The sequence below is a fragment of the Lepisma saccharinum genome, chromosome 24 (assembly GCF_977018435.1).
Source record: "Lepisma saccharinum chromosome 24, izLepSacc3.1, whole genome shotgun sequence".
NCBI lineage: Eukaryota > Metazoa > Arthropoda > Insecta > Zygentoma > Lepismatidae > Lepisma > Lepisma saccharinum.
The window spans coordinates 52144379-52276987 of NC_139252.1; the positions used below are offsets into that span (position 1 = coordinate 52144379).

The following is a 132609-nucleotide window of genomic DNA, read 5'->3' on the forward strand; positions in this document are numbered from 1 at the left end:
GGTTTGATACCGGGTAGAGGCACATAGTGGATCCCGATTAGCCTTACTGTGCATAAAGAATGAGATGAGGATGAACTTGGAAACTTCTTTTGCACTGCAGTCACCTGGAAACGCACATTTATTAAGGAGCTCAATGAACCATTCAAGTTCCTCCAAGGACCATTTGGAACTTTATATTGGATTGATACAATATCGGTTATCGGTATTGGTAAATTTTATATCGGTACTTTATCGGTATTGACCAAATTTCATATCGGCCCATCCCTAACTAAAATATTCTTACTTGGGTTAAAAGCTGAGGCTGTAGAGAGGCACTAAGCACACACAAAGATAAAACACAGGATAGCACGCACACACACAGCCCTACAGATGAATGGCTTATTGCCTGACCTGAGTCACATTTTTTATTTTCCTAGTTACAGACACATCTTTTAATGCAGGAAGGACATCAGTCACACGAGACTATAGCCAAGAAAATGCACAGTGAAAAGTGTAGTTTAATGCAGAAAGGTGCCTGAGTCACTGACTCGGGTCCTTTTCTGCATAAACCTAGCTACTCTGTAGCGATGGACACAGAGAAAGAGAAATAACCGTGTGGAAAATAAACTTGGCAACTCTGAAACAAGTGACAAGCAATTTCCTAAAAAAAGTTCGTCTGTACCCGTGGTCTGTAGAGGGTGATATGTGTTAGTGCAGAGTGGTGGCAACAGTTGTGAAAGGTTTTGTTGCTTGTATTACAGATATGCAGGACGATAGTAGTCTTAGTGACGTGAGTTTTGACAGTCCAAGAAAATGTCGGAAAGGAATTCGACATCCGGAAACATATAACAGAAATGTGATTAGAAGTGCAAGGGTGAATGGACAGGAGTATGTGAACTACAGGGGTGTTACAACGCTTGCAAAAATAGAAGTGCCCCAAAAAATGTTATGAACAATTCAACGAAGTTGAACAATGTGCAGTGTTTGACATATTGTATAGAATGCAAAGTAAAAATGAACAGGATATACATTTGCAGAAATCCATGTTGAAAATGTTAAGATGCAAAGAAGATGCTGCGTTACACGAAATGTTGTTTAAGTACCACGTACTACTAGCAAGTAGCAAAATACAAGTTTGTCATGAGGCATTTTGCAGACTTTATGAAGTGTCAGAGAAAAGAATAAGGCGTTTGCGGAAGTTACTGTTAGAGGGCAAAATACCTCATGATATGCGCGGACAGAGCAAAAGTGGGAATATGATTAAGGCTGAGGATATACAGGCAGTGGATGGGCATATTGCGTCTTTTCCAACTAAACGTGGACATTATGCAGACATCAAATACCTACATGAAAACCTGTCAATTCAAAATATGTATGAAATGTTTAAAGAAAAATACCCTACGTCCAGAATAAAATACAGTTTCTACTACAAGTATTTTAAGGAAAATGTTGCGTTTTGTTTTGGGAGGCCACAGGTAGACACGTGTGGTGTCTGTGAAGAACAGACTAACAAAATGAAGAGTATACTCTTAAATGACAATGCAAAAGGAGTTGCTGCTGCCAAATTAATCGTTCATAAAAGACGATCAAACAAGTTCTACACAGCACTGAAGGAATCTGCAACTTTGTCTCGTTCTGGGGAAGATACAGTGGGGCTGTGTTTCGATTTCATGCAAAAACTTGACCTACAAAAGTTCCTGTACAAGACATGTTCTATTTGCATCAGCTGACTGTAAATACGTTTTGTGTGTTTAAGATGAAAACAGGACATTCTCAGTTTTACCTGTATCATGAAGGACAAGCAGGCAAAGGACCAAATGCCGTGGCGTCTTTCCTGTTAGATTATATTGCAGACTATGTGCCTCTTAGCTTTACAGAATTTCATCTTTTCTCGGACAATTGTCCTGCACAAAATAAAAATCACACATTGTGTTGGGTTGCGTCACGTTCTACTAGGATTAACGGACACTGGCAGATTTCACAAAATCGTGCATCATTTTCCTATCAGAGGTCACTCATATCTTCCATGTGACCGGAAGTTTATTGTGATTCGACATCCCATCAGACGTTGTAGCTGTATTTATACGTTGTATGAACTGTGTACGCTAATCTGTAATGCAGCTCAGGGCGGTAAAAATACTGTCAAACTTATTGACACCAGTAACATTATTGATTTCGCAACGTGGTGACCTCATGTCTACAAAAAAAAATGTGGCATCTGTGGAAACTACCAGGTGTTCCTACAAGAATAGGCACTATTTTCAGATTTCCATGTATCATAACTTTGAATACTGTGTTGAACATAAGGGTACTGTCAAGGTTTCCGAATTCATCAAAGCTTTGACGTCTCACACCTTCTATCTGTCCAAAGGTGCAAGAATTGTAATTCCTACGCCACATACGTTCCCAGTTGCACGTAAGCCGATCAAGCTTACTAAATTGAAGGACATACAAACTTCCTTGTCGTATGTACCAGATGACGTCAAAGGATTTTATGAAGATATTCTTCAGTGGTCCACTCCACGCGCCAATGAAACAGACTCAGATGTAGAGTAGCACATGCATGTATGAGCTCGTACATTATTGTACTTCAAACACCGACAATAAAGTCCAGAAAGTGCATTACACTGTCATTTATTGATGAATCTAGAATTTCCTGTGGCACATATATATAATATTCTAACCTAGCCTAGCGTATGTGTCAAGGACAAACAGGCATTTGTAGGACATTTCTCGTCTTATTTCACACAGTTTCCACTTTTATTGCAGAAAGGTACCAGAGTCACAACTTTTTCATCTCCACTGTCTCCAGCAGCATACTGCGGGGGGAGGGAATTAAGGGTTGCAAAATTAACTATTCATTATGCTGAAAATCTGAGCCAACAACGGCACATTTCTTTCTTACACTATCAATATTATACGATTTTTCTTGTTTTTCTCAGAATTGTGCAAAAGTGATTCAGGTCCCTTTCTGCAATAAGCCATTCAGATATTATACTGACCATAGGGCCAGATGCCAGCATATCGTAACTCGGAAAAATGCAGTCCAAGGTGTACTACATGGAAGTGAGGTTCACAATTGGGTGTACTATGTGGAAGGGTCATCCCTTTTACCCCTACAGTTGTGTGGTAGATAGCATGCTGTGTACATAAAATAGAATGTATGTATATAAAGACTAAAATTAATTAATTAATTTTGGTCACTTTTCTTTTGAGCCACCTGATATAATCAATCAATACAAGTGAAGAATTGACTATATTTGCCAATCACCCAATAGGTATGGTCAGCACTCCTACAGAGTATGGCCAACTTCTGAAGCAAGAAAAAAAAAAAAAAAAAAAGTCTTTACTTTATAATTAACTCCCTACTTATTTCCCTTATAGTGAGTCTAGTAGAATGAAGGTGGCTTCATTATGTTTTTCAGCTTACCACATATTCAGAGATCACTTCTATGCAGCACCACAACTTTTCTGTTGCCCAGCCACAGACTGTGAATTTCTGGTTCTTATCGGCTGGATGTCTTCTTGTGCTTCAGTTCAGTACTTAAGAGGTTGCGGCCCCTCCCCAGGGATGTTTATCGACTTCCCAGTTTAGATCCGTAGTATTCTGCACGATTAGGGTCACCTCTAGAAGGATGTGCTCATTGAACACACACTACGGTCTTGGCAAGGGAGAGGCTATTTGAGGCGCTTCACTTTTACCTCATCTCCATTTTTAATATTCAATTTAATTTGCCTCAGTTTTACAATTGGCCTTGTATTCTTCTACAAATCAAGGTGGCACATGTAAGAGCGCTATGCCCTCATAGGGAATGGGAATATTGTAGGCTACTCTTAAACTCATTATCATGCAAAAATATACAAGGGTCGTTCAAGGTTGACCGGGACTTTTATTTCTAGACAGGAAATATACATACATAGAAGCACCAAACTATGTCAGTTTTTCAAAGTATTCCCCCTGAACATCCAGACACCGTTGCCGTCGTTGTGGAAGTTCCCTGATGCCTTTGGCGTAGAAAAAGTAGGTTGGTGTCGTAACCACTGCAGGACAGCGTTCTTGAGTTCCTCATCTGTCTGGAAGTGCATCTCGCCCAAATGCTCTTTAAGTGCCCCAAACAAGTGGAAATCACTGAGGCATAAATCTGGACTGTAAGGACTGTGTGGTAAAACCTCCCAGTGCACGCTGGCCAGTGTTGTTTGAGTCAAATGGACCGTGTGGGGCCTGGCATTGTCATGGAGAAGAATAGCATGTTTTGACAACATTCCAGGTCTTTTCTTCCGAACAGCCCCACGTACAGCACCGTGAAGCAGTGTTGAGTAATACTTGTCATTAATTGTGGCACCCTTCTCCACAAAATCCACATGGATAACACCTTTCATGTTCCAGAAGACTGTTCCCAAAATCTTACCGGTAGACGGCAGCACTTTGCTTTTCTTGGGTGGAGGGGAACTTTTATGATGCCATTCGTACACTCTTGCCCGTGACAGTGTTTGTTCACCATACTGTGCTTGCAGTCTACGCCAAATTTGAGCAGGTTTCACCTTCTCCTTCACAAGAAATTTCATTATACACCGCTGTTCCACAGCAACAGATACACTACTTGCCGCCATCTTTGTTTACACTACTGCGCATGCGCCAAATGTGTCGCAAAGGATCATGGTTACTCGCAAGGAATCATGGTCTGTCCTGCCCTAGTAATGCAGCGCTACATTGATTCATTAATATTTTATGCACGAAAGTCCTGGTCAACCTTGAACGACCCTTGTATATACATAACAATTCATAAAGAACATAAATCTCTTACAATAAATTACTCTTGCATTCAACCTTTACAGATTCATATATACAATTACAGATAACTATTGGCCAATAAATAAAAATTTAACAAACTTAGCACATAACATTCACATGCTCCAATTAAAGTTCTTATATATTTATATATATACACTGCTCTCCATAAATTAAGCAACAAATGGTGATCATCCAATAGAATCAAACACAAGGCCAGAGGGTGTACATATTTTATTTGTAACGAAAGAAACAAGTGTCCCACACCTTACAGAACAGAAGAAACACAAAACAAGGTACACTCGTGGGCAAAAGAAATGAAATGTACGCATGGAGCATCACAGGTGGTAAACGTTGGAGACGGAAAGTGACCGTTGTCTGACACTAATAAGGGATATGATCACCGCGCGCAGCAATGCACGCCTCACAACGCCGCCGCATGCTGCCAATAAGGTTGTCCACCAACTCATTGGGTATGATGGTCCATTGTTGGGTGAGAGACAGTTGAAGGTCTTGGAGTGTTTGTGGAGGGGGCACAAGGCCAGCGAGACATCTCCCCCAGAGCATCCCACATGTGTTCAATGGGATTAAGGTCTGGGGAACGGGATGGCCACACCATGCGTTGAATATGGTGTTCGTCCAAGAACCGATCGACTAGTCCTGCCCTTGGGGACGGGCATTATCGTCCTGCAGAATGAAGCCCGGACCTCGTTCTCGTGCGAAGGGTTCCACATAACGTGCAAGGACCTCATCCCTATAGCGCTGACCTGTCATGGTGCCACGTGGGAGGATATAGAGGTCAGTACGTCCACCAATAGAAATGCCACCCCATACAAGCACACCTCCACCACCATATCTGTCCCTTTCAACAATATTGGAGGGATGGTAACGAGTTCCTGCCTCTCTCCAGACCAATCGGCACTTTATGACTCACCTGTTTTCCCTAACGCATTTGTTGCTTTCTTTCAGCGTGCCCACCACTCTTCTTCTCTTTTCTCCAACTGTTTTCTCTTTTACCTCACATTTTCTTGTTGTTGCTTAATTTCTGGAGGGCAGTGTATATATTGTGACTCTCCTGTTAAATAACTAAGTCATTTAATGCCTGCTTGTGGTATCCAAATACTTTAAAAGTCTTCACTATCAGTTATCATCAATTTTTACTCAGTAGAAAAGTACTTATCTGCTGAATGTGCAAAAACTTGCATCTGTTGAAAAGCCTCTTGTTCTAACACCATTGACCTTAAGTTCAAGCAATGTATTGGACTTACAGATAGCCAAATTTATTCACACACATTTTTGGGGTGTTATTATATCATTTTCCAATACTGAAATTCAATAATTAGTCCTTGAGCTCAAAATTAAGACTGTCTTCAGGCTGCCCCAAAATGTCACCTTTTTTAATCCACTTTCTTCCTTCCTCCTCCATTTTAGTGTTTCCAAACCCATCCTTAATTCCCTATTGTCACAGGCTACTAACTTTGAAAATATATACATATGTAAAATCTATTTGTGTACACTGTAAAATATATATTTTTACTATAAAACATTATTTGCACAGTATAAATATACTTTGATAAAAAATCAAAGGTTTTTAAATATTTTTCATGTTTAAAATGTTAGTTATAATATTTTCAGCTATAGACGGGAAAAAGATTATTTTAGATGCCTATTAGATTTTTCCCATTTACAGATAGAGAGAATTTGTTTTTTTTAATAACAGTGCTAATAGCTGAGTGGAAATTTATACATTGTACCTCCCAATAATAAAAGTTAAAACAAGAATAAAAAATCAAGAATGTACAAAAACGTTTGTATGGCAGAACCCAGACTTTATATTTTCCAGAATTATACATTTAATATATATGATTCCGACTATTTTCTAAAAGGTTCATAAAATTTAAAGTTCATTTCAGCATGGTCCTCTGGGCAGTGTAAAATCAACATTTCACTGTAGCTAAATGAAACTATAGAATGTACTTATATTTTAAACCAAAGTATCAAAACCAGTTTCCAATCACTTAAAAAAAATTTCTAAATCCTCTTCTTCTTCTTCTCCTTCTTCTCCAACTTTTTGTGGCAAGTATTAGATATGGCAAAATTTACTCAGCCCCATTAACAACACTGAAACAAGAAGACATTATGAATGAAAAGAGCACTCAATGGAGCTATCTAATCTAAGCTATATTATTACACAAAATAAACTCATGAATGGTGTCTACTGTAATGTTAAACAGAAAAGACCAAAAGTAGGTTTTTAATATCACCCACATATGTACAAAACAATAATTTGAATTGTATTCCTTAACCCTTAAACGCCAACATAACAGGTATAGCCAGGTATGACAAAGTTTGGTGTGTGAAGTTTGGAATGTTCTATGACTCAGGTACTGCTCAGATATACAAGTTTTGAGTGCTACTTGAGTCTTGAGGTACTTTATTAGTAAAGTTTAATTTCATTCTAGCTATTTTCTTATTTTTTTTTAGGGGGGACAGTCTTGAAGAGAGTGATCAACAATGCGTTCAAAAGTGTTCATTTTCGTTATCAAAGCTGAACACTGAACTAGGGGTGGCCAGATCCGGATCCTGGCGGATCCGAAATCCGGATCCTGGCGGATCCGAAATCCGGATCCGGTTGGTTCCGGATCCTTAGGATCCGGATCCTAAAATTTTTCGGATCCGGATCCGGAATTTTCAGATCCGGATCCGGATCCGGAATTTTCAGATCCGGATCCGGATCCGCGGATCCGGAATTTTCAGATCCGGATCCGGATCCAGAACTTTCGGATCCGGATTCAGAACTTTCGGATCCGGATCCAGAATTTTCGGATCCGGATCCAGAATTTTCGGATCCGGATCCAAAACTTTCGGATCCGGTACTTTCAGATCCGGATCAGGTACTTTCGGATCCGGATCCGGTACTTTTGGATCCGGATCCGGAATTTTCGGATCCGGATCCGTTTTGCCATCCCACATGCGCTTCTTTGGAAAGTAAGAATGTGCTTATAACATATTGTTACCTGCTAATATACATATATATATAATATACATACACACACATATATATATATATAGTGTGTGTGCTCGCGTGCGCGGTTTGTAATTAATTAATACACTTACTTACTAGGGAGGTCTAAGTCTCCCCCTCCGATTTCCATGAAACTTGGCAGGTGTATAGAGCCCCCCCCCTCAAATGTCAAGATGAGGAGAAATTGAAGTCCCCGAAACCACGTAAATATGGCATAGGAAGAAACAGGGGGCATACGGCCTCTCTATACACCTGTCAAATTTCATGGGAATCGGAGGGGGACACAGGGGTCAGATGATTCCCACGGCAATTTGTCCTAATCTTGACATTTGAGGCGGGTTTTGCCCCCTAAAACAGTATTTTAGCCGAAACAAAAAAACACGTATTTCTTCCTTTGGGCCCCTCTATACACCTGCGAAGTTTCATGAAAATCGGAGGGGAACACAGGGGTCAGATCCTTACTTCAATTTGTCCTCATCTTGACATTTGAGGGGATTTTGCCCCCTGAAACAGTTTTTAGCTCAAACAAAAAAACACGTAATTCTTCCTTCGGGCCCCTCTATACACCTGCCACGTTTCATGGAAATCGGAGGGGAACTCAGGGGTCAGATCCCCACTTCAATTTGTCCTCATCTTGACATTTGAGAGGAGGTTGCCCTCTAGAACAATTTTTTTTCCGAAACAAAAAAACACGTATTTCTTCTGCCAAGTTTCATGGAAATCTGAGGGGGACACAGGGGTCAGATCCCCACTTCAATTTGTCCTCATCTTGACAATTCAGTGGGTTTCGCCCTGTAAAACCGTTTTTTAGCTGAAACAAAAAAACACGTAATTCTTCCTTTGGGCCCCACTATTCTGCCAAGTTTCATGGAAATCGGAGGGGGACCTTTAGATAACCTCCCTTGTTAGTCTTACACTTTGTAATTATTTAACACTACATATATTATAATGTTTTATTTTAATTTGTAAAACTGTAACTGTAGAACAATTGTATAATTTTTCTATAACATTTCTATCTTGTTATATGTGTTAAAGGTTTCATCCTGGAATGGAATGTCTCACATTTATGTGTGTTTTCATTTCCAATACATTCGAATGAATACATATTCGTTTCAATGGCATTTACAAAATCACTTCGGACATTTGTGCACGAGTGTGTTAGCCGATGCGTAGCAAAGTATTTTAGGAACAACACTTGAAAAAAATTCTTGTAGGACTAAGGTGTGGTAATATTATAATGGGATTGAGATACGAAACTCTTGGATCCGGATCCGGATTTTCGGATCCGGATCCAGATCCGAAACTTTCAGACCCGGATCCGGATCCGCAGATCCGGAACTCTCGGATCCGGATCCAGATCCGAAACTTTCAGACCCGGATCCGGATCCGCGGATCCGGAGCTCTCGGATCCGGAAATTTCGGATCCGGATCCGCGGATCCGGAACTCTCGGATCCGGATCCAGATCCGGAACTTTCGGATCCAGATCCAGATCCGGAATTTTCGGATCTGGATCCGAATTTCTCGGATCCGGATCCGGGATTTTCGGATCCGGATCCGGATTTCTCGGATCCGGATCCAAGTAGATCCGGATTTCTCGGATCCGGATCCAAGCAGATCCGGATCCGGATCCAATCGGATCCGGATTTTTCGGATCCGGATCCGTTTGGCCATCCCTACACTGAACCACAGGTTACTTGACTTTTGAAGGAGATAGGCAGTGACATGTCTGTGCGGGACAGTCGTGTGTGGTTCAGTGGCACACATTTCCCCACCTAGCATACAATATGGCAAGAAGATCTGGTTGTCACAGACAGCCAGAGCTCTTAAGGGTTAAGGGTAGTGAAATGACACAGTGGTCAATGCAGTTGCCTCCATGCTGAAGGGATGCGGAAGTTATATTTTGCAAACTATGATACAATGGAGAAAGAAATTACAGAAAACTTTTTTTAATTCAAGCTCCAGGGAGAGAGAAAAAATAGTTCAAATTATCCAAAATTCAAATTAACAAAAACATCATGCTATTAAATATGGTTTCAAGGGGAATAAACTTTTATAGTGTTTTGAGTTATCCATGCTTGAATTAAAGAAAGCCCACTGTACATAAGATATTACACAAATGTTTCTACTTTGTATTTTAACAAATGGAAAATTTTTAAAACCCTGCTCTTCATAATAATTGTGGTGATGAGCCTTACACACTTCAAATTTTAAAAAAAATGTTCATTTAACCTGTCACGAGAGCAGAAATACAGGCATACACAAAAATAACTTCAAAGCTCCTGCTATCTGACAGGTAAGATGAAAAAAAATGTCAGTAATCCAATATATATATAGCCCCAATCCCACAACTCATTGGCATAAATGTTCTCCATGAAGGAAGCCCTGGAGGCGAAAAATGTCCGATTACGACCCCCCATGAAATTGGGCTCGGGTACCCTTTTCTACACCCTCGATTTTTCGCACATTTCAAATATTCTCGTTACAAAAATTAGTTCTTCATAATAAACGATGTTTCTAAATAGCGCGGAGTAATTTTTTAGATCTACGTGCTACGAAACTTACGTTTTTTATGAAATTAAAATTCGTTGCGTAGGTTTTTCACAACTTTATGATGGCGAATGATGCATTCATGTCACAGGCGCAAGTCTGAAGATTTCGGATCATCGATTTATGTAACAGGTGCACGTCTGATTTTTTTCTTTTTCTTCTTATGATTGACTTGTGCAATAGGAACATTTGAGATTGCTATATGTTCTCTGTGTGATATATTGGCAGATTGGACATTTCAGACATTTGATTTCATTTATGCGACTTCAGAAATTGGAAATAATAATATTTTTTTGGCAACTGCATGCCGTAAAGGGGAGGGTTGTTTTTCTAAATGACTTGTGGGATGGGATAATTTGCGACTTCTAATTTTTATGATGGGAAGGGAGTGGAGGTTGGTATTCTGTGGAAAAGGACAACAAGGACTTTCAACGTAGGAGTTACCTCATTTTTGCACTTACAAATTGAACTTCGACCCACAATTCAATACCTGGCCTTGGTAAGTTACCTTCTTTGGTTTAATTTTAGCCTTCATTTTTTGTATCTTCATGTGTCGATGCAGAAAACAGTGAGAAATAGTGTTGGGGGCAGGTGACTTCGGCCAATTTCTAACATGCCTTTAAAAGGGACTCTATAGATAAAGGCGGGGCCGCGGTAGCAGTAGGGGGCGGTAAGTCAATTACCCCAGGGGCGGAGCCGGGAACCGGTGGGAAATTTTGACTCAACAATTGCAAACGACAAAATACCCACTTTAAACGGCTGTACAGTCGTAAATACTTCTTTCCGCGCTCCAATGTTTTTTTATTCACAAATAGGATCACATAACCTTCATAATGAAAGAAAGAAAAAAATCAAAATTCGAGGGTGTAGAATAGGGTACCCGACCCTGAAATTGTCCCAAAAGGGCGAGAAAATTCAAAAATCACTCAATCGGCCCTTCCTTAAGGGTGAAAATGCCCTTTTCTCACGTCCTTAGCAAACGTTACCACGGAAATTTTTTGCAGCACACACTGTTTCCTTCAATTCTTAATTGTCTAGCTACATTATATTTCTCACAGATCAATAGCACACAAATGAATTAACTCATGACTTTGAAAAGGTGCCTGATACAAGGGTGACATCTACATAATAAGAAGTTTCAGCCCAGATACAATTCCGTATATATTGTTATACTCAATGCGTAAATATCTACATCGTGCTTGTTTTAACTAAATGTTTAGGAGGTATAATGACATGCAATTCCTTAGAGCTTGCCGTGCCTGTTGTTGTCCATGGAAACGGACGTTGCTAGGGAACTTAAAGAATGTTTATTTTCACCCCAAAAACTACTGTAAGGGAATTATGCTACACTCTTCGAATTTCAAAATGCGAGCATCAGAATTTATTACAGAGGCAAGGTAGGCAAAAGAGGGGAATGACGGAAAACAGTTATTATCCAATTACGTTCAAAAATGTGAAAATGACAAAAGAAGTAAATATAACATTTTCAATTTAGTGTCGCAATTGAATTCGTAAATGCAAAACATCCAACTACTTATCTTAAAACGGTTATTATTTACTCAGTTCATTATGAAGAAAATAGAGAAAAATATTTTGAATATTTGTACCTTATTAGAGCCCATACACACATAAAGTTACTTTCTAAACTTTTCAAACTTATACATATGTTCCCCATCATCCAATACAACATGCAGACATTTTCAAAGTCATTAAGATCTATGAAGAACCCTATCTATAAGATGATTGCGCCCACAACGTGGCCGAATGTCATGCATGTGAGCGTACAAGACGTGGCCAAAGGCCACGTCGAAAGTACGCGAGTCTTATGTATATAATCTAGAAGTATTTTACCTTGCCACTCGCTGCCAAATTTTCTTCGCAATGCAACCATAGATCGGATTGATTGTCCATAAATCCCCTCTTTGGTGTTCGAGCCCTCTGTGGGGCACGTGGATGAAATGCCCATTTACCGATAATGCGTGTCTTATGTTTGACTGTAAAACATGAAACAAAAGAAAAATGCTGAAGCAAGATATCATGTAAAAATCCACTGGGGTATACAGAGAAATGAGACAACACTAACAAAACACAACATATTTCATGGGGAAGCAAGAGCAAAACTTCACAGATGAAGATACATAGAAAGTTAATGTTGTGATCTTATGCTGGCAATGATTGCCACTTATAACCATATGAAGTGGCTTTATAAAAGAATTAATACATTGGTTTGCCACTAGATGGCTTTGGTTATGTACTGAGCATGGCTACAAAGTATGGAAAAGTTGGAGAAGAGTGAGCTTCCGGAATAAACTTCACTTCCTACTGATTAGCTGAGGGTATTGAACTTAAGTTGAGTTTCATCCTTCTAAGCATCACAAAGAACGAATTAACAATGGTACAAACTAAGGCAGGGAGTAGTGCTGTTATTGTAGTGGTTTAGTATTTTTAAGTTATTTTTTTTGTACAGTACTTATGTGATTAATTTTTGTTAATTTACAGCACTCTTAGTTGCTTTAAGCTAGGCTGTCTGTCAAGATTGACTATTAAAAAATGGGTCTTAAATAGAAATAAAAGGAAAATACTTTAGATTAAATAAAACCAACATAAGTCGTTGGTATAGTAAGTGCACAGAACAGGCTCATATGTAAAGATTTAATTGTGCCATTTGGTTTCTATAATTTTGAACATAGTATCTATATCACAGTCGATTCGAGAGAATTTTCATACCTCAAACTAACGTCGCGATATCAGAAAAATTAAGTACCTGTTAATATTTTTCATTCATTAATAGTTCTTTGATTTTCACAAGGAACCATAATTGAAAATATGTTTATTACATTTAACACACTCAAGAGGATAAACTATTATCTGAGATATATATCAAGCCAGGAAAGAATATCTCTTTGGGAGGTTTACAAATAAGGAAAGAAATTTCGACGCCGTTGAATATTGGTGATGCATATAATTTCAGCTATACATTCAGGAGAATCCTCGTGATGATTGAATTTGTGGTTGTGCTGAGACATAAATGTACTAAGTAGCCTTCTCTATCCATAAACGTAATAGCAATACCTACTTTTAAAAATCTGTTAGAAAAGTGAGGGCATGAGGTGGCTGTATAAACAATCTTCAGAAAATAATGATTTTGCACATATGTAAGAAAATTAAAGTTTAAAATGTAATTGCAATTAAAGTAGTTTTTATATTATTAATTTGCAAAAGAAAATTAGTCTTTTACATTTTAAATTACCTTCCCAACCCTGGCCCTGTGTATCTGTAGGAAAATTGTATACATGAGAAGAAAAAAAAAATCAGATTTGGGCCGCTGCACCTTCCTCCTGTACACTACACACAAATTTTAACAAGCCTGGGGAATCACATTTTCCCATGCCTTCTTTATTTAACACACACACACATAATACATATGGATGAACCAATTTGAAATTTTAGCCGATATCGATAACTGATATTATCCCTATCTGATATGATATTCCAAAATAGTCATTATAGAAACTCTATGGTTCATTGACCTCAAATACATGTTACCAGATGAATGCAATCAGGCCTATACCCAGGTGCAACATGCCCCCCCCCCCCCCCTCGAGCCATGAAATAGTTTGATGCAAACCTACAAAAATAACATGGATAATTTTTAAAATTTTGCAAGAATTTAGATTTTCTTCTTGTATAAATGAATGGGTTGTCTCTGGAGAGAGGCAGACTCCAGAATTCTGCAGTTTGCTATATTCAGTAATGTTGTTTTATAACCATTTATGCAAAGCTACTAAATGTTCCAATTTGGTCGGGACAGTTCACCATATTTACAACCTGTTTTCACTTTTTTCGAACTGTAGCCTTGATGAGAAAATGTCCTCTTTTTGTGGTTAATTCACATTCAGACATGTTTTTCATTATAAGGATAATTCCATAGCGTTGGTGGTCACATTCAGGGTAGGAATTCCCATGGCGGAAGAGAGATCTCCCACCTTCCCACTAACAATCTTGTTGAATTAAAATTTTCCGAGGGTAAGAGTTTGTGTTATAAGAACAAAGATAAGCAATTACTTTGGACTTCAAACATAGTTTACTAAGAATAACATACAAAGAAGGAATAACAAAGAATCATCATATATCTATCTGTCTGTCTCTCTCTCCCGGGCTGGTAACAGCATGGGGTAAAAACTAAAAACATACTTCTACAGTCATAGATAAGATTTTAAAATTGTATCAAATTGGACTAGTAAGAAATGGAGCCCTAGCTGCGAAGGTGGTTCTCATTGTCATCCTAGGCCCCTGGAACATAGAAATTAGACCGAGATGTCATTCCTCCTCCATTTTATAAATATAAATAAATAATGTTATTTTAATTATTTAATAATTGACATACATTTCAAGCTTGCCCCCCCCCTCCCCTCTCAAAAAAATTATGGGTACAGGCAGGCCTGACTGCAAGGCAAAGAAACTGCATATTTCATACATATATTGCATTGTTCATTTTACCAATGATTACCTTCCAGTCAACATCCTTCTTGGCTACACCAGGGAAATTTTCTAACAAACATTTGTATAGTGCAGATAACGTCAGTTCTTTTTTATAAAGGCAATAGATTATCTTCTCTTTATAGGTGAGCTTCAAAGTATCTGAAAAGAAGGAAAATAAAAGGCATTATCAATCATTCCTTTCACTGTGCATGATTAGTATGATTCATCCTAATACAACATAAGAAAATGTATTTGCAGGTACAAAAAAGGTGACAGCATTAATATCAATAAAGTACAAGGGTTGTTCAAGGTTGACCAAGATGTTATTTCTACAGAAGAAATGGAAAGTGTAACACTTACCATTCAGGCACCATTGTGAAAGTTCCCTCATTCCCTTGCCGTAAAAAGAACTGGCCTGCTGCCGTTGCTACTATGGGGCATCTTTTTTTCAGTGGTTCATCTGTCTTACATTTATCAGATGCTCTTTTAGAGACCCACACAAATGATAATAATGGGCCTAAGTCCAGACTGTAAAGGTATGGGGAAAATCCCCCAGCACATTTTGGCGAGAGTTGTTGTGGGGCCATGCATTGTCACGGTGAAAAAAAAAATCCAGGCAACAATCCTGGGTACTCATTCTCACACCTTTCTTAACCAGTGATTAATCACGCACGCTTGAATCAGGCCATTGGTCATGGGAGAGCACGGTGCTCACCCTTGTTTTAGGCATACTGTAGGCAATATGTTTGTAGTTTTTAGGCAATTGTGATGAAATTGATAAAGGGACACTCACAAACAACCATGCCGAGGCCGGGTTGAACTCGGGACCTCTAACGTTATAGCAAGCTATGCTAAACACTCTGCCACTAAGGCCGTCGTAGCAATATATGAAAGTGAATAGATGATTATGGGCTGAAACTACCAGGACGAATTTTTACACATATGTACGAGGGTCAGTCGGAAAGAATCTTCGGTTTGGGTATAAAAGAAACACCAGGACATTCAGAGAGTTTATTATATACAACTGAAAGAGACAACTCTAAGCTATTTTTCTACATAAGCACAGTTTCTGTTGAGACACTTATCATATCGGCGAACAAGGTTTACAATACCCATGTCAAAGAAATCTGCCACCTGTGTATTCAGCCATCCAGTAACACTGTCGTCGAGTTCCTGGAATGAGACACAACACCCTCCTTACATCCCAGATTTGGCCCCTAGCAATTATCACCTTTCCACAAATGAAGAAGTGGCAGGGGCGGAGGGGCAGAGCGCTTCAACAATGACCAGGAGCTCACGGACAGTGTTGTCTTCGAGTTGTATATAATAAAAACTCTCACAATGTCCTGGTGTTTCTTTTATACCCAAATGGAAGTTACTTTGACCCTCGTACCTACTAGAGTACTGCATCGGACAACTTTTGCTCACTCAAACTCATTTGAATCTCCCACGCTCGAGTGCACTATGCTCAAACATACCGCACTCGTAATGAAATGATTGACAACGTCCCGTATTTCAGAGCCTAAAAAGCAGCACTGCCAACCTAAAACCCATACATGGAAGGAAACCACTCTCTGCAATTACAATTCTAAATCATCATTTTGTATATTATGTAAGACTCAAATACAGCACATATGAAAATATGCAGGCTGAAACATAAAATGGACACACACACTGACAGACTTGCCTAAGCAATTACAAATATCGTATCACAATGCAAGAAGTACATGTACATCTTGACTCACTTACTGAAAAGGATACTAATATTCTCTGAAATAATAAACTGCAGTTATAACATTCAATCGAACATCATTTTAATGTGACAATAAACGTAGAAACACAAAATGTCAGCCTAGTTAGTTGCAGCCAATAATCATCTATTTCATTTTCACGTATCTCGGTAAGATGTACAAAACTGCATTTTAACAAGGAGATGATGACTATGTTCACTTATTTTTCAATTTCACTTCACGATCCATATTTGATGACTCACTACCATAGACAAATTATGGGCATATGTGTACTATAGGGTTCGAGAGTCCAAGTGTAGTCCACGTGTTATGATCGATCGACATTCTTTCCTCGGCAAACTGACCAAGTCGAGATCACTTTTTGAAAGGAATTAATGAAAATTGTTTTTTGTTTACATCATAGGTTATAAAAAAAAAATACAAGTCAAAATTTTATATGTAATTATATACTGAACCAAGAGTATTTTTAACTTTCGAGTAACAAATAAAATTACCAGGAATCAATGACTGAAGAACAATGTATTAAAAGAAAATTAACGATGTCGAAGCATGCATCCTTACATATTATTCAGTATACATGTACATATATCGTATATCGTAAATTGAGATATTGCTTTTCAATGTCATTCTTTACATATTTTTAAGGTTCTTTTCTATAAAACAAGATACCAGGTCACTTCGTATCCACATGTAAAATCTTCCAGATTTGCGAAGTTTTTAACGAGACAATTATTATTAAACATTCGATTCACTCGACGAACAAAATTGACACATATTGTATACAAGTTCAATAGATTCTTCAAATTCAAAATAAAATATATTTTGTCCACATTAATAACTTATATCTTGCATATTATGGCTATATGCGATCCGAAAATACTTATCTGGAATATCCTTATGAAGATAAGATGGCGGCTAATTTACATCTTTACGACAGGTCACTATTTTAATGTCCTTTGGACCTTAACAGCTCATCACGGCGTTTTTTAAAGTCGAAAGACAAAAACGATGATTATTTCCACCGAATTATCATGTATCACTGATAATTCTTGTTTTTATCAGAAAAATAGACCCAAAATTTAACGACTCCATCCTCTGAGTCAGCGATCTTCGAGATGATCCAGTGTATCAAAACTCACACTGTTACAACCATATGCACAGAATACAAACTTGTTATTATTTTTCAAGTGACAATTATACAATTGTACATTGTAAATGCATGAAAATGATTGTAAAACAAAGTTGGTACAATAAAAAGATATTACAATACTCTATTACATGTTTACGTATTTTCTTTTTACCATTAAAGGTTATTTTAAGTTTTATAATTTTGGTGGGAAAAAGGTTTTTTACGCACATCTTAGATTTTTCCCTCTATGAGAGTTGGCTAGGTTTCACAACTTTATAACTTTAGGGTTACTCTTCAAGGCGCTCATTGTAACAAATCTTAATTTTATCGATGAAATTCTACCAAAACTTATTTCAAATGGTTTGTGCGTGTTAGTAATACACATTAAATACATGTTCGTCCTCATATACTTATGAATAATCGAGTAAAACCTGTTGAAACCAAACTTATGTGTGATTTTGCATAAATTGGCAATCTACGGTAAGTACATTCCTGATCCATCACAAACCAAATTACATCGCTGAGTTATAAAAATATTTTAAATGTTTAAAGTTTAGATATGTACTTCAATTAGAACAAAGCCAAAGTGATGTAAATTTAATTTTGGGCAAATATAAACCACCAAATACGAACTTAAATCGTAGATTTCAACTGATAGAATTATTTTATTTTTCACGTTATAATGGTACTCATTATGGTACCGTTATAGTGTACTTTTTGTAATAGTCAGTCTTCATTTTGCAATTTTCTTGCCTTTCACGTTCTTTTTATTAGGAATACTGGGCCAAAGGGTGGGGGGGGGGGTTATGACCCCCAGCAATCTCCCCTTGGGCACACCACTGAATGAATGAAATGAAACAACTTGGGCACACTCTGAAAGTGACACGAGTTAAACAAGTTATGGACATTGGCCATTTCTTCTTACATGAAATTCACATACTGGGACGCTGATATGTAACGTGAAAACCATCTGCTACTTGCAATGCACCTGCATGATAGCTTCAAACTACACTAGTTTGATAAATATATTATTATTTTAACAGAGAAGGATATCAAGCCATGTGCACAAGATGAGTGTACCTTAACTGTTATTAAAACGTTAAAAAAATGAGTAATGATGCCTGCAGTAGAGTTTATTTCTGCCAGAAGCATGCTTTCTTCCACCATGATGAAACTTTCTACAAACAAAACATTTCAACGGACACTTCTGCCTATAGAATATCCCTCAAGTCAGTAAAATAGCTGGCCATTTCATTCATTTGTATTATTAAGATGTAAAGAATGGACCCCTTTAAAGAGACTAAAATCCACAGTGTGGGGAATGTGTAAAGGACAAACACCAAAACATGTTAAAAGGCATACTTACACATAAAATACAGTGGAACACTAACTTTACATTCCCAAAGGATACATTTTCCAGCATTATACATTCAATTTTTATGGTCCCAACATAGAAAAATGTTATAAAATTGTCCTGGATTTTACATTTTCCCACATTTTAAGGTTTTTTTTCAGCTTGCTCCCCTGAGAAACAAAGTCGAGGTTCCACTGTACATCTTAATTTATTCGCTAAAAAACAGTTTCATGTGAAAAGTTGAATAAACCGTTTACATCTGAGCCAAGGTAGAGAATATAACATGCTGGGAGGAACATCAGCTAAAGCAACACATAAGAAACTCAAATCACATCACAGAGGACTCAAACCATGTTACAAATGAGAATGGTCAAAATTTGCAGTTGGTAAGGGAAAATTCCTCTCATCTGTAGGGACTTCCAAACCATAAATGTTGATCTAACAAGTCAGCTATGAGTATAGAACCCACTTCAATAGGGAAGGGATTTTAAGGTGCAAAATTGTGATCGAGAAAGGGAAAAAAAGGTTCTGAAAATGTTTTCAGAAAAGTGGTGATAAAATGACTTTATTCACGTCTAAACCAGTTACATTAACATTCTTTATTCAACACTGCAGCAAATAACATAATTAATAATAATTACATAAAGTAACCAGTATTTAGGAAGTAAACATGGCATTTACTGGGTTTCAACCAACTTTGTTATACTGGATTATGCTCAACATTTCCACGTTTTCGAATGTAAAAGGCAGATGTTTTGAGCTCAGGAGATCCTTACATGGGGAGAAACTCTGCTCAACATCAATGGAAACCAATGGTCCATATCTTGTAAGCACATGGAAAGGGAGTTCAGTCGAAGTTGCAAAGGCCTCCACGTTATCTTTTGGTACATTATCTTGGCAACTATTGGCGCTGCAATGATTATATTATACCATTTTATAGTTCTCGTCCTGATCTATAAAATGAGACTATAGGATTTTATGTAGCTGCTCAAGAAGAATGAAAATCATTTATTTTTCTGTAAATTTTTCTTAACAAGACATGAAAAAGTCCCAGTTCTTCCCCACCAGGGATCAAACCTAGGTCTCTCACATGGTAGTCAGACGCCCTAACAACTGATCTACCGCGGTTTTGCAATATATCATGTTTCAACCAAAAACTAAACATGCATGCCTGTACTAACCAGCAGGGTTTGCTTCCACAGTAGCATTGTGAGATCCTAAGCTTAGATCTTGGTTCATCTGCTCACATGTAGGTGGCACTGAAGACTCTACATCATTATACCTGAAACTCTGCTCCTGGTTTTCTACGACTGGTAACCTAGAAGAGACAAAATTACTAACTTAAATCCATAACATATTGATTTTATAACACTGAATTTGTTATGAACACAGGATACAGTGGACCCTAGATCCTTGCATTTAACAGAAGAACAAGCTGAAAAAAAACTTGAAATAAGGGAGATTTTAAAACATTTTTTTTATGTTAGGACCATCAAGATTGAACGCATAATGTGGCAAAATGTCAAATCCAGGACTGTAAAATCCAGATTCTATTGTATTAAAGTATTGTGTATTGCAGTGGTATTCAAACTGTGAGACGTCCCCAAACTTTCGCAGGGCAAGAGAAAGAACTTTATAACAAATATTTCCCTATTTGTGAAAGTTTAAAATATGTTCTTCTTCTGTATAACTGCAACTCATGTTGGTTGTTCCCTGTTTATGAACTGAGACAGATTGTAGGAAAACCATGCCAATAATAAAAACTTCATACTGGTGCCTTTATCCAGAAGTTGGCACAACTTTCTGATGGTCAAGAATGTCGCAACAATCAGAAACTCCAAGCCTTCTAACACAAATCAGTACAATCCAAATGAATTCTCTTCACAGCAAGCTTTGCATTGCACAATAAAGGAAAAACCTCAGTCACAAGTTTTGCTAGCAACTGTGTTAGTTAAGCTGAAAGATCGAACAGGAAGATGGATAAAATGTAGAGGGTTATTAGACAGTGCCTCTCAATTGAATTTCGTAATTCCAGATGTGGTTCAACAACTAGGGCTCGCGAAACAATGAAGGGTCGTTCCAATAAGAGGAATAAATGGTGGCTCATCAGAAACCAGATCGAGCGTTGAAGTATGTTTGCAATCCACTACAAACTATTTTTCTACAACCATAGAATGTGCAGTGTTGCCAACCATCACTGGCAATTTACCGACAGAAAAGGTTCCGTATCAAGAATGGAAAAAACAAAAAAATATTGCATTGACAGATCCTATTTTTGCTATTCCAGGCAAAGTTATTATTAGGTGCAGATGTTTTCTTTCAAATGATGAAGCCAGAACATATGACTCACCCAAGGAACTTCCCAGTACTTCAAGACACGCAATTGGGCTTCATTCTATCAGGATGCATTCCACAACAATGTAGCTCCAACACATCGATTACTTCATGTTTCACAATGACAGATGACATTCTAAATAGGCAGATACCATTCAAGGAGGCTAAAGAAACATTAGGAAAATCATACAACCTAGCTTCAATCAGGTTTCATCAACTTGAAGCAAAATTGCAACGTGAACCAGAATTACGTCAAGATTACGTAAAATTTATGCATGAATATGAAGAACTTAGACACATGAAACAAGTTGATGAAGAGGAAAGTAACACCTCACAATAATAGTTTTTCTTGTATGTACGCATTGCTTGCATTATAGAATTATTTTCATGTAGTTTACGGTTATTACAAGCATAAGAAAACAGTTTAAAAATTTATTAAATTACATTAAAATTTAATGTAACAGAAAACATCAAGAGACTTTGTGAAAACAATGATGAATTTGAATTACCTGATGATATTTGGGATTCATAATTTTAAAAAAATCTGAAATAAAAATAAAACAGACTGCTTTTTTCACAGTTAAGTTGCTATATTAAAACAATGTAACATTGACAACATCCATTATATAAGGGATTCTTTTTGTTTAAAAAATTACTAACCATTGTTATAACTGTATCTTTAGTCAAAATGAAAATAAATGTCTGATGAAAGGAGCGTGTGTTCTCCTGAAACGTCACAAAGAAAAACTGTTTTCTTATGCTTGTAATAACCGTAAACTACAGGAAAATAACACCTCACAAGGAGTTATGTATTACATTCCTCATCACGCTGTAGTAAAACCTAGCAATTCTACTACAAAGGTACGTGTTGTATTTAACACGTCAGCCAAGACAGACAACGGAAAATCATTAAATGATATTCTCATGATTGGACCCATCATTCAACCTGATTGATGTCCATAGTCATAAGATTTAGAACTCATAAAATCGCTTTCACAGCAGACATTGAAAAATGTATCGAATGATTAAAATACAACAAGATGATACTCCGTTGCAGAGAATCTTATGGAGAGACACGCCAAACGAAGAAATCAAAATATATGAATTACAAACTCTCACGTATGGGACAGCGCCAGCATCATTTTTAGCAACACGCTGTACGCAGCAGCTAGCACAAGACGAAAGTTGTAATTATCCTCAAGCAACAAACATTTTAGCAGAGAGCTCTTATGTTGACAATTTAGCTAGTGGATCTCAAAATGTACAACAAGCAGCACAATTGCAAGCCAAACTCATCGAGTTACTAGCTTAAGGGGGCTTTGTATTATGCAAATGGTGTTGAAATAATTGAATTATTAAGATCAATTCCACCAGAATACAGAGAAGATAACTTTCCAGTACAATTACATTTGCAAAAAGGAGTAAACACACTAGGAATCTCTTGGAATCCTGTAGAAGACAAATTCAACGTTAGCAGTAAATTTACTTCTGGTTCTATAATATCAGCATTTACACTAAGAGTGAAATAACAGGAGTCATTTCATCTATTTTCCATTTCATCCATTTTCGATCCTTTGGGGCTTATTAGTTTAATAGTCATCAAGTACAAAATGTTCCTTCAGCATCTTTGGCAGAAAGAAGATGAGTGGAATCAGCAACTGTCACCAGAATTAATTATAGAATAGTAGAAACTGCAAGTGCAACTTCCACTTATCAATGAATTTTAAGAGTGGAAAGATTTGTACTACAAGAAGGTAGTGTGACACAAATACAATTGCATGGATTTTCAGATGCAAGTAAAAAAACATATGGCACATGCATGTATATTATTCGTTCCAGCAATCAGAAAGGTCAAGATTAAGTCAAACTTCTTTGTTCGAAGTCAGGTGTAGAGCCAATAAAGAAAGTAACGTTACCCAGACTAGAACTTTGTGCAGCGTTACTTTTAGCAGAACTTGTGATTAAGGCAATGCCCGCATTCCATTTGCAAATTGAAAGCATACATTTATGGACAGATTCTCAAATTGTTTTGTCCTGGATATCAGCCTCACCTGCAAAATGGAAAACATTCATAGGAAACAGAGTTTCAAGAATTCAAGATTTAACAGAAATCAGTAATTGGAGACATGTACACTTCGCAACATCTTATTTGACCGCCGGGAAAGAATTCTAAGTCCCGAAATCGTAAACTTAGCAACATAGCACTTAAGCTCCAGGTGAGAGTAGCCAACTTTGAGTAGGTCCTTCCACTAGACGATAAACGCTGCGGTGATAGGTTTTCAATTTAACACTTTCCATGAACTTAGAAACTATAAACCGCTATTATCATACGCAATCAAACAGAAATAATAAATTGGAAAAAGAACCTTGAAAGATATTTACGATTCTGCTTGCTCGACTTGAAATTTGGGGGATTTGAAACACCGAATAGAGTTTTTCTCCACCTGGAGGAAATTGCCATAAAGTTTGTGCAGAAAGAAGCAAATTTGTGAGGAGTTTATGCGACATTTTATTTACAATACCTTGCATAATATCGAACAGTTCTCAAAAACATATATTTTACACTTGTCGAGAAAATGTGCTTGAAACACAGGAAGGTGGGAGTCTTCATAAACGTCAACATGTTTTTAAGGATATAACTTCATTAAGTTAACGTAGAGTGGTTGGTTGGACGCTGCTATCCTTATTTTTCATCAAGCGTGAAAGGTCGCGGGTTCAAATCGCACCCTCTCCTCTTTCTTTTTTTTCTTTTTTTTGTTTGGTGAACAGATACCGTTGATATTAGAGTATTTAAAAAATGAATCCGATGCACACTTGAGGGACGTCCGTTCTGTGCATATTTCCCCTTAGAAGTTGGAGATTTCCAGGATTTAAAGTTAAAACTTTTATTTTTAGTTATTGTTCATATACATTTTGTAGGTTAGTCGTGTTACTCACAAACCCAGAATATAAAAAAGGAAAGTTAAAAATTGTACTTACGTATGTGAGTATAGTGCTCTTTTTGTAGAACGACGTTTCACAGATTGACTATCTCTTTCTCTCAGGTTCGTATAGAAAACTAAGTACTTGACATAGTACTGCGTCAAAAATGTAATATGAGGATTGTGGTTAAGGGTTGGTTAGGATACATTTAAAATATTAAGTTTTTGCTATTAGAAGTACGTAAAAACCAAGTCGTTCCAAAAAAAAAAAAATAATAAATAAATAAAACTTGTACAGCAGACCTATTTACAGGTAAAAAAGTTAAAAATCTAAAAAACCTGCATGAATCACAATGCAACCTGCAGGTTTGGCCTTTCCTACCCAACTGTGCTTCTCAATCCACATGAAGGTCAATTCTCCACGAATGTTTCCCCTCCTCTTAATTTTCTCGTTTCCCCTTATTACGTCACAAATCCAACGTAAATTCACATTCCTCTCTTGCAGCTTGCATAACTTCCGGAGTGACGTGGAAACCGATATTGGGTTCAATCTTCCAGGCTTTGTCCCATTTTTTGAGGAAATTGATCCACCCTTCTTCCAAATTTCCTTCGTCCCTATTAAGATTATTCTTCCCACCCTACAAATATTCGCTGTTTCATACACGTTTCTTCCTAATTTCCTCCCCTCTTTTCTGATTATCTCTTTTTTTGCGATTCTATGCCCACTTTCCAAAATGTGTTCTGAGAGACCCATTTTGGGAACTTTTTCCCTCATGTCCTTTTCATGCTCGCTCCATCTTTTACCCATATTTCGGCCCGTCTGTTCTATGTACTCTTTCCCGCATTGGCATTCTATTCGATAAACCCCCTTCTGTTTTTCCGGTATTTCCCTAGTTGTCTTTTCTTTCTTATAATTGGTGAAGTATTTTTCTACATTCTTTGGTGCTTTCATCCCGCAAACGATTCCAAAATATCTCGTTATTTTTCCATTTTTTCCGATACGGATTGATGGTAAGAGATGCCAACGTACTTTACCCTCCTATTTTCGATTTTTTCCCCTTCTTTTTGATCCCCTTCTTTCCTAATAATTTTCCGTGCTCTCTCCGCTATCTTATCCATTTCTCTATTTGTATATCCGTTTTTTAATCCTGTTTTTCTTATCCACCGAATTTCGTTGTCTTTTTTTTCATATGTTGTGTTAACACACACATCATGATTAATTCACAAATCACATATGTATTCAGGATGCAAAATGTAATGTTATTTAAGTTATGTATTGTTTGTTCTTCACTGACACCTAAAATATTAATCATTTGATTTCGATATACTAAAACAAACATATACAGTTATGTTAAGTAGTGATGTAGTGCATTACTGTAACGAAGGAGAGCGTTTAATGAGTTCAAATTGCTAAGATTGGTAATTTTATGTCCGTTCCTTCGTAATGACTGTTGTCAATCCCCTCACCACCATTTTTCCATGCGTCTAAAACTAATAGTAAATTGCTAATTAACATAAATAAATTGTTATTGCGACGAAGGCCAATTCGAGAAAATAATAATTGAATAGCGCAACAGCCCAATATGGGGCCAAGGCTTACCTACCGACTACTGGCCTCCCTCCCACACGAGCCACCAAGGGGGCGTGGAGATCTGCAGCCAGACTAGGGGGACAGGTGGTCAGCCCGACCGACCCCCAGCCATTGTAGGACTTCGCGACCGGATTACGCTCACTCACTCGGAGCTCCCCAATTTCCTCATGATGGTGGGTTGCCACCAGCCCTATACGTAGGCCGAATAAATTCCGACCAGAGCCGGATTCGAAACTACCACATCCCGCAGCGAACGATCTCAAGACGTGTGAACGCCTTAACCCGCTACTCAGCTACGGAGGAGGACGGCCGATTCGACAAGAAAATAATAATAAGTATTTATATAGTGACTGACAAACAAAAAATTCAAAACCTCATAATGATCGTTAATTTCTCACTGCTTTGTATCTAAAATGTTTGTCTTCTTTGAACAGAAAGTACGAGTATCAGATATAACAAACTTTCCGCACTAACTTTGCAATATTCGAAACCACCATTACAGACTTAGCTCTATGTAACTTGATTCTGCGCATTCCACATGGCTTGTGACTTCCTCCTATCATCGAAATAACTTTATCTTACTATTTCCTTTCCTCTCGTGAAATACAGAGACCAATGTTAACTTCTTAGCATGGTGGTTAAACTTTACACCCAACGATATACTCCTGAAAAAAAAAACCTGCCTAGGTGGAGAATCGAACCTACGACCTCCCTCGTAAGAATCAAGCACGCTACCTCATCTCCAGGTAGCTCATGTTAAAATTTGCTACCAGTTTGAAGAAACCAATTCACAGATAATGTCATATCTATAATTTCCTCATGGCAATTTTCATGAGGAAACAAATTCAGATAAAATCGAGAAACGCTGAAAGGGAAAAATGATGAACATGTCTATTGGCATTTTGTCATATTTTGTAAATTGTGTAAAAATTCCGTGTTTTGAACAAGCAATCGTTTAGTTACGAAGTATTTTGTTGTTTGTTTAAAGTAGGAACAGGAGAGCGAAAAGGAGTCATTTGAACCAGACCCCGTTTGACAAGAAACTTCAGCTTTTTTCCAAAGACTGTATGAAAAGAGAGAGGAACGTACGAAATATAAAATATGTGTGAAATTAAAACAATGGAAACCTTGAAAGATAATACTAACGAACTTCAAACTATGAAAAACATATTTTCATGGTGGAAAACTCCAAGTCATTTTCAAAATATGAACTCGATGTTTTTCTTTATTATGAAGTGGAGATATGGGACGATACGATCCCTCAGCAAGAAAACTTTAAGTAAGCTACCTCCAACTTTTTCAATGGTCATAATTAATAATTACGGTCCGGAAGTTGATGAAAAATTAACTTTTTTTTCTGACCCTTAAAAACAATGCTAAACCTGATATCATGTCCGTTTCCCTTCAGTTAGAGCCGGAAACCACTTTCTATTTTACATTTTTTGCTTTTTTCGGCCTTTTTGTCTTTTAGTTTATTTGTCAGTATTTTTAACAGTTTTTGTTGCATTTTCACTTATTTTTGAGGTTTATTTTTCTCCTCCCCTGTTGTTTCGTGCATTTTGAATGCATTTACTAGTAAAACTTACATATTTAGATTTCTTGACATTGTCCTTTTAGCAAATTCACCATGAATAAAAAATACGGTCAATGGAAAAGCATAATATGATTCGTAACTGAAATGTTTGGCAATGGATTAAAATACTTTGTGTGAAGATCTACTTTGAGGTTCTTTTTTTGGACACTATTATCGCTTTAATATGTAGTTTTAAAGTAAAATTAGTCACGATATTAAATGCAATTACACTCTGGTATATGCGAAGCAGAACTGTATTTTCGGATGCTGGCTGACTACAGTATCATAGAAGGCCCACTCTGAAAGGAGATGAATTGGTTGATTTGGTGTTTTAAGTCAACTTTATGCATAGTAAGGCTAATCGGGACTGGACCTACAGTTTAAAGTGGGATCCAAACCGAGTGCATAAAATAACGTGAACCGTGTGGTGTAGGGGGATCGTTTGCTTATGGAATGGAAGGTCATGGGTTCAAACCTACTTCTTTGCAAAATCTTTCTCGGGAAGTAAACGGCTTTGGACAAGAATGCTTATCTACATTTCTTGGATATTTCCGTTGATATTTATGTGATTTATGTCCAGCATTTCCGGATGCAGAAAGTTAACATGTAAGTTCTTAATATGTGTTAACTTATAACAGCTGAATGAAAGGAAAAGTATTTTCTAAAATCCTGCCAATCACTGAAAGATTAAAAACATTAGTAGAAGCATTACTTGAGGCATGCACAGTGGGGACGATTATGAAGTGTGGAGGGGCAGATGACCCAGCACTATGCTAAACATTATCTACCAAGGGAAAGAAACTGTCCTTGCCCTCCCCCCTCCCCCACCTTGCCCCATCAGTTTTGAAACCCAATCGCCGCCACTGAGCATGCATCGCATAAATATTTACAGTAATATCATATAACATTATATTATGTTATTAGAACACTTCGTACTCGGTAAATAAAAAGGAAAAATAATAAGGAAAGGGTGGGATTTGAACCTTCGGTGTTTCGATCTTGACGAAAACAGTAAAAAAAGTTCTGTCATCTAACCAACTACTCCAGGAGATTGCTAACAGAAAGCTCAGTAAAACACGTTAATCTCAGTTGAAGCAACATTGTGCCGGAGTTTCGAACCATTTTTCGCCAAGAACCAAAGAAAAGACACACTTTGCAGAATCGTTTGGTGTTGTGCAAGGTATATTTACTAAACATTTCGCATAAAATCATCATAAATTTGCCTTCTTGCATTCAAATGTGACCGCAATTCTTTCCAGGTGGATGAGAACCTGTTCAGTGTTTCACAATGCACATACATTTTCCTATTTTCAAATTCAGAACGAAGAATCTTGAAATATTTTCAACATTCGTATTTTACTTAACATTTTTTTGTCTACTAATATATTTTATTACTGCTTTAGGGTATCTTTACTTTATGGAATGTGAAAGAATGAAAGAAAATCACGAGCATTTTCATTCAGAAAGAAGTAATGTTGCAAAGTTGGCTACTCTTAGTTGGCTCTGAAGCGCTATGCTGCCAAATTTACGAATTCCGGACTTTGAAATTTTTCAGGGCGGTCAAATAAGATGTTGCGAAGTGCACCTTCAAATTATAATCCAGCTGATTTAATATCAAGAGGTTGATGCAAGCATCATGAAACAGTATCCATTATGGTGGCAAGGACCCGAATGGTTGAAAGGCAATTCAGATTGGTGGCCTCATTCATCAATAAAACTCAAAACTGAAGCACCAGAAATGAGGACGAATATCGACATCATCATTGTTCATACAGAACAGAGATACTCGCATCATTGAAAAATTTTCAAAATTGTCTAAATTAATAAGAGTCATGGCATATTGCCAACGGTTTATTTACAATCTCAGGAACTCTCATGTGAGACTGATTGGGCATGTCAAACCCAATGAAGTGCAACGTGCATTACACACATGTATAAAAATTGCACAACAAGCGTTCTATTCCAAGGAAATCGAAGAACTCAACTCAAACCATGAACTTTCAAATAAACGTTGTTTGAAAACATTGTATCCATTCTTAGACAAAGATCAGATGCTAAGACTTGGAGAACGTCTGGATAACAGTCAATTATCATCATTGACAGCAAGCATCAGATGATATTACCACCAAAATGTAACCTTACAAAATTGATTGTCGAAGCAGAGCACAAAAGACTTCTACATGCAGGACCACAGCTATTAGTAAGTTCATTAAGAGAGAAATATTGGATCCCACGTGGCAAACAAGTAGTTAAGAAAATACTACATAAATGCATAATCTGTTTTAAGCTAAAAAGCACAACTTCGTCACAATTGATGGGACGAAGAAAAGACTTTGTACGGCCTTAACTCCACCATTTAAAACAAGGCGTTAATAAATAAATAAATAAATAAATAAACCATCAAGACCATTTACCAATGTGGCTGTAGATTACGCTGGTCCAATACATGTCAAAACAGGAACCGTAAGAAGCAAAAGAGTTACCAAATGCTACGTTGCAGTTAATTTGTTTAACAACAAAAGCAATACATTTAGAAGTCAGCAATCTCACCTCTGAGGCTTTCATTAATACACTTACACATTTCACTTCACTTCAAGAGTAGTAACATATACAGTGACAATGGAACCAACTTTGTTGGTGCAACAAAAGAGTTATAAAAAAAAAGGTAAAGTGCTCCCCTGTGCTTAGCACCATGCCATGAAGGCATATAGGGGGTATGGGGGTAACGCGCCACACTTTCTTGATCCGGTCATGAGTGGGGGTGATGTGATCAGCATCACGCCCCTGACCACCTTTACCCCCCAGGGTTTCCCCCAGGTACCCATGTCGCCGCTTCCCTTAAAAAAGTTCCCGGATTTGAACCGGCTGGGAATCGAACCCGGGACCTTGAGCATGGTAGTCAGACATGTTACCGACTGAGCCACCGTGGCCACAAGAACTTTAACGACTCTTTTAATCAGAAGCATTTAACACAAAATTACAAGACTACTTATCACTAGAGGGTCTACAATGGCACTTTATGCCACCTGGATCACAACATTCTTCACGACTCGCTGAAGCAGCAGTTAAAGCAATGAAACATCATTTGATAAGAATAATAGGCAAGTAATCGATAACATTCGAGGAATGGACCACATTATTGAGTCAGATAGAAGAGTGTTTAAATTCAAGATCCATTTCTGTAATCTCATACGATCCAAAAGATCCAACCCCACTTACACCACCTGCTCACTTCCTCATAGGTCAACCTTTATCCTCGTTACTTGAGCCAGACATCTCCGAATTACCAGTCAACAGACTGACAAGAAATGGCACAAAATTCAGCAGGTTCACCAACAATTGTGGCATCGTTGGTCAAGATAATATTTACATGGACTATAACAGATCTAAGTGGACTCGTCAGCAGAAGATTCAAGCAGGTACCATTGTGATACTGAAGGATGAAATACTTCCTCCCCTGGTGTGGAATCTTGGCATCATTGTAGCAGTATATCCTGGAAAGGATGGACTTGTTCGCATCGTCGACGTCAAGACTAAAGGAGGTGTATACAGACAACCAGTTGTCAAGATTGTACCACTTCCCACTGAAGATGATTCTGAACCATAGTTTAGTGTTTAGTGCAGTTTAGTGTCACTATAACAAATTGCAGTTATAAAATGATCAAGGGTTATGAAGTCACAGTGAAGTACAGTACAATATTATTTTGGGGTATTGTACGACCACGAGGGGGACAATGTATGATAATCATGTGTTATTTTCATTGTAAATGTCAACAAAAACACAGCACTTTGCGTGCATAGCAACATGCATTTGTTTCTTTTTTCATGTACACACACCAGTACGAGGGTCACTATTTATATTTTGAGCCTTGGCAACACTGATTGAAGTTAGGCGCGATTTGACATTTGCACGGAATCGTCTGGCATTATTGACCATAACGTACTTCAAATGTTTTGTCAATAGTTTCATTTGTGTTGTTTATGTTGCCTTGGAGATTGCGCGACAACAATAAAATGGAATTAACTCGTGAACATTTTTGTGCGATGATTTTTTACGATTTTCGACGTGGATTATCAAGACAAGAGTGCATCGATCAACTTACTTTCACATTTGGCAATGAAGCCCCATCCTTTGCCACTGTGAAACGCTGGTATAACGAATTTAATCGTGGCCACCATTCGCTCACCGACGAGATTCGCGAAGGTCGTCCAAAATCAGTTGTTGTTCAAGAAAACATTGATGCTGTGCAAAACCTAATACTGCAAGATCGTCATGTGGCGACATACTGTGAGATTGAGGCAACCATAGGCATTAGTTCCACCAGCATATATAAAATATTACATGATCATTTAGCTGTGAGAAAGGTATGTTCTCGTTGGATCCCACACAATTTGACAAAAACTCAAGAAGACACTCGCGTCAATTGGTGCAAACAAATGCTCAATAAATACAATCGTGGTGCTTCAAAAGACATATATAAGATTGTAACAGGTGACGAATCATGGATATATGAATATGAGCTGGAACGTAAACAGCAGTCAACTGACTGTATGGGTGTTTCAAGATGAACCCAATCCAACAAAAGTTATTCGCCCTCGAAGCACATCGAAACAAATGGTCGACTGTTTTTTCGGGAAAACTGGTCATGTGGCAACTGTGCCTTTAGAGGAACGAAGAACGGTCAACTCTGAATGGTACACAACAATTTGTTTGCCAGAGGTCTTCGGTCAAATACGGAAAACAAACAAACGCCGTCGGATCATTCTTCATCAAGACAATGCCAGCTGTCACACATATCGTCTAAGAACCGACTTTATGAACAGTCAAAAAATCGAATTGATGGGTCATCTGCCGTACAGTCCTGATTTGGCACCCAATGACTTCTTCTTGTTCCCGAATGTCAAGAATAAATTGCGTGGACAACGATTTTCGTCGGCGGAAGACACCGTTGATGCGTTCAAAAACCATATTATGGAGGTGTCTCAAGATGATTGGAAAAACTGCTTTGACAAATGGTTCGAACGAATGCAAAAGTGTATTGACCATAAAGGAGAATACTTCGAAAAACAATAAAGCAGTTTTCAATGCTAAATTCCTGTTTTTTCATTGTTAGGCTCAAAATATAAACAGTGACCCTCGTAAAGACATTGTGCCAGTCAGGCAAGAGCTCGCAAGGATTGTGGCTGCTCAGACGTTTCTCAAAGCAGCTCCAGTGTGCATTGCGATACTTAATCACAATATTTGTTATGTGTAGTGCTCATGATGATAATAATAAAACATCAAAAAACACAAACATCCTTAAACAATCAGCAAACGGACGTATCGCTGATGTTCAGTTTCAAGTCCGCTTGTCATAGACTTCGTCGGTTCGAATGCAACACCTGCTGGAGAACATGTACATGAGTCACATTTGTCGAAACAGTTAGTGGTCAATCAGACTTCCCCTTCTGTTGACACAGTACACTACCAGAATGGTGCCACTTTTTTCAAACTCAGTAGCTCATCATGACCACTTCCATATGAGCAGAAATAAAACTCAACTATAAACACTTTTTCCTTTGTCAAGAGACTCATTTTCAACACCTTCTCAAAACTACTCTTCAGTACTGAGAACATGTGCGGTTGGAGCTATGCCCCATTGACAAACGCACATGCACATTTGAGATGTGAGAGTTTCAGTACTGTAAATTTTGGTGCATACCGTATTTTAGATACTGCTATATCTTAAATATCATGTAAAAAATGTTCAATTTTCCTAACCTAACCTAAGAATTTCAATATTTTCTAAAACTGCAGAAACATCATAATATAATTTAAAGATTTTTTTTTTTTTTTTTTGTTTCGTTGTAAGTTCACTCTCATGCACAGGTAGGCCAATTGGGACTGAACATACAGGGTGCTTGGAAATTCCCCTTACAAACTTCTAGGGCAAGTAGAGGGGACTGAGTAGACAATATTTGGAATAGGAACCCATGTCCGGAAACGTACCGTTTCCGTGCTACAACCATGACAATGTGTCGGATGTGCCTGTGTTGGTATGCAATCGGGTAGGCAGTATTTGACATCAGAAGATCACCTGATGGCACGTGACGTCTACAAATTATTGCATTCCACTGTCGACACAGGTGTTGATCAATGAATACAGTAGTACGTTTCTTTTTTGTTCACTTGGCATTGTTACCAAATAAATTTGTTTCTATTATGGACTGAGTCACACGTCATTCACTTCTGTACCTTACGTAACACCTCATTTGACATGGTTGTAATAAATGATTACACTTTAGGTCACCAGGTGATCTTCTGACGTCATGTACTGCCTACCCGATTGCATACCAACACAGGCACATCCGACACATTGTCATGGTTGTAGCACGGAAACGGTACGTTTCCGGCCATGGGTTCCTATTCCAAATATTGTCTACTCAGTCCCCTCTACTTGCCCTAGAAGTTTGTAAGGGGAATTTCCGAGCACCCTGTATGTACATTATAAGGTGCGATCAGAACCTCTGTGGGCCTCCACCAGGGAATGTATCCAGGACTTCTTGATTATTATGTGATGACTTTATCATTACGCCATCGGAAGTCCCTGAATCAAGTTGGTGAATGTGGAAAAGAGAGAGAAAAGGATGAAGCTTTTTGAACACTTACCCGAAATATGAACGTTTTCCTAGATGTGAGCCCTTTACATTTCCAAAATTGCTGTTTAACTGTTTGTTACAAATTTCTGCAGGTGCTGAAAATGAAAAGAAGATGAGAATAATTAGGGCAAAGACCATAGCATAGTAGAGCTGGACTCCTCCCCCCTCCACCCCTGTAGTCTGGGTAACAAAACCACTTCTATAAAATAAAGTAAATTTTGGTAACACTACTGTATCGCAAATTTGACTCTTGCAGAAAATCCCATTAATAGCTGTGAGTTTTTTTTTCCCAAAGTTCAGTAAAGTATCTCCGCTATTCTGAACACTGCATATTTTAACAGAGAAGGGTTGGATTGATAAGACTTATAAATTAATATTCATGAAAATAACCCCAAAATAAGACATTTATAGATACATATATTCTATATATTGGATTTGGTGAAAGAGATATAGCACTCATCGATTGCTATTGATAACTCTGCCCCATTCCTATGACAGAGCGATTTCAACCATAACTTTGAAAAACTCAATATGCTGATCAAGCCAGTAATTTATTTTACTATAAAACATAAATTAAACATAACGTTTCAACCTTCTAGCAAGATCTTCTTCACACTCCGCACCAAGTACAAATGTAACAAGATACACAAACATTACTCCTTTCCAGACTATTGGAAAGTTGTTCTGGAACATTCTAGCAGGTGGCTTTCCCTTGTCAACTGTACTTTCACCTGAAAAGCTAAACATATTTACTTCCATCTAGAATGTGGTTGGACTCTTTATCTCACGCTCTTTCTCCTTCATTCTTCTTTTTTCTCTCCTCTTTCTCTCTTGTCCTTTCCACTCTTTCTAACACCTTCTTCCATTCTTTGTTTATCTTCAGTCCCCCATTCCAGTTCACTGTGTCTTCTTCACCTTTCTTCTCTATTTCCTTGGACTCCATCCATTTTCTCACTAGTATTCTCTTCTCCCTTCCTTTCTGCTTAGCCTCATCCCACTCTATGTCATGTCCTGTTTCTTTGGTGTGTTTAAATATCGCATTTCTCTCTCTCTCTTAAGTCGTACATCATCCCTATGTTGTTTCAACCTGTCTTTCAGCCTCTTTTTCGTTTCTCCTATGTACACACTCTGACATTCTTTACACTTCACTTCGTAGATAATCCCTTCCTCTTCTCTGTTTCCCTTTTTCTTGTTTACATTCTTCGCTATTCTTAAGATGCTTCTCCCTCCCTTCCTGTAAGTTTTAATACCCGCTTTCATAAGCACTTTGCATATCTTTTCTGTGGTCTTCCCCATACTCCTTATTCCAAACCTCCTCTCTTTTTCTTTCTCTTCCAATTCTCCCCTGCCACTTTTCTTCCTTCTTCTGTTTATGTCCAGTCTATCCTCCTTCTCATAGCCATTCTTTTCCAGCTGTTTCCATAGGCTATTTACTTTGCCTTCTTTTTCACATTCTTTCGTGCATATTTTCTTGATTCTGTCCTCCTTATTCTTTATAAAATTTATTTTTGTCACCTCATTTACATCACTTCTTTTGTGGCAGAATACCCCTGCTGCACACTTCTTCTGATGCCAAGCGGTTTCAATTTCTTGTCCTCTCTTCCTTTTCATCAATATATCTAGGTAGCTTATCTTGTCGTCTTCTTCTATCTCGACTTCCAATAATATACCTCTTTCTTCATCTTGTATATCTTTGGCAAATATGTCGAGCTGCCTCTTCGCTCCCTTCTATATGCCAAAACAATCGTCCGCATATCTGCAAGACAGAATCATTTTGTCACCTTCTTTTTGTACCGCTTCCTTTTCCCATTCAGTCATAACCAATTCAGCCAATGCTGGGCTTAGGCAAGAACATATATTCAGTCCTTCACTCATTACCATTATTTTATCCTCCATTATACTGTAACCGTCATTCCAAATGGTTTCCAGCACCTTCACTACCCTTTCACTATCCCATTCTCCTACAATTTCTTGTCACATTCTCTTTTTAACAATGTCCAAAACGTGCCTCCCCTTGATGCTCGGGAACATACTTTTCACGTCTAAGCTAAACATTGTCGTCTTCATCTCATTCAACTTCAGTTCTTTTATGAGGTTCAATACTTGTTCACTGTTCTTAACTGCTCTTCTTTCTTGCTGTGTTTCTAACACTTTGATAACTTTCTTTAATTTCTTTTCAAAGGGTTCCAAAATATTGTTTCTGCATTCCATTACTGGTCTGAACTTTATCTCCTCTTTGTGTATCTTTGGAAAGCCTTTCAAACTTGGTAGTCTTCCTGTCTCCATTATGCACTTCTTGAATCCTCTTCTCCTACAGTCTTGTATGACCCTTTCTTTTATAGTTTGTTCTTCTTCTGTTCCACAAATTTCCTCATATCTGTTCTCTTTTAGGTCGTCATACTTCCTCTCGTACCATTCTCTTTCCATCACCACAATGGCTTCTCCTTTATCTGCTTGGTCTATCACCACACCACTTCTTGTCTTGATTTTCTTCATCCCTTCCCTTTCTTTTTGACTCAAATTATCTACTTTTCCTTGTTTTTCCATTTCTTTCTTCAGTATGGCTGCTGTTCTTCTTCAAATCTTCTCTTTCTGGTTCTTCTTTTATATGGAGCACTGCTTCTTCAATGTCATATATAACTTCTTCATGGTCTATATTTCTTTCTTTAACTTTGAGACCTCTTCCTACCTTTAAAAAAGCTTCCTCTTCTTTTGATAGGTCTACATTCCCTATTACCACAACTCTTCTTCTGGTATCCTCCTTTTCTTCCTCTTCTCTCCTTTCTTCTTTCCATCCTGGTCCCTCTCCTATCTTCAACTTTATTTTTATTTTCTCTCTAAACTTCTCCTGCCAGCTTTTCATTTCGTAAAATGTATATTCTCTCGTAAAAATTGCGAGACCATCTTCAATAGCTTTTTCAATTCTTGTCAGGTCCTCCTTCATTATTTTTATCTCCTTTCTTCTTGCCCTTATTTCATTCCATATCAGTTCTTTTTCCATTTTCTGAACCAATATCTTCCATCTCCTGGTGTTGCAAACCAGTCCCTTCTTACTAATTTTTAGTCCTTTAGGCACTATGCCTCTCTCCAAACATTTTCTAAGAAACTTTTCTTGTTACATTTGTACTTGGTGCAGAGTCTGAAGAAGACCTTGCTAGAAGGTTGAAACGTAACGTTTAGTTTATGTTTTATAATAAAATAAATTAATGCCTTGGTCAGCATATTGAGTTTTTCATATCATGGAAACAAGGCATAATGGTGTCATAACTTTGATTGTTATTTTTGTGATAAAATGAAGCAATAGACATTAGAAAATTGGCACCATTCATTTCAATTTGCAAGAAACTGGAAAACTTTTTTTTAATGTTAATAACAGAAATAAAGATCAGTTACTTCACAATCAAACACAATAACAAAAGTGAAAATAACATTAGATAAATAAATAAATAAATAAATAACAATAAAAACAAGTAAGTGTAAAATATAGGATCAGTGTTATATTTTCATATTCTACCATTTAATCCAAAAAATAAATGGTTCCACACCATTTCAAAATTTCAAAAATTAGTTTCATGTTTCATGTTGCACAACGTAAACTTAATAAAAGAATAATTAAATTGAACCACAACTCCCCCCCCCCCAAACTTTTAAGTTCTTCTTCAATGAGGAGTACAAAAGTTAATAAGGAAATATAACCACTCTGCACTTCAGTACACTAACAGTATTAAATGCAGTGGTCGGAAGTAGTGAGCTACTTGTAGCTGCATCTGTAGCAAAGCTACATTTTGAAAATTGTAGCTGTAGCAATGCTACAAAATTCCTGTAGTTGCAGCGAAAATTTTGCTACAGTTACATTTCTTCTTAGCATTTTGAGATAAATTTTGTATTTTTAGTAGAAATGTACATTATCGGATAATTATTTTATCTTAATTGCAGATATCTAAACAGTTTGGATATCTGGGTTGAGTTAAGTCTAATTATCTGGATATTCAGAATATCTCGATATCCATCATGTTCATGACAATTATCATCCTTGAAAGAGTAAAAAAAATCACCATTCACATGCTATTCATTTAAAATACTGCCTTCATATTGGTAATTTAAAAATATTATATATATATATATATATATTATATATCATTTAATAATTATTATCAATAAAATATGTTTATATATACACATTCGAACAAATTACATTTGTTTATTGTCGTAAACATGAACTTGCTAGCATCCTAAGTGCATTGCTCAGATATGAAAATTGAATTGATATGTCACTTAGATAGGCGAGGCATGTTACAAACCCTACAGTAAAAATAAGTTACAGACGCCAATACATGGGCGTCGCCAGAAATTTTCCTAGGGGTGGTCAAATTGAAGATGTCAAGGACACCCCTCCCCTCAAAAATATTGTGATACAGACCAGTGGCATATGCAGAAGTTTGTCAATGGGTGGAGGTTCATTTTTAAAATTATTGGTATTTTAAATTATATTATTATTATTATTATTGCTACTACCAGTAGTAGCAGTAGCAGTTTTAGTTTATTTTCGCATCCAATAAGTTTATTATATGAATAATATAGTACTTGTTACAACCAAGATTACATAACTTCCAACATTAGTAGCAGTAGCAGCAGCAAACGCAGTAATATAAGAAGCTTCAAAACGTGTGAAAGTTACAAATTAACAGTTTCAGTGTTGCAAATTATGAAAGTTTCGTACCAAATTTGATATCTCGAGACCATTTTTAAACAATGACGCAAAATGAGGTGAACTAAAGTGCTTCGTTTATAAATTGCCATAAATTGAAATAAAGTAGATGAAAATTTCCAGAGGGAAGGGGGTTGCCAACTGGTTAAACCTTTCCTGTTGATGCCCATGAATCAATACCTTCTGATACTGATAGCATTGGTATCAGCTGAATTATCGGCTCAGTCCTAGTTATTGTAGTATAGCAACATTCATAGCCATAATACTAGAGATCAGGTGGTTTTAAAGGGAATTCCTTTCTTTATCTTTCAACACGGATCATGGAATAAATAACAACACTGTCGATAATTATCTTCCACCAACAAGATTACATGGTTTTCATGGTTCCCATTTTTGCTCTGTTTAAAAAAACATCTTCCTTGCTCCCTTTATTGACAAGAGACCAAATATTTTGTATGACTGTATTTTCCCTAAACAAAGCAGCTTAGAGGAAAGAAAGAACTAGCACCTTCTATGTTACCTTCCCTTCATGAGTGTTGGAAGTATGTTGCAGTGATTTTTGCAACAATGCGATCTGGGCTTAAGCAGTAACAAACGCATTGTAAGCGGCACGCCTGTTGAGTTGAAAGTGTACTTATCTGCTACATTTAGACTTCTATTGTGACTTTTTTAGAATCGTTTTAACTTTAATATGTCACAGTGATGACAGTATTTAGTCAGTAAAATGCTAAAGCCAGGTAAAAGTGGCAGTAAGCTATGCAATGTGTTAAGCTGTTTGCATTTTATATATTCACCTATTAATACAGATGGAACATGTAAATATTTCTAATTGGAATGGTAATACGATTAGAAAATAAATTATATATTTAATTGAAACGGATGGTAAGATTATTCACTGTATTTTGCCTGCAAAGAAATGAAAAAGAAAATAGTTTATTTTTGCACTCCACTAAAAATATTATTTTAAATGAAAGCACAATATATACCATTCATATATAAAAATGGATATATTAAATTTCTTGCACTTTTTTTACTTTACTTCATATGAAATTTAATGTATCCCTTTTTATATATGAATGGTATATATTGTGCTTTTATTTAAAATAATATTTTTAGTGGAGTGAAAAAAATAAACTACAGTCGTTTTTCATTTCCTTTGTTTGGCAATAATTTTCCCTTGTTTTGTCCTTTTTAGAGTATTTTTTCCTTCAAAATCCAGTCTCTAATTATTACTATTGTTATTTCCACTATGAAGTTTTATACAGGTCTGACCCCTCCCCCTCAAAGAATTTTTGGCAAAGCTCATGAAGTGAAGGGATATTCACACTAAGTTTACTGTATTGAAAACTTTGATTCATTGAAGCTTTTTTTTTTCAAATACAGTAAAACTTCTCAATAATGGACAGGCCTGGGGGAAAAATAAATGTCTGTTATTAAGAAGTGTCCGATATTCGGAAAAAAATGTAGGATGTTACACAATAGGATAAGCATATTACAGTATGTACTTTACAAACATAATGTTCTTTCTCCCTACATTCAAGGAACAAAATACTGTACTACATACGGTGAATTTAAATTTACTAAAGTATCCCTTCATAAATTACAAATTTCAAAAAAGAAAATACAGTACACGTAGTGTAATCCTTTCTTAATTACTGCATTCCAACTGCTCTCTCAGTTTCAATAGGCTCTAACTATTAGTGGCCAGACCCAGATTGTCCAAAATAATCATCTATATTTTTCTGAATCTTAAAGTTCTATACAATTGTTTTTTCAATATGTGTTTCAAGTTCAGAAATACATTCGATGTAACATGAAACAATGCACACTAGTTCGAAATACTGGCCATTCTTTTGTTGTCGAATTTCAGGAATTGCAACCGCTTTCTTTCAGGCTGTCAGTTATTAAGACGTTTTATTTGCGTTCGGGAGGTAGTTTTCAGTGTCCGCGTCTGTTATTGAGAAGTAATATTGCTATTAAACCCCATGTATTTCTGCAGGGGAATTTAAAAATGTCCATAATTTTAGAGGTGCCCGCTATTCAGAGGTGTCCGTATGGCATATGGACAACTCTTAGGAAAGTGTATAAAAAAATTAAAAAGCCTTGTTCATTCCCACCCTAGTCCCTTTTCTACCTCTGACTTTTTAGTATACTAGTTTTATTAAAATATATCCCGAGTGCCATAAGCTATTTGTAAACAAAACCATGTGATTTCTGGGAGTTGTTCCTTCCGTGTGTTTAAGTTCTGGTGTTATTTTGTACAGTGAGCATTCAAGTAACAGCTAGGATTTTTCAGAAGGTACATATATTTGTTTACTTGCTTTCATTCTTATAGCAGACAGAGTATAGTTTAATCAAATTATTTAAATTTTTTCTCCAGAGTCAATTAAACACAAGTTTTTAGTTAACATACTTTCAGTTACCTATGATGAATGAACCGGAACTGCTGATCTGATAGGGTACATAACCATCAAAGGATTAAAACCATACCACCTAGCGAAATGGAAGCAATGAAGGCATATCGTTGGGACTGCTTCCGTCAAAATTATTTTATACGATTTTAGGTGTTAATTTATTCATTTCATTCTTTTTTACAATCATCACAAAAAGAACTATTAAAATGAGATGCTCCTAGAGAAGAGGGAAAGACCTCAGACAGCGCAAAAATAAAAAAATTGTGAAAAGACTTGTTTGATCTGTGTTGTTCCACCCAAATAATGGAAATGGAAGATAATGATTATGATGATGCACATACAATGACACAAATGTAAAGAGCATGCAGCACATGTTAAAAAAAATCATCATCATCCTTCGCTGTGTTCTGCCTCTGGCTGGATCGGCATAGAAGTCAAGTAACTCCATTTTTTCCTGGTCTTCCACCACTCCTCTGTTTCCACGGTGTTCCAATCTTGTTCTCTTCTCCTAACACTCTCCACTATCTGCTCTTTCCACCGACATCTTGGTCTCCCCCTTGGCCTTATTCCCACTCCTTGTGCATTGTAAGCTCTTACTGGTAGTCTTTCTGCATTCATCCTCTTCATGTGTCCCAACCATCTCATCTGTGCCTGATCTATTCTCTCCTGGAGCTTCACCACACCCACTGTCTGTCAGATCTCCTCATTCCTTATTCTATCCCTTCTGGTCTTCCCCAATATACTCCTTAAAAGTTTCATCTCCACTGCCTGCAACATTCCTTTGTCTCTCTCTGTCATTGTCTAAGTCTCTGCTCCATACGTAATTATTGGCACATAGTATGTGTTATATATTACCTTCTTGCATTTCATAGGTACATCCCTGTTCCATATTAATCTTCGAACGCTTTGATATAGTCCACCACCCATTTGTCCTCTTCTGTTTACCTCCTCACCTATTCTTCCACTTCTCTCAATTATGCTTCCTAGATATTTGAAGCTCTCCACTACCTTCAACTCTTCTTTATTCTTGGTTCGTTTCTGGCTCTGTTTCTTGTTCTTATTAGCACCTCACTCTTTTCTGCACTGAAATTCATTCCTGCTCTTCTGATTTCCTCATTCTAGCTATCAAGCTGTCTCTGTACTGTTCACCCATAAAAAATCACTGAATTAAATTAATTCTATAATACACTGCACACTATAGATGGTACGGTTGAAGCAAAGCACAAACCTTGTCTAAAGAATGTGAAAACTCTGATGTAAAACTCCAAACTCTGCATGGAACATGTGAGGTCCCGTGACTCCTTGGTATCTAAGCTTTGAGAGCAATTAAATGGTGTTACATGCCTATTATTGATTGATTGGTGGGTGCATCAGCACTAAACTATTTCGCACCTGTCACTTTATACGGGGCCCAGTCCCTTACCATAACTAAAGTAAACACCTGTCTGAGGACTAAAATATTATTACCAGAGTTAAAAGCTTTAGCTGTAAAGGGGCGCTCAGCACACATAAGGACAGAGCCCTACAGAGGATTATAGTGGCCTTACGTCCAGATGCCAGAGCCTCGTTGGCATGCAAAAAGCAGTTACCGGGATGTACAACATGGAAGTGAGGTTGACTCTTGGGTGCCTTACCAGCCTACAGCAAGTGTGTAGTTGGAACTTAGTACTGCCTGGATGCCCTGGGGAGGAGCAATCAATAATATGAAAGATGGCAGTGTCTGTGGCTTTGCAATCCTGAATCCTCTGTGCCTCAATAAATGATGATGTAGAGCAAGTTTTGGTTAGATGTAAGCGAGTTACAAACTATTTCTGTGAAATAATTTGCTTACGTATTATCAACCACGTCTTTTAATCCCAACCACGTATTTTATTTCCCAAACATGAAAGTTTTGGTTGTGATTCTGGAATACAGCTCTATTCAGGCTTGCTCTCTCCTCCAGAAAATACCACAGCATATGAACCTGGGGAATGCAACATCAAAGCATTGTCTTATCTCTCAGCAGTCTAATTCATCAGGAAGAAGGAAATCTACAATAATTAGGAAGTTAATAACAAAACCATACTTAAATTTTTGAGCTAAAAAAAACACTTACTGCATATGTTTATAAGTAAAAATATGATTACAAACACTGCTATCAGAAAAGAGGGAAAGAGAAAATCTAGTGATGAATATCACTGATATGCTTGAAACCAAATTAAATATAACCGTTTTAAGCCATATGTTCAGACAGATTAATCGAGACTTCAGCTACATTTTAAAGTGGGATCCAAACAACTGTGCAACATCCCTCTCCTGGGAATTAAACACGAGACCCCTTGATCAGAAGCTGACGAGATACCATTATGTGATTGGGAATGCTGTGCAACATTCAGAAAACAAAATGAAGTGACAATAGAAGACAATGCAATTATTCAGATCAATACATGCAAATACTACAAAAAACAAATGAGTTTAACAACTACTTACTGTGATCTGCTCCAATGCCACCTGAACAACTAGGATAAACATGAACCCTCGAACTTTCAAAGATAGGCAACTGATTTGAAGTGGTTCGAGGTGCAAAGAAGAACTGAGATCCATTTATGCTTTGTGGTGTGTACAGGAGTTCTGTAAAAAAAGGTTTATTATTTGCTAGAGAACCTTTAAAATATCACATATGAGGAGGAACACTGATTATAGTTAACGCTTAATTTACTAGTACTTATTATTATTTTTTTTATTTTATTCAAGTCCATCCATATGTTTTTCCTTTGTACAGCCACTGGCAAAAAAAAATGGGACATCTAGATCCTGAAATGTTGACTAGCCCACATGGCATTGTGTGTTGCCTAACTCTATGGCAATGTGAAATTTTGTAAACACTTGCAATAGAATGTCTTGTGACGTCCCTTTCAGGGTTGCAGCTGTGTTGCTTATCACTTCATCTAAAGAGGATTTCTCTCAGCATAGTTGTTTTTCTTAGAGATGGGAATGCCAAGTCATTGCTGCCACCATTTTAGTTCAAAGCCATGACATCCATTCCATCTGCTGCATTGTAATTTCCTGGGTATTCAACTGGTTCACATGAAGCGTGTTGAGACTATTGAAATGAAATATCAAGTAAAGGACTGGAGTAAGTCACCTTCTGTCTTCTAGCAACAGCTCCGTAGTTTTGAAAATGCTGAACAATGGTAGGAAACCTTTGCAAATGTGCTTCATCATTCAGACCAAGGTGACAACAGACATTTGATTGATTGTTTTTTTCTTTAATAGGCACATAATCAGAGATACTGTTTTTGCCCATTACAAAATACCGTGCATCCATTTCGATCTTCAGCCGAGAGATCGGGAGAAGCGTGGCGGGCGGTGCTGACGGAGATGCCGACATTTGCGGCCTGTAATGCCCGCTTATTTTTATGGACATAGCCAGACATTTATATAAATATTGCAAAACGAGCACTAAGCTGTGTTATAAGAGTTGATCAAACTGATATCCACCAAGTGCCAAGTGTGTAGACTTTCGGGGAGAATACGTTGAGTAGCCTGAAACTTTTGTGCCTGTAGCTAAAGTCCTTCTGGATTGGGCCGAGAACTTATCAGCCCCCCCCCCCCCTCGTAACGTGAACCTTGCGGCTGGCATTCCAATCCTCTCACTGACAACACACATACACACTGCAATAACACAAACAAGTAACGGCAAGTAACCAATAATAACACTCTTGCGCACAGTACGAAATTAACACGCTCTTGGTTTACATCTGCTCGCCATTATATTCACAGCTCTGTCGCGAAGGAACAAAAAACTCGAGCTCGGAGATTTCGGATTGCAAGGAAGCTCACGAACACCATTGACTTTTAACGGTTTCGTCTACAGCGTAATCTTGATACAGTGTTGCACATTCGAAACCTCCAAACGATCCTCATCGACACAAAACTCTTTCAAGGATATAAACTTAAGCAGGACGTTACTGGTCAAAATTATGATTAAAATGTTTTATTATCTGTGGCTCTTAACATCGTTTCTAAAGTGTATTTTTTGTGTATATAAGGGCAGAACTTAGATGAATTACAGATGATAAATTATAACACAGGTTAGTGCTCGTTTTGCAATATTTACATAAATGTCTGCATATGTCCATAAAAATAAGCGGACATTACAGGCCGCAAAGGTCGGCATCTCCGTCAGCGCCGCCCGCCACGCTTCTCCCAATCTCTCGGCTGAAGATCAAAATGGACGCACTGTACAAGGATAAGCTTAGCACCCTAACTAAAATAAATTAAGGGTAGGTTCATAACAAGAAAATAAAAGATGTCTTATTAAAATCTTCCTCACTCAATTTTTAAAACTATTTTATTCATTCATTATTTAACAAGAACAAAAACTATACTGTTTCCAAGGATAAAATCTATTTACCTATTAAAAGCTGAGGCTGTAAAGGGGCACTTAGCACACAAGGACAAACACATGACAAAATGACTCCACAGAGGGTTATGTTTTCTGTGGGTCCAGGCCTGCAAGAAGCTGTTAGCAGGGTGTACTACGGGGAAGCAAAGATGACTTTGTGTACCTTACCAGAAGGTCACCACCCCTTACACAGCACACTTGCCACTTGGAAACAAACCTACAGGAATAAATGCAACCTTTCGTACATATCCCTGCACATGCTGCTCACATGTCCCTCAGATTGGACAGTTTTATCAATAGCACACACCCTATCACCTTGGTCTGTTGGTTGCATGCATGTAGTGAATGCTAATTCACAGAATGGATGGACCCATGTTGCTTGTCAATTGTCACTTTGGTGTAAAATCCCAGTGTTATGTGCCACTTGTTAATTCAGTCTGATTGAAGCTCTGCTAATAGTTAACACCCTATGGTTTCTGTATTCTTTCAAGGGTCTTTCTAAACTTCATGCAAAATTCAATCACACACCTCCCTGTCGTATTCTTACAGCAATATCTTTCCCTTCCACTATGATGGCACACATGAGGCACTTTCACTTGCTATGACATAACACTGAAGACTATAACAGTCTTGATTTGATTGTTGATATTTAGCATTGCTCTTTCAGCCACCTTTGACTAACTGCAACAATGAGGACGAGTCATGATGTGATGAAACTGATGAAGGGACACTCACAAGAACACCATTGCCCAGGCCAGGATTCGACAGTGAAACCTCTGACATCATAGCATGCTGTGAATTGTTGTTTTAAATCCACTTTATGCACATATAACTGGGACTGGACCTACAGTTTAAAGTGGGATCTGAACCACAGTGCAATGTGCCTCCATGGGTTAGCATGCCGTGATAACCATTACACCACATGAGGTTGGCTCTGTAATGGTCTAACTGCAAGTTATGTTACCGTATTTACTCATGTATAATGTCCACAATTTTCCCAAATTTTTGCTCTCAAAAACTGTGGTGTGTATTAGGCACAGAATAATTCGGACAGCTAACATTAAAGCCATGCATGTCTTCACTATGTCACTGCGTATAACAGGCACAAATACAAATTACCAGGTTAGATTTCTTTAACTAACTCTCTAGCCCTCTTAAACCCGAAGATTTATGGGTGCAGCAACACAGGCCTTCCATCTGTCCCTATCCTGAGCAAGATCTATCCACTCTTTTCCATCCTAACCGATTTCCTTAGGTCCATCTCAATGTTATCTCTTTATTACTAAAGAAATTCAGGTTGGATTTCTATAGTTATACAAATTTTAAAAAAGACACTATAAAAATGAAATAGACACTTCTCATGATCTTTCATGTTTTGTGACACTGAGAAAAACTGGATCATGCGATTCTGGCAGATTTCGAGTATGCACATGGGATGTGTAGTAGCGGTATTTATTGAGCGAGAAATAACATAAAATAATTTCCTCAGTGCTGCAAATCCATCACATAATTTTGATCGCACTTTCTCCTACTACAGAATAAACAGGATGGTTTCAGAAGTGAAAGCATTGGGATGCTAAACACAGTGCAGGGAGAGGGGAAGGTGACATAGGTTGGGGACTAATCTCCTGGGGAAACCTGATATTCCAAGTCCCATCTGGAAAGGGTTAATATGTATCATTGCACTTGCTGACAACCTTACCTTGCTGGTACACATATGAACAGAGTCAAGGAAGTTAGTAATAAGGTATGCTTTATAAAGTGTACATTGATACACTTGTGTGTTTCATTGTATCTTCTGCAAAAATACTGTATAAAGGAACAAACTGCCGAGGTGCTAAGTGAGGCAAGTGTACCAGTAGCATGTGAAACAATCAACACGTCATAACTCCAAAAGTACACCCTTTGATTACATGGGAAGGGGTGCAAAACCTTAAAGCAAGTTCAGGCGGTGGAAGGAAGAGAAAAAAAATCCATACACATACACTTGTCAATTGAATGCCCATAAATTATAATTATTTGATAGCATATGAAACACTGTTGGTCCAACATTAGAAATAAATTCTGCAGTCTTATGAAAATAACCTATACTGCAATGTTGGTCTTGGCTCAGCTGTAAAACAGGTGTCTACCAAAATAATAAATCCAAAATTCTTGACTATTTCTTGACCCTTTCTATCCTTTCCTAACATATATTTAATCGCCCCTTACTTAGATACTTAGGTCAGCTGTGCTTTAAGAAAAGATTCAGACTTGCTTTAATTATTAATACATGAATATATTAATGCTTCAGACTTGAACCTGGATGGGGAATGACCACATTATGTACTTTGTTTAATATTTTCACAAAACTTCATCCATACAAGAATGTAATTCTGATTGGTTTGGTGTTTTAAGTCCACTTTATGCAAGTAAAGCTATTGGGACTGGACCTACAGTTTTAAAGTGGGATCCAAACCACTATGTGCCTCTACTGGGAATTGTAATTCTTAAAAACAAAGTGAAAAAAACATAACCACAACTCAATACAATTTTAGATTTCCAAATATTCAATTTCATCAAATTCCAGTACAGGTATATAAAAATGTAAATTCACTATACTGTAAAAAAATTAGCAAAAATTCTTGGCCAAAAGCATAATTTCTTGACTTTCTTGACTTATGGCAACATTGGAATTTTTCTGCACCAACCTGCCTTTCTCTTGAAAAAACTCACATGACCTCCTCCAATTTCCACTTTTCCTAGAGCTCAAGTTGTTGTGCGAGGCCTATAGTAGTGTTTTGCTTTCCAATTTGAATATTAATGCAAATACATTGTCAATATGTTTATTTTGAAAAAAAAAAATGAGCACAATGTGTTTATCATGACAGAATTTTGTTGCCCAAACACAAAGAAATTTCAGAATGAAGTATCAGCAGGATCTTCGAACTGCACACTGAACAAGTATATGGAGACTGATTGTGTTCTTGACAGGACATGAAATGGAAAGATTTAAGACAAATGAGGAACATGTTGAACAAGTTCATGTGTCATTTGTGTGAAGTACACGAAAGTGAATATGAAGAAAGGATGAATACCTCCAAGGGTTCCTTTCAAAATTTTTTCAATCATAGGCGTAGCTTGAACTTTATATTTGGGTGTGCACAAAAAAAAATGAGGTCTTGTACCTTTTGAATAGCATATTTTGCAACACAATCGCTTGGCTCTTTAACTGCACTGATCTTTGTAAAGGAATATAAATTCACTAAATGACAGTGTTGAAAATTTCTGAATACATGTAGTAGAAAAATCAAATTGCATAGAAATTACACACACAAAATGTTCATAAATGTTACAAACAAATACATCAAAATACACGCCATCTATAACAAGAGACGTCTGTCAAAAGCAGGGTTGGCATGTTTAAAACACACTGCTTTGTTTTTTACAATTGTTTTAAACGTTTAAAACAATGTGTTTTAAACATGTTTTTTAAAGAAGTGTTTAAAACAAATTTTGGTACTTGATATTTTATAGTCTGTGTTCATTTTTTCTTTGGAAACCCTGTATTTTCATTGAATCTGTGTCAATTAATCTATGCTTTACGGGTTTCACTTATCACACAACACTTGAGCAACATTATGTTCTGACGTCACAGGAGAAGGCTTCTTAATTTTAGGCTAAGCGCCTACGTTGTTATTTTAGGCTAGGGTTACCAGATCGCTATAAGGGAAATGTAGGACACAAAATATTTTCAATAAATAATACATATGAATGGCTTATTGCAGAAAGGGACCTGAGTCACTTTTGCACAATTCTGAGAAAAACAATGAAAAATCGTATAATATTAATAGTGTAAGAAAGAAATGTGCCGTTGTTGGCTCAAATATTCAACATAATGAATAGTTAATTTTGCAACCCTCAATGCACCCCCCCCCCCCCCTGCAGTATGCTGCTAGACACAGTGGAGATGAAAAAATTAACTCCGATACCTCAAAAATATGACTCAGGTCCCTTTCTGCAATAAGCCATTCATATGTTTATAGACCATGTTAGAAAGTAATTGAAAAATGACACTTTTCAGTTTTAAAAAATGAATTCTTAAAAGCAAAATTTCAAAACTTGCAATCATACTATTCAATGCACCTCTTACTACAAGATTTAAATAATACTTCTCAGAGGAGTCAATTTTTCTCAAAATTTCAGGTTTAGTCAAAATATATTTAGGTTAGAGTGGACAGTCAAACTCTTGAAATTATAGACCAGTACCAAACATTTTACAGACTTTATGAAAGAAAGCATTTCTCTTGTGAGTCTGTTGTGATGATGGTAATGAAAGCGCACACTCAACATTTGCACTATGACCTGTAATGGCAAACAAATATTCATCAATTACCGTAATTTGAAATGGTTCCAAAAGTTTCATCTTGGATAGTATTTAGTTCAATAACAGGGTGTCTACCAAAATAACAAATCCAGGATTCTTGACATTTTCTGGACTTTTCTAGACTTTTTCCGTTTTTCTTAACGTTTATTTATTCGATCCCTACTTAGGTAAAGTTGGAAATTCGTAATTAAGAAAATAAATACTTATTTAATGAAAACCCCTAGATGAAAACTGAAGCTGTAACTATTTAAGAAGAGAATTAGATCTGCTTTATCTATTTATGCATCCTGGACTGTTTTCGGCAGACTAGCGATGCTTTGGCATCTGGATTGATTCATTGAGTTGGTGTTTTATGTCCACTTTGTGCACAGTAAGGTTAATCGGGACTGGACCTACAGTTTCAAGTGGGATCCGAACCACCATGATTCTCCACCGGGTATAGAACCCGGGACCCTTTGGCATCTGGACTCATCCAGTATAATCTTATGTGGGGTTTGTGTCTGTTGTCCCTATACGTTTTGTGACTGTCCCTTCATCCATCTTATCTTATCACCGTTCATCCTCATCTTCACGATTAACCAAAGGGGCAGAAAAAAGTGAAGTAAAATAAACTAAATCAACCAATCAGTCATTGTGATAACAAAAATTCTTGACCACAAGAATAATTTATTGCTTTTTTATTGATTTCTTTACCTTTTCTTGACTTCCATTACTCTCTTGACTGGCAGGCACCCTGAATAACTTTGTTCTCTATACCCCTGCTTTACAATCAATATATTGAATAAGAATGGGAAGCACCTTATTTCATCAGTATAAACCCAAAGGCAAGAAATTCCACTTAGGCATTGAATAGTAACATCATCAGAAAGTGGTCCGAAAACTTTGTTCATTAATTGCTTCCGTTTTATCGTTTGTTTTCTAGCTGGACAAACTTTTATTTTCTTTTTGGGCAATGACTGAATCAAAATAAATTTCACTAATGAGTTTGGAAGTGCAGTCCATAGACTTGTAACTTGCATGATTTTTTTTTGTTATGCATTTCCCTAATTTATTTAATTAATATTATGTAATGCTCAAAATGTAGGACATTTATGATATTTTTCAAATTCCTCCTGGACACCGGACATAAGGCTACAATGTAGGACATGTCTGGTAACCCTAGGTTCAAGGTGCAGTTTGACTCAAAAACTGAATCAAGGCTATCCAAATACTTTACAACTTTGAAAGCATATAGAAATTTATTCAGATAACTTACAGAGTCAGTTGAGGTGCCATTGCAAAGCAAAACACATCAAGTTTTGGCTCACGTAGTCCATTAGTACCGAACTCACCCACCAGTAGCAGTGTCAGCATTGTTCTTGAAAATGACTACTTTTACTGATGCGGAACGTGCTCGCTTTGGGTTTTGGTTTCACGAGATGCAATCAGCAACTGCATTAGCATGTAGAAGTCAGATTTTCTTGATACCCGATTCCAAGGTCGGTGGATTGGTCATCCAGGTCCAATTGCATGGCCACCTCGCTCCCCAGATTTGACCCCGCTAGATTTTTTCTTGAGAGGTTTCATTAAAGATCTGTTTTTTTGTACCACCTACATAAATGTGATAAATATAAGGAAAAATAGATAAGGTAAAAAGGTAAAGTTTCCTGTGGCATGTGGGAGTAGGGCCCACACACATTCTCAATCTCGGTCATTTTGGAGGTGATGTGATCTGCTACATGTTTAGGTCACCTGTTAGCCAATCTGTTGCCTACCTAAAAAATCTCAATATTTCAAATTAAATACAATTGTCATCTTCACTTATATTACCTGCCACAGAAGAACCAACAGGTGGACCCGCCAAAAACTCCAAAGGATTGGCGACAATGTTAAACTCTGAACAATCTGTAGCATTGATTATTCCAGATGAAACAGCTGATGTACTAGTAGAACTTTGAACGTTAGAAGGTTTCGGTTTCACTGGGTACCTACATAAAATGAAAGATTTGCATTACTGAAGATATAAACAATAGATGAATGTCTAGGGGTCATATTTATGGTGAATAAAAAAAAAATAATTAAAAATTCAGTGTCAAATTGGGCCCATTTTGAGATCAAGGGCATTAATAATATATTGAATACAACCCTACATTTAATTTTAAAACTCTACTTATTACACAAAATAAATATGTCCTATCTAATAGCACATACAAGGAGGTACCCCAAAAAAACTGGAATCTTAATGTTGCGCGGATTACCGATGTAGTTGCAGCTAGTGCCGCTAGGTGTCATTAGTATGGGATATCTTGCATCAATCTGCAAATTGGCATTATTCTGTGCTGAGCGGTTCGTTCGTAGTGTTGCATTGTTTGTGGTGTTGATGCAAGAATCTAGCGATTTTTGAATGATTGTTGAGATGGCGGACAACAAGAAGCAAAGGACCTGTGTTAAATTTTGTTTATTGTTGGGAAAAACGGCTGCTGAGACCGTTGTTATGCTTCGGCAAGCTTTTAATGAAGCTGCTTTCGGAAAGACAGAAGTCTACGAGTGGTTTTCCCGGTTCAAAGATGGCAACATGTCAACTGAAAACTTGCCAAGGCCTGGCCGTCCTTCGACAGGCAGAAATGAAGAAAACATTGGAAAAGTTCGATATGCCATTAATGAAGATCGTCGAAAGACAATCGAGCAAATTTCTGAAGAAGTGGAGTTGTCCTGGAGTACCTGCCAGCGCATTTTAACTGACGATTTGAAGATGAGATGGGTGTCTGCTAAATTTGTACCTCGCTTGCTGTCAGAGGAGCAGAGAAAGAATCGACTGAATGTTTGTCGCAAATTGAAGGCTGAACTGCACAAGGACCCAAATTTTCTCAACCGAATTGTGACTGGGGATGAGTCCTGGTGCTATGGGAATGATCCTGAATCAAAACAAGCATCCAGCCAGTGGAAGACTCCAAATTCACCACGTCCCAAGAAAGCACGTCAAATTCAATCCAATGTGAAAACAATAAATACGGAGAAACTAGTACTCACTTTTATCCGCGAAGCTGTTTTTTCTTCTTTTTCGATTAATTTCAGTGGCCACTGCCACCATCCTCGTTGGAACTTGCTGCGCTGTTGCTTGGCGTGCGTCTTTTGTTCGTAGTTCTCTGGCTGCCGTTAGGTGCGCTGCTAGGTGCGCTGTGCATTTTGGTGCGTCGTCTGCTATTTCCGGGCGATAAGTGCTGCAGTAGTGGAATCCAAGTATGGTGCGCTTGCCCGCTATCGATGTTTAGTTCGTGCGGGAAGTGCATTATGGCGTGCGTTCCTTGATTTTGGTGTCTATGAGCGTGTGGGCAGGGTGTTTGACTCGAACCTTTTGAATTTTATGACTATTGTATTTGATATGTCTAGCAAGACCAGTAGTGGGTTGGGCTTTTTTCGCATCTGCTAGGTGTTGTTGGATTCTTTCATTGACAGATCTGATGGACCTGGCTGAAAAAGAGATACTCCATACTCCAGAACTACAACACATCCGATATGGAAGGTACGCGGACGACACAATAGTTGTATACAAAAAGGCAGAAGAACTCAACCTCCTAGTGAACAAACTAAATAGCATCCACCCCAGGCTCAACTTCACCGTAGAACATGAAAAACTTGGTAAAATCAACTTCCTGGACATCACCATCAGCCGTGCACTTAACAAATTCACAACCACCGTCTACAGAAAACCGGATGCAGGCAACCAGTACATACATGCTCTCTCTAGCCATCCCCCTAAGCAAAAAGCCAATGTGTGGCTAAACTTTTATCGAAGAGCCTTCTCCTACTGTGGCAAAGAAGAGGATCTACGAGAGGAGATAGCCACCATCACAGAAATAGCCCTGAAACATGGCTACACTGAATCACAACTTTCCACTTGGTGCAGTAAGGCAGAAATACAGGTCAGACACCCTAACCTACCACAATCAACCCATCCACAAACAACCCAGCCACAACCAACCCCCAGCGACCAATATAAATGGTTTGCCTTCCCCTACCATCCCACCACTTCCAACCGCATAGCCAAAGCCCTTCTCCCATTTGGCATCAAAGTAGCGCACAAACCCAACTCCAAAATAACTGATAAACTGAACAAACACAAACGGTACTTCCTCTCCCCCCTTGACAACCCAGGTGTATATGATGCAGAGTGTGAATGCAAGGCTCATTACATCGGCAGGTCCATCAGATCTGTCAATGAAAGAATCCAACAACACCTAGCAGATGCGAAAAAAGCCCAACCCACTACTGGTCTTGCTAGACATATCAAATACAATAGTCATAAAATTCAAAAGGTTCGAGTCAAACACCCTGCCCACACGCTCATAGACACCAAAATCAAGGAAACGCACGCCATAATGCACTTCCCGCACGAACTAAACATCGATAGCGGGCAAGCGCACCATACTTGGATTCCACTACTGCAGCAGTTATCGCCCGGAAATAGCAGACGACGCACCAAAATGCACAGCGCACCTAGCAGCGCACCTAACGGCAGCCAGAGAACTACGAACAAAAGACGCACGCCAAGCAACAGCGCAGCAAGTTCCAACGAGGATGGTGGCAGTGGCCACTGAAATTAATCGAAAAAGAAGAAAAAACAGCTTCGCGGATAAAAGTGAGTACTAGTTTCTCCGTATTTATATACTACCGCGTCTCTCTTTTCCCAATCATGAAAAGAGTGAAAACAATGTTGATTTGTTTCTTTGATGTGAATGGGATTGTCCACAGGGAATTTGTTCCCCAAGGACAAACAGTGAACTAGCAATTTTACCTGAATGTCTTGAGAAGATTTCGTGAAAATGTGCGACAGGAAGCATACAGAACTGTGGAGAAGTGGAATGTGGTTACTGCACCATGACAACGCCCCAGCCCACACGGCCATGTCAGTCTGACAGTTCTTGGCAAAGAACAACATGGTGCTTGTGCCCCATCCCCCGTACTCACCCGATTTAGCACCCTGTGACTTTTTTGTTCCTGCAGATGAAGAGGAATGTGAAAGGGAAGCGATTCCATGACGTCAATGAGGTCAAAGACATTACGGACAAAACCTTGAAGAGTATTGCGCCAGAGGAGTTTCGAAACTGTATTCAACAGTGGAAAAAACGTTGGGACAATTGCATTAAAGCACATGGGCAATACTTTCAACGTGACTAGAGTAGACATGCTTACCTGAATGTACCTAAAACATGTACATGTATGGTCAAAATAAAACAAAGTGACAAAACTCCATTTTTTTTGGGTACCTCCTCGTATGTCGAGAGTACATAAAGGAGGATATTTTTGCTTCTGAAATATTTACAGCAAACAACATAATCAATTTTCCATGATTTTTACGGAACTATCAAGATAATTGAAATTTCAGGAAGTATTGTGTCTGTAAAAAAAACTCTAAATTTAATGTCAAAATTTATTTTACATTTTGAAGTTCATTTCGCATCATTTCATGACAAAACTTGGAGGAAAACATAACTCACATCTTTAAAAAACATGAAAAATGAACATAACAGAATGTTATTTTATATTTTGTGTTTCTGTCATAATATGTACCTCCATGATGGACACAGTTTCACTGTTTGAAACCTATGTAATTTGCATTGCTTTTCCGTCACTTCTTTGGTTGGCTTAATTTTTAAAAGTTGAATGTGCACATCAGCATTAAGGTTATTTGCACCCATCTGAGGATGCAAGGAACAGCCTTTTAACTAAAACCTACAAAAAGCTGCAAAATGTTAGTAAATAAATAAAAACAACAGGCTGAAAAGCCTGCAGCAGACAACACAAAACAAACTGCAGTACTATGTTTCTCCCTAGTTCAATGCACCTACACCAGCACTTGATAAGGACCCTGATTCCAGAGGGGAACAAAATATTTTGGGTGAGTGCATAAGTGGAAGGTCCGAGATCGGGCAAATATGGAGGGTGGGGTAAGCATTCGACATTTAGGTCCTCGGTGGTAGCCAATGTAACACTGGCAGTGTGTGGTCTCGCATTGTCATGGAGCAAAAGCACACCAGTGGACACCAGACCACGTTGTCTCCACAGAATGGCTGGTTTCAGTTTTTCGCGCACAAGGTTGAAGTAGGGTGTACTGTTTTCATTATGCAATTTCAATGACAGTAATATGCCAGTTCTCCCGTATCAAGTCCTCCACTTGAGCAATGTTGCTTTCTGTGACTGTAGTGACAGAGCGACCTGGATGTGGAAAATCATCAACACTGGTTATGCCCTGTTTGAACTTCTCAGCCCACTCATATACTTGTCACCGTACTGAACTGTCATGCAGCGATCAATTTCTATCGGTTTTATGCCTTCACTCAACAAAAATCTCACGAGACTTCACTGCACCAGCTTGGAGCACTCCTGCAAGGGTGCCACCATCTTGTGTAACTGTTTCCCAGTGTCCCATGCACAAGGCAGGTGTGCCAGCCCCAGCTATGAATATCTTACAAATGCCTTCACAAAATAAAAAACATATAACAATCATATTTTAGATTTTTTTGTACTACTTTTCCGGTTATTTATTGAATGTAAAACGTTAAAAAAAAAGTAAAGTGCTCCCCTGTGCTTAGCACAACGCCATGAAGGCATATAGGGGGTGTGGGGATAACGCCCCACACTTTCTTGATCCGGTCATGAGTGGGGGTGATGTGATCAGCATCACGCCCCTGACTGCCTTTACCCCCCAAGGTTTTCCCCAGGTACCCATGTTATTCGACACTGGGTGGGTGCCGGGGTTGCTTCCATCGTTCCCGGATTTGAACCGGCCGGGGATCGAACCCGGGACCTTTAGCATGGTAGTCAGACACGTTACCGACTGAGCCACCGCAGCCATTTATTGAATGTACCTTGTCATAAGCTATAGTGCAGTTGCCTTATTTATTATTTCACATACCTCTCTTTAGTACACACGGCAAATTTTCCTTGTATAAACTGCAGAGTTCCACTGGACTTGGATGAACTAGGTGCACTAGATGAACATGTTGCGCAAGGTAGAACTGAAATGAAAATGAAACTCCATAACTCACAACAAATGGTGTGATTTAAATTTGACTTGTGAAAACGCTAAATAGTTACAATATTGAAGTCATGCCCACACTGATGCTCATTATTTCTAATACGAGGGCTATCTAGAAAGTAACTTACGTTTTGGTGGAGTGGGGTGGGGCTAGCGCTGCCTACTTGGTGTCAGAGCGTCCCCTCACTCAGTACGCATCCAGCTGTGGTAGCGTGCAGTTCGTGTTGCTTCTGCTGTGTTTACTGTGAATGTTTAAAATGTGTGCTGCAAACAAAAATTTCGATAGTTTTGAAGTTCGGTTACAGGGTGGCTACAAACAAGCAAAAATAAAATTCCCTGACTTTTCCAGGTTTTCCAGGACAAAATTTACATTTTTCCCTGACAATTACAAACTAAATTAAATCGATGTTTTTGGAAATTGAAATAATAAACTCATACAGATCCAGGCATGGATTTGTTAAGTACCAATATTATCTTCTATGAAATTGACTTAATTTCTCTATTCTATATGATTTGAATTCAAACTGCAAAATAGTGAATTTGGAAAATTATTACAATTCACAAGCTAGGGAAGGGTTACGGAATTTTGTCATATGCAGTAAGTTTAAAATACTTGATTATTTTTAAAGTTACGACTAAATGAGATAAGAGTGAATGATTAAGAAATACAATTTGTAATTTATCAGTCTCCTTATCCATTCTCGGTATTATATGTTGATATTTCCACTGAAGTTTGGAATCCTCTGCTTGCAAGAACCATGAGTGCAGACTCAATTTTCAATGCATAAAGCTACTTCTCTCTCCCCTGTAAAGCAAACAACTTAACTCTTTCATATAAGTGAAACAATTGAATCGAACAAAATAAAGTGTCATATTTCCTTACATTATCAATGGGTTTTCTGCTTCAGTACAGTATATCCAAGTGCAGTACTGTGAAATTGACAACATGCAGTTATACCATTAATGCTGCCGAAAAGGGTATGTAGGTATTAGAAATTTAACGCAAGGAATTTATAGAATTGCATTGTATAGGTACCTGGTTTAGCTAAACACACATTAAAACACTAATAATAAAAGCTTCTGAAAGTTCATATACAAGGGGCATCATGAAAAAAGCTCCAATGGTGCCTATATGCAGCACTAGTGGTCGGAGAGCAACACACACACACACACATGCAGGCAGGAAGACGTGGCATGTAGCTGTAATCTGGTACAGTTGCAATGCCACCGTTTTAGGACAGTTCTAGGTTAAAGATTGCAGCTCTCATACAGTCTTCCACAGACTGCGATGTAGCCTACATTGCATGCTCAGAATTTGGCACAGAGCCACCAGCAATCGTGTGATGTGTGCAGACCGGACGTCGTGAATGATAGTATGGTCAGACGATGGTGCAGACAATTCACGGAAGGCCAATCGAATGTGCACAACCCCATACAGCACAACACAGGCCCTTTGCATCACTTCAGGTGAGAGATCTTGGACCACTCCCCGTACAGCCCTGGCCCTGAATGTACTGACTTTCATCTCCTGGTTTAACGGAAGAGGTTTCTAGCAGTGCAAGGATTTGACAGCTACACTGCGGTAGAGATAGTTGCAGTCTTTGTTTGTCAAGCACATGGGCCTACAAAATTTAGTGACATGCTACGACAAATGCCAGAACAACGGTGGTGATTATGCCGAAAATTAAGTTACTCACTGTTACTAATGCAATGAATTACTACTGATATTCTTGTTTTATTTATGCCTAATCAGTAGGGACTAACATTTTGTTATTTTTTTTTAAATTGGTGTATTTTCTTATTTTTTAATTTTTTTACTATACGGTGTTATTTTTCCCAAAATGCACATTTTCATTTTAGCGCATTTCCTGGCAAAAATCCGAAATTATACCTTCACGGTGTTTTTAAATTACTTACGACTCTTCGTGAGAGTTTGATATCTTGAAAGTTATTTTGGGAAAGTTATTTTCCATACCCCATTTTTCTAATTTTAAGGTAAGGATTTTAGATAATGGAATTTTCCCTGTATATACTGAAGGGTGCATAATGACCATAAGTGGCGACGCACCAAAAAATTAAAATCAATCAATCTCACGTGACAGATACCGATATATTATAGCACCAAAAATTGGCATTATCTTTTTTTGACTTGTTAGTGTTACTTTCCCAAAATTCGCGTTTTTTTTTTATAACATTTATCTGTGAAATATAACGAAACTTAATACTTCATTGTGCTTTTAAACTATTATTTTAAATTGTAGGTCACATGGTCTACGTATTTTCATGACAGTTTGATATGTCGGAACAGATTTTTGAGGAAGTAAAAGTAAAGTGCTCCCCTGCACTTTTCCATGAAGGTGTATAGGGGTGTGGAGTTAGGGTCCAACACTTTCTTGATCATGGCTGAAGGTGGGGGTGATGTGATCAGCACCATGCTCCTGGCTACCTTTATCCCTCAAAGTTTCCTCAAGGTACCAGCTACATATGATGCTGGGTGGGCGCTGGAGCAGTTTGAATAGGTGGAAAACATCCCGGTTCTCCCCCGCAGGGGATCGACTACGGGTCTCTCGCATAGTAATCAGACGCCCTAACAACTGATCTCCATTATTACTTGCTCGACAAATGCCAATGGTGCGCACTTAGCTTGGTAATTCAAAACATATCTTGTGTGACAAATACGAAGATATGGCTCCCATGTGACGGTAGATATGCACTCGATCTCCTGTTAGAACCCTGCCGCTTTGCTCTGTGATGCAAATGGTTTTGATAGAAGTTGAAAAAATCGTGGGAAATACATGATTTAATGTGTCTGTCGGAATTATTATATGTTCGTATAACTCTACAATTTACTCTTGAGTAAAATGTTGGAAAACTTGCATGTTCTATGTATACAAACATGGCCTAGGAAAAGACAAGAATGTTGGATTTCATGGAATTTTTCGTTTTTTTAGGACATTTCTTTTTAAAAAAATCGTTAAAAACGCCAACAATTCGCATTTTATGCCAAATTCGCATTATTTCGATATTTCGAATGGGCGAAAAATGTATCCAGACAGCACTGCACATTCCTAAACATAACTTCGCAGCAATTACCATTTTTCACGGTTTTGGCGTTTGCGAAAAATCAATGTACCTACTAATTGGAAATTACTTTCTGGCCACCCCTCAAATAAATCAGTAGATGGAAAGTGAAATTTTAGCAGGGCTGGCAGAGAAAAGTCAATCCTTGAAGAAAGTGATTTGCTTTTATGACTGAATGAATCGAGTAAATATGATATTAAAATATTTACGTATTTTTATTATTAGTATTTTGTTTCATAATATTGGATATTACCCTTACCCTGTGAGAGATTAATGACCATCTCTCACGAGTTTAAACAGACAGGACAGAGAGTGGCGTTAATTTCAATGCAATACTAGTGTTACAGTAAATTTGAGGTTGGGAGCATGCTCTTGCCAATTTTTATAACGTTCACCAATGCAGTTTATGTTTCACTTTTTCGTGATAGTATTCAATATATATCCCGTTTGGTTGAATTCTTCTTGATATCTAAAAATAGTGCAATGTCATTGTAAATGTATGTTAACTTGTGCAAAACCAGTAACACGTCAGGATGATGAAAGAAAACCTTCATAAGCACTGCTACATTAAATAAGGTGAAGTGAGCCAGAAGAGTAATAAAATTCCAGCAGCATATTTGCAGTCCATGCAATTTCTGTTGCATGTTGTAGTGAGATACTTTGTCAGGTGGGGATATTCAACAAAAACCGTATGTATCACCTATTTGTTTCCATGTTCCTTCAGTTTGCCCAACAAAATGTCTTACTACGTGACAAGTCCCCTTACTACTCCCATATGGACAAGAAAAAATTATAATTCAATGCATTTCCCACGTAATATTCAGAGGCTTAACCTTTACTCCCCCAATGATAGCATACGGTATCATCAGAGTAAGGTCGTACTGGCCTGATGATATCATATGGTATCATGGTGCTGATTATGAAATGAATGTGCTTTTTGGACGTTCATACTCTTATGTTTGGGTGGAAACTCTGACACAGGTCTGGAGCAAGCGTGGGAAATTCATATTGATGGCAAACCTCCCCTTCTCCCCCCCTCTCTGCAACATATCCATGCTACATTTACGAACAGAGTTACACATTTTGGCTCATTTTTCAATTTATATGGCACCCAGGAACATGAAATATGTTTCAATCTCTTTGGAAACGTCCATTCTTTGAAGAGAATACTAAGATTTGCGGCTTTTCCCTAAAATAGCGGGAGAAGAGGGGGCAAACTTCAGATTTTTATGTTTTTTTATTAATTGAAATTCGGTGGTCGCACCATCAAACCCCCCTTCCTCCGTTCGACGATCTGAATTGTACACGGTTGCATGCTTTGATGTTTTATCTGTAAAACAAAACTTATCCGAAGCAATTGCTCCCATAGTGCCCGAGTAATAACAATTTTCCTCCAAAAATGCAAATTACATATTTTTCATAAAAAAAAATAATCACATTTTGGCTTATTATTCAACTTGTATAGCACCCAAGAACATGAAACATGTTTCATTCTCTTGAGAAATGTCCATTCTTTGAAACGAATACTAAACTTCGTGCCTTTGTCAGAAATAGCAGAAGAGAGGGGCAAACTCCAGATGTTTATAGTTTTTGATTAAAATTCGGGGGACGCACCCCACAAACCTCCCCCTTCCTCAGTTCGGCGTTCTGAATTGTACACGGTTGCATGCTATGATGTTTTAGCTGCAAAACAAAACTTATCCGAAGTAGATTGCTCCCATAGTGCCCGAGTTATGACAATTTTCTGAGCAATATGCAAATTACCTATTTTTAGTAAAAAACAGTGTTTTACATTTTGGCTTATGGCACCCAAGAACATGAAACATGTTTCACTCTCTTTGGAAACGTCCATTCTTTGAAGAGAATACTAAGGTTTGCACTTTATCCCCAAAAAAGCGAAACTTCAGATTTTTATGTTTTTTTCATTGAAATTCGGGGTCGGTCTCCCCCAAACCCCCTTCCTCGGTCAGGCATTCTGAATTGTAGACGGTTGAATGCTGTGATGTTCTATCTGAAAAACAAAACTTATCTGAAGTAGATTGCTCCCATAGTTATAACAATTTACCTCCAAAAATGCAAATTACATATTTTTCGTAAAAAAAAATCCCATTTTGGTTTATTATTCAACTTGTATGGCACCCAAGAACATGAAACATGTTACGTTCTCTTGAGAAATGTCCATTCTTCGAAAAGAATAATAAAGTTCGCGCCTTTGTCCCAAATAGCAGAAGAGAGGGGCAAACTCCAGATGTTTATAGTTTTTGATTAAAATTCGGGGGTCGCGCCCCACAAACCTCCCCCTTCCTCAGTTCGGCGTTCTGAATTGTACACGGTTGCATGCTATGATGTTTTAGCTGCAAAACAAAACTTATCCGAAGTAGATTGCTCCCATAGTGCCCGAGTTATGACAATTTTCTGAGCAATATGCAAATTACCTATTTTTAGTAAAAAAAACAGTGTTTTACATTTTGGCTTATGGCACCCAAGAACATGAAACATGTTTCACTCTCTTTGGAAACGTCCATTCTTTGAAGAGAATACTAAGGTTTGCGCTTTATCCCCAAAAAAGCGAAACTTCAGATTTTTATGTTTTTTCCATTGAAATTCGAGGGTCGTGCCCCCCATGCCCCCTTCCTTGGTCCGGCGTTCTGAATTGTATACGGTTACATGCACTGATGTTTTATCTGAAAAACGAAACTTATCTCAAGTACATTGCTCCTATAGTGGCCGAGTTATAACAATTTTCCTCCAAAAATGCAAGTTACATATTTTTTGTAAAAAAAAAAAATAATAAATCACATTTTGGCTTATTATTCTACTTGTATGGCACCCAAGAACATGAAACATGTTTCATTTTCTTCAGAAATGTCCATTCTTTGAAAAGAATACTAAAGTTCCCGCCTTCTTCCCAAAATAGTGGGAGAAGAGGGGGCAAACTTCAGATTTTTTATTTTTCAATTGAAATTCGGGGGTCGCGCCCACCAAACCACCTTCCTCGGTAAGACGTTCTGAATTGTACACTGTTGCTTGCTATGATGCTTTAGCTGCAAAACAAAACTTATCCGAAGTAGATTGCTCCCATAGTGCCCGAGTTATAATAATTTTCTGTTCCCGTGCAGAGTTCCATAATGATATCTTTAAATAAAAAAAATTAAAAAAGTCAATGAAGACGAAATTCCCTGACATTTCCCTGACTTGTTTTGACACCTCAAATTCCCTGACTTTTCCCGGTTTTCCAGGTTTTCCAGGTCTGTCGCCACCCTGGGTTAGTAATTGGATTTTTGTTTGGCAAAAAAATGTGCACAATGTAGAGCGAAGTGACCGACTGAGCATTGTGACTGATGAACTGGTGGCAAAAATGAATGTAAAGATTCGTGAAAACTTCACAATTATGAAGCTCTCGCTTAGTGTGGCCATCTTTAAACATACTGCAACACTGCTTCACACTGCCTTCACTACGTAGTTTCCATATATCTCACAAAGTTCCTGATGAATTAAATTGGTTTGTGGTTTTTTGCCAACAAAAATCTACTTATTGCCTGCAGTTCACAACTCATGGGATTTTCGATTGCAGCACACATTTTAACCTTGTGAGTCCCAAGGCCATTTTCACATGTAACCAACCCCTTGGTCCCGAGCCGATTTTGAGCAAAATGCAGAGTTTCAATTAAATGAGTGTAGATTGGAGGCTAATTGCCCTAGTGAGATGAGTGATATACCGTTGTACGCGGAATGAACCAGAGATTCAGACTATATGAAATTTATGCAAATTCAGCATATATGTGGTGTGGGTAGGGGGCTAACTCTCAAAATTCCGAAATTTCGGGAAAGAAATGGGGTCCCCCACCTCCCCCGCAAGGAAAAAGTACATGACAGTGTCGACATGCACATGGAAATGATCGCTGACATGTAAGGAACACAAAAATATTTGCATTATTATCATATGACCATTGTAATGTGAGTTGTACACCCAAAAGGAATGGTCGGCATGCCACTGATTCAAGCTTCAAAATGCAGCGGTACCTTGAAATGCTCAGAGACTATTTGCCCTGGAGATATGAACAATATACCGTTGTACACAGAATGAATCACAGATTCAGACGATATATAATTTATGCACATTTGGCGTACATATCGAGGCAAAAAGGGGGGGAAATCCCCTGAAAAATACTTTTTTAAAAATGAGTTTTCTCCCCCCTCCCCCCCCCCTGAAAAAAAAGGATATGAAAAGTTCAAAATGCACATAGAAATTTAAGAAACAGAAAAATATTTGCATCATTGTCATATAACCAATGTAATGCATCATCAATGTGTCGAACCTTCAGTCAAGTCTGTCCTAGGAAAGGATGAGGGTTGGATGCAGTTCTACCAGTTTGGGAAGGGGGTTGCCAGTCGGATGGAGCAGGAGGAGGGGAAGGGGAATGTCTTTGTGACATATCATCAGAATCAGATTCTGATGATATATCAGAGGGAATGTCAAGCTCTTCTTCATCCCACTTGGAGTCTGTATCCAAATCCTCCATCTCATATCGGATTTCATCAGAACGGAGATCGCCGGGGGCAGCCATGGCCGACATAAACCTTTTGGGGACACAGCAGGCACAAACGACACTAGCACACTTTTCACAGCACAAGAAAAACACGCAGATGACAAAAAAGTCCTTGGAAGTCTGTCACTTCACTCAAAAAATATCCTCGCACTTGGGCACAAAATGACACACACCTACGCACAACTTTCACGGACGAAAGTCTAGAACGCAGTGAAAAATGAGCACCGATTCTTGCAGCTGCTTGAAATTCCATTTTTAGACAATGCAGGGTAACCTGTGTTGCAACTTGTGGAACACTTGTGCTCAAAAACAAAGGTTTCGTTCAGCGTGCCTTGAAATTCCATTCTCACAATGCACATTCAACAACCAGTTTTCCCCCTCCCCCCCCACCCTGCTTGCGCCCGCATGGAAAACTTTCATTTTGACATCGGATACTGATAAACAAGCTTCCTTTGAATGCAGTTACCAGGTGGGAGTGAAAAGCATTGCTTTAGAACAAGAAAGCCGGTCTTCCTTTATCGGCAAAAATTTTCCCTTGAAAAGAAACGCAAAAGAGAAGTCCCTTTTCCCCTCCATTTTCATGAAGAAAAAAAAGTGCAAGAAATATTTCTGTTAAATACATGTGTTAGGAACAATATATATAAAAAAAATCAAAATTCTAACCAAAAATAGAAAAGTTATAACGTAAAAACTACGACCTTGACACAGCATCTCGATCGAGACACTTGGTACCGTGAGGGTTGCATTTGGGTATCTCGACCGAGACGCTTGGGACCCAAAAGGTTAAACATTCACAGTGAACACAGAAGAAGCAATACAAACCACATGCTACAACAGCTGGATGCGTACTGAGTGAGGGGATGCTCTGACACCAAGATGGTGGCGTTAGCCCCACCCCCTTTCCACCAAAACTTAAGTTACTTTCTGGATAGCCCTGATACAAATGCATGACTATTGTGATAATCTAAGGAACATTTCACACCAAAGTGACAAGTGGCAGACAAATGCATCTTATTTCAAGATTTCCTGTGCATAAATATATACATTCATAAGAGCTCATTTTCTGTCAGCAATCAAAGTTTGTATTTATCACAATTGCAAAAACTTAAGGTCACCAGGTATAGGTGTTAACTACATAGAGTGGCACCAATATTGAGCACTGGTACACATTTAATCACTGATGCGAGTCATTAGCTTGTGGATTGTGAGTATACCAAAGGGTTCACAATAAAGGTACTTTCATGAGACCTAATTATCTGCAAGTTATGCAAAATGCATAATTTTATTTACCATATTTACTCATATACAATATACAATTTTCCCCCAAACTTTTCGTGCAAAAACTGTGGTGCATATTATGCACGGAATAATTCGGACAGCCATTAAAACCACACATGTCTTTACTACGTCACTGTGTATAACACGTATATGAACAGCAAATAACTTTCCGAGTGCTGCAAATTCATAACATAATTTTGATCTCACTTTTATCTACTAACGAATAAATAAGGTAGTTAGAGAAGTGAAATCATTGGGATGCTAAACACAGTGGAGAGAGATGGGGAAAGTGGTGTGGGTTGATGACTTATTGTATACACAAGACAATATTCTCCTCTTGGTCCACATAGCAACAGGTTTTGAATAGGTACGATGTCATTTGCTCTTGATTGTCCTACAATTAAGTCATTTCTTGAACCTGATTTGTACTACGCATTATATATGAGCTATAATTGTTTGTTGCTTTTCCCCATCAAAAACCAGGGAACATGTGTAAATATGGTAATTTTGTACAACCTTTTCAAACTGTATTACAGTTTACATAAAAAAAAAATTCAAACAAATCACCTGAAGAACATCTAGATTTGCTTGGTCAAGTAATGTCAGCGTACTGTGTAGTAAGCACCAGTACAGAACAATTATTAATTTACATAATGTATGTAATCAGGATGAATAAAAATCATGATGATGTTTTTCTTTTAAATTTAAATCAGATTATGTTATTTAAATCAATTTTCTCGATTTCCTTTAACCCTTAGAGTGCTGACCTCTAAGTCACTTTCCGTTCCAAGAATGCTGACCATTTTCACTACTTGTAAAAAATCATATCTCAAAAACTAGAAATGTAAAATATATGTATCATACACTGTTGAAAAAGTTTGATTCTTCCTCTTTATTTTGATATATGATATATCACATTATAACCACATGGCTACCATGGATGTTTCATCATAAATTATATGAAATGTACTAAAAATAAAAAGTTGACAAGATATGACATGCAGTGGTGGCGATTGGGTCCCAAAACTGGGGGTGGGGGGGACAAGGTGCCAAAAGTAGAGGGGCAAAGACAGTATATGTCCCTTTGCAGATAAAATTTAGCATAGTGCCAGGGCAAAAGTGGTGAAAATTGGGGGGGGGGGGGCAACTGCCCCCGGCACTCTAGAAAAGGGAAGCAAACATATCGCTATTCAGACAACGCGAACAGAACCGTTACGAGCATTTGCCCACAATCTAGTGGCAGTATGAGGAAGTACAATGTCCAAACATTACTCAGGATTGCTAACTCCGTAAATGTACGGCAAATGACCGTTGAAATAAATTTTGAATTTAACTCCGTATATGTACGTGATCCGCACACTCTAGAGAAGTTTGGGAACTCCGTATAAATATGTGATTAGCACTCTAAGTGTTAAAAACGTGCTTAAAATTGCTCATATGTTTTTTGGCACCATACATATAGATATTTTTTTTATAAAGACTTTTTCGGATAAATAATAATAATAATAATAATAATCCGTCGCGCAACAGCCCATGAAGGGCCTAGGCGTACCTACCGACTGCCAGTCTCCATCCCACGCTTTCCTTTCGTCACCTCTAAGCGTGGAGATCTTCAACCAGTATTGGAATAGTCAGGGGATCGGCCCGACGTATCCCTAGCCGTTATAGTAGGTCTCTGTGACCGGATTACGCTCACTCACTCGGAGCTCCCCAATTTCCTCACGATGGTGGGTTGCCACCGGCCCTATACGTAGGCCGAATAATTTCCGACCAGAACCTGATTCGAACCTACGCCGTCCCGCAGCGAACGATCTCAAGACGAGTGAACGCCTTAACCCGCTTGGCTACGGAGGAGGACTTTTCAGATAAATGGCCCTCTAAAATATTTGAGAAGTTTGATTAAAGCAAATAAATTATTCTTTTTTAAAAAAAAGGTAAAGTGCTCTCCTGTGCTTAGCACCATGCCATGAAGGCGTATAGGGGGTAACAACCCACACTTTCTTAATCCGGTCGTGAGTGGGGGTGATGTAATCAGCATCATGCTCCTGACTGCCTTTACCCCCCCCCAGATTTTCCCCAGGTACCCATGTCAATTCAATGCTGGGTGGGCACCGGGGCCGCTTCCAACGTTAGAAAAGTTCCCAGATTTGAACCGGCCGGGGATCGAACCCGGGACCTTTAGCATGGTAGTCAGACGCGTTACCGACTGAGCTACCGTGTCTCAATATATAAATATATATGTAAATATAAATAACACTCTGAGAGAGAGAGAGAGAGAGTACTTGGCTTTGATGTTTCTTCAGTTACATTTGCAGGAATATTGTTTGTACAATCATTGGATGCACATGAACTAGTAGAAGGTAGTGATTTCATCTATCACACAATAGGCTTTATAGCGGTTGTGAGGCATTTCTCCGAGCCAATCAGCCCAGAATAGATGCAGTTTGCAATCCAGTCAGTCAATGTTAAACACAGTTATTTTTTTACATTCTAGCACAGTTCAAAATTTAATCTGAAAAGGACATCGAAGTTCAAAATTCATAAGCTCAAACACTATTAGGGTGGCCACTCTAGGACCATGATAAAAAAAAGTCAAGTATAATTCCTGGTCTTCAAGGGAAACTTTTAAAAAATTCAAGGGTACAAGCTGATGCTATCTCTACTTCAACCTTATGCATTACCGCCTCTAACCACCCACACAAATATATTAACAACATAAAGTGTCCGTGATTGCGAAAAAGGCTCCTACACACACAAGTCACAAATGTTATGGGATATGCTAATCTGGAAAAAAATGTTAATTGTATAAGATTTCAATTTCAAAATTAGCTAATACACTACAGTACATCTTATCTTACAATAATGTTCTGTTTATCAGATAGATTGTTCTGCAAAGGATACTAACAAAGTAAACGGCTTGAGAGAATTCGGTTTTCATTTACATAAAGCTTTCTTATTCCTTCCTCAATAAAAATAAAATCTAAAATGACAAAAACTTGCTCAGGGCATTTATAAATATGTATAAATTCATAGGGATTTAGATTAATAAAAGTTTCAATTTTTCACGTCTATGGAGAAAAATTCAAGCAGAATTCACACATTTCCTGGAATTCCTGGTGAGTATCCATTACTTGTACTCCTCAGGGTACCTTAGAAAATTGCTTGATAAAAATTCCTGGTGGTTTTACCCTTCACTTACTTTGTATCAGCTCATCTGTCTTTTCAAGGGATGGTTCCAAACTATTGACCCATGTTGTAAACAAATGTATGTAAATCTTCAAAATATATGTTGTAGTATGAATATTCATGTAGTTAGTTTTCTGTAACAGTCATAAATACGAGGTGCATGTCAAAACAAAGGGCCGATAATTTTTTACGTGGGGTTGGCAACACTGATGAAGTTGAGCATGCTCTAGTATTCTGTGCTTGCAACACAGATAAAATCGTCAGAGTGGGGTTGCGTACATGCAAGTAGCAGTAAGGTGAAATGGTAGCCGTAATACAAAATCCCACCAAATGCGAAGTGAGGTCTGTCACACGATTTCTGAACGCCAAAGGACAGAATGCAGCTGACATCCATCGGGAATTGTGTGCCATCTATGGACAGACAGTGATGAGTGAAGGGAAGGTCAGGCAATGGTGCAGAGAGTTTCGGGAAGGGCGTTCAAATGTCCATGACGATGAGCGTAGTGGAAGGCCTAGTGTCAGACGGACGATCTGGTGGTACGCGTTAACGAGAAAGTGCGTTCCAATCGCCAGTGGTTCACAATATCTGAACTCGCCAAAGAGTTTCCAGAAGTGTCTGTGAAAACAGTGCATCGAATTGTGACCGACAACCTGGGGTATCACAAACTGTGTGCAAGGTGGTACCGAAAATGCTGACAGGTACTCACAAAGAGCAAAGAAATACAGCTGCACGTGATTTTTTGGCCTGCTGGGGGGAAGGATGGGGATGAAACGTGGATATTGTATGCCACTGGGGAGTCGAAGCAGCAGTCAATTCAATGGCAGCACTCTGGTTCTCCTAAAGCGAAGAAATTCAAACAAACACCATCAGTTCACAAAATCATGGCAACCGTGTTTCGGGACGTGTTTGTGGAATTCTTGGAACCAGGATGAACAATTACAGCAGAGGTGTATTGTGAAACACTGAATAATCTGTGACGTGCCATCCAAAATCGGCGGAGAGGAATGCTATGCTCTGATCCACGACAATGCCCGCCCACACATAGCTGCTCGTACTGTTGAGACAATTCAAAGATTTCGATGGGAACTATTCAATCATCCCCCTTACAGCCCCAACCTTGCCCCCAATGATTTCTTTCTTTTTCTTCACCTGTAAAAGTGGCTTGCATCGAAGCGTTTCAATGACAGTGACGAGCTCAAGACATCAGTTCTGGACTGGCTGCACTCTCAGGTGGTAGATTTTTACGCAGAGGGTATACGGAAGCTTGTGCCACGATATCAGAAATGCCTGGATGTTAATGGTGTCTACGTCGAAAAATATCCAACGTATGTACTTGTTTATCAATCACAATAAATTTCTTCTCCTATCATTTTCTTGTTTTTTTAAAAATATCGGCCCTTTTTTTTTTGACATAATCATTTTCACTTTCTGTTGGCAGTTATAATAAATTAAGAAAAGTCTTGATAATATGCAATATTAGCGTGTTTCATAAGTTAGCATAAATTTTATACATAAGCCATTGAAACTCCACGCAACTTTTCTTTCATAATATATTAGAACATCTCAGAGGCAGGACCAGATTGGGACTGCCAAGAGGGGGATAGCAATTTTCCTCAACAGGGCACCAAATGGGATTTTGTCGTGTGTCCCAGTGGGCCACTCAGGCCGTGCTCAGAGGATTAGTGAAACATAAATACAGACAAGATATTTGACTAAAATATCAATTTATGCAATTTGATGTTTTTTGCAGTAAGAAACATGTTTTGTTTATGTAAAATCATTTTTTTCAACCATGGGGGGAAAACAGTTTAGTCTTCGGGTATTTTTCAATCTGTATACTTTGATTACATGAAAAAATGTCATGGTGCTACGAAGGTTGCATGCTGAAATATAATTGTTTTATTAATGTACTACACTCCTGCAACAAAATGTCAGAAGTGGCATACATAAGAAAATCCTGAAAACTTTGAGCTCCTGTGACTGGAAAAGTATAATGTCCAGAGAGAAAAAAATTGATATGGTTTCTTAATCGAGGTCAAATATGATGGGAGAAAAAAACCTTGACAAAGGACTTACCAGAAGATGAACTTCTCTGAACACTTGCTTGCTGGCTGGGCCGCAGTACCTGAATTGACGGAGTGGGTACAATATTATGTACAAGGGTACACTTCGAAAGAGTTTGCGACACTGTAACACTGCACTCACTTATATATTTGGTTATGTCATCTCTTGCCTGCAAAACACAATATACCGAAATCAAGCTTCAATTGGGCATGTCAACACTACAGTCAAGGTAGAGTTATTAGTTGTCTATTGTTGACCCTGATAAGTATGGTTTAACACATTGGGGTCTCACGACGGGCATAGCCCGCAGTGCACTTAAAGTCAATGTGGACGAACGACGGGCATAGCCCATCCTGTGGTATGCAATCGCTTTGCCGATTGAACGACGGGCTATGCTCGTACTTCGTCTCATGCGCGTGTTCATTCAAGCCCCTCTGTTGAAATTCCGACGTCTAGGTGACTCATGTGCTATTTTTATCTCGCACCTGTGACTGTTGTTGTCGGGTTGATGTACTGTGCATTGTTTAGAATGGCGTCGTTAGATCCAGACTGCATAGAGGATTCTGCCACAGAGTTTGAAGTTAGCGAGGATTTTGATGATGCAGATGAATTTGAAGATTTGGAAGGTAGGTTATATTTGTAATAATTATTGTCGACAATATAAACAGTGTTGCAAACTCTAGTATTTTATGAATGAAGTGAGAAGAGGTAATTTTTTTGGGTCTATTCATCTTGCCTTTTGCTTGATTCTCCTACATGCACTGATGTATTTTTAGTTTATCCATTTATTATTTTGTATAGTGTATGTCAAATGAAAATTTATTTTATTTATTTAATATATTTATTTATTTATATTTTACAGATGACGCAGAACATACTGATACATCATCTGGTCCTGTCCTGCAGCCACTTTTTCATACAAAAGAAAATTACTTGTAATTTGTAATTATTTTTTGTTAAGTGCACATAAGAAGTATTCTTATGCAAGATTCAAAAGATGTATTGATAGTTTATGTAGTTAAGTATTGAAATTTCCAGATTACGAACTTAAAATATCTCTATGTTGTACTTTTTTCTTCTTCACAAAACATTGCTGAAAAAAATATTAAAAAACGTCTGAAAATGAAAATAAAATTTAACAAATTTTTGTTCATTGAAAAGAGGAAGTTTTGTAGATTTAAGAAATATGTGGTAAATAAAAACAAATTAAAAATATTTTTTCTATGATTTTTTTTTAAAAAACAACCAAAAACCGCAGACCAGATGTACCAATGCTTTATTATGAGGCCAGACCCGAATGTGTTAAATGTGATTTGTAAAGTGTTTTAGTGTATAACAAATATGTCTTGCTCAATGCCTTTAATGTTTCTTAGAAGCTTCAGTATATTTTTTTTAGATATTTCATAGCGTTGTATAGAATTATGCAAGATTTTTTATGTTTTAATAGCATCATTTTGTATCTAACAACAAGAGCCATTGTGGGCCTTCCCAAATATGTTTTGATGTTTTTCTTAAGACCACCTTATGCACAGTAAGGCTAATCGGGACTGGACCTATAGTTTAAAGTGGGATGGATCCGTACCACTATGTGCCTCCTCCAGGTATCGAACCTGGGACTCCTTGATTTCAAGGCAAAGATGCTACCACTGCACCATCAGGGAGGCCTCCCAAATATGTTGTGGTAAAGTTGTCACCTTGTATCGAAGATGCTCCACATCCGATTCCCAGTGGTCGAGTACATTACACACTGCTTCAGATGGTACTTGAAACTGTAGATACAGTCCCAACTAGCCTAGCCGACCATAAAGTGGACTTCAAACAAACTTTGGAAAAAGCTGGGAGTCATTGCAGCGAGCATTGAAAAATAATCCCACACTTCACTTGTATTTAAAATCTGTCTTTTGCATATTCCTTTTTTAGAAGAAAACTTGTTAATGTGTTTTTGATTTGCATAAAGATATATTGTGACAAATATCATAAACAGTTTATCCAGATAATTTTATTGATAAAACAAATTATTCATAATATAAATGTATGTATAAAGATTATTTTATCTTTAATATTTTACCAGTGCGGTTAAATTACCTATAGAAAGGCAATGCAACAAAATTTTAAAAATTTATATAACTGCAGCTTTGTAACTGGGCATCAAACACAAAACTGGATCACAGTTATAAGCAACTGGGTTAACAACTCTTCCCCTGTATTAAATTGTAATCATTAGGTGAAGCAAAAACGAATGTAGAATGATTGAATTTGTTTTTAAGTCTACTTTATGCACAAAAAGGGTAATCAGGACTGAAACTAATTTTAAATTAGGATCAAAACCACTTTGTGCTCCCAGGGGTATCAACAACCCAGGACCACTTGACTGCAAGGCAAATAGATGCAGATTTTAGTGTTCTGGGAAAATGTTAGATTACACTCCAATTAATATTGAAGAAATATTATTAAGGATATTATAAAATAAATTTACCAGCCAATAAAACAAAAGCTATATGATATTGCTATACATGTTAAGCTGGTAACAAGGTAGTTAAAATGTTATGCACAAGAATTGTCTATTTATGTACAGCAGGAATGAACTGATAACACTTTCAGCCGAAACTGCTAAATATTATTAACACTGTAACAATTAAAATTTGTTCACAATATTTATAAATGAAAAATATGTATTATCTCCTGCTGAAAATTCTGACTACTGTTTTCAGATCAATAGATGTTTTGAAACATCTACTGTGTTCAGATTTACAAACAGATATAAATAAAAATTGTTAATGAGGAAGGAAATGCAATATCTACAGTCAACATGTTAAGCTAAACATAGTACATACAATATTGCATACAATACTGAAGAGAATATTTCTCTTGTAGTTCCTCAACTGAACTTGTATATCATGGCAAGTGTTCAGTAGGAAATCATTGACTTTCAGATTTTCGAGAAAACAGTAGAGTACAACTGGTAACAGTAGAAATTTCCAGCAGAGACATATAAATCCACGGCAATTTTAATTTTCAAACATGTCATTGTAACAAATTATAATTATACAATTTGTATAAGTTCATTTTAGATAACTAACAATTACCTTTCTAACAAGAGACAAACTCTCTTCGGAGTAACCTTGGCTTTCCAAGAGGGATGCTGTGTGTAGCTTTTTGGAAACTGTTTCCTCCAACTTAAATATATTGCTACGTGCATCATCAGCGGAGACCTGTAATTCATAATATACAGAAATCAGTCAATCAATGAAATTGTGATAAGTTGAGATGCATGAAAGTACAATCACAAACACACATGGAAAAAATATATTGCTTAAGCTGTGTCAAAAAAAAAAGAAGTGAATATTGTTTTTCTGCTTAAATGTCATCATTGCATTGGTTTACAACACATCTAAAGTGACAGCATTTATTAACCCGTAAGCGGTTACGTGGATCATCATGACCTGCAACTAACTTTTGTTTCTTTACCAATCTGTAAGGGTTCAAGGTAAGTGGGCCATACTCGCAGTAGCTTCTTATCTCCTTCTGCGCTCCACAGTTCAACAGGGTGGTTGGGCCAAGGGTCAGGGTGGATGGGCCAAGAGTGATAAATCATCTATTTAGTAACCATGAAAACTGCTGTCAATTTAGAATTTAGGTAAAACTATTTCTGCAGCTATAAAACTTGATTGATTGGCAGGCACGTAGCTAGAGGGGGCAACTGCCCCCCCCCCCCTGAGAGCCTGCTTTGACCCCCTGTGGAAAATACAGAACACATTCCTACTTGGAATTCTCACTAATCTTTACAATTATATCATGTTTTACTCGATAAACATAACAAAGACACTTACTGATTTTGTGATCAGGACTTGGTGGGGGGGGGGGGAATTCCCTTCCACATTCAGACTTCAGGAAATGATTTTGCAATTTTCAGTATCTAGAACAGTTGTGACATTTTGAATAGTCTTGTATTAAAGGTACCTAATGTGTTCGGATGTTTTTCTTGGATGTGTTGCTATGAACTTGGAACTGCTTAAATATTTCAAGTCTATATTTTGGTAATAGTGATTCATGTTGTAGAGAGAGGGAGTGGATATTTGATTTTTGTTACTTAGCGTTGCTTTTCTGCCACTTATAGCTAATCGCAACAATGAGTGATGACGTGAAATTGATGAAGACACACTCATAAACAGTGCCGCAACAACAGGACAGCAGGGGGGGGGGCAATGCCAAACCTGAACTTGGGTGGAAGACAATTCTAGGGGAAGCAAACACTGAAGTAAAAAAACAAGACTAGGAGAATCTAAGTATAGCAGGACAATTGGATACTCATGATGGAAGTAGTTATCACGTGTTCCTTGCATTTTTTCCCAGACGGCCAAGGGCACTTGCAAGGGGCAATTGCCCCCTCTCGATTTCAAATTTTATACAAATAAAAATACACTTCATAAAGATTTCTTGCTCGCTTTTTTCACAATGTCTTCTATTCTTATAGTCCAAGTTCAGAGATCTATATGAAAAAAAAAATGTTAAAGGGAATGCCATGGTGGCCCGTAAAATTATTTGCACCCTATTAAAACAATTTCTTTCTATGAAACTTAATATGAAATATTAATGATGACATGACACTGTAATCCAAGAAGTCATTGATCAATCAAGGGATTCCTATTTGTTTGTCAGGTGTCAAACACATGTATTTCACCTATAATTCACACAACATTTTGCAAAATGGTAAACGTAACCAGTAGGCAGATATTGCCTGTAGTGATGCAAGAGTCTCTCCTTTGAAGGAAGTAGAGTCCGTGCTGGACTAAGGGACCCATGTTCTAATGTTTTAGCAAGTACAAAAAATGTATAACAAATTTATACACAATTCATCATAGTATAGGTACTATGTAACCATATTTATTTAATTAATTTGATTTTTCTTGCATAACACAACACAATTGTGTTGTTGGATTCTCGTTACATTCCGTTGTGCTTAAAAACCTTACATACTGGAATGAGGGAATGATTATGAAGCATGATTTATAAAGGACTCCCTTAATCAGTTCTGCAGAGAGGCCCAAAACTGTTGCTAAATATTGATCGTCTATTAACATTATCAACCTGTAATATTAAGTAGATACAGTCCCTATTAGCCTATTTATGTTAACTTTATACGAGGGTCACAATTTATATTTTGTGCCTTAGCAACACTGATTGAAGTTAGGCGCGATATGACGTTTGCACGGAATCGTCTGGCATTATTGACCATAAGGTACTTCAAATGTTTTGTCAAAAGCTTCATTTGTGTTGTTTATGTTGCCTTGGAGATTGCGCGACAACAATAAAATAGAATTAATTTTAATTAATTAATTAATTTTAATTTATTTATTTTAATAAAATATTACATGATCATTTAGCTGTGAGAAAGGTATGTTCTTGTTGGATCCCACACAATTTGACAAAAACTCAAAAAGACGCTTGCGCCAATTGGTGCAAACAAATGCTCAATAAATACAATCGTGGTGTTTCGAAAGACGTATATAAGATTATAACAGGTGACGAATCATGGATATATGCATATGAGCCGGAACGTAAACAGCAGTCGACTGTTTGGGTGTTTCAAGATGAACCCAATCCAACAAAAGTTGTTCGTGCTCGAAGCACATCGAAACAAATGGTCGACTGTTTTTTCGGGAAAACTGGTCATGTGGCAACTGTGCCTTTAGAGGAACGTAGAACGGTCAACTCTGAATGGTACACAACAATTTGTTTGCCAGAGGTCTTCGGTCAAATACGGAAAACAAACAAACGCCGTCGGATCATTCTTCATCAAGACAATGCCAGCTGTCACACATCTCGTCTAACAACCGACTTTATGAACAGTCAAAAAATCGAATTGATGGGTCATCCACCGTACAGTCCTGATTTGGCACCCAATGACTTCTTCTTGTTCCCGAATGTCAAGAATAAATTGCGAGGACAACGATTTTCGTCGGCGGAAGATGCCGTTGATGCGTTCAAAAACCATATTATGGAGGTGTCTCAAGAAGATTGGAAAAACTGCTTTGATAAATGGTTCGAACGAATGCAAAAGTGTATTGACCATAAAGGAGAATACTTCGAAAAACAATAAAGCAGTTTTCAATGCCAAATTCCTGTTTTTTCATTGTTAGGCTCAAACTATAAATAGTGACCTTCGTATTGTGTGACAATCTGGAAAGGTCATTATCGAAATATTGCCATTTGATGTTGCTCGAAGTTTTTTTGTCCGTTGCAGTTTCAAGATATCATCCCTTTTCTGTTACTTATCTCTTTTTGGGGAGGGGGCAAGTGCATCTGTGTACCCTGCTATATCTGCCAATGCGACACAATATATGAAAAATTTGCCCCCTCTAGGATTGACTTTGTCCCCCTACAAAGAATTCCTGGCTACGGACTTGAAAATTGGACAATGTGTTTCAAGATGGTGGATGAAAACCTGATATTCTCCATGTTGCAGGCCCTATACCATGCTTTACATTCCATTTCGTTTTCAGAACTATCTACAATATATTTTCGGGGTAATTGGCTTGCACATAATCAGTTATTTTATAATTTATTTTTTGTACCTTTAGTGCAATGGATAGTTTTTCGCTTGTCACAACAATATCAAAATTGAAAATAACATTCGGTACATTCCAACCCCTATTCCCTACTCTATCAACAATCGAATATGGGAGTTTCAAGATCACTTGTCATTTGAGCGAGACACGTATTGTGTGTAGGAGTATAACAAATGGATATAAAGCATCCTCAAAAGGAATCTTTGGTGAGCCTGAGGGCCTATTTTACAGAATTTGGGATCTACATTCCGTTTTGCAAGTTGTATGAAACCAGGGTAGGATATTCAAAGGGATCTTCAGTATTGCAGCATTTAGACATTGCAAAACATCAAAATCTGCCTAAAAAAAGTTACGTTTGTGTATTTATTGCCTAGATTTACAAGAACTGTAGCGAGCTGCCAAATATGCTTTAGTTTCCACAAAGGTGTGTAATAGTGAATGGTACTCAGGATAATGGCAGTGAATGTCACTATATTTTCAGTATTTTCCCATATTCTTCGATTAAAGGGATTCAGACTTCATTTAATACCCCACCTCCACCCTAGTCGATCTTACATGGAAGATATGGACTTCCCACATGATGAGAAATTCGAAAATACTGTTGTCCATATTTTTGGCTTTACTGGGAAATGCATTTTTCTAACATATTTTACACTTTTATAGGACATAAAGTCTTGGGGTCCAATGATAACTGTCATAAATGTAAAGCTTCCAGTTGCAATTCTTACAATTGAAGGATTGGTCTCACATTGTATTTGAGAAAAATTGGCCACCATGTTTGAAGATTGTATATACGTAAACACATTTGTCTGTTTCTGATACTATACCTACTATGGAAATGCTTGTTGAGTTTGTTAATGAAACTAATAATAATTTCAGTAACTTTTCTTCCAGTGAAACAAACATTCTGGATGTATTCTATAATTGTAACTTAAAATATTAACTTAAATATTTGGTAACAGTTATATCGGAGACACATTAAAATCAGAGATTTTGTGTTTCGCATGGTTCGTACTTACCAATTGTGTATTGCGAAATATAGTTTAAGGTGCCATTATGCTTTTTACATGAAAACAAACACAATGTTTCACATACAGAGTGATGTTTTTGATTCCTTTCTTCGCTTCTGCAACACACAATATGGAGGTCACATTTTGACTCAAGTTGTGGGTATGCAGTGTTTCCAACCTTCTTCACCGAAAAATACCTACTATCATGTTCTTCAGTTGTGAAAATTTTACATTATGCATGGGTAGCTGACGGATAGCCCCACAAACCATTCCCGGATAGCCCCACAAACCATTCCCGGATAGCCTCACGAACCATTCACGGATAGCCCCACGAACCATTTCCGATAAGATTAGGTTAGGTTTGGTTAGGCAAGCATAGTGAAAAAAAAGGGGTTGGAAACACAGACAGGGGGTTACGTCATCAAACGTACGCAGCATGCAGTTCACGTAGTGAAAACAATGGCAATTGTGCATCGGTGAGATATTTCTCTTGAAAAGCACACGATTTCCTGGTGAAATATATTCCACAATGAAAGAAAATACCTCGACGAACATTAGAAAGCTTGGAGAAACTCATTTCCGTAAGTAATTTTTTCTGTAAAAATGAAGAAATGTGTCTCCGATATATCGAACCGTTACCAAATATTTTTATAGTCTCTGTACCTGAATTTTGGAGATTTTTTAAACGATAGTTCGAAAAATATCAGATGCCCTGTTTATTTAAAGTTTAATGATATTGACACTATTTATGGTTTAACATGATTCATATTTTGTACATTTTTCTACACAATACGTATGTTTGCTATTTTGCCCATAAAATTGTTGAACTTTAAAACAAAAGAAATTCTGTGTTTACATTTCCTTTCGTACGAGCTTCACACCATCAGTACATATATTTTATTTCCTTTATTTTCCTATCTTAGAACCTAATAATCACCATTAAATGATTACGAGAGCAATGTACTTTCACCAAAAGTGTTTCTGATATCTACAAAATCTTTATGTACATTATTCTATAAATTGCTTATTTAGTGATTTAAATCAAACCACCCTGTTAAGAAACACAAGTCTCAGGCATCCCTTGGGTTTTCAGTTGTGAATACAAACTCTGTAATATAGGGTGGAGTAAGTCACAAATTTTGAGGCCACGATAACTGCAGCTAATGTACAGGTTTTTAGCTGAAATTCATATCACAACTAGATGCACCATGGGACATTTGCATTATATCAAGATGCTGGTTGGAAAATGGATTTTTCACGTGAAGAACTAGCTCCAAATTCTAATGACACTTATGTGTGTGTACATTTCTCGTTAAAATAAAATGTTCTTCGTTATATTCTTACCTATAATGTGACTGCGTGGAGTACCGTGGTGTACCCCACAGATCATATGTCCCACTGCCTGGTGCCTGCAGGACATACGTTCAATCTGTCGCCTGTGGGTGTACCGCAATTGGGTACCGTTCTTTTTGACAGTTTTGCTACCTTGTGTTCTGACGTCAGACGAGAAATGCGTACGAGGTAAGGTTAGGCCTGTTAGGTTACGTTCCATTAGCATAAATACAATGAAAAAGTATTATTTAGGCTAAGAGAACTAAACCTAGCTAGCCTAACCTGACGACGTAGGCATCTAGCATAAAATTAAAAGGTTTTTCCCGTGACGTCAGAACACAACGTTGCTCAAGTGTTGTGCGATAAGTGAGACAGTTCTTTGACACAGGCGCTGTAGTCGTACGTTGGTAAACAAAAGCACGTGTACCGCAACGGTGTTGCCAAAATTCAAAATACCTTGCAGCGGTTGCCATGTTCGGTTGCACATTTGCTTGTTACGCTTACTTGTTAATATTCAGAGAGAGGAAATTTCGTCGGATATAGGCGGTGTGCACAGTCGTGATACTAACTGACTCTCAATCATCCCTATAAGCTTTACAAACCCCTCTAAATATGTCCCTTAACCATTAGCGAAGCGTGGTGTCTCTGGAAGGGTAGGTATAGGCGTGTGAGTTCGTGTTGTTATGGGTGCGACTTTTTTTTAAATATGAAAAATATAACCTTTAAAGTTATTTTTCAAAATGTAACAACATATTATTGCATCTATCACCGTACCTGAATAGTAACTCTTGATGTGTGCCAACTCGTAAATCGTATTTCTTGATTTTATTGTAAATTGATGCTTTAGATGTCATTCGAGTGGGAGTCATCAGTGTACCGATGCCCCTTCCTTCTTCCTATGCCCGGTAATAGGCTTTTATGCTTGTTTTGTAGCATTCCAGAGTAATACAAGTCATTATTCCCCTTGCTCACTTCACGCTCACAACAATGAAAGCCGGGCCCCGTGGCGGAGTGGTTAGCACATCGCGCTACGACGCCAGGGGTCCTGGGTTGGAATCCCGGCCTGAGCATGGATGTTCCTGAGTGTACGTTCATCAATTTCATTATATCATCACTCATCCCCATTTTCGCAAATTAACCAAAACTGGCACAAAAAGCGAAGTGAAATGAACCAAATCAATCAAGCAACAATAAAAAATAAAATGAACGAAAAGAAAAAGATAAAAGATACTACTAAAACAACAACCACAACGCAACAGGAGTAAATAACGAAAACGGAGAACACTGTGAAGAAAGATTTTTTCGCCCTGGGAACAAATTGTCTTTGCCTTCTACACTTGTTACCCTGTCCCCGTGTCAGGGCAACAGTGTTTTTTTTTCCTTATTGAAATATTTATTAATATGTTAATTAATTGGGTAATCAAGTGTATAAACATATATATGTGTGATTAGTGTAAATCAATTTATTATGCAATTTTAGGTTCGTATTATTCCATGTATAAATACCATGTAGCTCTCTGTTCTTGCTTCGTGTTTCGAACGTTCAAAAGAAAGCCGGGCTTAAAAATTTTGAAAGAAGGGCCGTTGGCAACAGACGCCAACAAAACGTATATAAACTCCCAGATGAGAGTGGGGGAGGTCGGATGTTGGAACTGAGACTTGGATGGGAGAGGCTGTTTTTGCTTCGGTCAGCTAGGACCGGAGGACAGGTCTCCCGAAACGGATGCTGTAAAAGATTGGATTGCCGGGCAAGCTAGCGCCTTGGTGTCCAGTTTACAGGTAAAAAGGTAGTTTGTACTGGATGTTATTTTGAAGTAATTACGGTGCGCCGGGCAGCCTAGTGCCTTGTCACCGTGGAGGTTGAGAAATGTACACGTCGGGCGGCCTCGCGCCTGTTAAGACGTTTCTTGGAGTAACGCGAGTCTACCTTGTGACAAGCGTACTCCTGATGTGATTCATGAAATGTAAAGCATCCAGGTACAAACAATAGAGATTCCAACATCAAAATTAGAGTTTTGGCCCGATAATTAGAGAAATGAACGTTCGGATACGACATGTATATACTTCAAATTTTACGTTAATTAAACTTATAGAAAATACCAAAAATTTCCGTTTATAATTTCACACATGCTGGACAAGGTAATTTATCCCCTATAGCAACAAGGTTTCGCAAAGGTTTTCCGTTGTCTCTTGTAGTTAATTATATAATTATGTTGACTTGTAGCAACCCACGTGCATTGTCGTACAAAGAAAGATACCCCTAGACAAATCTGAGCCGAGTACGAAGTGCACCAAACCTCGAGTGCGGAGGTAAAGTGTGGGGGACCAGACTAGTAACATATTTATTAAATATTTCAATAAGGAAAAAAAACACTGTTGCCCTGACACGGGGGCAGGGTAACAGATTGGTAGTGAAATTCAGAATTCTGTAGATCCCTTTGAATTTCGGGAAAAAGCACGCAGTTTGCTTATTAAAAGTAGACGAAATCCTATGCTCTTGAAGCAATACTCTATCTCCAACACGAAGATTAACCCTTCTTCTGCCGTTATTGTAGACCTTTGACGCCTTTTGCCTCCTCTTTTTCTCTTTCAAATTCGAAAGCCACGCCCATTCTTTCCTTTAACTGCATGACGTAATCCATCTGTCTCTCCGCCGTGACGTCCTCCCCGGTTCCATCTTCCGTCTGAAGCTCCATTTTCCAAGTGTCATGCGGCGTGTACAAATCAGGTCCAAAGAACAAGAATGACGGCTTCAACCCAGTCATTGAATTTGTTGCATTATTGATGGCAAAACGTATCGCGTCCAAGTTTTCAGCCCACGACGAGTGCTCTCTGCAGAACTTCCCAAGTGCTTGCTTGATTATCTTAATAGCTGCTTCTGATTTATTTCCCTTCGGTCTATATGGCGTAATATAGACAGGCTTGCAATTCACAGAACGCAACGTTTGTGAATACAGTTTGCTTCGAAATACACTCTGGTTGTCACTGACAACGTATTTCGGGAATCCTGACTGAAAACAGTACTTCAAAAATGCTTGCGAGATCGTCCTCGCCGTTTTAGTTCTTAGCGGTGTCAAACTAATGTGCCTTGAGAACTCATCTTGAATGACCAAACAGTATTTGTATCTCCCCTTCGTACTTGTAGGCAGTGGTCCAAAAATGTCCAGAAACACTTTGTATCCAGGTGCATTAGCTTTCCTCGAGTTCATAAAGCCCATCTTTCTGCTGTTGTCAGGATTATACTGAAGACAAGTGATACAACTTTTGCAATAGTTACTGACATCTTTGACTACTCCGTCCCAAGTATAATTCTCTAGGACCTTAAACAATGTATTTCCATGTCCTAGGTGCGCAGATAATAAATCATCATGCGAAGGTTTTAGTACTTCACTCTTCTTATTCTCTGGTACCCACAGCTTCAATCTGGAGCTAAACGGTGGATAAAGTCCAGTGTTTTCGTCAACCAAACGGTAAAGCAGTCCATCATCGTCGAGACAGGAATGTTTCAGATAAAAGTCAAATTTTCTCTTCTCTCGAGAATCCTTTATTTCAACTTCTTCTCCATTTAAACATCCAATTAATTTCGACAAGTAAGGATCACTCTGTTGTCCTCTTTTCCACATATCTTTATCGTTAAGATCTACAGGCGGCGAAGTTTCTGACTGTCCGTCCGTCTGTCTTCCATTTACAGTGTTGCCAGCTGCATCTGTAAACATCGCTTCCGTTTTCCTTTTCTGCTTCCGGTCGAATTTCTGACACACTTTGCCTTCGACTTTAGGAATCTCATGGTGTTCCACTATCGTCCCATCAGGCATCTCTAATCTGAAATATCCTTCAGGCTTGATGTCCTCTATCGGATAATTCTCTTCTGCATCCGAAGATCCAATGTAATTCTCCCTCTCAGAGAATCCCGCTTCGATCCTCGACAAGTAGTCAACCGCTGTGTTATTCCTACCGGCAATGTATTTTACTGTAACTGGAAACCTGGTCACCCTGTTTATCATTCTGTTTATGTGGCTCGGAATATGAGAAGATTTCAAGATATCCACGACCGCAGAATGGTCAGTGTAAGCGATCACTTCCGGTGCTTGCAGAAAGTAATATTCAAATTTCTCCAGACCCATGGTCAACGCAAATAACTCTTTCGCTGTCACAGAATAAGAACGCTGAGTTTCAGACAGCTTCTTACTCCCAAATGCAACAGTCTGCAATTTTCTCGTTTTGTCGTCCTCCTGAGCGACGATATAGCCAAGCGCTATGTCAGAGCAGTCTACAAACAAGTGAAACGGTTTCGAAACGTCAGGAATCTTGAGATCAGGACTATTTACAATTGCATCCTTCAACTTCTGTAAACTCTCTTCTTGTTCTTTTCCCCAAGAAAATTTCCTATTTCCTTGTAACAAGTCTGTGATCGGTTTGGATATCTTTGCTTGGTCCTTTATGAAATCTGACAGAAAATTTAAGAAACCTACTAGTCTCCTAACTTGCTTGATATTTCTCGGGCGCTGCAATTGTTCTGCTTGTTCCCTCTTACTTTCCGCACCATTTCTGTCAAGAAACCTGCATATTTTCTTGTATCTTCAGAAATCTGCATATTTGCAAATGCAAACGGAATATCCAGAACTGTAAATATAGTTCCCCCAGAAAGCTTACATATTGTCGATCTAATATCAGGTATTTCTGTACGTCTAGCCTCCAATCTCTTATTCAAGCCTTTGCTGTCGATGATCATTTTACATGTGTTATCTCTCTTCACATGAAGGATAGGCGGCGAAAGGTAATCTGTATCACCCCTTTTAATGATCCCGTCTTCAAGCATCTGCTGAACAGCCTGGTTCATTAAGTTCCTCTTTTGCTCAGAAAGTGGCCTAGGTTTCGCTCGGAACGGCTTCTCGTTATTCACATCCAAACGAACCTCGTAATCCTTTGCTAATCCCGGTTTATCTTGAAAAACATCAATATGCCTTCTCAGTATGGCAATCAATTTCGGCTTGTTTTCCTCTGAGATATCGGTACCCTCCATCAGCATGGCAATCCTTCTCTCTTCGTCAACCCCCTCCCCTTTGATGTCGCTGCTACTGCTACGTGTCTCCGCTCCGCAAGCAGAAACGTTCTCTCGGACTCCTTCGACTCCATCCGTGGTCGAACCCAGTCCCCTAGAAACAACAGCATCAACGCTGTCACGTGTCGGCGGCGAATCAAAAGGCACGATTTTCGAAAGATCAGGCTCAATTGCCCACCCGTTACGATGAATCATTGGTACAAGTCCCAACTTAGCCATCAATGTCCTTCCCAATAACATTTCATGATTAGCATTAGATAACACAAATATCTGATCCCGAGCCTTGTGTCCGTGACACTTAATATTCACGTAAGCGCTCCCCAAAGATTCCACATTTCCTTCAGCAAGTATTACTTTAGTTTTACAACCCTTCAATTTAACTCCATTTGTCTTCATTTTCTCGAAGACCTCCAAAGACACAAAGTTATTGGACGACACCGTATCAATACATGCGTGTACTTCCACGTTAGCCACGTTGCATAAAACAATAGGTTCCCTTATCTCTTTAACATTTACATTGTGAGGTGAAAAATTTTCCTTCTGTGTAAAATTTGCAGTTTCCACGCCACGAACTTGACAAATTCGTGGCGACTCTACGCGTTTTTTGTTACTTCCTTCCCACGTTCATTAATCTTGTTTTCCCTACGGTGATTTGAAGCTTTGCAACCTTTCTGTCCACAAGTGTAGCATAATTTATTTCTCTGGCAATCTTCCTTCGAAAAGCGGTTCTGTTTGTTTTCATCCCTCACCGCAAGCCACGAGGGTGGAGAACGTGAAACCACATGTTCAGCCCTCAAGCGCTCGACCTTCGGGCGGTCAAAACCAATGCTCACAGGGTCCAAGAAAATATCAGATTTCTTTCTCCCCCTCTCCTCTTCGCATTCCTGATTAATGGACTTTCTTAACGCCCAGTTACGAATTTCGTCTTCAGAAACGAAAGACTTGAATCTCTGCCTTTCCAAAAACTCCGCTTGCAATTACAGAGCGAACTCGCTCATTTCTCTCATAGAAGTGAATGTCTTGTTGTACAAATAATCCCTAAATACCGGATTGCAGTGCGATTTCACAAAGTCAACTTTGCGAACGTATTCCGCCAATCCCTCGTTAGCAAGTTGAAACCTCTGCGACAAAAATAACTCTGCTTCTCTCTGATAATCCAATCCATGAAAAGCCTGCAAGAATTTATGCCTGAATTGTAAAAAATCACCGAACGGTTCCGTGAACAAAAACCACTCTCTCGCTTCATTTCTCAACGAAAGAGGAATAAACTGCTTCAGAAGATCATCTTCAGCAATTTTAAGCGTTCTCGCGTAATCTTGAATCCTATCCAGATACGAAAAAGCATCTTCCTTCCCTACATTTCCTTCAAATGTCGGAAGCGGCAAACGAATTTCCTCCATTGTCACTCTCGGAACGCACCTCTGTTCATCAACAACAGAAAGTTCTGACGCGGTCGGGCTGGACCTGCTCGAGTTACCAAGCGACATTCTTGTAACTTCCCCTTTTCTGTTTCGCAAGATCATCGGTTCGATCCTCGTCCGTTTCTCTCCTTAACTTTCAAAGCAAAAATGTTCATTATCCTGCGACACGCCTTCAAAAAAAATAAGTTCAATCGCGGACAGAGACCCCAAATAAATATGTTACTAGTCTGGTCCCCCACACTTTACCTCCGCACTCGAGGTTTGGTGCACTTCGTACTCGGCTCAGATTTGTCTAGGGGTAACAGTTGGGCTGAAAAGTTCGTAGGCTAACATAGTAAAAAATATTTTTTTGACAAAATTCGATTTTATTATTCAATATAGTTGCCTTCGAGGGCGATACAACGATTATAGCGGTCATACAATTTTTCGATGCCATTTTTATAGTACGATTTCTCTTTAGCCTCAAAATAGGCCTCAGTTTCGGCGATTACCTCTTCATCAGTGCTAAATTTCTTTCCAGCGAGCATTCTTTTAAGGTCTGCAAACAGGAAAAAGTCACTGGTGGCCAGATCTGGAGAATATGGTGGATGGGAAAGCAATTCGTAGTCTAATTCATATAATTTTGCCATCGTTTTCATTGATTTGTGACACGGTGCATTGTCGATTGTGAGCACGTGCGGCACCCATTTTGCACACAGCTTTCGCATGTTCAAATATTCATGCACAATATGTCCAACACGTTCCTTTGATATTTTTAAAGTCTCAGCTATCTCGATCAACTTCACTTTACGATCATTTAAAATTATTTTGTGGACTTTTTTGATGTTTTCGTCGGTAACAGCCTCTTTGGGGCGTCCACTGCGTGCATCGTCTTCGATGCTCATTTCGCCTTGTTTAAATTTAGCAAACCACTTCTCAACGGTTGATTTTCCTGGTGCAGAATCCGAATAATGTTTATCAAGCCAAGCCTTGGCTTCAACAGTATTTTTTTTTGCCAAAAAGCAATGCTTTATTAACACACGAAATTCTTTTTTATCCATTTTTTCACAATAACAAAAGCTGCTTCACTTACAATGCTATATCTCACGAACTAATTATCCGGCAGCTGTGAAATTTATACACGTATCTTTTGAAGGTTAGTACTAAGTAAAAATCACATGGATTTAATTCTAGTAACGCCATCTATGAGTCAGCCTACGAACTTTTCAGCCCAACTGTTATCTTTCTTTGTACGACAATGCACGTGGGTTGCTACAAGTCAACATAATTATATAATTAACTACAAGAGACAACGGAAAACCTTTGCGAAACCTTGTTGCTATAGGGGATAAATTACCTTGTCCAGCATGTGTGAAATTATAAACGGAAATTTTTGGTATTTTCTATAAGTTTAATTAACGTAAAATTTGAAGTATATACATGTCGTATCCGAACGTTCATTTCTCTAATTATCGGGCCAAAACTCTAATTTTGATGTTGGAATCTCTATTGTTTGTACCTGGATGCTTTACATTTCATGAATCACATCAGGAGTACGCTTGTCACAAGGTAGACTCGCGTTACTCCAAGAAACGTCTTAACAGGCGCGAGGCCGCCCGACGTGTACATTTCTCAACCTCCACGGTGACAAGGCACTAGGCTGCCCGGCGCACCGTAATTACTTCAAAATAACATCCAGTACAAACTACCTTTTTACCTGTAAACTGGACACCAAGGCGCTAGCTTGCCCGGCAATCCAATCTCTTACAGCATCCGTTTCGGGAGACCTGTCCTCCGGTCCTAGCTGACCGAAGCAAAAACAGCCTCTCCCTTCCAAGTCTCAGTTCCAACAGCCGACCTCCCCTACTCTCATCTGGAAGTTTATATACGTCTTGTTGGCGTCTGTTGCCAACGGCCATTCTTTCAAAATTTTTAAGCCCGCGGTGGCTCAGTCGGTAACGCGTCTGACTACCATGCTAAAGGTCCCGGGTTCGATCCCCGGCCGGTTCAAATCCGGGAACTTTTCTAACGATGGAAGCGGCTCCGGCGCCCACCCAGCGTCGAATAACATGGGTACCTGGGGGAAACCCTGGGGGGTAAAGGCGGTCAGGGGCGTGATGCTGATCACATCACCCCCACTCACGACCGGATCAAGGAAGTGTGGGGCGTTACACCCACACCCCCTATACGCCTTCATGGCGTAGTGCTATGCACAGGGGAGCACTTTTTACCTTTTTTTGCCTTTCTTTTGAACGTTCGAAACACGAAGCAAGAACAGAGAGCTACATGGTATTTATACATGGAATAATACGAACCTAAAATTGCATAATAAATTGATTTACACTAATCACACATATATATGTTTATACACTTGATTACCCAATTAATTAACATATTAATAAATATTTCAATAAGGAAAAAAAACACTGTTGCCCTGACACGGGGGCAGGGTAACACACTCACCTTCCCTTTCCCCCTCGTTGGACAAGATACAGATGTGAAGCCCAGTTTGTACCGTGTGTCCAGCGTTGCCAACCTCCCAATCAGGAAAAGTGTGCTGATTAAACTCTTAAAGTTTGCTAAATGCAACTAAATTGTGCTCGGATGACTTAACAGTTGAGTTGAAAAGTTCGTAGGCTAACATAGTAAAAAATATTTTTTTGACAAAATTCGATTTTATTATTCAATATAGTTGCCTTCGAGGGCGATACAACGATTATAGCAGTCATACAATTTTTCGATGCCATTTTTATAGTACGATTTCTCTTTAGCCTCAAAATAGGCCTCAGTTTCGGCGATTACCTCTTCATCAGTGCTAAATTTCTTTCCAGCGAGCATTCTTTTAAGGTCTGCAAACAGGAAAAAGTCACTGGTGGCCAGATCTGGAGAATAAGGTGGATGGGGAAGCAATTCGTAGTCTAATTCATATAATTTTGCCATCGTTTTCATTGATTTGTGACACGGTGCATTGTCTTGATGAAACAGCACTTTTTTCTTCTTCAAATGGGGCCGTTTTTTCGTGATTTCATCCTTTAAACGCTCCAACAACGCTATGTAATAATCGCTGTTGATGGTCTGGCCCTTTTTGAGGTAATCGATGAATATAATACCATGCGCATCCCATTATACTGAAGCCATAACCTTGCCAGCCGACTGTTGCGTCTTTCCACGCTTTGGATTCGGTTCATCACGTGCAGTCCACTCGGCTGACTGTCGATTGGACTCTGGAGTGTAGTTATGGCGCCATGTTTCATCCATTGTAATATATCGACGGAAAAATTCGTGTTTATTACGGTTGAATATCGCTAAACATTGCTCCGAATCATCAAAACGTTGTTGCTTTTGATCGATTGTGAGCACGCGCGGCACCCATTTTGCACACAGCTTTCGCATGTTCAAATATTCATGCACAATATGTCCAACACGTTCCTTTGATATTTATAAGGTCTCAGCTATCTCGATCAACTCCACTTTACGATCATTTAAAATTATTTTGTGGACTTTTTTGATGTTTTCGTCGGTAACAGCCTCTTTGGGGCGTCCACTGCGTGCATCGTCTTTGATGCTCATTTCGCCTCGTTTAAATTTAGCAAACCACTTCTCAACGGTTGATTTTCCTGGTGCAGAGTCCGAATAATGTTTATCAAGCCAAGCTATGGCTTCAACAGTATTTTTTTTCGCCAAAAAGCAATGCTTTATTTACACACGAAATTCTTTTTTTATCCATTTTTTTACAATAACAAAAGCTGCTTCACTCACAATGCTATATCTCACGAACTAATTATCCGGCAGCTGTGAAATTTATACACGTATCTTTTGAAGGTTAGTACTAAGTAAAAATCACATGGATTTAATTCTAGTAACGCCATATATGAGTCAGCCTACGAACTTTTCAGCCCAACTGTTAGGTCTTAAGTTCATTTTATGCATCTATTTTGGGGGGAGTAGTGATGTGAACATGCGTTGTTGATTAGTTAAACAATATTGGTAATTTCCCCCATTAAATTAATTACAATGTTTTAACCAATATAATTGGTTCAATATAACGCTTGAAAAAGTTTGAGAAAATTCGACGACTAAGAAAGACGGCGGCTTGATTTATCTGTGACCCCAACTTTCTACCAATTTCCTTGAATAAAATGTTCCTCGTGAACTAAGTAAGGAAAAACAAAGAAAAGATGAAAAGAAGACGGTGGACCAGATGTGGCTGGATCGGCATGCTACGTTTTGTTTGAAACATGTAAGATCTGCGATTTTTTTTTTCTTCAAAATATATTCCTCTGAATTCAATTTATCTGTCTCCCAGGAACGCATGTTTGTAGATGATGCTATATACTGGGTGAGTCTTTTAAAATAGGCCACGTGGAAAATGTGCTCCTTGGTTGTAGGCAACCCTGGTACACCGAAGAGAAGAGCGGGGCAGAGAACAGTCGAGGATATCGGTGCTAAGCATATTCGACAACGTGACATGACATATCCTCGACTGTTCTCTGCCCCGCTCTTCTCTTCGGTGTACCAGGGTTGCCTACAACCAAGGAGCGCATTTTCCACGGGGCCTCTTTTAAAAGACTCACCCAGTATTACCATTATGCCAAACCCAGGGTGCTAGGTACGAACAAAGTTCAAATTGTACTACGTTTAGCACAATTATGCTTGGGTTGGCATCACTGCGTGAGGTCGGACTCGCTGTGTCCATTTCGGGCGAACGCGCCCCTAAAATTATGCTTTCCCGCATGAATCACATAGAATGTTATGGGACCAGCCGAGGCCCTCGGAGAAGTGGCTCGACATGCAACGGTAGAGACCCTGGCAGGGATGGAAATTTGTGGAAATTATCGCAAGGCCTAGAATTTTAGTTTTCTTGTATTAAGGCGTCGTTTAATGAAATTGTAAGTAATAAAATAATCCGTAATAGCCAAATATATTAGGGTAGGCCCGGCCTCCGGGCCTCTTATGACGCTTCGCCACTGCCCTTAACTATTATTGTTGCCAAATCATATGAATATTAACACAATTACAGAGGGCAGGTAGAACAGTCAGGTTACAATGGATACCAGCAGTGGTGTGCCCAAGGGGGGGTTGGTGGGGGTTATAACCCACTTTTGGTTCAGCATTTCTAAAAAAAAAAGAAAGTCAAAGGCAGAAAAATATGGCAATATGAGAACTGACTACTTAAAAAATGTAAACATAACCCCTCCCTTTCGAAAATCCAGGGCACGCCACTGGATACCAGGCCATCACCCATGGTTTCCAGGAAACGAATATGCAGATAAATTAGCAAAAGCTACCAATGGCCAAAATTGTAAAACACTACCTCTACCGTATACGGCACTATTACCAAGAGCTAAACAAAAAATTAAGGAAGAATGGCATTTTATCCCAAACAACAGGTACGAAACACCACCAACCAGGCCCGTAGCCAGGAATTCTTGGTAGGGGGGGGGGAGGGCAAAGTCAATCCTAGAGGGGGAAAATTATTAATATATTGTTTTATATATTATTCTATTGTGTCGCGTTCGCAGACACTACAGGGTACACGGGACACGTACCCCCTCCCCACACACACACAAAGCAATAAGTAACCGGAAAGGGATGGTATCGTGAAATTCCAACGAACAACAAAAAACTCGAGAATAACAATAAAATTTAACATAAATAGGCTAATCGGGACTGTATCTACTTGAAATTTAAATTTGTCGCTACTGAAAATCGAATCTAAGGCATCTACATTGCAGGTCGATAATGTTAATAGACGATTAATGCATACCAATAGTTTTGGGCCTCCCTCAGAACTGATTAAATGAGCCCTTTACAAATCGTGCTTCATATTTATTCCCTGCAGTTTCCAGTATGTCAGATATTTACACATAAAGGAATCTAATGAGAATCCAATAACACTAATGTGTTTGTTATGAAAGTTAAATTAAATAATGATTACATGTTATCTACACTTTGATGAATGCTGTAAAAATGTATAATAACTTTTATGTACATTAAAACATGGGTCTCTCAGTCTAGCACGGATCCTATTTGCTTCAAAGGGAAGATTCTTAAACTCGCTACAGACATTGTTGGCTTACTGGTTACGTTAACCATTTTGCAAGATATTGTGTGAATTGTATTGTTTTATTTTTGAAACATATTTCTTTGGCACCCAACAAACAAATAGGAACCCCTTGAGTGATCAATGACTTCTTGGATTACCGTGTCATCATTATGCAACTAAGTCGCATAGAGGGAAGTTTTGTATTCTCTTTAAATTTTGAGAAATATGTTCCTTAATGTAAGGTGAAGGAGGTGAGGTCTCTGGGGCGCTTATAGCCATCACTGAGCAGAAACGTTCAAACCCCAAATATCAGGCTATTTTATGCTGATACTGGTTCCTGCTATAGTCAGAGAATGGCTTAAGTTCCAGAATGTTTTGTGGAATAATTAGGTTATAAATAAAAGATATAGGTATAGTTCACCATGCATATAGCACCGTGCCATGAAGACACATTTAGGGGATGTTGGGTTAGATCCCCGATCAGCACCACGTTGTGATACGTTGAAGCATGTTGAGGAAAGTGTAGCATCTCGCTACATCAACAGCATGTTAACAGTTGATGAGACTTGGCTTTACTATTATGACATGTCCACTAAAGCCCAGAAAAAAAAACTGGCTCTTCGACGATAAAAACACGCCCGTATGTGTGCGAAAATCATGATCCGTAAAGGAGAGAATAGTGACTGCCTTCTTTACTGTAAGGGGAGTTGTGGTGCGGGTGGTGCTGGAAACACAGAAGGCAGTCATCGCGAAGTGGCACACAGAGGAGTGCCTGCCCAAAGTAGTTCAAGCTCCCTCGTGGTCAGACACTTAGTTTCTCCACCATGATAACGCTCCTACCCACCGCTCCAAAGTTTGCACCGAGTATTTGCCACGAACTGTGCTGAAGGTGCTGGAGTATCCTCCCTACGGTGCAGACCTCGCTCCATGTTATTTTGTACTGTTCCCTCGCGTCAATAACAGGTTAAAGGAAAAGGTTTCCAACAGAGAGGACCTTCTAAAGGCGTTGGATGACGAGTGTGCCCAGCTCCTTGAGGAAACCAGTTGGTTCGACGACTGGATTCGAAGAATGAAGAAGTGTATCGTGTGTTGTGGAAAGTATTTCGAAAGATTGTGAAAATTAAAGGTGTATTGCAAAACTTTCTTAGTGCCTTTTCTATTTACACTCCAAAAGATGCCTAGTGTAACCCGTATCACATCACAATTTTTATTGTTTTCTAAAAGAAATAATAAATATGAAACACTATCACATTTTCGTCACGTTTGATAATTAACCCAGTAAGCTGTCCTAAATCTTTGACTAGCCGACCTGGTAGTGGGGTGGTTACACAACGCAGTACAACGACAGGAGTTCCTGTGCAACCCCCAGCCTGGGCATGGGTGTTGCTCGTAAGTGTCCCTTTATCAATTTCATATCATTACTCGTTCTCATTGTCACAATTAACTAGAAGTGGTAGAAAAGCAATGTTAAGTAACAATAATCAAATATTCACTCTCTCTCTCTCTCCACCACATGCATCACTATTACCAAAAGGTAGACGTGGGAAACAAAAAATTGAGCAGTTCAAACTCCATAGAAAATACATTCAAGAAAATATATCCAAACACATTACGCACCTTAAATAATACAAGGCCACTCAGAATGTCTAGATACTGAAAATCGTGAAATCATTTTCCGAAATCTGGATCTGGAAAGGATTTTTTCCCCCAATTCTGGTACGACATTATGGAATCCAACACACGTTCCTAAATAAATCACCAAATCCATAAGTGTCTTTGTTAAGTTTCTAGAGTAATATAGGATATAATTGTAAAGAACTGTGAGAATTCCAGATAGGAATGTGTTCTATATGTTTCACAGGAGGGGCAAGGCATGGTCTCAGGGGGGGGGCAGTTGCCCCCCTCTAGCTACGGGCCTGCCACCAACTACCCCGAACTACAAAAATTCTTATTACCAGATTACGGACTCAACATATTCGAACACCCGAATTCTTAAGTACATCGAATAGGACAATGGCCCACACATTTATGTCAGTGTGGAGAGGCGAGTGGATCCATAGAACACATGATTTTTGAATGCATACTTCATCAACACGAAAGAGACATAGCTACTCATTGAAAGATTACATCAATTGAAAATTCCAACACCCACTGAACTAAATACACTCATTTTTACACAAAATCCAAACATCCTGAACAGTATTAGTAAGTTCATAAAGAAATCCCAAATCACCATATATATATATATATATAAACATGACATTTATGTAACAAAATGTAACCCTGTGTATATAATTTCTACATGTTTTTGTTCTCATCCCCACCAGGGCACAAGATATCCAGTAAGAAGACTCCTCGGCGTGCCTCGATGGAGTGAATATTAGTAAATGTTTAACTGTGTTATAACATTCCCAAATTTCTCTGATCGTCTAGAATCAACTAACAGAATTACCCAACACACAATTTAGATCGAAAAGGAAAAAGTAAGAAGAAAATTGAGAGTCTCAACTTGGCCAAAAGTCACCAAAACAGGTGAAGGCCATTAATGAAACCAAGCAAGTATAGGCGGTGTGAGCCAAGAAAAAACATGCAAGCAAATTTCGTCGGGAAAAGGTAATGATTGCTGCTACAACCTTTTCAAGCATCTGGTGGGAAAAGGGGCTGCTTGACGAAAAGCAAACAGATAAAGATAATTTAATATCTTGCAATGCTCTATTATCTCGTTAGTACACCACAAAAATCATCGTACGTACACAGAGTACACAGACCCTCTGATTAGGGGGTCAAAATCTTTGATGTGTGTTCAGTCGCGGAAAGAAAAACATCATTAATTTTACCTCTTCCTCCTTATTCCCCGGACATTGCCCCATCCGACTTTCACTTGTTTTTGGCCATGGATAACCATTTCCGTGAGCAACAGTTCCTAAACCGAGATGATGTGATGCAGGTCATAGGACAATTGTTTTGCTCCTAAAGACCAGAACTTTTACAAATGCGGGATTTATAAGCTTGTATCTCGTTGGGATAATGTAATTGAAGCTGAAGGAGCTTATTTTTCTGAATAAAATACATTTGCCAGAAATTACAGAGTCTTTATTTCTCACTGCAAAATACGGCATGAACTTTTTTGGATACCTGGTACTTAAAACACTTATTTCTGGACATTGCAATACTTCACGCTCTTTATGTTCACCTGCTGATGCTGGTTGCTGCTTCTAGAACGATGCGCGTGCCTTGCATGGAAAACGCCGAGTGCCATGTTGTCTACGTTGATTGCGTAGATTACATAGTTTACATAGTGTACATTGTCTACACGTAGAATGTAGACAATCGTTGTTTAAGGCTAGACGCACATCCCTGGGCCCAGTCCGAGCGACACGTGCAGCTTGGCGTGTCGCTTCAGTTCGGAAGTAACGTAATCTCTTAATTCGTTTTTTCATTTTTCAACATTTCTTACCACTTCTGTTGTTGCATCTGAAAGAGCTGCACACAGAGGCATGAAAATGTCACTTCCACCATTGCATCAGCTGTAACTAGTGTGCTACCCAAGATGGCGGTTTTACCTCACCCCCTTCCTCTCACGGCTTCGTTCCCCTCGCCCAGAATACACGCTTAGGCTCTGTCTTTATTTAATCTTCTGTTAAATAAATACATAGAGGAATATAAGGAAGGGTGCAATGTTGAACTACACACACAAATATATATATCATGATATGGATAATTATAATGTTATTAAATATAAAAGACAATTAATTATTACATATATTTAAAAAAAACATTATTATTAAATACACAAAGGAATTAATTCGTCCCTTTTAAATATAAAACATAATGACAGTATTTATAAAGTAGCAAACAAATTACTAACTGGTTAATAACAATTATAACCCGTGGCTAGACAGCCCTTGAAGGGCCTTGGCCTTTCTCCCGACTGCCAGTCTCCCTCCCACAATCCTACCTAGAGGTGTGGAGATCTTCAACCGGTAATGGGGTGACGTGTGGTCAGCAAGTCGAACTCCCAGCTGTTATAGGAGATTCTTATGACCCGGTTACACCACTCACTCGTAGCTCCCCAATTTCCTCACGATGGTGGGTTGCCACCGGTCCTATATACAGGCCGAGAACCCAGAGGGGTCGCCAGAACTACCTCGAAAGGGTTAAGCGCGAAAGTGAAGTGGTCCTTTCGCTCTTATTCCTTTCGCGCTTAATCTGTTTCGCGGTTATTCCCTTGGCGCTTATTCCTGTGTTCAATTTTGGTTTCGCGATTAATCCGTTTCGCGGTTGTTCCCTTGGCGCTTATTCCTGCGTTCAATTTTGGTTTCGCGATTAATCCGTTTCGCGGTTGTTCCCTTGGCGCTTACTCCTGTGTTCAATTTTGGTTTCGCGATTAATCCGTTTCGCGGTTGTTCCCTTGGCGCTTATTCCTGCGTTCAATTTTGGTTTCCCCATTATGCAGACCCAGGGTGGTGCAAGGTGCCAGCGAACCTCAAATTGTGCTAGGTTTAGCATCATTATGCTAGGGTTGGAATCGCTGGAATAGGTATACATAAAAGCACAGACATTGAAGAAAGTTGCACTTACGCAAGCTTCAGAAAGCGGAGGCACCACAGAGTCCCCTGGTGGCGGCTGGCAGAAAGGTGGCGTCAGCTTGTGCTTCTGCGCTTGAGAGAGCAGCAGGCGGATGTATTCGTTCCTCCGGACGTAGAAGTCGACGGATTCCGGAGTTTGAACAAGCTTCTGTATCCATTTCCGAGCCAAGATTTTCTCTGAAATAAATACAAGGAGAGTGGTAGAGTGACGAAGATGATGAAACCAGTGGCGTACGCAAGGGGGGGGTTTACGGGGTTTAACCCCCCCCTTGAGCTTGTGAAATATTATGAAAAATGCTATGGAAAAAAATTATCACAGTCAAAGACCTGGGACAATGCTATTACTATTACTACTTCTACTACTACTACTACTACTATTAATAATAATAATTTGAATTATTATTTCCATGCAGCATGGAGAAAAGCACAGCATTCCAAACACATGCGTCTTTCAGAGTGATGCCTTGAAAATAAACACGAGTTCTTGAAAATAAAATATGAGGGTAACTATCATTTAAAAGAGAAAAAAAATGTTTTGTATCTCAGTTGCAACAATGTTCAATACACTGGGCTGGAATAGTAAATGTGGATAGCACATGACTTCGTTTTGAAGGGCAGGATGCATACTAAAATGTTTCGTATTTTTGGAGCTTTTCAGTCTATTAAAATTGTATTCAAACATAAATCGGGACTCACTTTAAAAGAGGTTTCGCATTTACACATTTTGATTTTTTAAAGTTCTTAACGGATTTTTATTTGAAAATTCTGATTTTCTCACAATTTCGGCAGGGGCTGTAACATCATCGGCCACCCATCTACGTACGCCAGTGTTCAACGAACATGTATTTTTTTTTTTTGCGTGAACAATGAGAATTAACTAAATAAAGTTCTTGGTTCGTTGTAAGAGGCTAATGTATAGACAAAGGCTAGGCGGACAAGAATACAGTCATCAGTCCGCCTTCCCATTGTTTACCGCAGCACGTTTGAATGTCTCTCTTTAAAATGTCTCACCTTGTTGTCTACACAATTATTCAAACGACAATAAGCTTAAATATTGTAAAATGTTTTGTTGGTAAGAACAGCGAGACAATCCAGATGTGAATTATTAGGGACATTTATGCGGGAAAGAAGCCGGAAAAATTCCAACCAATTTCGGGAATCGAATACGGATCTCCCACGTGATTGTCAAACGCTCTACCGACCAGACCACCGCAGCTCCTTGGATGAGTTCCATACTTTGATTATTTCAATTTATTTTAATATATTTTCTTGCTTTTATGGATTTTTTTCACCCTTAAAATGTCTCGCCTCGTTGACCAGACAATTATTTCCTATTTTTTTATAACAAAGAAACAAAAAATGCTCCCAGGATTTGATAAAAATCGAATGACTAGAAAGTAATTTTGTTCTATTGTTTTCATAAATACTATATTTATGTAGATCTCTACTATATACTTAATAGTAGAAGTGGTATTAGTAGTATTATTAGTAATAATTCAGCTAAATAATTAATTATAAGTATTATAACGTTACTGCTGATTGGCTTGTTCCCAAGCGGTATGTAACCTTACCGATGGTCAGGGACGTCGTTAGGGGGGGGCCTGGGGGGGCTTTGGCCCCGGCAGTTGTAACTCTGGCCCCCGCAAACAAAATTTTGATCGATTAAAAATTATCCTAAATTAATACTACATATTATTTTCTGGTAAATTTGTAGCAGAGTTGGAAACACTGTTCCGAAGAAAATCTTTGGAAGCAAATTTAGGACAGCAAAATTCCACCCTTTCCTTGCTTACCAGATTATAACCAAGGTCATAAAATCTGCCTGCTTAGAGGTTATTACCCTTGCCCTAAGTTCCTGGAAACCAGAGATCCGACCCTTTTGTTGCAAATGACCCTTCCAGTACAGATGGAATCAAAGACTCCGCCGTGGCCGAGCGGTCAACAGTAGGTGGTCGAGCGACATATGGAGAGAGTTCTCCAGTACTGACATTGTTCTGAGATTTAAAATTGCTCTATGCTTCAGCTTCAGAGCCACAGATTAGCTTTGTGTTCTTGCTTGCGAGGAAGGTCTGCTATCGGGTTCCTACGGTCACTGTGTATTTGTTCGTGTGTGGGAAGAGTTCTAGCGTTGTTGTGCATTTCCATCTTGAATGGATAAATTAATCAAAACCGGATATTTTAAAACTATCTCAAAACATGTGGAAGATGACGGCAATGAAGAGGGTGTTGGTCCAAGTTCTGACGTTCCAAAGTTAGACAAAACAAGTGATGTACTAATGTGAAAACAATTACTGATCTTGGGGTAGATAATCCTAGGCAACCACTTTTGCAAAACTATCCAAATACTACGTTCGGAAAGCGAAAGCGGTCATTTCAAAAACACTGGTTTGCATCTGCGCCGTGGCTAGAATATAGTGTGGAACTTGACGCATGCTTTTGTTTTCCATGCCGTAAATTTGGCACAGATTCAGGATATGCAGAACCAAATTTCAGGAAAATGGGGATGCGCAACTGGAAGAAAGCATGTGAAAAAATCAAGGAACACAAAGGAACGTCATACCATCTAAAATGCATGGAACTGTGGGCGAATTACAAAGTGAGTACCAATTACTTTTGTAAAACAATTATATGTGTGTGTGTGTGTGTGTGTGTGTGGGTGTGTGTGTATGTGTGTGTGTGTGTGTATGTTCGTAGATTAAATTTAAAAAATTAAATATGTGTATGTCTGTATCCAGTGTTCAAATTGAAAAAATGGTGAGGGAAAAATTTCACAGCTTCCCTATTCTAATTTTGAGAATTGTACCTGATAGAAAGCCATCTGCGTTGGGCAGAAATTTCTCTAGGGGAGGGGTTTCAAGAATCCCGTATCTAAAACATACGGACTGATTTATATAAATTTCTTGGGTTCAAAGTAAATAACAAAAATTTTCCAATTAGTGTACAAGGTTTCAGTAATCACTGATCTCGTCTCAGTGGACTTTTATTTAATATCAGAATTATTTTTCTTAGAGGAAGGCAAATTAATCAGGAAATATTTTCTCATTAAATGTGTATTGTAATTTGCAAACCAACAACAGGATTAATTTTAATGTAAAATTTAGTTCAGAAACTGACAATATATATGTTGATATTAATGTAACATTTACTTGAAATTGAAAGAAATGATTGCGTCAAATTCTGAGCAATGGCAAAATATGATCTAGAATATACTTATGAGGGTAAATTCTTTACATGGTCAGGAGTTAAATTAAAAACTCCCCCCCCCATTTTAATTCGAACACTGGATGTACTTTGATTTTCGTCCAAGATATGCAACGGTGATACAAGAAATTAATGAATGGACAGTAACAAAAGACACGCCTGCCTGTCCAGGGGAGGACATCGCGTAGTGGTAATGTCGTCACCATATAATTCCATATATATCCTTGGTTCGATATCTAGTGGACGCACTTAGTGGTTCGGATCAAACTTTAAACTGTACGTCCAGTCCCGATTGGCCTCCTATTTGTGCATGAAGAGGACATAGAACATTTGGGGACAAAATCGTAATTCGGGAGCTAACGTGTTCAGCCACTGAGGCGGCTAAAATTCAATAGGTTTCCATTTTGGCTATTTTACCTTTTTTCCTACCTCGTAGGTTAATTTTTACGACAAGTCGATGTGGATTGATGAATGATGGACGGATGGAAAAGTGATGGGAGCATAGACAAACAGAATGAGTCACCAATGGCTGGTGGAGGTTTGAACATGGGATCTCTGATTTCGTAGCCCTTTACACTTACCACTCCGCCACGAACACTGGAATAAATTAAATAAGTAATGCCATGGTTTAGAATGAATGTCGGAGAGAGTGGAAGCCGAGATAATAACATGTACACTAATGCATTGTTGGCATTGCTAGCAGATGTTAACGGTCTACCGATACCTCGCAGAACGGAGAAATAATTTTTACCTATATTTGCATTGTTTTAAAAAATATATACAGCACTGACGAACGAAGGAACAAAGCTAATCTCCACTGTCTAGAGCAGGGGTTCCCAAACATTTTCGTTTCACGGCGCCCTTCGTGTTTCAAGATTTTTCCACAGCGCCTACGTCATGAATGTAGGCCTATCTAGTACTTGCTTTGATTGACTAAATTGATGTTTTAAGTCCATGCATAGTAAGGCTAATTGGGACTGGACCTACAGTTTAAAGTGGGATCCGAACCACTATGTGACTCCACCGGGTAACGAACCCTGGACCCCTTAATTACAAGGTGGCGAACTCTAACACTACGCCACCGGGGAGGCCCTATCTAACACTTGTAACGCTCTGTTAGTGTGCTTACGTTGCTTGCCTTAAGTTAAAAAATAAACATATTTAAAATTCAGAAACATTTTTTATGTAACAAGTACAAAATAAGAACATGTATTTGGAACAATCATATCGATGACTGAATTTCATTGAAAATATTGGAACATCACGCGGCGGCCCCGTAAGCCTACCAGGGCGCCGCGGCGCACACTTTGGGAACCACTGGTCTAGAGATTACAATTTCTGTAAAACTGAGTCCTAGGTTTGAATCCTGAAGGAGATATTATTTTCTTTCATTATTACAATAACTTGTCATCGTAATCAAAAATAGTTTAAAGTCCATTTTATGCTCAAATATATTAATTGGAACTTTATAATGTCAATTGGACTCCGACCCATTGTGTAACGTGCCTCCATCGGGACTTGAACCTGGCACTCTTTGGTTATAAGGGAACGTGGTAAACCACACCTGGGAGGCCCGCCGTGGTGAACGTGTCGTTATAATAAATATGCAATATAAAGCAAAAATGTGAATTTATTCTTGAGAATGTTAAAAAACAACAAGAAAAACCAGAATATTTGAGTCGCTAATAATATTCTGCATATTACATATAATTGTGATGGCCGTTTGCGAGTTTTCCTTCATTAATTGCCATTCATAATCGTCAACATTGCGATTAACTAAAAGTAACAAAAAAGCGGTACAAAATTTGAAAAATAAAATATACATAGAATAAAAGTAAATGGCAATTAATGAAGGAAAACTCACAAATGAACTGAAAAGAAAGGTAATAACAAGTTGATATTTACTACCTACTTTTGGGCTTTTTGAAGTTGTCATTTTTGGCGCCAATTTACCTGTCTATTTAGCATGGTTTGTGGCTATTATAAACGCGCTCCCTACTGATAACACGAACTGAGACCGAAATAAACAAAGTGTGAAAATACCTAAGTCAGTGTCTTCATGACACTTGTACAAACCACCAACGTCGTTTTGCGATAATGCAGGGTGCAAGTTTAGAGGTGCACAATTTTCGAAAGAAAAGTGGCACGCGTCCTATTTTTCTATTACATCTCGAGGCATTGGTGTACACATGGGGGAGCTGATGAGGCTACAACTCTCCCGAAACTTTGAGAAAAACAAAATTTTGAAATGAAATCTGTAAAGAACTCGGGGAAAAAAACAAATTGGTAAGTGGAACCCCCACACCCCCTAAAATGACCCTAGATACCATTTCTCTCTTTGAACAACTTTAAAAAGGAATCCCAAAAGTGGTAATTACCAAATATTTTATATTGTCTCTCTCCACCTCCCCTCCGAAAGAAAATCCTGCGTACGTTTGTGTCTGGAGGAGAGTTACAAATCACTCGCGTAATGTAAAGTGCTGCTTGCGCTGGAATACTGCTAGAATTTAAATTTGAAAATAATTTCAATGTTAAAGGCGTCATCATTATTACTATTATTAATATGATTTTGTAACGTCCTATTATGGTTATCATTACGTCCCTGCCTAAATTCGCAGCCAGAAATACGATTGATTGATTGAGTTATTGTTTTAAGTCCACTTTATGCACAGTAAGGGTAATGGGGACTGGACCTACAGTTTAAAGTGGGGTCCGAACCACTATGTGCCTCCACCGGGTATTGAACCCGGGACCCCTTAATTACAAGGCAACGACGCTACCACTGCGCCATCGAGGAGGCCCAGAAATACGAATAAAACGCGATCTTCTATCTTCAGGAAAGCAACGTCTTGACAAGGCACAAGGCGGTCCTAAGACCAGCACAAAGCTTGAATGGAGACAATACAACAAGCTTGTTCAACAAATGTTGGCGCGAAGGTTGCGGACAACCAAAGGCGGCACTGCGTCCCAAATACTTTCTGAACTGCCTGTCATAAAATATTCCTGCGAGAGGACAGTCGTCACCTGTCGAACCTGACAAATTGCAAGGAGCGATCTTTCTTGCTTTAAGGGAACAAGGGAAAGATGGAGAAGATAAAGGGAAGGAAATGACAATCAAATGGTAGAGAAGACTTATCCCTGGGTTGTACCCCTGCTGTTTGAGAGCACAGTTTCTGAAAGGCAATACGCAAATATGGTTAAATTTTCCCTTCCCCAGTACATCTTTGTTTCCGATTCATTTTGTTCATTCTGTTAGATTTTGCATCTATCCAGGGTGCCAAGTACGAGAGCGGTCCAATGACCTCGGTGCCCTCGAGCAAGGAATAACTTGAGTGAGGAGGCAGGAGGGCTTTGGGGGAGGGAGGCGGGGCAGATGCAAGAGGACGAAGAAAATGTAGCAGTTTACTTACATGATGACTCGTGAAAGTAAAATTGTTATTGCTTGCTTGAAAGAATGAATCGTTGTACTGATTTTTGCATGTCTCAGCAGAGAGGAATTTTCAAAAACATCTCTCCTCTGAAAGTGCTAAGCAGATTTCGTAAATTCTGAAAAATGAATATGTGTAAGATTTCATCTGTAGGTTTGTTTGTTTGATTTGTTGTCTTCACTTTATGCACAGAAATGCTAATCAGGACTGGACCTACAGTTTAAAGTGGGATCCGAACCACTGTGCCATTATCTCCACCGGATATCGAACCCGGGACCCCTTGATTACAAGGCGACGACCTTACCACTACACCATCGGCGAGGCCCTTTCACCTGTAGGTTTGGAAGAATCCTCATGATGGTTGCATTTGTAGCTGTGTTGAAAATAAATGTAGTAGTTCTGTCTTTCCGGAAACTTAATATCAAATATCTTGACAGACAATAATGCAATCCACAGGAGGATTCTCCAGAATAGCTAAATAGGAAAAATGCTGCACAGAATAATTTATCAGATGTCAAGAAATCAGCTTAGCATTTCCACAGTAGTTTCGATAAAAAAGAAGAAGTTGTCATTGAGACAGGCAGAAAGTAAAATACATTAAGAAAACTGTAAAGTAATAGTTTAACAGTAGTACTTTCATAAATTGATTTGCTTCCTGAAAATTCTTGAACTCTAATGTTTATTTGACCTCCAGTATTCACATATATATTATATACACTTCGTAGTAGTTTTATATACCAATGCACTATATATGTAGCAATATTATAATGTAATATAATGTACATATAAAACATTATATATATATGTGTGTGTGTGTGTGTGTGTGTGTGTGTGTGTGGGTGTGTGTGGGTGTGCGTGCGCGCATCACACAGACTTGTTTAACTTTACTGTCTGGTAATATTTGCATAGGAACAAATTTTAGATTTGGCCCCCCCGAACTGATCAACCTAGCTACGTCCCTGCCGATGGTGCAGTGGTAGCGTCGTCGCCTTGTAATAAAGGGGTCCCGAGTTCGATCTCCGCAAAATAAATAGCCTATGAAAACAGCTGGAAAAGAATGTCTATGAGACGGAGGATAGACTGGACATAAACAGAAGAAGGAAGAAAAGTGGCAGGGGAGAATTGGAAGAGAAAGAAAAAGAGAGAAGGTTTGGAATAAGGAGTATGGGGAAGACCACAGAAAAGATATGCAAAGTGCTTGGGAAAGCGGGCATTAAAGCTTACAGGAAGGGAGGGAGAAGCATCTTAAGAATAGCGAAGAATGCAAACAAGAAAAAGGGAAGTGAAATGTAAAGAATGTCAGGGTGTGTACATAGGAGAAACAAGAGGCTGAAAGACAGGTTGAAACAACATAGGGATGATGTACGACTTAAGAGAGAGAGAGAAATGCAATATTTAAACACACGAGAGAAACAGGACATGACATAGAGTGGGATGAGGCTAAGCAGATAGGAAGGGAGAAGAGAATGCTAGTGAGACAATGAAAAGAGGCCAAGGAAATAGAGAAGAAAGGTGAAGAAGACACAATGAACTGGAATGGGGGACTGAAGATAAACAAAGAATGGAAGAAGGTGTTAGAAAGAGTGAAAAGGACAAGAGAGAAAGAGGAGAGAAGAAGGAAGGAAAAAGAGCGTGAGATAAAGAGTCCAACCACATTACAGATGGAAGAAAATGTTTAGCTTGTCCCTTAATCGGCATACTTTCATTTGTTTGAAACAAGTCCGCTAGAGAAGTACAAACAAGGTCTAGAGATTTTTTTTAAAAAAAATGAGCATTTCATCCAAATTTCATCCAAATTCTTCATTAGAATTCAATTTCTGTGTTTCCCGTTTTTTAGATGATGCTGGATTTTACCATTATGCTAAACACAGAGTGCTAGGTGCCCACGAAGTTCAAATTTTGGTAGGTTTAGAACCATTATGCTAGGGTTGGCATCACTGATTGAGGAAACTACGGGAGCTTCCTCGCGGACCATATAACTGGGCAACCCCCTTCCATCCCTTGCACTGTCCCTCACCCATCTGCCTGGAAGACGACGAGAAAGAATCTTCAGCCGCAGGCAAAGACGGCCGTCTTTGGGCAGCAGATCTGAGCGAGCGAATGATAACTAGGGCCCGGGAATTTATGTCCTATAAAACTGTAAATGTATGTAATTATGTCATATAAATTTGAAAATATGTCATGAAAAATTACAAATATCTCAGAAAAATGCAGAAATATTACCAGTAAACCCAAAAATATGCACAACAGTACTCTTGAATTTCTCCCATACCCGATAGAGTAGAGTAGGGGCTGTAATATGCCGAATGTTATTTTTACTTTTGACTGATTTTTGTGAAAAGCGAAAAAGGAAAAGAAATGAGAACGAAACTTCTTTACTTCCCGTGCAACAAGGAGAGAGAACATTTTTCCTCAACAATGTTTGCATGGCCATCAATTGTCGGCGGAATAAAAACAAAGTGGGGGTATTTTTGTTCTGTACTAAGAAAAGGCGGCACCTTTCTTCCCCCGTAATTTCCAAATCCTGCCATCGACAATATGAACTATCCGTTGTGCTAAAGCTACAACGAAAAAAATATGAAATAACCGATTATGTGCGAGTAAATTACGAAATTATACAGAAATATGTCTTATTAGAACAAAATTGAAGAAATATGTTGTAAAAACGCGAAATTGGTGAAATATGTCAAAATATGCTTTGTCAAGTTTGTCTATTTCGGCAGATTTTCTCAGATATGTAAAGATCTCACCCCAATAATAGATCCGAAGCCAATTGAAAAAAATGTTATAACATAATGTTCCGGGCCCTAGATTGACTCTTGACAGTTGAGTAGCGAACCTACATGGCGCTTATAATTGTATAACGCTCATTGAACTCTTAAAAAGTACAGAACTGGAAATAAGTGTAAATGATCTGTAGGAAGTTCCTCACTTCCTACATGGAGGAATCGCCCCTTTCAAAGAGAATTCACCGCACATGCCAAACCACAAGACCGAGGCGACATGATGACACTATTGGGAAAACGGCCCAGTTCTAGTGACAGCCAAGCGACAAGAGATACATGCAACCTGTGTCGCTTCGGCACGAAAAGTTGCATTTATTTCGCATCTTCTTTTCCAAGTGTCACGTGACTCCACGGTGGTTTAGAGGCCTTGTAATCAAGGTATCCAGTGTTCGATACCCGGTGGTTTGGGATCCATTTTAAACTGTAGGTCCAGTCCCGATTAACCTTCTGTGCATAAAAGTAGACTTCGGTCTGAAAGCTCCCTAACACAAACACGGTACACGGGAGGAACTGTATTTCCGGGCAACAAAGCATTACATTGTAGACATTACGTAAAAGGAACAAATGAGACTTGAATACCTAGGTTTGATGCATGGTTGTTCAGGGCAATGGGTGAGTACTGGCTCCAGTACTCTCTCCGGTTGTTTACACGAGGAGAGTAGCTCGCTTTACCCTCCTCACTCCAGCTACTTGCTATCTCCATTAGTGTAAGGTGCATAAATCTTAATCTTAAACCTCAGCTAGAATATCTTGGGTAGGGTTCTTTGTAGACAACGAAACGTCCAATGGAGACGTTTAAACGTATATATTATTTGAACACAGGATACATGGAATAAGAATATTTACATGATAAACTACATTCTTCTGTAATTCTTATTTACAGTCAATTTTCATTTCAATATGATTTTTATTATTTCTTTTGTTGATTTGTATATTCTTCTCTCAGGACTTCCTTCTTAATGGACGGTCTGGATCTGAACTTCCTTCTCAATATGGAGGATCTGGATCTTCTTCTTAATGGATGTTCTGGATCTTGACTTCCTTCTTAATGGACGTTCTGGATCTGAACTTCCCTCTAGATTTCCATTTATTTATGTTTTTGACGATTTAATGAATTCCTTTATCCTTTTTCCAGCAAGCTTTCGGAATTATACTAATATCCTCCCTTGCGGCTGCGATTGGAACGCGCCAACACTAACTGGGTACAACAGAGTGTATACTTGGTGCCAAACGACTGACACGCGCTTCCAAGTAAGTGCTTTGGGGCGTCGACTGGAACACGCCGCCATTGATGTAAACAAAATTTCCGCTATGGGAATGGTAACTCAATTCAGACAGATTCAAAATCTGTTCAAAGACACAAATTTATAGAAGTGCTTTGACTTCTTTAGTTTTCTGATCAATTTACGTATGATCACTAGATTGATTTATCAAGTATATACAGTACATTGATTTATTTTTTTCATATTTATTCTTTGTCTTCTTATAATATATTCTATTGTTTTTCATCTTTCCAATTTGCTTTGTTCTTATTTATAAGGTTATTCACATATATTATGCTAAGTCTTAATCTTGCACGCCTGGTGCTGCCATCTCTATTCCTCTTTGGCAAACTATTTACATACTCTCCAGTCTATTCGACCAATGTAAACTAGGCCTTAAAGACGCGACTTGCTATTTTCTTGATGGTAACTCTATCAGTTGTTACAACTAAATTATTGTTCTACCAAGAAGAGAAACCCCCCTCTAGCGCCATTGTCTAATTTGAACTCTCACAGAGCGAAATAAAGTTTGGATATATGACTCACCAGAAGCAGAGAGAGCCTCTTCGTATGTCTTCAAGCTGACGAGGTCGAGATTGAATATTTCGTTAAGGTCTTCCAACCGGGCCAGTTGTGGTCGAAGGGCCTCTGGTAAATCTGCAGCAGTCATTAATCTCTGAAAAAAACAGTGCGAAACACATTCTCAACACCACATTTTCATGTTTCATATTCGATCATGAGTTACACAAAGTCAGGATTAAGGGGAGGTGCCTTTCAAACAGTGATCAAATTGGGCCGGTATGGCTATACCGGCAGTAAATTTTTAAAATTGGGACTTATTTATTGGAGCTGATCGCACTGGTAGCTCAGTAGCCAATTATGTAGTTGCTCATTTCTCTCTCTCTCTCCCCTCTCTCTCTCTCTCTCTCTCTCTCTCTCTCTCTCTCTCTCCCTGCGGTGATAAGACATAATATTATTTAAGAACTCATGAAAAAGGATTGTATCAAAAGACAGGTCTTTGCATACCGGCACTAATTTATTTCCAATTCGGCCTTTACTTTCAAACACCCTGTTGATCGTTTCAAGGGAGGGGAAGAGTGCTACCGTATATTCATTCAAATCTTCCTCGCAGTCCAAACTAGTATCCCTTGCGTTATGTCAACTTGAAAATAAATTAACAATTCCCCTTTCCCTGTAAAAAGTAAAAAAGCGGATGTTATCTAAATGATATTAGATCCAAAGTTGATTACTTTTAGTATAACTCAAAAACATTTCAAATCTATATTATCTAAAATGTATTACAGATGCGTGTGTGGCCAACCTCCTTGGCGGAATGCTTATCACAGCATGCTGCGACGCAAGGGATCTGGGGGGCCTCCCCGATGGCGCAGTGGTAGCGTCGTCGCCTTGAAATCAAGGGGTCCCGGGTTCGATACCCGGTGGAGACACAAGTGGTTCGGATCCCACTTTAAACTGTAGGTCCAGTCCCGATTAGCCTTACTGTGCATAAAGTGGACTTAAAACACTAACTCAACAACAAGCAAGAGATCTGGGTTCCAATCCCAGCCTGGATATGGGTGATTTTTGAATGTTCCTTCATCAATTACATCATATTACTCATCCTCATCTTCGCGATCAAGCAAAAGTGGCGGAAAAGCGAAGTAAAATAAACAGAATCAACAACAGTAGTCTTTGTCTTTACCTCTACACGTTTATAGTGTATAGCAAAGAGGTATCAATAATTTCAAAGTACAGTAGAGCGTCGATTATCCGAACGTCGGTCAACCGAACGACCGCTTAACCGAACTGTGTACTCGCTCACTTTCAGATATCTGTAATGAAAAAACTGCGTGACTTAGCTGCTCGTAAGCGTGTAGGCTTGCTTAGACAGACCAAAATAAAGGATTTTTTTAAACGTTAATTTTGTGTACTGTGTGTATTGTTCATGCAAAATGCGTATGTAATATGTACATATTTTTGTTTAATAAACTGTACCACATACTATATATTCCTACTAAAGTTGCCTTTGTACGTTACTTTGTAATACATACTTAAAGAGATGCCTGTTTTTATGAATAAATTTACTGTACAGTACTTCTTTTTGGCAAATAAACATGTACAGTTCGATTATCCGAACAAACCAGTTTTCCGAACACCCATGTCCCCCAATTACTTCGGATAATCGACGCTCTACTGTACATACAAATGATAAAGAAAAATGAAACATTCAAGTGAATGTCAGCCAAAATAAGATGTAACTTTTTGCTATTTGCTATAAAACTAAAGGAAATCGGTAGGGATGGAAAAGAGTATATAGATCTTGCTCAAGATAGGGAAAGATGGAAGACCTGTGTTGCTGCAGCCATGAACCTTCGGGTTAAACAAGGCTAGAGAGTTAGTTAGTTAGTTAGCTATAAAACTACTTGCTAGCTAGTTACCATTAAATCGGCATTAGCAATTAGAACCTACTTTTTCAAATGTTATAATCACATCTTCCCGACCCGTTACATTCATTAATCAATTTGTGGGAGAAATTGTAGCTATAGGTCGATGTTTTATAACTATTGGAATAAAAATATCAAAATGAAGATGTAACACGCGGAAGTTGTCGACGTTCAAAATTTAGAATGCAGTTTCTTTAACCAAGAAAATAGTCCGTTGATTGCAGTTTCGAAAACGTGGTAAGTTCGAAACAGTTAGATACCTATTTTATAAACTTTAGATGGCAATGTATCATAAAATACTTGCTAATAGAATTTTAATTATTTTAGTTGCGTTGTTAAAGATCTAGAATACATCCTTCTAAATTTGAAAAGAATCAAGGTAGCCTATTTAAGTCGGAAAATACTATCATATAGCAAGAGGCTAGGAGGATTAAATTCATTTTTTTTAAAAAAATAAATTTAATATGAAAAAGTTACATCGTTCCTATTACTTACAGTTCTTCAGGCCATTAACTATATACAAAATATTCTTCACAAGTAACTCGCGATACGCAGCACAACTTAGCAGAATCAATAGGAAAGACAGAGGCAAGGTTATTAGAAGTAAGGTTGGGCCAATCCGTTGTTTACTCGAAATGACGAAACGACGGTAAGAAGTGAATTTATCCATGAAATGAATTCCAAATCTATGCGCTAGTGTTGCACTATGCAGATAGGAAAACCATACCAAAAAACTGAAAACACGAAATCGAGTACACAAATGAGCATTTCCACCCATTTACATTTTGTGGCTTCATACAAATTGAAAATAAATATCGATAGGTACTTATTGTTATGCGGGACAGAATATTATTGATCGGAACGGGAATTTTTTTAAATCCTGACATTCGGGACGGGAAATATTCGCAATTTCTCGACTAGTCGGGAAATTTTCGGGACGGGAAATTTCCGAAATTTTCCGAGGCACTGAAAATTTCAAATTTTACACGTCATTTTCACCTTAATTGATTGTCTTTGCATTTCTGGAATGAAAACTAACAATTTCCGATAAGTTCCAGGCACTTGCAATGTAGAAAAGAAAAGAATTAATACCGTTTTAAAATGACCATTCGGTATTTCCCGACTGCTCGGTATCCAGAAAAGTAGGGAAGTCATTTGCTGGAGTCGGGATAGGGACGGAATTTTTCTTTCCGATCCCGGTCCCGACTTTTCTAGATAGCGCACACCACTTGTTATTATTATTTATTACAAGATACATCTTCCAAGTACGTTGAACATAATGTACTGTGCATACCAGAAAAGAAAAGTTCAAATGAGCATTTATGTACGCTATATTTACACTAGGCTATGCACTTGTATTTTTTTCTTCAGTGCACAACATGTTTCCGCGAATATATCAAAGTCTGCCTAACATGAAATGTAATATTGTACAACTTTGCTTTCACGCAAACTTGGCATAAAGTAATATTTCATTCTCACAGGCAGTGGCGTGCCCAAGGGGGAGTTGGTGGGGGTTGTAACCCTTCCCGTTGGCCCAGTATTCCTAAAAAGAAAGAACGTCAAATGTAGGAAAAGATGGTAAAATGAGGGATGACTACTAAAAATAGTGTACGTAACCCCAACCTTTCGAAAATCCTGGGTACGCCACTGCAGTCTCAGGTCAACATGCAAGGGCAGATTTTTTCCACCTTTCGATGTGTAGTCTTTAATTTCTGCAGTAGAAACCAAGTGTGGCTTCTTACCGATGTGTAAAATGATTAATACGACAACTTTCGTGTCGGTATTTTATAAGCACAAAATATATACGAAGTTTTGTTCAAAGCTAAGTTGGTTACTGCGAAGCCGTAATTAGATTTTGATAAGCTGTAGGAGTTTAGCTTAATGCTTTAATTTTTGCTTTGTAACTTGGTCATAAAGTACAATTCAATTGCAGAAGTATTGTATTTTTTAATATAGCTTATACGTTCTATGAAATAAATGTTAATGTGTCTGTAATGGTCTTACATAGTAGTATACATTTTTAAGAATAATTCAGTGAATTGAATACTTTGCCACAAATATTAAAAATACTATTACTAATTTGTATAATACATTTTAAACTTATGCTCTATAGAATCCTTAAAAATATCACCAGTATTTTTTTCATATAATCAAAAGAACATCACGTTATGAATCTCCTGTATGTGATTGAAGAGTAATCAAACAAACGCCAAATTATCTATTGTTCCATTGGCCGTTAAGGAACAAACACAGACACGCCCTATTTAACAGACCGCACAGAGCCAAGATACCATTTCCTGTATCATACACTCCCTCTTATCGTCTCCCTCCCCTCGTACAATGGGGATATTATATAGTTTTGCCAGTCAGAGTAGTATTTAATTTTAAAATTTGTGTGTATATGCAAGTTTGTGATCAGTGTTACAGTTCAGTGAAGTGAAGTATAGTATTGCGATAACTATATGACCACAACTACTACTACGTATTCAATTCTATGGTACTCCTCCACAATTCCCAGTGTTGTACACCTTCTTGACCAAGACTGGCACACACCCGGCGGTGAGGGTCACGAAGAAGAAGAAGAAGAATTACAAACGCTGTCTTGACTTTTTTATATTGTTTAATCAGCACTATAGTAACATCTGGAAACTATTGTCATTTGTGATCTGATTTTGTACCGTGTTCTCAGTCCTCAGTATAAAATGAAAAATGCCTTCGTGCGCAATAGTAGGATGCAGAAATTACAGTGCCAAAACAAAAGGCATTATATACCACGTTTTTCCAAAGGATTCTTCCGTCACCGAGCTTTGGATTCGTGTTTGTGGAAACTCTAACGTGAATCATGCGAATGCTAGAATCTGCAGTGCGCATTTCTGCCCACAAGATTATGTACGTGATCTGAAAAGCGAACTTTTAGGTTTACATCGGAGAAAGATTCTTAAGCAAGATGCAGTACCAACGATGAATTTGGTACCACCTGATGAAATTATTTCATTTACTAAAGTTGACAATTCCAACTTTGTGCCCATACATGGAGGAATCATGAGTGAGAAAAAAAAGCAAACAAGAGATAAAGAAATACAGGTAAATGAACATAGCTCGTTGATACAAAAAGCATTAGAAACTAGAATCAGAAACCTAGAAATAAAAAACAGGCGGTTGAAAAATCAAGTTGATCAACTTACAAGACAAACAAGGCGATTGAGGCAAACTCTAAGAAAGAAAAGTAATGAAATCAAGCAAAGTAAAATAAACGTCAAAGAAACTGCAACTAAAACATTGACAAGTATATTTACGGAAGCACAGGTTGACTATCTTGTTAATGGAAAGAAGAATGTTTGCTGGAAAAAGGACGACATAAGCCGAGCCCTAACGTTGAGATGCATTTCCAAAAGATGCTATAGTTATTTGAGGTCCAAAATGCACATGCCATTACCAGCATTATCGACTCTTAAGAGGTGGGTCTCGCGTTCTTTCCATTGTAATACTGGGTTTTTACACGATGTATTAACATTAATGAAGAATCAAGCATTTCAACTAGGGAAAAATTAAATATTAAGTGTTTTGTGCTTTGATGAGATGAACATTGACTCTCGAAGGTCGTATGATCAAGAGGAAGATAAGGTATATGGCCCTTACAGTCAAGTGCAAGTAATTATGGCACGTGGTTTGATAAGTAATTGGAAACAACCAATATATTATAACTTTGATGTGCAGATGACAGGATCATTGCTAAAGAGTGCAATTACAGAGATGCACGATGTTGGATTTAAAGTGGTAGCTGTAGTTTGTGACTTGGGAGGCAAAAACTCTAAAGTGTGGAACGATTTGGCAGTAACATACATGAATCCTTGCTTTACGAATCCCACAGAACCAAACTCACGAGTGTGGGTTTTTTCGGATATACCACACATGATGAAGCTGCTCCGAAACCACTTTGTAGATAACACTGGTCTACATATGAAATATTTTTTTCTGCTGACTTAGATATTCTAACTGATTCTATATAATTTGAGGTCGCTGATTCAAAATATGTAGTCAGAAAAAGTGTATCACGTCACAATTTTTCACAAATCACATTTGAAAATTTTCACAATATTATAATACTGGGCTAAACTCCAACAATTTTCCATATAGATATCTGTACATAATTAAATTTCTTTTTCTGCTGACTTAGATATTTTAACTGATTCTATATAATTTGAGGTCGCTGATTCCAAATATGTAGTCAGAAAAAGTGTATCACGTCACAATTTTTCACAAATCACATTTGAAAATTTTCACAATATTATAATACTGGGCTAAACTCCAACAATTTTCCATATAGATATCTGTACATAATTAAATTTCTTTTTCTGCTGACTTAGATATTTTAACTGATTCTATATAATTTGAGGTCACTGATTCCAAATATGTAGTCAGAAAAAGTGTATCACGTCACAATTTTTCACAAATCACATTTGAAAATTTTCACAATATTATAATACTGGGCTAAACTCCAACAATTTTCCATATAGATATCTGTACATAATTAAATTTCTTTTTCTGCTGACTTAGATATTTTAACTGATTCTATATAATTTGAGGTCACTGATTCCAAATATGTAGTCAGAAAAAGTGTATCACGTCACAATTTTTCACAAATCACATTTGAAAAAAATTTCACAATATTATAATACGGGCCTAAACTCGAACAATTTTCCATATAGATATCTGCATATAATGAAATTATAAGACTACAAACATAGGCGGCGTAGCTGATAACAGGTATTAAGTTGCATTGTTTCACAAGTCACATTTCCAAATTTTCAGAAAATTATATCCGGCTACATTCCAACAGCACTTGCAGTCTTCGTACCCAATGTTCGTTCCTTGCTCGACTGTCCCATAAAGACAAAAAGCATGGATATTTCGTGAAACCTGCTTGTTGACCAAGTAACATTGAAATGACATTGAGATCTCCGCACACAAGCCAACTGTCATTTGCATACTTTATCTTTCGAAGCAGTTCTTTCATTGTTTCGTAGCTTTCCTTCAAATGTACGGAGTGGTCAACAGGAATGGATGCTAACTTATTGCCATTATGCAGCAACACACACTTCAAACTCCTCTTCGAGCTTTCAATAAAAAGCCTCCATTCTTCTGCATTATACGTACATTCCATAGCTTCAATTAGTCCCTTCACATCTGTACAATAGACAAGTTCTTCGTCTCTTTGAAAATATCTTAGATGCCTCTCTCTGTCCCAACACATAGAGGTTGTTCCAGACGCTAACATATTTCTTTCCTTTAGTCTACACAGGTCCTGCATAGTTTATGAGGTGCCCAGGATTTATCTTGGTCACCCAATTTAATTCCGAAATATGCACTATATGCTTTCCTTACAAAGTCAGTAATATTTGTCCTTTGTTTTGGGGTTAACAATGCTCGAATAATATTAATTATAATATTCCATGTGCTGCCATCTTGTGACCTCTTTACGGACTACGTTGTTTCATTGCTCTAAATATACATCCCTAATCTTAGATAATTTTCTATTTTCCTCCTAAACCTGACGTGATAGAAAAAAACGGATTTCAGTTTTGGATTTACCACCCTCGAATTACTAAAGAACAACCATCAGCCTCCAGTCAGCAAAATGGACGTAGACCAGTGTAATGGTTTAACTCTATCTGGAGGGAAGCATATCGGTAGGGAAATCATTGAACGGCTTTTAACTATCGATTGTGGAGAAATAAAGCTGTGCCCTAAATTGACACAGTATCACCTATCTGTGTCAGGAAGAGAACGACAGCGTGTATCCCTTGCTTGCCAGTTATTTTCGAAACATACTGCAGAAGCAATTAGCTACACAATTCCCGAAGAACAAGAGACTGCAAATTTCTTTCACCTGGTCAACGATGCATTCGACATAATGAATAGCAGAATCCCCCAGAAAGCTGACGCTTCTGTAGGAAGTGCTTTCGGACTTGAATATCAGGCTCAGGATGAAGTGCTAAAAAAATTCTACAACACGTGTCAGCATATGAGAGTAGGTAAATCCTTGTCACTTCTACCCTTCCAGAAAGGATTCATGACATCCATTCGCTCCCTCTTGGGTCTATACAATGATATGAAAAGTTGTAGTATAGATTATTTATTAACATCACGGTTAAATCAGGATTGTCTGGAAAATTTGTTTTCACAAGTCAGGGCAATCGGAAGGACACACGACAACCCTCTCCCTGTCGACTTCAAAAACCGCCTTCGACTTCTTATTATGAGCAGGAATGTAGGGAGTATAATCCTGGAAAATACTTCGCCTGTTACGATGGAGTGCAACAATAACTCAGACTACTTTACTTCCCAACTTTTCACAGGCCTGGTTCCTGAAATGGCACAGGTCCTCTCTGTGATTGAGAGTGATGAAACAGATATTCGCGATGTTACTGTGAACAATTTAACCCTAGAGTGCGTACCTTTCCCAGTCGTTGAAAGTGAGTGTTGTGAGGAAGGCTTGCGATATTTGGCAGGCTACGTAGCTTTCCGATGCCGAACAGTAGATAAAACTCTTGGGCATCCTACTGGCGAGGTTCTACAGATCTCACCACGTAATTTTTCTACCAGTGGTTGGATCGAGAAAATATCACGAGGCGGTTTGATCGTTCCATCAGAAAAATGGCTGGAGAAAGTGAAGGAATTCGAAGTTATCTTTGGTACTATGCACGGTAGAACAGTAGCTAAAGGACGGGGAATAATCAAAACACTGGCCAAAGCGTTAGCAGACAAGAGCCCCGAACTTGATCCTTGTGTTATAAAGGTGTACGCACGGACAAGAACCTTTATCCGTATTAGGCATTTAAACGTCGCAGATAAAGCTAAGAGATGCAAAGCGTACCACCGGAAGAAAGCAAGGAAATGGATAGCTTCTACGCGTTCCACTGACCTTGACGTGCTCTCTCTTGGACCTCAATGCAAGAAGCCGCACTTGGTTTCTGCTCCAGAAATTAAAGACTCCACATTAAAAGGTGGAAAGAGTGTGACATTGCACGGTAACCTGAGAGAATGAACTATTTTTTTGAGCCAGATGTGACTGATATTATTGTTGAACAATAAATGAGAAGAGAGAAGTTGTTATGTTTGGTTCCGAAAGTTCAAAGTTCTCATCTTTGCCCTACCTACCAGAAGTGACCCGGGTAAGGTCGGCGTGTTTACATAACATCTATAAATACTGCAGATCTTCGATACGTTATATTTTTTAGATTTAATTTCCAATCAAAGTTGTATTTTTGCTGTTTAAGTTGTGTTATGTTAATTTACGTTGTGATATTTCTTTAGTTTAGAGTGAGTGAGTGATTCTAACATTTTGTGTGCATCACATAAGGACAAAACACAGGACAGCACAAACACAGTCCTACGAGGATTATACGGGCTTTAGGTCCAGACACCAGAGCCTCGTTAGTCTGCAAAATGCAGTCCAAGATGTACTCCGTGGACGTTGGGTTGTTGAATTGGGTGTACTAACCTATAGTCTAGTTATATCTATTAATTAGTAAAAACAATAATACTTTAAGAAAGTTAAGAAGTAATTTAGTGTATTTTGTAATGGAAAATGTGACACAAATAATCTTCTATAAAACAAATGTTACATTAACAAGCTCTTTACTGTGGTTCTAAATTTATACGCATTTTTATTCATGAAGAGATAGATAATAGTAGGCAAATTGTCCATCGCTATTTTCATCTTTTTTGTTCTACATCCTGTGTTGTTTTAAAAAATGGAAAGCGGGTGTTTACCTCTGCTTATTTCAATTTGTAATCACCAGATTGGGGAAAACAGACTGGAGGAAAATGGTGATGGGGAAATTCGCCTACCATTTCTTTGCCATTGGTGTACAATTCTCTCTCGCTTTTCCCTACATATTCACATAAAGCAATAAAAATACAAACTGTTAACTTTTCATTCCATTTTGGTTATTTATTAAACGGTACGTGTTTGTATTTATATTTGATAAATTTACTTTGCTCTTCCGGCCATTTAAGTCAATTGAGATGATGAAGAAGTGATAAAATAGATGAATGGAAAATCACAGTTCCCCTTACTTATAAGAGCGACCACAAGAAAAAGAACCTTCCTCCTCTTTCGTTCAACTCGGGCTACAAGAGAGCATGCTCCACTCTCCCCCTTCCCTCCACACTGGAGTACGGTGCACAGGAGTCGCGAGTCTGCGCAGGTTTCTCTGCTTGTGGTTCCACTATAATAGTAATATAAAATTGTACACTGACCTCACTTACTTCTCCGGCAGTTTGTTTCTTTATACATCATATTTGGAGAAGATACAATCATATACAATTCAATCTATAGTTGTACGTACACTGTATATAACACACCTGGATGTACAGGGTCAAGAAAAACAAAGAAATGAGCATAATTTTCTCTTCGGAGAAGATGTTGAACCTAAACCAAAAAAAAAGAAACTCAAATAATGAATTCGACAATGTAAATTGATGAGATTTAGTAAATCATTTGATGAAGTGAACTAATTCTGAGTGGACTAGTCGCAAATGACATAATCAGCTCAGATCCTATTACTTCTTCATGGTATGTGACGTAAAGTTCCCGCCCAACCGTTTGACGGCGTTAGTGGCTATCGCATCTCCTTTTCCACAGCCTGTAGTACACATCCTCATCTAGACATTGTTCTTGTTCTGGTGTTTAATATCTGCATACTGCAACACTGTCGTTTTGTCATTTCACGTGACTTCACATTGAAGTGATGCATTCACTTGGCCGGTCGCACGTCATCGAATGCAAAAACTTCAACCGTTACCATGGTTTTGGGCCAGGGCTGGACAGAGGTAGTGTAATGTGGTATAGTCCGAGTGCATTCGGAACATCTCCAGCTGAATGCGCGAGTCTAGCCAGCGAGTCTACGAGCAGTGCAAAGCGTAAGCAATAGAGTTAGCTATAGGCGCGGAGTAGAGATGACGTCAGAGGTTCACTTCTTGATTGGAGGCGTCGGGAGTTACGACTCGCTCCCAAGGTGCAAGCGCAGAACGGCCAGAGCTGTTACGGAAATAATCTCACTCTAACACGGTAGTGTTACGTGGAGCCACCTGGTGGTTGGATCGAATTATAGTAACTTTCCTTGTTCAAAGAATCGCATACGACTCGTTCCATATCAAAACGACAGTTGTGATGTAACAACCAGATGACTAGTATAACTTGACAAGTTTAAAAACAGGGCGAGGCGGGAAATCAACTGTTCTTACAGTATCACCACATAAAAAAATATTGTAGAAAGAGCAATGAGAAGAAAATGTGCCAGCCAAGCCAGAAGTGTCAGGTAAACAATCCATCAAGATACCTTCGTCTCATGGATTTGATAATGAAACCTCTTCTATGCAAGTGGATGAAGCAACATCTGATACGTCTAAAAAGCATTCATAATACACCTTGCCAGTTCTGTGGTGAATTGTTGCCGAAACTCCCGAAGGTGAAATGTGGGTTTGCTGTGCAATTTACCAGCAGTGGTCTCATGAGCAATGCTCAAACTTTGATCCTTCACAGCCTCTGTTTGTGTGCGGCCAATGGCGTAAATAACACCCCGCAACCTTCGGAGGGCGCAGCAAAATGGTAAATTAAGATAGACCTACAGTTAACAAAAGTTTTCATTTCGGCCTTAAAATATATTTTCAACTAAACATATTATATTTTATTCCCTTACAACCGCAAACAGAAAATGTTAATCACTAGAAAAGTAGAAAGTAAATTACCATATGGGTCATTCCACGTCAATTCATCCAGACCATGTCACCCACCATCACCGATTTTGATGCAATTCGGTATTCTTATAGAACTTTTGATGCTGATTACAAAAATGACAACTTTTTAAAAATTGGTCAAGGGGTTCAGAAGTTACGAGCTTTTTAAGAACTCCCTGTATGCCACATGCAGCTCCACTTTGAATGACACGCATCATGTTATAAACGATCGTATCTTCCCTCGGGTTTGCCGTAGAAACTTCAAGTTTGTTTTCTTTTGTTCAGAATAGTATAAGCTTTCATTGAAATAACGTTTCAGATGAATGCATCAATAAACATGTATTTGTATATATAGTTTTATGTATTTTTTTAGAAAAATAAATGACTAACTTCAAGAGCGAATTTCATGCAATGCCCCCCCTTCAATTTCCCCACAATTTTATATGTAGATAACTCAAGGTGTGTGCTAATGCCTGATGGAAAAATTGGGATGGGCGGTTCAGAGACAGGGTGATAAAAATATCATTTGCATAAAATGACGTTAAAAGTAAATCTTATTAAAAATGCTTATGTATTTAGCACAAAGCCTGAAATACATTATGTTTCAAGCTACAATATTCAAAATTTATGTTCATCATGTGTAAATGTAAGCATAGGCGTAACCTGGTGGGGGCAAAGGGAAGCTCTTGCCCTCTCCCAAATTTATATATTAATTTAAAATTTGCAAGTAAAACTTCACACTGGAACCCTGATTTAAGTTCCTCGATTTTACATTTTCCTTCATTTTGCATTAAATCGTGGTGGTTCCAACATAGCAAATTGTTTAGAAATTTTCCAAGATTTTACATTTTCCCATGTATTAAGTTTTTTCAGCTTGGTCTCCTGGATAACTTAAAATCGACGTTCCACTGTAAATTAGTTGCAACAGTCTTCATTTTTTAAAAAATATATATATTATATAATTATAGACCTATATATAATCATCATTATTAACATTCCCAAGTTTAGCAAATTTATCTTCGAGAACATTCTTTTTGTGCATTTTATCTCAATATGGAAGTTCTTTCTTGGCTACTCTTCATGGGGATACGTAATATGAAGTAAGAAGTAATACTACACATTTGAGCTGATTGAAGTTTTTTGAAATTAAGCTTTTTCGCTACATACCACAGAAAATATCCTTGTGACGGGATGGTTGGAACAGTAAAAATACTTGTATAGACTTCTATAGTATAAAGCAACAAGTACGGCAATTATGTACCAATTCCATAAAAATAGTATTCAAGGCATAAATTTCTTAGTAATCATCTAGGGTGAAATGACAACAACCCACAGTACAATATGTCAGTGATTGCCAAGTACTACAACAGTACCAGGAAGTATGCACTAATTTGAATTTACAGGTTCCGTAAGTTACTTTTTACAAGTAACTGAGTTACAGTCAATCATTAAAAAAGTTACTCAGTTATTGTTACTGGTACTTCGAAAGTAACTGAGTTTCTTTTACAGTTACTGTAACAGTAACGTACTGTTAATGATCATTGATTTGTGTAAAAGTTACACAATATCAATGATCATGAAGACTTCCGTGTTTTACTTATGTTCCTAGTACATAATATGCATTCATATATTTACATTATTACTGCTAATAAATTATGGAAAACACAGTCAGCTTTGCTTGAACGATTATAATTAAAAAATCATTTGTATGCTGACCACGTTATTTTGAATATGGTGTCATTGATTCCACTTGCACCTATTTCTTTCTCCTCCATTCCAAGTTCAACAACATCCAAAGATCCACTCCCTCAACAATGACTTTTTCCTAGCTGGACAACAACATTCCAAACGAACGCAGCAGTCTACCAAAAACAATGGAGTTTTCACATACAATTAGAAATGAATTACAGTAAAGCGTGAATGTTCTAAATTTAGCATGCAACAAAGCATAGCTTCCTTGCCAGCAATTCCAAGAAAATCCTTTCACGTAGCATCCGGAGAAGGTACATATTTTATTTTTATAGTCTGGAACAGAATTGTCCAATTTAGCTATTTCCCTACTGCAAAAAGTAACTCTGTTACCGTTGTTAACGTTACAGGTACTTCCTTTTAAAAGTAGCTAGTTACAGTTAGAATTTCTAAATAAAAAGTAACTGTACTTGTAACTTTGTAACTATTTACTTCGAAACACTAGTTGTTTAACAGTCAGAGCAAGAATAGTACTATCTTAATGGGTGTCACTTGGAAACTATCTTCGGGTTGGGATAATCACAAAGTTTTCCATCGCATAAAAATAGTGTCCAGGATTATTTGATAAATACATTTGAAAAATCACAATTATTACTCTTTATTCGTTCGTTCCTCAAGTGCCAGGAGGATCACAAAATATATTTAACTTGTAAATTTTAATTAATATATAAATTTGGGATAGGGCAAGTGCTTCCCTTTGCCCCCACCAGGTTACGCCTATGCTTACATTTACACATGATGAACATAAATTTTGAATATTGTAGCTTGAAACATAATGTATTTCAGGCTTTGTGCTAAATACATAAGCATTTTTAATAAGATTTACTTTTAATGTCATTTTATGCAAATGATTTTTTTATCACCCTGTCTCTGAACCGCCCATCCCAATTTTTCCATCAGGCATTAGCACACACCTTGAGTTATCTACATATAAAATTGTGGGGAAATTGAAGGGGGGGCATTGCATGAAATTCGCTCTTGAAGTTAGTCATTTATTTTTCTAAAAAAATACATAAAACTATATATACAAATACATGTTTATTGATGCATTCATCTGAAACGTTATTTCAATGAAAGCTTATACTATTCTGAACAAAAGAAAACAAATTTGAAGTTTCTACGGCAAACCCGAGGGAAGATACGATCGTTTATAACCTAATGCGTGTCATTCAAAGTGGAGCTGCATGTGGCGTACAGGGAGTTCTTAAAAAGCTCGTAACTTCTGAACCCCTTGACCAATTTTTAAAAAGTTGTCATTTTTGTAATCAGCATCAAAAGTTCTATAAGCATACCGAATTTCATCAAAATCGGGGATGGTGGGTGACATTTTCACAAAATTCTGGATGATTTGACATGGAATGACCCATATAGAAGAAAATCTTCGCTAGCTGAATAGTTCAAGTCATTGGTTACGTCGCCAAAGAGTAGACGAAAGGCAAGAAGATGCGCTATACTGTAGGAGGCCTTACAAAGAGCGCTTCGCGGGCTAACAGCAGACGTCTCTCGCACACTGTTGCCGATACTCTCGTGTCGTCTGCTCCTCAGTCGAACAAACAGGCCGAGGTAGCAAGAGGCAGAGGTCACTCGCCCTTCCAGAAGGGTGCAGCGAGCCAGCTGTGGCAACCGGGCTCGCTCATTCGCGGACCTGATTGGTTCTCGCAGACACCCCCCCCCCCCCAAGTTTTCGTCTGCTGCAAGCCCGCGAAGCGATCTTTCTAAGGCCTCATGGAGTATAGCAACGCTGACTTTTCCCCCTCCCTGTCCCTACTTACCACCTGTCTTTCAGCAAGGTTTGGTGCTCCCGTGTGTTGTTAAGTTTCGTATATTAGAAATGTTTAAGTGGTGCTGAATTTCGAAAAGGAAAGAAAGAGGGCGAAGAAGAGGCAAATAAATGTAATAAGATCCATTCCTTTTTTTTTACCTGGCAGCAGTAGTGATACAACTGAAAATATCAACTTTGGTGGGACTGGTGTGATGCATATGGAAAGCAAAAGTCCAAAAATCAGCACACAAGCTATTGTTGACTGTATTTTGTTGGGGGGGGGGGACTACAAAGACCCACTGCTTACAAGGTTCCAACTCAAAAATACAATAACACTGGGGAACAGTGAAATTGCGGCACAGTGTTTGAGAGCTAATTTAGGGCGATTTCATGCTGCTGAATAATGATATAATAATATTTTTCCTGAATTGGCTCTAATTTATGAAATAAATGCAACTAAACCAAAATGGCGGAAACCTAAGACATACATATAAATGAACTTCCAACAACACTTTACTATTTCTTTGTGATTACAATCATTAACATGATTTTTTGGTTCACTCCATGTCATGGGCACTCCAAATTTGCGTCCCTTTCGTCCGCCTTGGCCCCAATAACGAAATGATTCCAAACAAGTTTTGCAAACTATATGTGGGACCCATTTTTTATTCTGTTGTCCCAGATTTTTGGCAAACTAAGCCTGATACAAATCTCTCACTACATCCGTGATATTTCTTCTCTGTGATGGTAGACAATATATTCCACATATAGAGCAAGAAACATTTGGGTTATTGAAACACTTACTACGTGAGGAACTCATATTTCCAATGTATTCACATTAAACACATTTCACTTAGTTATACCACAGATTAAAGATATATTGCCTAGCAATGCTTCATAAGTTGCTAGCAACAATTTACAAATAAATAAATAAGTTTATGGAATTTCAGCCCATTATCAAATTTTGATATTACCGAGAAAAGCGTGGAGTAATTTTACCTTTTACATTTTCCATGGTGTGTTTATTTTTATAACTGGAGTCAATTCAACTGAACCAATCATACAGATGGCAATTACAGCTGTTTTGTGTGCTCAAACTGTTATTAAACTTGATGCCACAAAATAAAATATTATTTTTTTGTTCCCCAGTGTAATTAATGATTAATGGTGCATCGTATGCAGAAACTTTGACCGACCTGCCTTAAACCATTCACCAGAAAAGGGGTGACTAAAGACAGGTACAGGGTGAATATGTTGCAAGATAATGTACCATCACACACGTCTCGAACTGCCAGGGCTGCTGCAGATGAATAGGATTTCAGAACAATCAGCCACCTCCTTTATTTACCAGACCTGGCCCCCTGGGAATTTTCATCTCTTTCGACATTTGAAGTTCGAATTAAAAGGGCAGTGATTTGATGACGACAAGATTGTGTGAGCTGCGAACTCTTTTTTTGAGTTCTGTGTGAATCCCTCTACAACACTGAAATCATGAGATTTCCATCCAAATGGGAAGAGTGTGTTAATAGAGGAGGAGACTACATTGAAGAATAAACCAAATGTTCTTTCACCACGTGCTACTTTGTGTTTTTTTTCTAAATTCGGCTTCGACAACCCTCGAATTTTCATATTTATATATAACCAATATAAATGCAGTGACGTGCACTGAGGAGTAGCTAGTCTAGCAGAGATAGATCAATCAATCTCACATCTATAATTATTTTCAACTCACAATATTTATTGTCTTGTTAAAGCCACAGTTCATATGCAGCACTTTCTTTTTCATGCACTTCTCGTCCCTCGGTGTGATCCTCAGGCAAAACTGGCCTAGCTCGCTCTTCTTCCGCCTTAGCAGTTACAGGTAGAAACGGTCGCCCGAAGGAAAAGAGAAGATTTCTGCCTCTACCTTTCTTGTCCCCTCGCCCTCATTGCAATGGTTGAAAGCCCGGGGTTTCAGGTCCCCTAGTCTATCTCCTATAGGACAGATAGGGGATTGGTTTCCCTTGATTCTTTGTAAATCCTCTAAAGAACTCAAGGGAAAATTTTCTGCAGTACTTACGTATGTTCTCTGTATTTACAGAACCTTATGGGATGCAGTTTTATTATTTATGAAATGGGAACATGTTATGTGCAGACAATAATGTTATGCTTTATTTCTTTCTTTTTTTTTTTTTTTTCCAAATATGGAATATATAGGGATTAAATTACAAATATTTGCTCAGGCTCTCTCCCGATCTTGTTTTAGTAGTGTTTTATTTAAATATACTAATATTTTGGCCTCCAACGGATGTATTTATTTGGGCAAGAGAACGCACGTTCATATTGTTGTTGCTTTGGTTTATTTTACTTCGCTTTTCTGCCATTTGGTTATCGCGAAAATGAGGATGAGTGATGACATGATGAAATTGATGAAGGGACCTCGAACAATCCAGGCTGGGATTTGAACCTGTGATGAGCGAACATTCTTGTTCCTGTGTTGTACTATGCAGTGAATAATAAAATAATTTAAAATGAAAAATGTATCTCAGAACTCAATAAGCCAAATTAATATTATTGAAGAAACTACAAAAAAGTGTGTTTTGTTACCTGCTTCGTTTCTGTGCAAAAAGTGGACTTAAAACACCAAATCAACCAACCGTGGGGGGTGCTAGGACACCAGGAGTTCCGTGTTTGAACCCCAACCTGGGTGTTCTTTGTGTTTGTCCCTTCATTAATTTATCGTATCATCTTCGCAATTAACCAAATATGAGAAAAAAGTGGCGCTAAGTAACAAAAATCAAGTCAAATCATTGATTGATTGCTTGATTTGGTTTATTTTACTTCGCTTCTCCGCCACTTTTGGCTAATCGCAAAGATGATACAATATAAATGATGAAGGGACACACTCAAAGAATACCCATGGTCAAGCCGAGATTCGAACCCAGGATCTCTGGCTTAGTAGTCAAATCAAATCTTTTTTATTTTTGAATGGGGGTGGAGGTTACGTGTACTTTTTTAGTACTCATTCATCATTTTGCAATCTTTTCCTGTTATTGACGTTCCATTTTTAGGAATACTGTGTCCTAAAGGGGAGAGGGTATGACCCACACCAACCCCACCCCCTTGAGCACGCCGCTGATTGCTACCCCAAGTGTCAACGTCACCGCACGTCACTGTATAAATGTAGAAGTGAATTAATATTTTATAAAGGAACACATGTTGACATTGTGAGATTCGGACATGGTCGACCATTGTCAATCACTTGTTTCTTCTCTGAATACGAAAGCGAAGAAAAGGAATTATTTAAATACTTTTGCACAACACTTTCACTATTCTCCATCTTAAAATAATCACATCACTTCACACCACACGTTTAAAAAATAATGCACAACAATCACGAGCAAAAAAACGTGGAACGCGGGGTGAATGAAAGCCAAATCGTTGGGAACAAATACAACGCCTTGAAGAAGCTAACCATGGTGGTGGGTGGCAGGGTGCGCATGTGCGGTCATTTTTATGTTTTGGCAGTGGTAGGACGTTGGATTTCCTCACCAACATCCTGCACATCCCGGACCGATCTGCTTATCTGACAACCACTGCACTCTGCGCCGCGTTCAAAAACTGCCGGGTGCTCGAAACTGACAATTAAAGAAAAACACTCAAAATCGTAATTTATAAAAGTACAGATACGTTCTTCTTTTTTCATTTTCCTTTGGGTGTCGACACACGACTTACACACCCAGAGAAATCGCCACTGAGTCAAGTGTCAAGTATCAACACCCTGTTATTAAAATCATCTTTGGATTGTCATAAATACATTTTATTCATCAACAATTACACAACAGAATGTAGATTTCAGTACACAAAAAATAGGAACTTATTCTGTACCTCCGGATCCTACAAACCCTGTGAGATGCGACAGTATGTTAAATGAACCACACTGGTTCAGCCACAGTGGCTCAGTCGGTAACGTGACTGACTACCATGCTAAAGGTCCCGGGTTCGATCCCCAGCCGGTTCAAATCCGGGAACTTTTCTAACGTTGGAAGCGGCCCCGGCACCCACCCAGCATCGAATAACATGGGTACCTGGGGAAACCTGGGGGGTAAAGGCAGTCAGGGGCGTGATGCTGATCACATCACCCCCACTCAGGACCGGATCAAGAAAGTGTGGGGCATTACCCCCACACCCCCTATACGCCTTCATGGCGTGGTACTAAGCACAGTGGAACACTTTACTTTTACTTTACTGGTTCAATTTCAAGCTGCACTCCTACTGTTAACACATCTAGACTCCAAACTGAATTTATACAGACAACAATGATCTACTTCATCTATTGTGCATGTGTGCAGAAAGATATTAATGGCACAGGGTCAGGGAGATCCTGGTGTACAGACGGAGGGTTAAGACCAGAATTGTGCGGTACAGGAAGGTGGGGCAAGTGCAGCTTGCGTTGTTTTTTCAAATACTTTTGATATCTTAAGTTCGTGTTTTTCAATTCCTTTATACACCTTAGAATGGAATGTATTTACTATAAGATATTTACATTGCAGAATTTTCATTTCCTCTATTTCCTGTTGTATTGGCTTGAAACATAAACCGGCTACACCCTTTAAGACGCTGTGATGCGGCACGACTGACAACATTAGAAGAGGATTGCTCACCTTTCTCCCCACTTTTCGAGTGACTTATGCAGTTCTTGCATGGTCACTGTCCATCTCTGTTCACGAAGAAAAAGACCGAGAGCAAGCAACACCAAGCCCGCATCTGTCTTTGGCAAGGTTGTTGGAAAGAATTCATCCACACTGGCCACAAGTGTTGCTAACTTCCAGAATTTTCTGTGCATCCGTAGCACCACCTAACGAGGTATGATTTTCAAGTTTGAAACTCTATAGTAATCAACATATTACATTATGAAGTTAGCCAGTGATCACCTGTTGTATGCTATTTATAAGAAATAAAATCACAGCCGGTACTTGAACATATCCGTCATGTGGTCAGTTACTCGGAAATATGGAGGGTATGTTAACACTGCAGGTAGGGTGAAAAGGAAGGTTAATTTGGAAGCGTGGATTCTGCAGATGAGTGCTGCTTTTTCTGTTCTTTGTGTCGGGTTTTTGTACCTGGTGTGAAAGTATGATTCTACATTGAAACTTTCCACCAAGGTTGACATACCAGACGAGTCATTGATTTGCAGTGGTGCAGGTAAGCCTAGGACTTCATTAGGGACCTTCTTTCAAAACCATTCAGTTCGATTGATTGATTTGGTGTTTTAAGTCCACTTTATGCACAGTAAGGCTAATCGGGACTGGACCTACAGTTTAAAGTGGGATCCGAACAACTATGTGCCTCCACCAGGTATTGAACCCAGGACCCCTTGGTTACAAGGCGACGACGCTCCCACTGCACCATCGGGAAGGGCCCCCATTCAGTTCGAGAACATATGGAGAAAAGTTTAAGCTTGTGAACCATGAGCAACTGTGTCCTTAACTGTGCATAATCAAACCAACTAAGAAAGATGGGAAAGTTTTCATTAGGCAGTTTAAAACATCTCAGTACAACAATATTATGTGGTTATGTGGCAGCAATGATCTTAATAAATTATTTTCTTGGCCATGTGTTTTGTTAAATACAAATTTAGGACCATGGAACTATACAGGCTACAGTGACTTGAGCAATTTTTATAATACAGTGCAAAGACATGGAACGTTCCCAGAATCACATCTGCGCTTGCATCCAACTTAAGACAAGTCATGATTCATAATTCTAGCGAAGTAAGACACTGAAACCCGTCGGTTTATTTAAAATCGAAACTTTATGCTAATAGGATGTTTCTTACTTTCAGGGTTAAAGAAGAACGTAACTTAATTTACAGTTGGTCTCAAATATCAGGTAATCATAATTTTCTTCATGGTTGGAATTTAAAAGTTTATATCGATAGGCTGTTTTACTTCTTTAAAAACCGTACAGTGAAGATTTGATTTTACGGTATGTATGCACTTCACTCACTCAAGCCCGATACTTCACCATTATGCACATTATTGTGAGTAGGGATGTGTGCAGGTCTATATTTGATATTGTTATAATTAACCGAAACGGAAAATTAACCCATCGGTTGCCTATCACGAAAGGTCATGGCATGCCCCTGGTTAAGGCTCAGCTAGACCTTTGGTCGACACCAGTGGCGACTTGGGGTTTTTTGGGGTGTAGGAAAAAATTATGGTTAACCGAGGAAGATTTGAAAAAATTGTGTACGATGGCTCAACAAATGAAATGGGTTCAGCAAAAAGACTTGAAACGGTTTTACAAAATTCTTTGTTTACCCCCAAACCTTCTACCAATTACCTACCATAAAATTTCCTCATGAACAAAATCTGGCAGAATATAGAAAAGATAGAGGATGGATCGTGGCATGGTTGTAAAGAGTTTGTTGCTGTGTAAGCATACTCCCTTCTATTTCAAACATTTCCGCTGGGGAAATAAGAATAAGATTTGGACCTAATTTTACTTTTATTTCCTGAAAACCTATTCCTTTGAATTAAATTTCTCTCTCCAAGAAACTCACGGTTGCAGATTATGCTATATTTTACCATTATGCAAAAAGGAGGGTGCCAAGAAAGATCAAACGGTGCTAGGTTTAGTACCATTTTGCTGAGGCTTGCATCACTGGTTGAGGAAACCCTCGATGCTTCCTCACTGGATGTTTTAAAACCACAACCTTCCCCCTGCCCCTTTTTCACTTCTCACCCATCTGTTTGTAGTGCTCCCAGCAAGGTTCCTCAGGCGGGGCAGCAAAGCCTGTATGTCCATCGTCTTTGGGCTGCACCTGGAGCGAGCGACAGAAGTCAACTCTTGACAGCAGTTAACTTACATTGAGATCATAATTTTATAATGCACATTATTATTAAACTCCTAAAAAGTAGAGAACTGGAAGCAAGTATAAATGAACTGTAGAAAGTTCCTCACTTTCTACATGGAGGAATTGTCCCTGGTCGAGACAAGAGAAATTGTTTTCGAATTTTCTCCTCCTTTCAAAAAACTGCCAGTATAATATTCCAAAATCTGAAAAATTACATCTGCTTAGAATTCCTTCTAGAGCATTCATATGAATCTTCATGTGGTTTACTTTGCTGCTCTCTCAGATATTCTCAACAGTTTCATGGTTAAATAGTTATGTTACTATTGATAATATCTAGTCAACAACAGCGAAGGCAAACCACGTGAATGCTCTAGAAGAAATTCTAAGCAGATTTAATTTTTCAGATTTTGGAATACCATTTTTTGACATGAGAGGAAAATTCGAAAACAGGCCTGGTGTTCGTCAAAGGTCCAACCAAGCCTTAAGTACCTAGTCAAAGGAGAAGAAAATCCAGAAATTATAACAGATACTTTTATTGCAGAAAATAACAATACACTTACAATTAAATCAACAGTTGCACACCAGTGTGTAGCGAAAATGGCATATTACATGCAAGAACCTTTCTCCTCCTTAGTTGGCTCTGAAAAAAGCTAATAACATATTGCAATAAAGTGAAGGATGGCTTAGAATAGTAACAATTTTTTACAAATATAATACTTTATAAATATTAATTGCAACTTCCTCATGACAATTTATAAAAGTATTGTCCTGAAACATTCTTAGCATTACTAGTATGCAACTGTTAAGATGAATGAACAAGAAAAATGCTTCTGAACAGCAAGCTGAAATGCCCACTATTTTACAGAAAATACTGGTAAAATGTTCAAATATGATTAAGTTTACTGTTGTGAATTACTATAAAATACATTATTTTGTTTCCATTTATAAAGGCAGCCTTGAAAGCATGTTCAGTGAAGATATATATCTTGGCAAAATTTAATGAACAAAACTGAAAATAATGCACAAAAACATCAAGAAAAGAAAAGCACATACATTTTTAAAATAACATTTGTACATTTTTAAAAGTAGAAGACAATTAATGAAAAGCTTGCAATAATTAAGCAAGAACTTGTTCTCCTTCCCCACCCAGACCCTTTGTGTAACATTCACTGACCAGCAAGTCCAATCTACAGTTTTGTACCGAAAATGCACATTTTGTGTAAAACACTTTTTCGTCACTGTTGTTTTTGTGCAGAAATGCTTTAAAGTAAAAATTATATATTAAAAAAATGATTTATGTCTGAACATGTGATAAAATCAATGCTTCACAATGAAAAACACACAATAAAATTTGAAGTTGCGAAACAATTGAACAAAACATAAAAGTGTAAAAAATCTAAAGCTCTTATCACTGGTACTTCAGAGTTTAAAACCACATAACAACCACATGAAAAAAACACAGTGACGTAATGTAAATAATACTGAAAATATTGTACATATTTCACCATAACTTTCTCTAGTTAGTTATGGATATCTACATATCTTAACTTTGTCAAGGAAAACTAAATTCCTACACTTGTTCTTGTTTTATCATTTTTGTACCATTTAAATATTTTATTGAGATTCCTTACTTTTCTATTAATTATCTAATTATATTCTATAAAGTTTTTAGTTTCTAGTATCAATACAAAGTTAAATTAATCCTGTCAGTTTGATGGGAATTTTGAAATGTTTTTTCTAATAAACGACCGCCGATGCATTCTTTGGGATGTTGGCACAAGCACTCAAGAAAATGAGAAAGAAAACATTAAAGATGGTTTATGTATGTCCCTTTGATTCTACACTTGCCTGCAAAGAAATAGACCCACTCCACACTTTTGACATAAAATGTTTATCCAAATGAAAGTGTCTAATCCTATTTATATGCAGATCAAGTTCAATGATAAATACGTATGATGTTAATAAATTTGATTACATTTTATGTCAAAAGTGTGTCAAAAGAGTACTTTCCAGCATTTCAAATCTGTTGATGAATGGAGAAATTTACCAGAAATTACAATTTGACAAAGATGAGAAACCTCCAGTGTTGTTATCAAATTTTCAACCGTAAGTAAGCAGAGGACTGTGGGTGATGCAATCAGCTGCTTACCTTACAATCCTGTGCTTGCATTGCCAAAATGTATAGAGTTCCTGAACATGTTATCAACACTTTTATTCAG

At 38.2% G+C, this 132609-nt stretch overlaps 1 protein-coding gene across 1 annotated transcript; it reads right to left on the reverse strand.

Moving 5' to 3' along the window:
* Window positions 1-6783: 6783 nt before the first annotated feature.
* Window positions 6784-84083, reverse strand: LOC145978184 (uncharacterized). Its single transcript, XM_083110624.1, has 11 exons — window positions 83841-84083; window positions 74255-74380; window positions 71181-71337; window positions 56886-56988; window positions 51800-51957; window positions 43707-43847; window positions 34126-34210; window positions 20239-20375; window positions 14852-14982; window positions 12193-12335; window positions 6784-6889 (listed from the first exon to the last, which is right to left on the reverse strand). Exons 1-11 carry the CDS (start codon window positions 84081-84083, stop codon window positions 6868-6870), a joined length of 1446 nt encoding a protein of 481 aa, XP_082966750.1. The 3' UTR covers window positions 6784-6867.
* Between the last annotated feature and the right edge of the window lie 48526 nt (window positions 84084-132609).

Excerpts from the sequence above, each read along its gene's own strand:
- LOC145978184 (XM_083110624.1), bottom strand. The coding sequence starts at position 84,083 with ATGATAAACAGGGTGACCAGGTTTCCAGTTACAGTAAAATACATTGCC. Across the intron at positions 74,381-83,840 it reads TTCCTAAAGTCGAAGGCAAA|GTCTCCGCTGATGATGCACG; the intron begins GTGTGTCAGAAA and ends TATGAATTACAG. Across the intron at positions 51,958-56,885 it reads GCCGTGTGTACTAAAGAGAG|GTACCCAGTGAAACCGAAAC; the intron begins GTATGTGAAATA and ends CATTTTATGTAG.